General features: G+C 39.3%; 8 protein-coding genes across 14 annotated transcripts; 1 reads left to right on the top strand and 7 right to left on the bottom strand.

Annotated features, from left to right (window-relative positions):
* Positions 1-65,817: 65,817 nt before the first annotated feature.
* LOC133441949 (protein FAM181B) lies at positions 65,818-67,968 on the bottom strand. The gene has a single exon (XM_061719765.1). It carries the CDS (start codon positions 67,493-67,495, stop codon positions 66,530-66,532), a length of 966 nt encoding a protein of 321 aa, XP_061575749.1. The 5' UTR covers positions 67,496-67,968; the 3' UTR covers positions 65,818-66,529.
* Positions 67,969-69,395: 1,427 nt separating this feature from the next.
* prcp (prolylcarboxypeptidase (angiotensinase C)) lies at positions 69,396-87,292 on the bottom strand. The gene is made up of 9 exons (XM_061719763.1): positions 86,393-87,292; positions 78,771-78,911; positions 78,583-78,684; positions 78,106-78,287; positions 76,032-76,189; positions 74,717-74,889; positions 72,750-72,917; positions 72,452-72,639; positions 69,396-71,528 (listed from the first exon to the last, which is right to left on the bottom strand). The coding sequence occupies exons 1-9, from the start codon at positions 86,567-86,569 to the stop codon at positions 71,279-71,281; spliced, it is 1,539 nt and encodes a 512-aa protein (XP_061575747.1). The 5' UTR covers positions 86,570-87,292; the 3' UTR covers positions 69,396-71,278.
* Positions 87,293-87,409: 117 nt separating this feature from the next.
* Positions 87,410-92,454, bottom strand: rab30 (RAB30, member RAS oncogene family). 4 transcript variants are annotated; one of them, XM_061719769.1, is made up of 5 exons: positions 92,314-92,454; positions 90,636-90,729; positions 90,466-90,549; positions 90,176-90,359; positions 87,410-89,135 (listed from the first exon to the last, which is right to left on the bottom strand). In XM_061719769.1, exons 2-5 carry the CDS (start codon positions 90,726-90,728, stop codon positions 88,885-88,887), a joined length of 612 nt encoding a protein of 203 aa, XP_061575753.1. In that variant the 5' UTR covers position 90,729; positions 92,314-92,454; the 3' UTR covers positions 87,410-88,884. The 4 variants fall into 4 exon arrangements, with proteins under 4 accessions (XP_061575753.1, XP_061575750.1, XP_061575751.1 ...); XM_061719766.1 differs by having other exon boundaries at positions 90,636-90,734; positions 92,314-92,452; XM_061719767.1 differs by lacking the exon at positions 92,314-92,454 and adding an exon at positions 92,038-92,267 and having other exon boundaries at positions 90,636-90,734.
* Positions 92,455-97,211: 4,757 nt separating this feature from the next.
* On the top strand, positions 97,212-100,602 carry ndufc2 (NADH:ubiquinone oxidoreductase subunit C2). The gene is made up of 3 exons (XM_061719772.1): positions 97,212-97,460; positions 99,287-99,430; positions 100,415-100,602. The coding sequence occupies exons 1-3, from the start codon at positions 97,322-97,324 to the stop codon at positions 100,462-100,464; spliced, it is 333 nt and encodes a 110-aa protein (XP_061575756.1). The 5' UTR covers positions 97,212-97,321; the 3' UTR covers positions 100,465-100,602.
* A 525-nt stretch (positions 100,603-101,127) lies between these two features.
* On the bottom strand, positions 101,128-101,794 carry thrsp (thyroid hormone responsive). The gene has a single exon (XM_061719771.1). It carries the CDS (start codon positions 101,653-101,655, stop codon positions 101,242-101,244), a length of 414 nt encoding a protein of 137 aa, XP_061575755.1. The 5' UTR covers positions 101,656-101,794; the 3' UTR covers positions 101,128-101,241.
* A 1,207-nt stretch (positions 101,795-103,001) lies between these two features.
* guca1c (guanylate cyclase activator 1C) lies at positions 103,002-105,004 on the bottom strand. Its single transcript, XM_061719770.1, has 4 exons — positions 104,662-105,004; positions 104,247-104,396; positions 103,738-103,825; positions 103,002-103,528 (listed from the first exon to the last, which is right to left on the bottom strand). Exons 1-4 carry the CDS (start codon positions 104,854-104,856, stop codon positions 103,398-103,400), a joined length of 564 nt encoding a protein of 187 aa, XP_061575754.1. The 5' UTR covers positions 104,857-105,004; the 3' UTR covers positions 103,002-103,397.
* A 4,253-nt stretch (positions 105,005-109,257) lies between these two features.
* LOC133441947 (TPA-induced transmembrane protein homolog) lies at positions 109,258-121,807 on the bottom strand. Of its 2 annotated transcripts, none has more exons than XM_061719761.1 (10): positions 121,713-121,807; positions 121,350-121,464; positions 119,997-120,074; positions 119,557-119,628; positions 117,009-117,080; positions 116,720-116,800; positions 116,028-116,160; positions 115,656-115,789; positions 112,182-112,252; positions 109,258-112,085 (listed from the first exon to the last, which is right to left on the bottom strand). In XM_061719761.1, exons 2-10 carry the CDS (start codon positions 121,422-121,424, stop codon positions 111,878-111,880), a joined length of 924 nt encoding a protein of 307 aa, XP_061575745.1. In that variant the 5' UTR covers positions 121,425-121,464; positions 121,713-121,807; the 3' UTR covers positions 109,258-111,877. The 2 variants fall into 2 exon arrangements, with proteins under 2 accessions (XP_061575745.1, XP_061575746.1); XM_061719762.1 differs by having other exon boundaries at positions 121,350-121,535; positions 121,603-121,716.
* A 533-nt stretch (positions 121,808-122,340) lies between these two features.
* Positions 122,341-139,208, bottom strand: zgc:153184 (uncharacterized protein LOC751652 homolog). Of its 3 annotated transcripts, none has more exons than XM_061720434.1 (5): positions 139,069-139,208; positions 125,940-126,026; positions 125,163-125,228; positions 124,160-124,366; positions 122,341-123,584 (listed from the first exon to the last, which is right to left on the bottom strand). In XM_061720434.1, exons 1-5 carry the CDS (start codon positions 139,072-139,074, stop codon positions 123,159-123,161), a joined length of 792 nt encoding a protein of 263 aa, XP_061576418.1. In that variant the 5' UTR covers positions 139,075-139,208; the 3' UTR covers positions 122,341-123,158. The 3 variants fall into 3 exon arrangements, with proteins under 3 accessions (XP_061576418.1, XP_061576419.1, XP_061576420.1); XM_061720435.1 differs by having other exon boundaries at positions 125,940-126,023; positions 139,069-139,198; XM_061720436.1 differs by lacking the exons at positions 125,163-125,228; positions 125,940-126,026; positions 139,069-139,208 and adding an exon at positions 124,828-125,043.
* Positions 139,209-144,179: the final 4,971 nt, after the last annotated feature.

Genomic DNA, 144,179 nt, shown 5'->3' with positions numbered 1-144,179 from the left:
CCTGGACACCTCTTACGCCAGGCTCTTGCAGAACTATGCCACATATCAAAAATGATGAAACAAGCTCACGGGGCTACAGTGGTGATCCACACAGACAGAGACTCAAGAATGAAATGACAGAAGAGGCTGACTGAGTAAGAAACCAAACAAGAGTAATCGTGGACAGCATTGTAAAAGCGACTTCAGTTCTGCACCTGCACCTGGGCGTCCGGGTAAAAAATGTATAAAACTTCCTTTGTGCTGCTTTAAATTAGTAGGGTAACATGCAAAGGTTCCCTAATGAAATGAACGACCTGATAACCACTAAGTTAGAATTCACAATAGAGCTGTTGATGTATACATACAGTATATACCAAGCTGCTTAGCTAGTGCAGTCTTCCCCGCCTGGTGCAGGTCTACAATTTTGTTTCTCCCGTCCTTTGACAGCTCTTTGGTCTTGGCCATCGTGGAGTTTGGAGTGTGACTGTTTGAGGTTGTGGACAGGTGTCTTTCATACTGATAACCAGTTAATACAGGTAACAAGTGGAGGACAGAGGAGCCTCTTAAAGAAGAAGTTACAGGTCTGTGAAAGCGAGAAGTCTTGCTCGTTTATAGGTGACCAAATACTTATTTTACTGAGGAATTTACCAATTAATTCAGTAAAAATCCTACAATGTGATTTCAGTCGAAGTGCACCTGTGGTTACAGGCCTCTCTCATCTTTTTAAGTGGGAGAACTTGCACAATTGGTGGCTGATTAAATACTTTTTGGCCCCACTCTATGTATATATGTATATATATATATATATATATATATATATATATATATATATATATATATATATATATATATATATATATATATATATATATATATATATATATACTGTATATACACCTTCTGCTTTTGTTTTTCTGTCGCACCACTTGTCCTCCACAGGTGTGCCCATTTCCCTTCTGGAGTATTCATGTGTAAAAGACTTGGAACAACAGTGACCATGAAACCATCGCTGCACACACACAATGTGGCAGGTATGAAAGGATTTCACTTTTTTTTTTCTTCAAGTCTCTTTGTGCAGCTCTTTTGCTTCGTTTACTGCACACAAACAGTCACCTTGGACATTGAAGATGACGCCGCTGTCCTCCCAAGCAATAGCAAATATACACACAGATGCATGCATTGCATTCTTTTGCATTCACGAATCTGGAAGCCTTTTTGTCTAGCTGTTAACTTGCACAGCAGCTAGTTCATGCATTGCACCCTTGAATGCAGATATTTCCTTTTAGGCTTTGCATTCCTACAGGCATTGCTGGTCAAGCATAAATAGAAAGGAAACGACTAATTAATGCAAATTTCAGATTGTTACCAGTCTAATGAATTTTAATGCAGGTTATCAATTCTTAAGCAAGCAATTCACGAGAAAATAAGAGGCTTTGCCTTACTAAGCTGCTGTCTGCTGTGCAAGCTATCAGTCAAAGAGGATATTAGCAGAGCACAGGGAACCTCTTTAATCACATTTTGTCTAAGGAAAAACCACTAAGATGATTGCTCTTCTTTCAATCATTCATACAATCTTTTAACGGGTTTATTATTTTGTGTATGACAAATTTGACAAGCACATACTGTGTATAACAATTAATGGACGTTTCCTAATGAATTGGGAATATAAATGAATATTAAATGATTAAATTAAAGAAAAACATGTTGCATGAAAAAAAAATAGCATGAAATTAAAGACTGCGTGAGAGATGAACGTCTAAATACACCAAAATATTCACAATACAACACATCACATGTAAATGAAAAACCTTATTTATACAGACGTGTTCTTCCCATCTCCTGGCGTAATAGCTTATGTTTGTTTTTCGGATGAAAAAAACTCAGTTCTTTTGTGAAATCACTCCCTGAAGCGTGTAAACAGGCAAATATCGTGCCTTTTTCCAAACGGAAAGAAGTGATTACCTATTCCAATTAAGTTTTTTTTCCCATATTTTTTTTCATCTTTTCATGAAGGCAACAATGGAAGCGAGGTCTGTCTTTTTTACCGAGCAAAGACAAAGATGTACTGAAGGGAAAGGCTTGTTGTGGAGGCTGTTTTGCCTTGGTCCAGAATAAACAACGCTGCTAATCCCAGAGGAAAATGAAAAGTCTTAAATGTTGTGAGGAGGCAAAATGGGCTTTGAAGTTAAACCGTGCATGATCATAACATGTGATTAAGGGAGTGCTTTTGTAAAGTCTCAGTTGTTTGTAGATTAATCAAAAGGTTCATAATAAAAACTACAATTTTGTGTTATTGTGATAAACTTAAAAAACACAAAGAGGAAAAAAGGGAAATATGCCTACGGGTTTGCTTTATGCAAATTCTTCACAGCCTGATACACGTTTCAGGCTGTGAAAATAAATTTTGCAATTCCTAAGGAGCAGATTTTCACAGGAATTACTGACGGTGTCCACAATTCTTTGCTTCTGATAGTGTAGAGAGATTTAACGTGAGGGCACAGGCAAAGCTCAGACAAAAATACCTTTTTATTATCAAAACAAAATCGTATTAACACGGCAACTGAGGTTAAGAAACAGCATAAACGTGCTATTCGTCTGTTACTGAAGGTGATCCAACTGCCTTTAATCTGGCCACTCTTGCAAATGAAATGCTCCAGGGATTAGAATAATACATTAATAAAACAGACTCTACAACTGATTTTAAGTTGTGAAGCAAATTTCCACTCGTGAAAATGAACAGCAAGTGCATTTTGTTCATTTAAATTGTTTCATCCCACTGCATTTTTTCACAGCCCACCAGTGGGCATGACTGCACATTGTAGTGCAATAACTTCTCTAATGAGTTTGAGTGAAATGATTTCAGCCAGACATACCTCATGCTGTGATCTAATTGTTGAGCAAATACCCCCAACAAGTCACATGCTTTCTCTGAGATTTTCCACTTTCACATTGTTTGCTTTAAAGCCTGCTGCAGCACAGCTTGAAAAAACAAACAAACACACAAACAATGTCTCTTGTTAATGAGAGCAGATACTTGTATTGCATACTCGTATTGTCACTCAGTGTGCACGACTTGTACTGTACAGTATGTCCTCTTTCCTTCTATTCGAGGGAAAGACTCCTTAGTTTAATGCCCTAAATAGTGGTGTCAAGAAATGTGATGGTTTCTCGTTGCCTTGATTAAGTCTGCAAGCATTTCTAAGGCGGAGGACGCACGGCTTCTGAGATTATTTCTTATATTTGACAAATGCATATATGCAGATTACTGTGTTTGACCTTCTAAAGTGTAATTTAGCCCCTTCTGCTGCCCTATCGCTTCTCGGGGGATATAAGCTTTTTGTGTATGTAAAGGCATTCATCTGTAGCACACTGCTCTGACATGAGAGAAAAATGATAATGCACTGACGCTTCCAAGCAGAACCTTTCATAATAGAGTCGAGCCGGAGTCTAGTGACAGTTGAAGGCTCAGTTATTTTAAGTTACATTCAGCTTGTTTGTAACAATGATGCCGCTCTCAACTATGTGTCCAAATTATGTCTGACAAATGCTGTAGTGTCTAAAAAACTGTTATCAAGCTGCTGTTTGAAGAAAAAAAAAGAGAGAGAGAGTGAGAGAGAGAGAGAGAGACATGGACGTAATGTCTTGTTTGCTCTTTCGTTGCACTATTGTTGTTTACAAAATCCAGATACAAGGGTTTCTTATAAAAACTGTTCTTAATAAGGACACAGAAGATGCCATTATTGCTCAATCTGATGGATGAGCCGCCGGCTGGTATGTGAAACAGGTCCGGCCTTCCTTTTAGTTCAAGAAAGTGCTATTTCTCAAAGGGAGGCACGCTGTGATTGAACTACTTACGACAAGACAGAAATGTGATGGCATTGAGAATGTGGGTGACAGTGACGCATGACTGAACAGATTACTGTGTACAGACTGCAGAGCGGCCCTTTTTGTTGTGATGCCTCACTTTATTGTGCTGAGGTTAAAAGGCTCACCTCTCAGGAAGCTGCATTTCTCTACCCCCTGCTCTTTTTGATATACCAGTCCACTGAGCAAATACCATGTCAGCACAGCCAGACAGCCCCCAGCTGACAGTTTGGTTATAACTGAAAATGCACAGTGTCACGACATAGACCGAGACGGAGACGCCTTCTCCGGCATCTAAGCGTCTGCTTAAGCATGATGAAATATGTTTGACTTAAAACACTCATTTTGCGAAAAAAAACCCCACAAAAAGTCTGTTAGATTAATATATCTGAGGTGAGGTGCTCTCCCCTGTGCTAGAACCTGTTTTTAAGGCAGGATATATCATTTAACCCTGGACAGCACTTTCAGCAAACTTGAGGGTGCAGTATCCTCATCTCTGTGGTTAATATGATGGGTAGCTTCACTGTACCTGGAAAAGGAGAGAAAAGCTTTAAACCGCAAGTTTGCTCATTCCTCTGCTTTAGTCTATGTGCACTATAAAAGATTTATTCGAGAATAATGTTTTAATGATATCTGGAAGAATTAAAAAACCTATTTGCATTAGGTGAGTGCATGAGGGAAGGAGTGACTCTTTAATTGTGAACGCAGCCGGAGTGATAAGATATGCACAACTCAGCTCTTCAACATGATACGAAAAGTAACAAAACGTGAACATGATACAGAAATTGATTGTGGCTCCCTGGAATTAATGGTGAGGGGGGGAAAACTACTGATAATCCTTATCTCTGTAATGCAAGTTCCTCTGAGCTAATGAGGGCTACCTTTTAAGATAAGGTTATATTACCTACAGTATTAACTCTGGTTAACTTTGGTCCATACCTCTATTGTCATCAAGATACACCCTGGACAGGCTTCTAGTCGATCACAGGGTCACACTGACACTAACAAGATAAACAACCAGGCACATTCGCCTCTGTGGATGATTCAGAATCACTAACCAACCTGATACCCGTGTTTTCTGGACTGTGGGAAGGAAGCAGAGACAACCCACACACCCATGGAGAGAACATGAATTTAGGATAAAAAGACTCCAGCTGAGATGTAAATCATAACCGCACTGTTCATTCACCATGTATCTACACAATTTCTTTATGCATCTCTAAATTTAAGCAATGCAGAGGATTTTCAGTAAAATCTCTCCAGCTTGCTCATAGAAATCACATGTCTTGACATTTGAAAAATAAAGAAAAAACACAGTTACCTCCTCCCTCTGCAACCCCTCAAAAGTAAATCTCATCTCAGTCAACCCTCTCTTCCTCTCCATCACTTCATGTTCACAAGTACACACTCTCCCCCTATTGGGGAATGGCTGGAGCGAAGCTTAGACCCCTTTTTCATTAGTGGGGGTCCAAGGCAGTTTTACTGAGCTTTAATTGTTTTTGCATGTTTGCATTATCAGAAATGCTCCCACAACAAGAATTTTTGAGAAAAAGACCAAAGCACATCCTCGCCATGGGTCTGGTGTTAACTGGATATAATGTGGGCAAGAAAAATGTTGTTTAGCTGGCTAGATGTCATCATTGAGTAGGAGTCACCTCCTCATTCATGCCACCATTGTGTATGCTCACAGTAAACAGACACAGGGCAGATATCCTTCAACGTTGATTTTACCATTCCAGCTTGGGTTTTCTCATTTATTTTTTTTCTTATTCATCCTTGCTGTCTTCTTTTTTTATTCAATAACAATTTGTGAAATAGAAAAATAGGCACACTACTGCCACCTGTTGGTATGGACGGGTTAGTGTGGGTGTCAGTAGATCCCATCAGGCCTGGCACTGTCAATGGAAACAGTCTGAGGAGAAGCTCATCCCTGTTCCACTTTAAGCCTCGTGTGTTTTACCCCAGCCACCAGCTAAATTATAGGATAACTTCCTAAACCAAGCAAAAAGTCTAAAGTGAAAGTAAAACTCCTTCACACAGGACATCAGGTACAATCGTGGCTCTTTAACCTCATTAAAGTTGACAACTCTCACTTGGGAGTTACTTTTTCAGATCTTTTTTTTTTTTTTTTTTTTTAACAATATTTTTATTAAATTTCAATATAAATGTACAAAAAAGCAAAACAATCAGCAAGTATCATATTAATTATCCAACAAAATGTAAGCAGGTCCTGCTGTGTCCATACAGACAAAAACAAAACAAGACAGAAAAATATTAACAAAAAACTTAAAAAAAAAAAAAAATTAAAAAAAAAAAAATTAAATGGAAAAAAAAAAAAACAAAGGAAAAAAATGTCACACTCAATAGCCTCACAAACAAACTAAGATTGTCACACTTGTTCTACAGACATATATATTCTATTGTTGCTTGAGAAAGTCCATTAAAGGTGTCCATATTTCTTCGAATTCTTTGTTCAGATCATCTTTTTGTCTTTAAACAACAGTTTAAACGATAAACACAGCCAGGTTTACGGAAGATATTTTAAATAGTACAGTATTTGATGAAAGTAAGTCACAGTTCAGTTCAGTAACTATATTCTCACATCGCATTCATTTCATTTTTACAATAATTGAATTATTTAGAGGTGCATCACTGACTGCTGACTACTCATAACGAATGGAAGTGACATTTTTATGTCTGTGTCTCAATCGTTTCCCAATCTATAGGACACCTGCGGTTTTGGCTCCTCTCATGGTTCATAAAGATGTGAACTACACAATAAAAATCCTGCGAGTGTATTATCTTCTCCTCAAGAATGCAGGTGTGTCTCTAGTGGACTTTTCACAGCTGCAGACACATATGTCTGCTTCATTTTAAGGAAAGTTGATACTGTATGGTATATATATCAATGCCGGGATATAAATCCTGCCGTCAGTCTCAGCTGTTGCTATCAGTTTATGTTCTGTGAAAATGAAACGGTTACCTGATAGGATCAGCACTTCTTACAGTGATTGTACACACTGTGAGGCAGCTGTGAAGTCGTCTCTTTGCCTCACTGAGAGGTTCATTTTAAATACACCAATAGTAATAAAAAGAGGCTCGCAGGAGTCATAAGCAAAGTCAGCATTTACCAAAGCCGAGCAGACTTCAGCTCGGCATATGGCTTGAGCCTTCTATTGAGGTCGGGTGTTCTATAATCAAGTATGTGCAGACAATTAAGTCCATTTTGTGAAACAGACCAAAATAAATCACTGGATCTAAGTCAGACTCAGCAGGATGTTGAATTAATAGACTCTATGGCAACTGATTTATCAAACAGACAAGCATGTCTTGCTGACCCTTTTTCCCTTGCCATCCACGAATAATAATAATTCCATGTTCAAATACACTTGCACGGATATAAATCATCATTCTGTGAGGTTCAGTGCATCTAAGGTGTTATTTCGTGATTTACTTTTGCGGTTCCATTTTTTTTTCTCCCTTTATACCTATTTTTCCTCAGTCTGTCTTTTCTCCTTGAGCTAGCAAGTTTGAACAATTGCCAAACCTGTGAACTTCTTGCTTTCAGCTGTGTGTGTTACGTGTAGGTGGTAGATTGATAGTGATAGCGACAGTGACAGTGATAAAAGAGCAAGAGATCAAATTTCCCCTGTAAAGAAGTAGTAAGAGTTATATCCCTATCTCAGAGTGTTTCATGCCTTGTGTCTGTGTTGCCTTATGGTCTTTAGAAGCTACTGTCAGCAGAAAAAAAAATGGGACCTTTGTCTCTTGTGCTGTGGATTTCCTTCCTTAATTGTGGCCGACATCAGTGCAAGCAACATGAAAGTAGCCGTTCATGTTCACTGCTATTCCCTAAACGTCTAAATGAGCATGCTACGATCAGTATGTTTGAGAATATGTAATATAATTTCAGTTATGTATTTATTTATTTTCATAAAAATAGCCTTGAGATTCATTTGTTGTGAATTGTCACTTTACAAGGAAAGTGGATTGAACTGAAAAGTATGTTCACATAATGATAAAGCCGTTATGATTGCAGTCCCCCTAGTACTTTATAAATAATGTTCTAGTGTCTTGCAGGTGCTTTCTTAGATATTGTACTCCATAATATTGAAGAATCTTGGCATTCTCTGATGCAGTTGTTTTCAGAGAACAAGCATGCACCACTTGAACATTTGAACAATATGAGCTAAAAAGAATTCAGCTGGTGATGTTTATGTCTTTTGTTAGCGGATGTAAACAGAATGAAGAGGATACTTACTTCCACTTGGATACATATAACTATTAAATTCTGCATGTCCATATCTCTCTAGAGTGTCTGTGGCTTAAGGCCCAAAGACTTACGCCTCCCCAGGAAGGCGCCCAGAATGCATCCTCACTCAAATCACCATTAATGGCTCCTCTTATTGATTTATAACATTTATTTAACCAGGCATATAAACTCTTGACATCTAAAATCTCTGTTCCAAGTGTGCACAAGGAAATTCACAAGAGTTACATAGCACCTAAAATAACAACAATATATACACATGAAATATGAACACAAGAGCCACAAAGCACCGACAACATCATCAAAGAAACATTAAGGTTTAAAATTACTGCTCGTTTTATGCCTTTGGAGGCTTCAGTGGTCATTCAAAACGGAGCTGATGGTGATTAGTCAGAACATCTACAACCAAGGGTTGGACGTGTGCAGAATATTCAGATCATGTTTAAAATCCTGTAATGAGACCAGATTGCTGAGGTTCAAGGGCGTTTGAAGCTCAGTTTGAATTTAAGAACTGAAAGAAGAAATACTATAACTTCCTGTGCTTTTTTCCAAGGCTGTAAGTCTGCAGGTTGGCTATAGAATAACAAGGATAGCTTTGTAAATACGTATATGTCAGTGTCTGAGTCTGTGGGAGGAGAAAAGCAGACCATCCGACCTGAGCGTGCAAAGTACGGTGGTGCGTGAATGCTTTGAGATTAGTCATGACCCTCAGAGCTCCATGATAGACGGATGTAAACACGAACGAATGTAAACATTGTGAAGAGAAATGCATATAAATGTGAAGGTGCAGAAACTGAACTCCAAGTCCCTGCTGGATGATTAAACTTCTTCAGGGAAAGTCCAGCAACCCGGCAGGGGAAACTCCTTTCAGCCACAAGTACTCACATTCTCACAATCTTGCTCTTTCGGTCACTACCCACAGTTCATGAGCACATGAAGGTAGGATGGATACACTCATACGTATAGAGGCATATTGGCACATATGTCTTTCTTTTTGTATCTTTCCTTTTTTGTTTTTTGACAGGTACATTTTGAAAAGCTCGATTCAATTTTGATTTGCAATAGAATGGAAAGACGACTGATCAATAGGTTCTCATAGAAAGGCTAAGTGATGCTTCAGTACAAAGGCTTATATAGAATTCTTATGGTTTCTCCTGTCAATATTTTCAGGTCTGGATAGGAGGAACAAACAAGATAACACAATCCATCATATTACCTGGAGATTTGTCACTGCTCTCTTTTTTCTAGCTCATTTCTCACATCATGACAACCTGACAATGATATTTTTGGCCCCGAGACATATCTCCAGGTAATTGGTTCCTCACCTCTCACCTAATAGGAGGTGTGAGGTGTTATTCCACTACATGCCTAGAAGAATAAGGTGTGCTGCTGTTGGTCAGCAGCACTTTGTGTCCTCACATTTCAAACACGACTTTCCAGCTACTTATTATCCATTGACAAAAGAGTTCATCACCATGTGATGCTTTTGAAATCTTTTGAATAGCAAAAAGTAATTAAAGAGTGGATTTTCTTGGAGTGGCTGTATGCAAAGGGTATGATGGTCATCTTTTAATTCTCAGCTTACTGAGTTTACCCTTTGTGTCCATGGTCTAGTTACCGAACCCCTCGTTGCCTCCAAGGAGTTATCCGCATTTACAGACATAGACAAGGAAAAACCTATTTCATTTATTCTATTTTTGTACCCGAATTTCTACTTCTACATCATCCAACATCTCGAGAGTCCATATTACCATACTATAAGTAGACTTCAAGCCAACGTTGGCTTTTTAGCGTCAACCCAATTTTCAAATATCATAATCCAATTATAATCAAATGTTGGGATACAATGTTGTTCCAACCACACACAAACTTCAGGTGTCCGAAATCGCTGGCAACAAAGAGCCAATGAGAGAACAGGACGTAGTACGCTTACCTCCGCCACTTTACAATTGAACGATATTCAGAGTTATTGTGAAAGAGTTGAATAAAGTTTGATTTACCAGACTGTTTTGTTTCAATTTATATATTTTGCCTTATGTAAATAGACTTATTCATTTATATTGTGCCTTATATTGTGGTACACCTAATGGTCCGCAAATACGGTATTTTCATCAGAATCAGAATCAGAATCAGAATCAGAATCAGAATCAGAAAGGGGTTTATTGCCAAGTTTGTTAACACACAAGGAATTTGTTGTGGTGATTGGTGAAACACAATACAAATATAAAAACAAATATATAAGAGATAAAATAAAATGTATAAACAATAAAATAAAATGTATAAACAGAAATGTACAATATGAGGTTTTAAAGTGCCGGATTAATCTGTACAAAAAGTGACTTAGGATGACTTAGGACAGATAAAATGTATAGACAGAAATGTACAAATGAGGTTTTTAAAGTTTTTAATTACTCAATCAGTTTATTGAGTAATTATTATTGATTATTACTTTTATCAATTTCAAGTTATTCTGGTGACTGTTGTGGGTTTTTGTCATGGAAGGGTACTAAGAAATATGTCAAAATATTTACTTTATCCCCAGAGGGAAATCAATTTTTGAATGTAAATTATTTATAATGTAATGTAATATCAATCGTTCTTGTTAAATAATGTATTGTCCTCTTTAATTCCTCTTTTAGCTTTATCAATAACACCAGTGATAATGTTGAGTTTCTACTGTACGCTGATTCAGAATTAATTTGGATTATCCATCCTTCATGAATATTCTGATGCATTAACTGACAACATCATGTTACGGGCCACCGACAAAGGAAACACATTCTGACGGTTTCCTGTGGTCTTAACAAAATCTCTTTGACTTACTTCAGTTAAAATATCACACATATTAAGTAGTACAGCTCCATTTTCATCACGTAGTTATAGCGCTGTCTGATCTGTCGCACAGACTTTTGCGAGCTTCTTCCAAGGCACAGTGAACACAGAATGATGTGATCTTTGGTGGAGAAAGAGATGTGGCGGCTGGATAACTTTATAATGGTCTTGGTTTTTGGGGTCACAAAACCTCTACAAAACTGAAAGGCACACTAAATTAGATATCTTCAGACTCATTCCGGACAAAATTAACTGACACAGTTGGGTTATGTTGGCACTTTTGATTTGTTATTTTCTTGAGAGACTCAAATAAATGCTCTCGAATACAGCAAGTCTTTTTTTGTTATTTATTTTTAACCATATGTCACCTTTAATGCCATCCATGGGTACAAATATCACCATTAACAAAAACTGGCAATAACTAATAATACATTTAACATTCAGCATTTATTGCTCAGACGTTTTTACAATGCTAATGCTAAAAGTCTACTATGATTACACCTGGAGACTGTGTGGAGACAATTATTTGCCGCTCTGCTGTCTAACTTTTTATTCAATTACTAGTGCTGTCTTATCTGAAGCAGTGGTTGAGATTAGTTTTGATTCAAATTCTCAACATGCTTTCTCTTTTCTGTGGTTCAAGAATAAATACAGGCAGAGAAAGGCAGGAATGTATTACCTCTCAAGATAAGTCTTCACAAAAACTGACTGCATTATATGTGGACACCGTTTCAAATACATGCTGGGGAAATGTATCTACAAAGCTTTTAAAAGTAACATGGTCCAGCACACCAGCATCACCCACTGACTTCACTGGAAAAAGCAGAAATGTTGCCTTTTTTGACAGCGTGAGCATTATCTCTGTCAAACATATACACCTTTAGCCTTGGACTTTAATTTGATTTTACAGATTCTCCTAATAAAGTTGTGGATAAATGTGTATTACGTCAGTTATCCTGTCATGTTCAGTCAGTTGAATGTGTAACTTCATGGTAGAAACCAGAATATGGCTTTACCTTAGGCAAATGAGTGTGAATGGCTGTGCTGCTCTCATTCTGATTGAATAATGCATTAGCTCTCAGCAGGATGATATGATAGAACGCCTGCTGAAATCATGTCTGGCAGGCTACCAGCCCAACTCAGGCTCGCTGAAAGTCGTTGGGTGCACCCTGCATTTGTAATACGTCTAATTTAATGCATCTGAGATTCAGATTAAGATTGTAAATATTTGTATTTCTCCAATTTTGTTTATCTTTGTTTGCATTATAAACTTCTATTTTCTTTTTTTCCTCAGGCCTGTATCTTAACAATTATTCTTAGACATTATCAATCAAATGTACGTACGTCTAAAATCATTCAGTACAACTATCCTGGTAGATCTCAGATCTATCAGATCTACATCTAGAGAGATGTAGGGTCTTAAAATGATCTGCAGGTCTCCTGATCAAAGGGGTGGCACCAACTTATCAAAGTCCCTTTGCTTCAAGCTGGTTAGCACCAATCAGAGCAATGAACCAGGTGACATATTCAGAGCAGAAAACTCAACCATTAATAATACAGCACACAATCACATTCAGATTGCTTCTTGAATAGCTTACTTTACAAGTTTACCAGATGCCCCTCAGAGCTAACTGGTTAATGTCAGGAAAACAGCAAATGCATCTATCTTGCAAAGGAATGATTTTAGTGTCGTATTCTGTTCAATTTTCGAAAAAAAAAAGTAGGAATCTTTAACCGTCAATGTCAAAGCGTATTCAAACTGCTGCTATTCCTCAGCCTGCAGCCATCTACACTGTTTACCATCCAGATTACAACGTTGCTGCTCTGTCATCATCATTTTAAACTTGCAAAGTTTCTTCCCTATAAAGATGGACTGATTTGATTGGCTCCCCGTGACTTTTAGGCATAGTGAATTAGCTCCAACTGATGGTAGCCAGACATACCAGCAAAGCAAATTTAAATTTGCCAGTGGTACAGATACATTTCTAGGCTTGAGCACAGCGAAAATTACTGCACAACTCATACTCCAATGCCCAGTTTTGTTTGGAGAATTACTACAGAAACAACATCCATCCTGCCTTTGATAATCCCTCCCTAAGTGTAGTATTAACACCCACTGACCCACTCGGGCTCACGCCCTTTGAAAATAATGAATGCATGTACGAACACACAGACATAATATTGTAAAAAGCTACTAGTATTTTATATATCAGTGAAACAATGAGAAATTCCCATGACATATCTGACATTTGCAGGCTATGCAATGTACTGCTGTGGATTCTTTAATGCCATATTTCTATTCTTTATGTGAATTGTGCCACCTGCATAAGGGTTATAGTCTATCCAGCTACAGGTATGCTTTATGTGCTCATTCGACCCATTCTCACTGCCAGTTAGAAACATACTCAAGCTCAGTAGGAAGACCTTGAGGTCATTTTTCACTGCCCCGGGCGCCCTATAGCGCCATGTTTCGTCATGCATGGGGTGATGACAAAATGCTTTCCCTGAAAATGCAGAAGGAAGCTTGCAACTGTCAAACCGTGCACTTCACTTTGGGATCTTGGAACTTCAGCCCACCATTATGACAACTTTATTGCTTTTTATTAAGCAAGTACTGCAGAATGACATTTGCAGCATTGGATTTCTGTGTGTAATATTCTTTAATAAAAAGGACACATGTCAAGATGCAGCTATACATCAATTTCTCTCTGAGCTGAAAATTACACTGAATGAGCTGTAAATGTGGGGAAACTGACTCCAGGCCAAATCTGTTGGCTGATTGCAAAACACATTTTCGAGGCTGTTGCCCTTCATTATTCTAACTGAAATGTTTGAACCATGATTTTTGCTTTCATTAATCACATTCCCTCCAAATGAACATAAATTAAATCATTGTAACAAGGGATCTGAAAACCAAATCCTGTAACTTGAAAAATGAAAAACTATAACTGAAGCCACACTGTCCATTTTTACACATCACATAACTGACTAATACCCCTGGAAATTCATTATTACAATATGAAAATACTTGTTAGAAGTGTGGCTGACACAACAACCACTGGGAGCTAAATTATTATACTATAAGTAAATTCAAGAATTTTAACTAGCTGTTGTCCAGCTGTTATGGCAGATGGGAGCAAAAAAAACTCTGGCTGAAGGCATTTTGTCTTCCCTTGGATCCTGCCAGTTTTGTTCCACTGCCCATTTGTCAACAGTGATGTCCAATCGCTCAGTGCCAGGCAGGCAAATCAGCACCTTGTCACTTTCAGAATGACAATCTGAGTCTCAGTCAAGTCTGTGACCAGTTTGTGCCTTACAGCCACTTACTACAGCAAAACAAGCACTAAAAATAAAGCCGGCCAATCTCAAAGTGCAGACTTGCATGCAATCAAACAAAAGTGACCACATTTAGGGCTTTTGTGTGAGTTAGAACATATCTTTTGATTTATCACAAGCAGCATTGCAAACCTATGACAAAAGAGAGAAAGAGAGGATGATAAAAAAGGAGAATAATAAAGGAATGCACTGTAAGTAGTCACTGGCCAGCTTAGCAAAGTGTCAGTTTCATCTCTTATAGCAAAATGTAAAAGAGCATGAGTGTCTGTCACGGTCAATCAGCCATGTAATAAAAGCAATCTATGATGAACACAGAGCTGCAGCCAAGTTAATGCACAAATTGAAGACATACAATATTCTACAAGATACAAACCCCATCTCAAAGCAGATCTCATTGCGTTAATTAAGGGTGAAACCATCCCATTATTACCACATCAGTCATCTCAGAAACTCATTTTGTCACTGTTAGTGTTCCATGACTCGTCATTGCTATCATAACTTGTAAATATTCACTGATGTAAGGAAGCTCAGTGAAGTCAAAATTAATAGGGCACCAATAGGAGGACAGATACAAGGAGAACAGTAGATGTCAAGTTCTGCTACCTTGCAGATAGATGTGCAGTTTTTATAGAGGTGTGGGTTTTAATCAGCTATCTTGTTAAAATATCTCATTGTACCTTGTGTGGCGAACAGGTATAAAAATAAAAGATGTTGATAATGAGCTGTTGATACAACAATAGGTTGAATCGTGCATTGTTTTCATAATGAGCATGCAAACAAAAAAATACATAAATAGGGCCGTGCAATTCATCAAATTTTAATTGTGATTTCAATTTTAGTTTGAAAATCACAAAGACAATGCTCAGGCTGATGTTTCTGTCCATAATAGAGTAAGGGATTATTTGAGCAGCTCTACCAGCATTTGCTCTGCTGGTCGAAAACATTTTTATGTCCAAAATGTTGATATTGTCCAGAATTTAAGATTAACGTGAAAACATTGACATTTTTATATTGAGTTCAATAAATATGACATGCTTCAAAAGTCAGGGGGCAATCATTTGAAAATAACTGTGATTTCAGTGTTGACCTTAATAATCATTATAAGGTTTATATTTTTCTACAATTGAACAGCCCTGCTGCAAACCTAGGGTGTAATTTAAAAAAATGTTTAAACACCAAAGAATTTGCAGTTGTATTGCACCTTTTTTTAAACAATATCTGGTTTAACACTACTGCTGTACGATGCTGTACAGCAGTAGATTTGTTTGAACGGTCACCTCCCGCTATATTTGGGGACCATGTGGGGTTCAGTGTCCTGCCCGAGGACATTCCTAATCATGCTAACCGGGCTGCACGACAACCTACTCCACTTACTTACTAATATAAGACAATATCACAAACGTATGTTTACGTATGTAAACACTGTTTTATGAATGAAAGTGAACCTGTAACCATGTAACCATGTAACCATGTGACCACACCCTCGGATCAGGAGCAATTATACCAAATTACCCAAACCTGTGGGTGCTTGGCTGCCCAGTATATAGGCCCATGCACCCACACACTCTCCCTCTTTCTACCGACTGGGAAGGATGGCGGGGCCACCGTTCACCGCCGAGTGACAGTGATGGGTAACAGGTTCACTTTCATTCATAAAACCGTGTTTACATACGTAAACATACGTTTTATTTCATTTCAGTGAACCTGTAACCATGTGACCGCAGTATACCAGATCAGTCACGAGGAGAGTGAGGTGGAACCACTCAAGACCAAAGGGTCAGGCAGTCCACAAGTCCCGCACCAAAACATACCAAGTTCAGTTGCAATACAGTTGAATTTCTTTTGCACACCATGGTGTGAAAAGAAAGTGTCTCCATCCTACAATAAGCAGAACATACCAAAATGGTAACAGAAAACATTCTGGAGCATGAGCAAAGAATAGTATAAAAAGGGGAATTAAAGCTCAAACTCGAGTAGCCACCCCTAGAACTGAAAACGCCACAGCGGATGAAGCCAGATTCAGCCTATACAATTTGGTAAAGGTCACGGAGGATGCCCATCCAGCTGCCTCACACACCTCCTCCAATGGAACCCCTCGAAATAGCGCCCATGAGGTGCCCATAGCCCTTGTCGAATGGGCACCAAGTCCTGAGGGGGGGTCCACCCCAGCCTGCACATAAGCCAGGGCAATCAAGTCCACTATCCAATGGGCGAGGCATTGCTTCGACACAGGCCTGCCCAGTGTGGCCTCGCCATAAGACACAAACAGGGAATCAGATGTGCGAAACGCCTTAGTGCGGTCCACATAAAACCTGAGGGCCCTTACAGGGCACAAGTTGTGCAGCTCCTCTGCTCCCGCCGAGAGATGAGGCGGAGGGTAGAAAGACTCCAGTACCAGGGGCCTGGAGACAAAACCTCTGGGTAAGACCGTCAGCTGAAAGGCTGGGTTTGGCAAGAGGCGGACCATTCTGTCTTCCTCCCCAAACCTTAGACATGCCGGGTCCACAGAAAAAGCACTCAACTCACTAACCCGTCTGGCAGACACAATGGCCAAAAGAAAGGCTGTCTTTAAAGAGAGGAGCCAAAGGTCAAGACCAGACAATGGCTCGAAGGGGGGCGAACAAAGCGCCTTGAGAACCACCTGAAGGTCCCAGGCGGGAAGTAGCTGCTTTCGAGATGGGAGACTCCGTCTCACCCCTCTCAGAAATTGCACAGTCAGGGGATGTGCGCCCGGAGACATGCCATCACACTTCTCATGAAGCACAGAGATTGCTGCAAGGTAGCCCCTGATGGTCGACTCCACCCAACCAAGGGCAAGGCCAAGGGCTTCCTCCAACACAAGGTGTTGGAGGAAGGACAGAATTACAGAGATTTTGCAAGTAAAGGGATCCTCCCGCTTAGCACGGCACCAGTCCCTAAACACCTTCCACTTGCTGCTGTACTGCCGCTGAGTGGAGGGGGCCCGTGCAGCCTGCAAGGTGTTCACCACCTCCCTATCTAGGCCGAGTGCACACAAGCATTGCCGTTCAAGGGCCACACATGAAGCTTCAGGATCTGGGGTTCTGGGTGCCAAATGCTGCCGTGAACCTGGGACAACATGTCCAGTCTCACTGGAAGACGCCATGGGCAGGCCTCCAGCAACTCGTAGATCTCGGCCATCCACGCCCTCTGTGGCCAGCTCGGTGCCACCAAGAGCACCCGAGCACACTGCAACCTCACACTCCTGAGGAATGCTGAAAGGAGGGGAAACGGTGAAATGCATACAGCCTCACCTTGGGCCATGACAGACTGAGGGCGTCCGTCCCCAGTGGCCCTGGGGGACTATCCATAGAGGCCCACAGAGGACAATGAGAATTTTCCTCTGTGGCAAAAAGGTCCACCTCTGCCCGACCGAACCGCTGCCAAACCTGGTCCACAACCTGAGGGTGCAGATGCCACTCGCCAGGATGGGGACCTCCTCTCGACAGCAGGTCTGCTGCTACATTCTGGGGCCCTGGGAGGTAAAAAGCCCTCAGGGTCATGTCCTTGGACCGCGCCCACAAGAGCAGCCGTCGCACTCGTGCATGCAGAGATGGGGATTTCAACCTGCCCTGGCGGTTGATGTAGGACACCTCCAGGTACACCATCAGGAGGGCATTCGTGTTCGCCAGCTGAGAGGCCATGGCTGTAGACTGAAAAGCCTTCGCCACCAACCCATCAGTGGTGAGACACTTCTTATTCGGGTGCCGGGCAATCCTGCTGCCCGCGGAGGAGGCCCCAGCCAACATTGCAAAGGTTGGACCTACTCTAGCCACGCCATCTAGGCCATGTTCTGAAGCCCCACTGAGGACACTGAGAGCCGAGCGTGGGGCAGGAGAATCCCCTTGGTTGTGCCCAAGAGCCCTGCAGGTGTTTAATAAAGTCAGGATACACCAGTAAAGGTGCCTGCCTCTGACTCCTCGGGTCCCGGTCCAACGCAGAGGCCCTTGGGGGAGATGGCGGAGGAGGAACACCAGCGGCCATGGCTGCCCAAGAGAGCATGGCCCCAACAGACAAATCAGGCTCAAGACCTACCTGGTCCACCTGGTAAAGAGCATCAGCCTCATCTTTTCTCTCCTCATAAACACTCAGCTGCCCAGAGGAACCGCCACTGTCGGTCTTATCCAGATTGTCTGAGGCAGTAAGAGACATAACATCGAAATGTGGGTGCATAACTGGAGGGGCCTGGTGTGAGAAAGAGGGAGAGTGTGTGGGTGCATGGGCCTATATACTGGGCAGCCAAGCACCCACAGGCGTGGTTCATTTGGTATAATTGCTCCTGATCCGAGGGTGTGGTTTCATGGTTACATGGTTACATGGTTACAGGTTCACTGAAATGAAATAAAGCTAAAGGCAACACTCAAAACTGTTGAAAACAATTGTTTACGACTTCATAGCACTATTCGGCAGGAGGGTCCCCCCTTATGAGCCTGGTCCTGCTCAAGGCTTTTCTCCCACTAGGGGAGTTTTTACCTGCCATTGTTTATGTCAGGTCATGTTCTGGGTCTCTGGAAAGCGTCTAGCTTTCAACATCTGTTGTATTAGACACTATACAAATAAAATTGAATTGAATTGAATTGAATATTACGATGCTTATCATCATAAGTCCTTCCAGGACATATGTTGAGAAATCTCAGAATAAAAAGAGATAAAAAGAGCAAAACACCCAAAAATATCCACTGAAGTTCAGATTTGCCTGGAGTAATCCAGATGGTAGTTGCTGGGAGTATCACATACTGTACCACACTTTGAACCAAGTAGGGATTCACTGGTGAAAGTCAAGTGACAACTAGAAACTAAACAAGTATGAGCATATGTAGATGAGCCACAGTTATCAAGCATTAATTACCACATCAGTATAATCTTTTCAGGAATGCACAGCATCATTTTATTGAAGACCCCATTATACTATGGGAGCTCCTTCTCTTTCTGCTCCAGGAGACACTGAATTGATCAAGTGACTCATGAAATCAGAGGATTTGAGGTTAAAATGAATTGTGTTACGCTGTGCCAGAACTAGGTTTTAAGTAGCAGTCTTGTGTCCATCAGCAAGACAGTGAGATTTCTGCAACAGCAACACTGATGAGGAAAAAACACAGAGATATAAGACATAAACTAAATTCATATAAAACATTTGGAAAAAGGTCTAACTTATTTTTTTCATATGGAAATAATGGAGAGGCAAAAGCTACTTGCAGACAGGTAAAAAAAAGGTTTCTTGATGGTTGTTGCCAAATGTTCAAATAAACGTTCCAATTTTCCAATAAAACATCTTATTGTACTGGTATGCAATTTCTGATTTGTATATTTCTTCTTGAATTAAACACGTTTTATTTTCCAATATTATTATTATCAATGATAACAATATTGTATTTTCATTTTAAATTGAATTATTTTTTCAGTATACTTCATGATGTTATCAGGTGATTTTATTCTGACCCGTAACACTGATCCCACTTATTTGTACTTTGCATGATATAACTGAAGCATTTGGTGTCAATGTTGGACACTGATAGTGGAAATACTGTGGGTGTAGTGATCACCACCTCATATAGCCCTGCATTTGCTGTCATGAGTGGACTAGTTTTTTGAGCGGCGCCACGCAGAGACCTTTTGAGAGGCAGGTGCTCTTAAAAGGGGCAGGTGGATATTGAAATGCCATGCACCAACATAATGTCAAATTTAATCTGATGACAAACTCTATCATTCCATCTCACCAAGACTTATCAACTTTTAAACTGCACACATATATGTTAGTGAAACTCACATCCATGCATTTTTTTTAAAGATTTATTTGGGCTCTAGTGGCCCTTTATTGAAGTTGCAGACAGGAAGGGGTAGAGAGAGAGGATGGGGATGATATGCAGCAAAGGTGCACAGGCCGGGATTCAAACCTGTGAAGGACTGTAGCCTCAGTATAGAGCTGCTTGCTTAACCCACTGCGCTACCGAGCTGCCCATATCCATACATTTTTAACTGGAATGAATATAAATATCATGGTTGGTCCTTCAGTACTTTTCCACTCACCTCAGTTCAGTTCACAGAGTTTATTCACAAATAATTTAAAAACACAAATACAGATAACAATCAATTGAGGTAAGTTTGTAAAATGGGTTTCCCCAGAAGCTAACTGTAGCTTATGAATAGGGGCCTCTCTCCTGTTCACCTCATCTGTCAGCCACACCAACCTCGTCAGTCACTCCCTTCACTCCCTTTGATTTAATTGGAATAAAATCAGCCCTGCGATGGACTGGTAACCTGTCCAGTGTACCACTCTCGCCTGAGCAGGGATATGCTCCAGCAGACCCCCGTGACCCTACAAAGGATAAAATGGGTGTAGAAAATTGATGGATGGATGGATGGAATAAAATCCAATGATAATAATTTTATTGAATTTGTACATAGCTTGTTTGATTTTTCTCAGAACCTTTGTTCTGAGATAGCATTATATAATTTGACTTGAACTGAATTGAATCGAATAGAATTGAACTTGGCTTTTGGATGGCCACCTGGGAAATGGGTGGATGGATCACTTTGACCTCAGAATCCAAGATGGCTGCACCTTGTGCAAACTGTGCCTACAATCAGCCTCGTCACACTCTATAATGCACTACAGTATGGGCACCATTCTGTACTGCCAGCAAAATAGCATGTTCTGGTTTCTGGAAAGTCCCTAGAGACAACTTTTGTTGTAATAGACGCTATATAAATAAAATTGAATTTAATTGAATTGAAATACTCTATGTAGCGATAATTTTTATACGCTATGGAGTAAAACACAAAATGTGTGTCATGAAAAGCAGTGTAAAACTGATGATCACTTTTTTGTTTTATCTGTGCAGCTAACAATGCAATAAACATCACCAACAAAAATAATTACAGTCATTAATATAGGTGAAAGTCAGTGAAAAACGCGTCAATCCTGAGTTTGTCATGTCACACGCTATGGAACACTTGGCCAAACATGAATGGTGAAAGAAATTTCCAAATAAATAAAATTTGATTTCACAATCATAAAAAGTATATCCATTCAACATGGGCCACTCTAATTGGAAAAGCAGACCAGAGTTCTTGTTTTTTTGTTGCTGTAAACAGCTAAATTAAAACTGCATCATATGTAGCCTGCGCTAAGTTGAGAACAAATTCTGTGGTCTCTCTATGGAGAAGAGCAGTGACTGCTGCAAGTTTCTCCTGGCTGACCAAACCTCTCACCCTACCTCTAAGGAAGAGTTCAGTCACCCTGCGGTGGAAACTCACTTCAGCTTGATATTATTATTTCGGTCACTAGCCTCAGTTTGTGAATGTAGGTGAGGGTAGGAACATAGCTCGACCGTGAAACAGGGAGCCTTTCCTTTTGGTTCACCCTCACAACCATAGACAGCTACAGAATCTGGATTACCACATACTGATCCACCTGTCAATCTCCAGTTTCATTATTCCCTCCCTAGTGAATAAGACCCCAAGATACTCCCAACCTGGGGAGGACATGCCACTCTTTTCTGACTGAGAATCATAGTCACAGATTTGGAAGTGCTGATTCTCATCCCTGCTGCTTTACACATGGCTGCAAACCCTTCCAAGGAGCGCTGAAGATCCCAGCTTAATGGCAGATGGGAGCACAGTAGCACATCATCTTCCAGAGAGCCGAGCTGGAATCCTTTGGCCACCAAACTGCTCCCCCTCCACCCTTTTATTTACACTTATAAACTCTGTCCATCCAAATTATAAACAGAGTCAGTGACCAAGGGCAGCCATGATGAATCATAAAGTACGCAAAACACATTGGCTAAACACTTTGCTCCCTTCGAAATCTCATTTAGGGTACAGAGCTGGTCCAGAACCTGCCGCTGGAATCCAAGGTATTCATCTCTGAATCACCACCTTATTGTGGTAAATGGTAAATTGCTCACACTTATAAAGCGGTTTCCAGCTGTACTCCTAGAAAATTAGAAACTCCTACAGTTCCAAAGCACTTTACACTGTAGACATTCACCCAGACACACACACATTCACACACCGGTTGTCTGCAGAGCTGTCATACAATGGTGCTGGCCTGACAACCGGGAGCAACTGGGGATTCAGTGTCTTGCTTAAGGACACACAGGAGGGCTCAAACCAATGACCTTCAGGTTCATGGGCGAACACTCTACCAACTGAGTCACCTGAGTGGTGAGGAGTTTCTGTGTCCAAATAATCCTAGGAACCATGTTGTCAGGGACAATTGCCCTAGGTAGGATCTCCCAAAGCAGACTAAAATGCCAGGTGATTCAAGATCAACATATTCCACGCTGCATGTGGGTTGCTGGTAACCCACCATGGAGCTAGGCCTGAGGGAGGGGTTCGTCAACATAATGTAACGTAATGTAATGAGGCGAATGTAACATTTTGTATTGGATACTGTAAACTAGGCCTGGGCGATAAACCGAAAATCTACCTTTACCGACATTCACTGCAATGACTGACATCAATTTTCTCATGTCGGTAAATTTGTTGTTTTGATAAAAAAGAAAGTAAATGTCTTTTTTGTCTGTTTTGACTGATAGGCTAGTTTCATTCACCTTGAAGACGATGTACAGCGTGTCTGTAATCTCGTGACTCCACCCATCCGGTCTGAACATGAAGGGAATCCCAAGAAAATGGCTGATGGTTCAAACGAAGAAGCGGCTGACATAACAGGGCTGTCTAGTCTGAGACTTACACATTTCAACAACTTCACACACGCTCACGCCACACATGGCATTTCGCATGCTGAAAAATTTACATCAGTACACAGTAACTCCAACAGCCCATCTTACAAACGAGTCACGGCACGCTACCGTGCACTGAACTTTCAACTCAGAGTAGCTGTCTGGAGTTTCCGACCAATCAGCCAATCAGAAAATACAGTAGATTTTTTTTTGCCGGCTAAGGGTTATCCTACATTTATCGTTATCGAGGTAAAACTGCCCAATTTATCGTGATATGGATTTGAGGTCATATCGCCCAGCCCTACTTTAAACATCAAAAGCTCTTGCTGCCCAAAAGTGTCCAAAATTTCATGGTACTAGACCACCCTCAGTTTGGCCCTTTCTTTCTGTCAATCGAAGAGATTTCAGCTCAAGTCGTGTGTGAATTTTCTTCCCCGATCGCTGACTGATGTTTTATATTTTCTTCTCTTGACTTCAGTTAGAATTACGCATCTTCCAGTCTCCTTACTGCGGATCAAATTTTTGTATAAATCCTTGCTGAGCCCTATCAATACCGATGAAAAAATTGACTGGAGGGGAAGAATAGCAAATTTGTTTGGAGCTGAGCATCACTCATCATCAATAATTCTTTTCAATACATGTTAAAAAAAAAATCCATCTTTTTTTCAGACGTGGGATTACTGAATAAACAGCATGGATCCCTGTAAGATTGTTAAGGTGTTCCAGACCTTTCCTGGGTAATAAGCATTTGACTTTACACTTTAAATATGTACATGATTAAACAGAGTCTGCCAATCCCTTTCATTACCCTTCACCAAGCTCTCAGAAGATGTTTGCCTCAGTCACATACAGGACTGAAAGCAATGTTAGGGCAAAGGTGAGCTCTGAATATTTCACCTGAAATTAGATTTATGTAAATGTAAAATGGGTGCCAAACTCTCCGCCAGGCTGTTTGTTCATCAAGGGAATTGGTTTGAAATGAATGACGACGTGTGCTCTGGCGGTCAACGAGGACTCTGGGGAAGACGAGATGATTGATTTGCTCAATCCCAGCACATTTTATTAACTTGTGTTCCCAGTTTAGGGACGGACGTTTGAAAGTTCCCCCTTACATTAATGAAAAGGGAAAGAATTCATTTTAATATTTATGTTAAGCGCTGTAATCACCAGTGACTCATAAAGCTGTATAAGCTACTTTATCTATGTGACGAGTAAGAACTTTACAGAGGGTTTAATATAGGAAATAATTAGACATATAAGACAGGTAGTCAAACTCATCATCTTGACTAAAGATTTTTGGGGGGATTTTTCTGTTTTGTTGAAAGCACAGCAGAGGAATAAGAGTTAGAAATAGTAATTGTAAAAGTCAGTACCTGGTGATTCTGTATTGTTCTTCTTTTGTGGTTTGTATCCTTGAATCTTCACAAAGAGTGATACCAGACAAATGAATATTAATTAGACCACTCTGCATCATTCACAGTCCGCATACAAAAAGAAAGTAGTATATAAATTAATAAATAAAAAATGAAACAGCACAATTAAGATGAAGAGTGATAGAGTGCATGTTTTTTATTGTCTCATTTGTCTCAGTATGGCCTTGTGATGGACTGTCAACCCATCCAAGGATGGAGCAGGTATGCAGAAAATAAAAAGCTGAATTAAAATTAGATAAACAAACATTAAATCTCATAGAAGCAAAACATTGACAAAGAGAACAAATGAACTGAATTGAATCGAGTTAAACTGAACTGAACTATATATTTTTGCTGCAGAAACAGCCGAAAAAGCTTTTCTGCTAAATAATAAAATGTATTATTCATATTTGATGAGACAATTGTCAGATGCTGTGCTGCAGGAAGTCAGCAAACATGCAGCACTGACTCTGCCTCTCATCCATACTGCATGGAGTTACTTTTGGCTAACAAGCCCTAGCCACCTGTTTTCCTCAATCATAAATCCACAAAAATCATTTTGGAACCTCAGAATCTCTTTTGACAGCACTCGTGGCTGCTTTGAAGGCATTTAGAGAATCCTCAAAGATGTGTCTAACCATCTGGCTGAAATGAACACTCCACCTGCTGAAATATGTTAAAAGCACATCCTGTGATGCTTGTACAGTATGACCTTTTTTCATTTTCAATTTCCTCTTGGAAGAGTATGGGTGCAGGTTTATAGGGTATGAATATAACATCTGTCAGAATCTTTCATCTTCATCTGTGGGAAATATAAAGAACTTGTTAGCACTGTCAAGATCTTATGCTAAATGTTATCTAACAAGCTTGGTGGAAGAACTAACACTATGAAATTTGCATATTTGCGAAGTTGGAAGCATCTTAACAGCATAAACAGTGTGAAGTCTGGCTGAAACGGTTCAACTTTGTTGTTTGGAGGCATTTCAGCTTTAATTGTTTTTCAGTTATCTCGACACATTCTGGTTACCATCACCAATCTGATTGTGGTTTGCATTTTTTGCTGTTTTCTACATAACAGTTTGGAAAAGTATGCTGTCGAAATTCCACGTCATATTTGACAAAAATATAGAAGCCCATTCCACCTCCATCGCATGTTTTTATTTTCTATGATATATTTTACAATATTATTGATTGTTGAAGCACACTTTCAGGGTTCAAAGATTTTCCCCCTCAAAGTAAATTACCATTTGATGGTGCCTTCGTTCAGTGTCTTAGTCAAAGCGGAGAACATCTTTTCAGGATTGCAATGGTGTTTTACTCGAGTAAATCCAATTCAGAGCAAAGTGAACGTAATAGCAGATATTTTATGGCATGGATAAAGTCTCAAAATGATAACTCTCTAGCCTTAGCAGGGAATTAAGTACGTTATACAACATATGAGTGTGAGTTTATCTCCACACATTACACTAATGTGGGACGGCGCGATACTCTAAAAAGAGTCACAGCTTTGCAGTCAAGACATCTGGCTGATATGCTTGTTATGGCTGCAGCGAGGAGGTAATCCTTATTCTGAGACCGTGGTGGCTTGTTGTTTTCGTTGCATAATTCAAAATGTCATTGTATCAATATTCAATTTACAATTCATATTTGGCTTCTGCAGTGAAGGTCCAATGTTACCAAACCTTCAACTTAATGGTTCAGTTCAATATAACATTGGATCTCCAATTTCACTGTAACAAACGATGAGTATAACGAGAAGATCTTCTCCGTGGGCAGGCTATAGTATGTTTTCATGTCATGCATTTTAGGTGTTGTGGATTTGTTTTCTGCAAAAGGTACCTCAGATTAGAATAGTATTACTTTCCCTTGGATCAAGGCTTATTTGATTTTTTTTTTAAATCCCTAAGTGAAATTGGACATCCACCAAACTGATCTACAGGCCAAGTGAAGGCCTGTGTGGCCTGCTGTGAGCAGAACTGTTTGCTTCAGTAAACAGCCTGCTAAAGAGAAATTCAGCTTTAGCGTTCATCCTCACACACATTCACTTAGAAGTGACCAAGGTGTGTTTGAAACTCATTTCAGTTCAAAATGTTATTGTTCAAAACGGAGTCTAAACTGAAGGTTTTCACACAAAGGACATTTCTGGCCTAATGATTTCATCTCACAACAACTACTAACACGCTGCATTGATTTTGGGTTTTAGAAGAATACCTTCGACAGATCTGGATATCAATAAAAGATATCAGTCAAATAATACTGACTGGCCCCCTGTAACCCTGAACAGAAGAGAGCAAGTATAAGATAAACAACAAAAATGGATGGAATACAACTAATAAAACCATAGAAAAATGTTTGCCAGTAAAGTTTTAGAGCTTGCCTTCTTTTTCAAGAAGGAAATTGATAGATGCAACAGCAAACATGACTAACGTGGCAATCAGCATATCCTGCACACTATAATAAAGGCATTTTGCGGGTGGAATGACAGAGCAGTAAATAGGCGTGTCAAGGTGAATGACATCTGATATTCCTCTGAATAATTCCCATCAAACAAGCCCCTGAAGCTCCACAACAACTTAACATTAATTTCCCTTTTTCAAAACTTCCCAGAAATATGACAAAAATAATATCCAGGTGTCATGTTGAAGCCCATATCCTGGCACTTCATAATTCTGCAACTAAATTGTATGGATGTAATTACTTGCATTATACCGAACTGTCAAAAAAAAGAGAGGGAGAGCCAGGACTTCAGGTTTGTGGCGTTCAGCAATAGTTATGGGCAGCTTTTCTGTAAATGCAGGGATGTGGCGCGACACCACATCTGTGCTCATTGACTGCAACATAAACACAGTGTCAGTCAGCCTGTCAGCAGCGCAACAGTGCCATCTATGGTGCTCCGGCAAATGAGACTGGTCATCTGTGACACAGATATGACTTGACTGGACTGTGCACAGTTTCCTAGTCATTAGCATGGCAATGAAGAATGGTTTGTTCACATTAGTAAAATGACTGTTTTTATGCCTGACAAAACCCAATGACATAGAGAGGTGTATGTAATGTGCTGGAACCCCATTATGTCCTGGCGGCACATCTTAATAATCCCCGAACCTTCCCCCTCTCTATCCAAAAAGGACGTTCACCCTCACCACCCCCTTTATAAAGAGCTGCTATTAACCCCCTGATTACAGTACAGTGGACAATGGTATAGAAAACGTGAAATACTCAGGGGAGCCTGCTGGCACAAGCAGAAACTGTTCATGCAAGTTTCCAATTTGCATGGTAAGAAAGGTAGAAAGTTTTAACCACTGTTGTCGTTCCTGTAGTTTCATGGTCATGGGGTTCTTTAGTTGAACTTTATGATAATCGTGCTTCCATGGGATAGGAAATTGCTTTTACACCCTGGTACACAAAAGTCAGTCAAACTATGCTCCCATTGGAGAAGGGAATTTTAATTAAAATATAGAAAAAAAAGTTACATAGTCATGTAATTAAAGTTAGAATAGCAACTCATTGTTTAATTATGTAGATCAGTCATAAAGGTCTCACTGATTAGATGCCCAAATACGGATGAGATTAACAAGATGTGACATGGAAAAAACAGGCACTGTGCAACTACGTCGGGGAATTTTCTTTCTCGGCATTTTACAGGCTTGAAAGGATTTGAGAGGATATTACTCATTCAGTTTGAGGAAAGTGTGAAATTCCTCTTCGTGTTAATGTCACAATCAATGTCAAATTAATAAACACTTTAAAAGGCACACACACACAAACACTAATGATTTCTAATGATTTCCTGGAATTGAAGTGAAAGAGTGGATTTTAAAGTGCATACAAATGCATTGTATAAAGCCCCTCCTCACACCTCAAACACCAGTTTTGGAAATCCAATTTTACGTTTTAATCAGGACTTGCCATGCCTCTGTGATCATCAGTCAAGAACAAAGAGCAATTAACAGGAAGTCATACATGATGCATATAAAAAAAAATAATTTAAAAATCAACACATATTAGACAAGAAAATTGGAGAATGTGTATTTGATTCAACATCATTATCATATCCATGGAAATGAAAATGTTGCTTTGTACGCAGGTTTTGGGATCACACGCAAAGGACAAGAGCAAAATGTACCTGCCCCTTTTCAATGCTCTTTTACCATGCTGACCCTCAATGTACACTCCATTTATGATGGCGTTGAAACCAAGAAATAATTGCACTATTAAGCTCAAAATGGAATTTCAGGGGCTGCTGGAGGTAAAGTGTTGCCCACCTAATGACAGCACAAAACAAATCCTTGACCAAAAAATGTACTTGCTTTAATTCAGTCCCATAAGACTGTGAAATCCAACCCAGTCGCTGGAAAGAAGTCCATTAGGCGCCGGCAGGTGTATTTTGGCAGCCAGGAAATCAAAGACATTTTTATAAGTGTACATTTTTGCGGTGTATGCTTTCTACCAAATGACCTTCCCTTCACTCGGAGTCCAGACTGAGCAGCAGCTTTTACACTCATATTCATGAGGCCTGGTTTATGGGACTCATAAGACCACCTTCATCTAGGAGCATAATATGTTTGTGTGAGGGGTATAAAGCACATAATGTGCAATAAAACATGTCCTTTAATGAACATTAGAGAAAGATTGAAGTACCTGCACCTTCTTAACTATGAGACGCAGGAAAATAGCTAATGGCAACTTCTTGTACAACTGCTGTTATGAAAAGTGATCGATGTGGTCCTTACTCATTTATTGCTTTGCATTTGAAAAAGTTGGAAATTCAGGCAGTTATTGTGAATGATGTCACACTGACTTCTGTGAAACATTTTCCCAGAACAAGGTACCATTATGTGTGTTGACTGAGGCAGCGCTCGCTTACTACTAGTTTGCGGGATGTTAAAGGGAAAGTTCGTTTTTTTACAACCTGGACCTTATTTCTGGCATTTTTTATGGTCGTATACTCACCCAGGCAGGTTTGGTGTCATTTGGAGTCCTTCGGAAGATATTAGGGGATTTTTTGCTAGCCGCTTCTCCATATAACAGTAGTGAACGGGGCACAGCGGGACACAGACGATGCAGCGTCTAAATAACACATGATTGCCGCGAAACTCGTTCATTTATTTTATGAATCACTAGATCTGCTTCCAGGACCTGTTGTCTACATCCGGGGCTGTGTGTGTAACAAATAAATCAGTTTGTAAACAAGACCTCTGAACTCATGACGTCATCTCTGTGTGCGCGTCCCAGACACAGCTCCGTGTACAGCTGGAGTTCGCTACTGTTAGTTTACTGTTAGTTATTTGAAACATGTCTGAATATTTGTCAAATTCTGAGGTTGTGGACGACGACTTTGAATATGATGGACGTCCTTACCGTTTTGAGCCAGAGTATACGGCTGAAGAGCTCACTGAACGGAGGACAGAGTGCGCGCACAGAGATGACGTCATGAGTTCAGAGGTCTTGTTTACAAACTGATTTATTTGTTACACACACAGCCCCGGATGTAGACAACAGGTCCTGGAAGCAGATCTAGTGATTCATAAAATAAATGAACGAGTTTCGCGGCAATCATGTGTTATTTAGACGCTGCATCGTCTGTGTCCCGCTGTGCCCCCATGCGCTACCATTATATGGAGAAGCGGCTCGCAAAAAACCCCCTAATATCTTCCGAAGGACTCCAAATGACACCAAACTTGCCTGGGTGAGTATACGACCATAAAAAAAATGCCAGAAATAAGGTCCAGGTTGTAAAAAAACGAACGTTCCCTTTAAAAACATAACTAAAACAATGCAAGTGGTTTCATTTACGCCTTGCCAGGTATAAAGTTATCTTATCAAACCCACTGAGATCTGTTGCATCCCTGTACATATGGCTGGAGTTTGATGGATGGTGGCAGTGAGAAAGCTGAGAGGACCTCTGAACAGGGCAGAACCTTACACCTGAGCAGCCAGGGATGGCTTGGCCACATGCTGTTCGCATCATTACACAGCCTCAGCCCAGACCTGCGGTGCCACCCTGATTGATGGGCTCCACCAGGCCAAACAGCCCAATGGAGGCGTTCCATCCAGACTGTAGCCCGGCCCATCCATCTTGGTTCCCGAGTACAGAGTCGTGTTACAGTACGTCTTGTCTGAGGCCGAGCTGCTCAGCCTTAATCCCACTCCCTGATTAAATGGGCCGCTTTGTGCCGTGAGGGCACATTTCAGTATTGTACATTAAATTGCTAGTGACAAACCAGGGAGGAGTGGAAGAGAAACGTTAAATAACACTGTAAATGTCATCTTATTTTGTGCATCACATTCACCGTGAAATGTATTGTGTTACAGAGGATCTGAAGAGGGTTTACATGTTAATTTGTGATGACCCGCAATGCGATGTAATCATAACTGAGTATGTCTGTAATGCAAATCTGCACCGAGCCGTGTGAAACAATGTGGATGAGAATGGTTCAAAGGAGTCAAATGATTGCAATCGCAGAATGGAATACTGTGATGTCTCTGGGGTGGGGGGAAATAAATAAATAAAAAGTATACAAAAACAAACAACCCACAAGCAACAACAATTATGAACAAAGGAGCTATAGCCTACAAAACAGAACAAAAACAAAATAAAAACACAATAATGAAAAGACAATGATAATCAGTCTTATCTAAAATATTTTATTTCTTGTTCTGTTGCTATTTGAAGTCTTACGTAGTTACTTTTGTTTGGTAAAAAAAAAGATATGTCTTTGTTTTATTTGTTGTTTTTTTATTAATATATTTTGTCTTTTGCTTTTATTCCTTTGGTTTATTATTTTCTAGTTTGCTTAATTATGTTCAAGCATTTGCAAAATTAAACCTAATAATAATTACCATAATTTAATCCCATGCAGATAATCTTAGAAATAAATATGAGATCATATACAATATCTTCACAGATATTTATACTAGATTAATAGACACATTGTGGTTGCTGTCTCTAAATTAAAAACAATACACCTTCATACTGCATTGTTTACTCACCACAATCATTACACAGTGTGGAAATACAAAGGCACACACAGAAACATGCACAAATAAGCACACACACTATATGGGCTAGAAATGATTGACAATGATGGCTTGCCAAAACACACTGCCAGCTCTATCAGTTCCAGTGCCAGTGTTAAAGTTTTCCACAGGGCTCAATAAAATCGGGAAATTGGGATTCCATTTCTTGTCAGTCTGTATAATTTAAAGTGGCACTTAAGATGTCATTGCATGTCAATGATAATTCAAGCACAATCCAAACTAAGCTCTTGATTTGATCAGATAAAATCATCACGTTATCTCCCTCTCAAACAGTGTAATGGCACAGCACTAAATCAATGTCCTTTTATTTTTCATGATAAAATGTGTTTTGTTGGATGTGAAATCAGTTTTATATGGAAGAAAAAAAATCATGTTTAATGTACAAATAGTGAAAGAGTAAATCTTGAAATCACAACTTCTGGTTTCCAGAAAGTTTAACAGAAGGACCCATGCTTGTCGTAAGACTTCAGTCACATTCACCTCGTCCACAATCTTCCAGTTTATGTAGTATCATCAATACTATCTAACGTACTACCAACACTACTCTCAGCCAGAGTGCAACTGGCTCAAAATGAAGCTAAAATGGTTTTAGCTTTATGTTTTTGTTGTTTTCTGAAATATGGCTGACCAACCAATCTCATTGACGTCTTGACAGTCAGGTTTTTTGACTTCACCACAGCACTGAGACTTCAATGACATCCACATAAATACACACTGTGGAAGAAAACTGTGAAAGCACTACAGTGCTGGTATTATTGGACCTCAGGGCAGCATTTGACATCACTGGCCATGGTATATTACTACAGCGGCTGGAAAATTGAATCATACTTTCTGGCACAGTACTTGAATTGTTTGAGTCTTACTTAAAGGATGGGGACTACTTCGTTCCAATAAGTAACTTTATATTAACAACTTTATATTGACAAAAATTACAGGTGGTGTTCCCCAAGGTTCTATCATAGGACCCCTCCTATTTAACATCCACATGCTTCCTCTAGCTCAGATAATAAACAAGATAAGTTTCCATAATTACGCATATGAGACACGGCTTTACATTACCTGAGCCCATACAAGTGTTGAGTATATGTATAGAACAAATCAGTGATTGGATGTGCCATAATTTTCTTCAGTTGAACCAAAACAAAATGGTAGTAGTTGTTTTTGGACCAAAAGAACACACAGCATCAGTTATTACAACCATTGATAAGGCCTGAAATTTGGGGGTAGTCATGGACTCAGACCTGAACCTTCAGAGACACATTAAGACAATTACAAAGTCGGCCTTCTATCACCTGAAGAAGATCTCCAGCATTAAAGGACTAATGTCTCAACAGGAACTTGGAAAACTCATCCATGTTTATCTTCAGTAATATTGATTACTGCAACAGTGTCTTTTACAGCTCTGCCTAAAAAGTCAATTAGATGACTACGGCTGATCCAGAATGCTGCTGCCCGAGTTCTCACTGGAACTAAGAAAGTAGACCACATAACTCCAGTTCTGAGGTCCATACTGTATCTCAGAGAATAGTATTTAAAATACTTCTGTTAGTTCATAAATCACTGAATGGTTTAGGACAAAATACATCAGGGGGCATTTGTAGTGCTGTCTGAATATGTTGAGAGAACTCTTACACCCTATATATTGCCCTCAGTGTATCCCACAATACATCACAAAAGATAGTGTATAAGTGATAGTCACTACTACAGTCTGGAAGTACGTTCGACTGATGAGTTCACTTTATCATTCCCTTCACAGAACTGCCTGAGTGACCATAAAGTATTCCACTATTTTGTGAGTACACAACCCTTGAGTTTAACTCTTATGTGATATATGAAAGTCATGTTACCAGTACTATCTTATTAATCCTCAAGAGAAATTACACACTTGGACAAATTTGTTGATACCCAGCCATTAAACAAATTAAAAGACAATAAACAATGAAAAACTCACTGAAATAGTGTGAGACTGACAAAAGTACTAACATATTACATTAACTAATAAAGACCAGGCATTGCTTTATTATTGTGGTAAAACAAAAAGAAAAAAAAAGGTGAAGAAAGATACTAATGAAACTGGTCTGGACAAATTAGTTGGTATCGGTAGAAGAGACTGCTGCAGAACGTCTCGTCTCTCGTTTCCAGCATTGCCAGAAGTACTGGGTGATGCGGGCACTCAGAGTGCTATCTGGGGTCCGTTTCTCTTGTTATCCTGTCTGGTAACGAGTCACTGCAAACTTGGAGTAAGGCGGGGTTGGCCTACCGCAGCCTGCAGGTGGACCCTCTCATCAACCTGACACAGTGTGAAGTCTGAAAAAAATATACAGAGACTCTTCGCTTACTTGATTGTTTCCCAGGCATCCCACAACTAGTTTTTTTCTCAACTCTAGCTTCTTCAACTAGAACTCCCGTTACCTTCACAGACAGTCGGACAGGGAAACTATTTATTTAAATGAATTGGAACATAAAATAAGAAGTAGTAGTAGTAGTAAAATAAATTATTTTTATAACCTTTTCTATAACCAACATACTTTTACTAAATGGAGCTTTTATACCATGGATTTATTTATATACCCGGGTTACATTCATTATGTTTAACATTTTATGACCCATCTTTCATCCTACACGCTCAACCGGCCCTTCAGTTTGTTTAAGTCACTGTCTCCGATGCTGCTCCCCCAACAGATGACTGCAGATGAAATTGCACTCTCCCCAACAGATTTACAGGAAGCTATACAACTTGTTGCTGCAAACGCTGAAGGACCCAAACTTCTTCAAGAAATATAGTCTGCTTTGTTCCATCTTTTGTGTCCAATCTGTTGTCCAGGTGAATCCTCACACAGCTCAAAAACCTACATGTCTTCTCTCAGGATGAAAATAGTGACTTGTTACTGGTCCTTCTAAAATCCGCAATCATCTCCTTTGTCTTGTTCACATTTGAAATGCAATGATCTTCACAGTGCTGCCTGCTTTGTCCAGATTATGGTGGGTTTATTGAAACAGGTGTGGCATCTTCAACCCCGTGATAATAAGCAAACTGCAGTGGGTCCTGGAAGGTGTTTGTGTTCTTACTCAGGTGGGTCAGTAAACGTCTCTCCAGGACTTTCTTGATGTCTGCGATTAGAACAACAGGTGGTTAGTCTTTAAAAGCAGGTGGATGAGATTTATTTGGTACTGAAATAAGGACGTCTTCCATATTACTGGAACCTTGTATTCGGTCAAGCTAACCCTGGATTCACACTGAAAGCGTCAAAAATCTCCTGCCTGCACCAAGCTGCTTGGTGGATTCCATGGATCTATAATATTAACTGGATGAAATGGCCGCCCATTCATTTCAATGCAATTTGCTCACTCAGCTCATACGCCGAAAAAATTTCTGACTTCCGGGTTTACTTCCGCGTTAAGGGGCCCATACAGAATGCGCAGTTGAGTCATCTCCCATGATGCTCTGGGGCCTCCCATCATGCCCCGGGGCAATGACGCGAGTATTAATATTATATACTATAATATATTAATTAATGTATATTATTACATGTATAGTATTACATATATTATTAATGTATTAATATAATATAATTACATAATATATATTAATATAATACATCCGTGGAATGCACGGACACAGCCGTAACGTCACGCCCCGAAAGAGACTTTTCTTTGACTTTTCTGGCCGTTATAAAACATTTTTGACGGATATAAAGTCCATGACTTAAAAATATAGAATACAAAGATTAGTAATTGCCGGTGATTACACCTGGAGGTGTCCCGTGAACAGTTTTAGAGGCTTCTCTTTTACTATTGCGGTCTATGGGAAAAAAGCTTTCTGGGCCCCATGGGATTTTTTGTTGCAGTACCGCGGCTGGCCACTGGAAAAAATCGGCGTGCCTTCTGAGTGCGAGATTGGGGGGCTGGTGGATTCACACTGAAAGCTGCATGCACTGTCGACGCCTGCAGTGGGCGGGGCATGCAGTGGGCGGGGCCTGCGATGGGCGGGGCGTGCTTTCATAGAAAATGTATGGCAGCCGGACGCCTATGATGCTCGTGACGCTTTCAGTGTGAATCCAGGCCAGGGTAAGATTGAAGAGGCGCTTCCGAATCTCACAAAAATGTTCTACAGGCCAGTTTCTCTACGTCCTTCTTCTCCTAGTTACTATTGAGAGAAGGAGTAGACTTAGAGGACACCTACATTTCACACTTTTTTCAGTGCCTTCACTGCTGTGTCGAAGTGTTGTTTGTTTTGTCTGTCCAGGGATTACAGACGCAAATTCGCTACCCCGCTAACTCTGGTGCCGTTCTGAAGAATTGTGCACTGTCCCAGTGAAATAAATAAAGAACTCAACTCAAATCAAATCAGCAACACCAAGAGGTGGAAGATGAGACAGTTGAGGTGTGACAAGGAAGCTGTGGGTCAAGGGAGGGTGAGAGGTATGTTTGGCTGGGGGCGGGAGACGAGGGCGCTGACCTTGTTTCTGAATTGAAGAACATGTTCAGTTCAGTGGCTCTTTCCAGACTTCCATCTGTCTGATCCTCGTCCTGCTTGAAGCCTGTGATCTTCTTCTTCCCTGACCACTGTGACAGATGCACTTGCTGCCACATCTCACAAAACATGTCAGTAACATATTTTTATTCATTTAACACACTACAGGTGCTTCATTTCATTTGAATAACTATGTACAACAGCTCATTCATTTGAACAGTACTTGAGTCCTATTCCTAGTGCACACATTTAGTTAACTTTCTGTACAGTCCATTTGGTTTATATTTGTTCAAAGGTTTGATTTATGTCCTTTTTGAGTCACCCCCACTGGGGTGCTGCTGTGGCTGAAGACAGGGGCCAGAGGACAAAAGATGTTCGAGTCTACTGAGCTCTTAAAAGACCAGACACAGCCAATTGGGATATACCACTGGGATGTCAATTTTTTTTTTTTTTTTTTTTCAATATTTTTATCCCAGTTTTTTCCCCATTTTATCACCCAGTGCTCTTACCTAACAGTCCTGGGCATTGCCATCCTCTACCAACCCCGGGAGGGCCCCGCACTGGGATGTCAATTTTGAGTTAATAGTTGGCTACATTGTTTGGTTTAAATTTAGACGTTGTAGTTATTTTGCTTAATGATTCATTTTTGTATAACTGAAGGATGGTTTGTTGTTGGGTTTCGTAAATACTTTTTTGATTGTATTGTCTGTTAACCCCTTCGTCTGTGTGTTATTGGTCTGATCAGCTATTATATTCAACCGTCTTGTGTGTATGGGGCTGTTAAGTCGTGACGTCACACCCTTTCAAAATAAGGCTTCCGGGTCCTGCTCCTTGTCATTCAAACATGCCGCAGTGCTGTGTTCCCCGTTGTAACAACAGATCTGAGTCTAAGACATTGATACCACTGTCATTCTTCCGCTTTCCTTGCGACGAGAAGAGAAGAGGAAATGGCTGCAGTTGATAAGGTGAGTTACAATTCTTAAACGAATCAAGAAAAACGAAGTTTGGGCTAAAGTTAGCACTAGCTTTTGCACCTACTCGTAAAAGACAAACCGACCGTTTGCGGATATCCCTGATAAATGTAATGGGTTTTTACAGTGTTTTTGTTCGAACCAAGCAAGAGCACAGCTGATACTACTGTCTACATCCAGTTAACATTACCTGTTTACACCCTTTTTTTGTTTTTACCTGTCCTTACCAGTTCCCATTATGCATACTGGTTGTGAAACTGTAATGCTCTCCGTGATTAAACACATTAATCTCCTCCGTTTCTTAGAGTGCACAACCTATCTACATTGCAGTTTATTATTACTGTACATGTGTTACAACAGTTTTATATTACTCCTGTATTCTATTTTATTACTACCTGCCCAGGGACTACAGGTGGAAAATAGCAACCTAGCACAATGCATATGCTCTTGTACAAGATTAATTGTGCACTTTAAATAAATAAATTACAATTAAATTTAACTGTTCAGTTGTTTTTTTGTTGTTGGTCTGATCAGTGGTGCTTATTTGTTATATGTTAATAAACCTAATTTTAGTTTGATTTAGTTAGACCTCTTTTACGGGCTCAGTTTATTCTAATTTGTTCACATTTGATTTTGTTAAGTTGGATGAATAAAATCCTTTATTTTTTTATATTTCCTGTTATTCCTTTTTTGCCAGCTCCGTCCCTTTCACCACACATCTTTTACAATGTTCTCCCGAAGACTGTTCTCCTGCCTATTTTCCTGTACGCCTCCCTTTTGTCTCTAATTTTGGATATAAGTTGTGGTAACTGAGCCAGACAGCCTCCAGGCTTCCTCATTCGAGTCATTTGCCCATTTTCGGATTAACCACGGTTAGGTGGACTCAGCTCCCGTCATTATGCCGCTTCCAAATGTACAAAAAAGAGAAAAAAAAGATTTCAAATCGACTCTTCAGAAAACCTATGCCTGATGTCACCAGGGTTTTTTCCAGCTCTTTTTAGACAGTGTGGCGGTTTAATCCGCAGCCGTGAGCTTGACCTCATTTGCTGAGTCCAAACAAATAACACAACTACTAGAATATCTATTTTCCTGGATGTTTGCTCAAAACGGATGTCAGTTTTTACAGGAATTTAAGTCATTTCCTTAACAAAATGAAACATATAATCTACCCGGCACATCAATTGTACTTTTCTTTACCTTATTGAGTCCAAAGGATAAATCTTGAAATCTAAAGTGTTTTTCATGATGCTGAAGTTTGCAGGTTCTGAACTGGCAGTTGGGCCACAGCCAAACTGGACTCCAGTTTCTTAAGTTTGCTGACAGTTTATCTGGGAATCAGCTGAATCTGTGTTTTACTGTGACACTGTCATCATGTTCAAACTTGGGCACAGCTGCAAATTAACTTCAAACTGTTGCGGTTTAGGTAGGGTCCCAACTAAGTTAACCACAGGTGCAACTGTTTGTTAGGCTTTATTTTGGTATTTTCTAAAGTATTAGGTTGTTTATTTTCTTCTATTGTAGAATTTCAAACATTGTATTTTTGGAAAAATAGTTTACGTGTTGTTAAATGTTGCATTTTACTTTTATTCGTTATGTGTGGCAGTTGATGGCCAACACAGAAAACAGCCACGTTGAGGAAAGACAATCAATTTTAACAGGTTTTACACAGGCGAGATTGGCTTTTCCATTTTTTACAAAACTTTACAATGAAATTTTTTCTTGGTATTAGTTTGTCAATAAGCATTTCTCACAACCTCTGTGGTTGAAAATTAGACTATTAGGACAGTCAGCTGGAGCGTTATGAATCAGAATGGTTCAAAAAGAGCAGACACTATGCTCCAAATTAAGTTAGATTACTTTATAAGCTTATCTAACCACATTTTATGCAGTGGTCTCATGCAGAGCCAGGTTTGCCTGATCGCCGCTGCTGTGTTTGCCAAAACAGAACTGTTAGTTAAGATGTGCCTGTAATTTATGTCAGTTTGAACCCGTATCTTACACTAATTTCTTAACACACAGAGAGAGACAAATTGGTCAATGAAGGCAATTCCCTCAATGTACGCTAAATGACGTCTTTAACATTTCCTGCATTACACCCTCAGCAGTGCATGTATCAACACACAGCCTACGAGATCATTTTTAGTACATGACAATCACTGACGTGCCATTTTCTTCAATCCACAGGGAAGGAACAGCAATGACAAATGAATGCCCCCCCGCCTGCCTCTTTGAGTTCACTGCCACTGCAGCCAGATGCAGCAACCAGATGCACACAGCTTGTCTGCTACCTTCCCGCTTCAATAACTCTCATTACAGTAATTGTTGCTTAATGTTTTCATAATCTGCTGCTTAAAAGGAAACTATTTTCCTTTTTCTAATACCATAGTTGCATCCCAATGGTTTTATTTTCAATGTTAGGAAAAAAAAAAAAAAGGAAAAACTTAAATTGGCAGTAATTATTCAGGAGCTGTCCGACTGGGCTCTCTCCCTGATGGAAGATATTCGGGAGCAGAATTTCTGGTTTGAATGAGCACAACAGTCATCAGAGAAAGGCCAATGGATTCTGATAATAAAGAGTCACTCACTTGCAATGTTGGCACCAGCTCACAGCATCTGGCACTCGCACATCTGGCTGTGCTCATTCGCAGCGTTTACTTACATTTCACCTCTGCCGTTACTCAGAATGAGTGATTGTCTACTTAGTCCTGCTCGAAAGAGCATTTCCTAAAGACACACAAACCCACGCACACTCTAACTTGTTTGCTGCAATGACCTCGATAACAAACGGGGAAATATGCAGAGTACTGTAAAACTAAGCCAAAGATTGATTTATTTACATGTCAAAATTTCCCTTCACCATGCTAGGTTAATTGGTGGCAAAAAGCTGATTACACCTCTTTACAGCTTTACAGTGTACTGAGTTCTCATAAATTACCACTTTATTTTCATAATATTATGACTTTATTCTCATAAATTACCACTTTATTCATTACGACTTTATTCTCGTAATGTCACAACTTTATTCTCGGAATTTTACGACTTTATTCTCGTAATATTACGACTTTATTCTCATAATATTACGACTTTATTCTCATAATATTACGACTTTATTCTCATAATATTACGACTTTATTCTCATAATATTACGACTTTATTCTCGTAATGTTACGACTTTATTCTCGTAATTTTACGACTTTATTCTCGTAATATTACGACTTTATTCTCATAATATTACGACTTTATTCTATTACGACTTTATTCTCACAACATTACGACTTTATTCTCGTAATTTTACGACTTTATTCTCATTATATTATGACTTTATTCTCGTAATTTCCAAATTTTTTTGGTCTTAGTTTGGCCCTAATACTCCGTCGTAGGTATCAGTGCCAAATGTACATCTCTAATCACTACGTTTCAGCCACGATGAAAAATTTCCAGTGCTTCAAAAGCCAAAACTAAAAATGGTATTTGAAATCTCAGTCGGTGTATCCAAGAGACCCAGAGTTTACAGTTAGCAATAATCATAAGTAACCAATCCATCTGTGGATAATCTCTTCCTCTAATTATCTCACGTGTGCAATCTGCCTTGCCGTGACATTTAGCAGGGGCCTTTTCAATAAGTCACAAGGTGGGATGAGATGTCATTAGGTGATAAGGTTCATTTATTGTTGGGGCTTCATCAGCACATTTCCCTGCCCTGGGGCATAAAATACAATCCACACTGATTAGCATCGGCCCCACAGTAGAAGAAACATAATAGCCCCCATTCTGAAGGTGAAGCCCTTTGAGGGCACAATCTCTGTGAAACACAGACAACTGTCACCGATTTTCTCGCAGTTAGAGGTTTATCTCCCCAGCTTTGGTTCCTGAGTGTTACTCTCGCCCACGGGGGAGGGGATTTGTTTGGTATTCGCGTAACATCATTGTGTAATTAAATCATAAAGTTACAGCATGTCCTTCATACCTTCAGATTGCACCTTGATATAGTATCGCTGTCAAGGTTTATTAATTGATTTAAAGACAAATTAAAATCAAGCCAAACTGTTTCACCGGTAATTGAAATGACCCGCTGGAAAGTCTCGCCCTTGGGGGTGCGCAGGATAAAAACTGTTCTAATTCTGTTTACACACGCTTACATAGACATTAGAGAGAATTCAATGACACGTATTTGTCCCAGCATTATTTGCCAGTTTACTCGAATGCAACTCGTTGCCAGATTAAGTGAAACAACGCCATAATGAAGTTGATCGTGTAAGAGAAATCAGCCCCAGCGGTTGTTAGCGTATGTAAAGGTTGGGACAGCTAATTAGTTAGGTTGGTTGTCTTTGATTTATATAATCTATCCCCGTAATTTCTTAATCAGCTGAAAGCGATGATCCGCGCTCAGACAGGGACGGTTTAATTACAAAGCAGTGATTGTGACAGAAATGCCAAGCTCCGAGAGGGGTGTTTAAAACTCACACAAGATTGTCACTTTTTCTACACTGATAATTCAGATAGCTCAGACGTAATTATGCACATCATGCAGTATCAGGAGCATCAAGACAACATGCAAATAATCACTTAGCTAGAGTGGGGGTCTAAGAGGGGGGCTGTGATCCACTCATGGAAGAAAGGGTGTGCTCCAGTTAAAGCTTTAGCCTCAAACATGAGCAATTTAATGTATTGACAAAAAAAATTCAATATGCCATCAATGGATTTACAGAAAATGTACCACGAATGGGAAGGCGTGGATCTCGGCGCAGCAGTGGTTAATAGCAGTGGGAGGATATCTGGCTCAATGCACCGGTTCACAGACGAGTCATTTTCAGATATGGGACTGATCTGAGATCATTAGGTGACAATCGGCAAACAAACAGCAGGCCGGCTGGCTGTCTGGGAGGGTCCACGACGAGCAGCCGACGAGATGTCAGCAGGGACATCGGTTCGATCAGCAGCAAGGCAGCAGAGAGGACACCGAACATGAAACCGGAGGGATTTATTTCCAAATCAATAAGCAGAGGAACTACAATGAACAGGTTATGACAGATGGGCACAACACATTCACACTCTCTGATTTTGGACTGCGCAAACACCATGTCATTGTTTTTTTCTGGAGCTTTTAACTTTTAATAAAATCCCAACTGAAGGATGAGTTAAATTACATACAGCAAATGTGTTTTCTGAACATTCCTTACGGTAGCAGCAAGTGTGGCCTTGCATGGTTGTTTGTCTCATTTGTCCCAATGTGTTCCTGTGAGAGAATAGCAACCTGCCCAAGGCGTAGTGTTCCTGTCGTCTGATGATAGCTGGGATAGGCTCCAGAGTTTACTTTGATTATTCAGGAGAAGCAAAAAAGAATAAACCCATAAATTAGCTGTAATGTATAAATCAAATTGTTGCATGCATATATCTGGAATAATACAATGCACAATTCACCTGATGAGGTATTAGTTGCAAATTTTGAGTGTACCTTAGGTTATCCATTTCCTGTTTTCCCTTTGCTTCATTTCATTATCCACAATGATATAACTTGCAGTCTGCTCCCACTGAGTGCAACACTAAAGGTCGTTTCAGCTGCTGAAGCCTCTGTCAGTATTCCAGCTTTTGCTCACGATGCAATATTCCAAAAACCACTTGACTCTCCAAAGAACAAGATAAATAAGTAATTTTTTAGCATATGACCTCATGCAATAATATAACATATAAATAAAAAGGTATGTGGTGCAAAATGTATCCTAACTCCTTGAAATGTTTACTGTATTTTGCAGATGGGTAATTGTTTGGATGATAGCTGCAAGGAAATTTTCTTTTTTTTCTTTTTCCCTTATCTCGTCGGCTTGGGTGTCGGTGGGAATAAGCAGCTCGTACAGTCGGTAACCATAGTAAGGCACTCATCATCGTGATGCTGCAGTGAAACACCTCTCGTTCCCTGCAGCAGAAAGCAGCCAGCCCTGGAAAGGCCAGAAGACCTCGAGTCTTATCACCGACTACAGCCGTCCAGAACACAAGGACATCTCTGACCAGAGAGGGCAGTCTTAAAGGAATAAATAAGTGTACATTTCTGGAGGTTCTGGAAATGAGACGGTAACAACAATAACAGTGCATAACCGTAAAGCACCAGAGATCAACATGCAGATGGAGACAGGATTTTCACTGTTAAGGAGTTAAATAAGTACTGATGTGTTTTCATGCATAATTTAGTAGTCAATCAACACTGTCATATAGGGACTATTAATCACTTAATTACATGATATTCTTCTTAATTGTTAATTTTAATTCAAATGCTGTAGTGTTACATTGCCATATTATTTCTTTCTTCTTTAAAAGATAAAACAAAGAGATAAATGAAAAAAACTGTGAAATAGAACCGTTACATCCCCGATAATAACGACGGATCAGAATGCAGTGAGGCACAGATCCGTGTTGCTGGGTGGAGGTGTGATTGTAATCATGCACTGGCTGCCAGGTTACTATATCTGCGCTTTAACTGAACACATTTGATTGTATATTGCAAAGTTCACTCCAGAGAATACTTCAAGTTCAGAAATAACAAGTTGAAGCAGTTCAATGGGAAGCAGTAATAAGATAGTCAACTCCATACAAACACCACACAATACTTCACCGACAAACTGTACACATTCATGTAAAAAAAAAAAAAAAAAAAGGCTGCTCCTTTCAAAACCACACTCAAAGCCTGTTCCCTTGATCATTCAGTTTCATCCTCTGAGTTGGAGATGCATTATTACACTTTTATTAGTTATAGTTTTCAGTTTTGTCTGTAACCATGAAGCTATATCCCGATAATCTCTGGGCTGACATTGAGACAGCAGACCGCATGTCCCTCACCTGCACTGCTCCTACAGTGAACCAGGACCGATGGGTTACTATAATATAGCCCGCAGAACATAGTTATCACAAATGACATTCAGTGGCATGTGACTCATTGAAATGTGATGTGTTATGTGGGCCATTTGGAGAATTATTTGAGGTGAAGCCATTCACCTTCAATATCATGTTCACTCTGTGTAGCAGAGGGTTTTTGAAGAAGTCTAATGGTCTGTTACAGGGATTTAAATCTGTGTGACATATGCACCTTTCACATTATTGTGTTTTTGAGGAATAAGCAGTGGAACTGCTCTCCTTCCACTTTAACTGTGTGATTTCGATGAATCATAAATGGTGCCTGGTGTGAGGCAAAAGTATATGAAACAAAGGGATCAGGCAGAATCCATGAAGCATAATGAATGTTCGTTTCATTGTTTTATTTATCCGTTTTTCTACTTTATGTGAATATTACATGCAGCAGTGTACATAAAAGATGTTTGCAGAGACTAATTATTTTGTTACGGCCTTTTTTTTCCATACATTATTAATGTATAGTCTCTGTAATTCATTGAGAGGTAAGTTCACCTGCCCTGCCCCCTGCGTTTATCAGACAAAGAGCGATAACAGCTTGTTTCCCTTCCCGTTTTAAAATAGCCCTTAATTAAAACCAACAAAATTCAATTAAGATGAGCTTAAGATTCATGTGTGTAAATTACAAAATTAAATGGTAGGTAAGCATGGTACAGGAGAAGAAAAAGTAGCCCTCAAATGCTTCACTTTTATCGTTTCCTGTACGTCGATTGTTCCTGCAGACATGATAACAAGGACTTTCATTATAACACCTACACTTGCCAGAAAAGTGCAAATATCACAAATGCAAAAAAGGATTCGCAGAAGTTCATATGTAAAAAAAAAATCTTTTAAAAGGTTGACATTTCTCCAGCACAATGGCATTTTATTTCCAACGCAGCACATCCGAATGAAAGTGCTCAATTTAGTTTTAAAAGCTACAGTATAGAATACTGCTTCAGAGAAATTGTTTAAAATAAAATTCATGGGACAAAGTAATGTCCCTGTAATGCCTTTAAATGATCTGGGATGCAGCAATTTAATCAATTTTCTCAGGACTGTTGGCTGCTTAAGGTGTCCACCAATTCCCCTCTACATTAACGTCAGGTTTTAAGTGTCAGATATGATTTAATAACATGTGCTTTACATGGATATGCCGTAACATAGAATAAAAAAGTGTCTTATTGTCACAATGCAGGTGTTAAATAAATTTGCCACACCAGTGAGATTTATATATAAATGGCACAAAAGCACTGCCTGGCAAACGGATGGTGTCTCCCTGCAGATGGCAGCTGCGATAACCTATATACGCATTTTAATGAAATGTTTCCTCTGGAATTATTAGCTTCCTGACATCTTATAAAGGGCAAAACAGTAAAGCTTTAGATACACCGTGGTGATATTGCACCAGACTGGAGAGAAACATTTGTTTTCCAAATACCATGATGGCACACTTTCCCAGAGTAATAGTCATTGATCATATCCACGCAAACCTTTGTTCACCTGTATTCCACAAATCATCAGGCTTGTTCTGAACAATAGCATAAAGCTTTAAAGGGCTGTTTTTGACAGTGGCCATTTATGTAGCCAGGGTTTAACTTGCAATAGACAGTGACTGCTGAGCTTCTTGGAAAATCAAGGATGAACTCTGATGGGAGCAAATAGGCAACAATAGGCAACAATAATGTTTTTTTAAGCATTTTTAAACTACACCAACTCAACATCAGACAGTTGCACCATTTTGCAACACACTGTTAGAACATGTTGCAACACGAGGCAGATAGCAAAGCAAGTCAATGACTGAAAATTGCTGTAAAATCCATCTAATTCAGCGTTCACTCCGACTGCTGAGAATCTTGGGTGGTTTCAAGTAGCTCTATTATTCGCAGCCCTGAGAGCACTGCTGTTTCACACAACCCTGCTTGAAAATGTGAATGAATAAATAATTGTAATATCCTTTACTGGGGAATAATTTGATTAGCAGTCACTGCCCGCAGGTTTTTTCTCTCCCGGAGACGAGAAACACATCAGTTGTGCAGCAGACATTGAGAGCTCAACATCGACAGATTAGGCTGATAAGGCAGTTTTGATTCTACTTGTCTAAAATAGTTTGTGGCCTTTTAGCACATTGAATGTTGTTGACTTACAGGTACGTTTTTATATCCGATATACCATACCAATTCATACTGAATTGATTTTTTCACATTGATTATTCTGCTTGTTGTCAGCTGTAGAGTTCAAACCTCATGGCCCTCTTTCTAAGATAAAACCAGCCTCCAGATCATCCATGTTTAAACTCAGCAATTAAATTGTCTGATTTATGTTTGAAACCAAGTAATAGCTCATTAGTTCTTAGATGTTTTATTTTATCTTTTGACAGACTGGTCTCTTATCCATGTTAATATTGGGATACAGTCTCGAGATAATAAGGATTTGGTTTATATTCACTTCTGTGTAGCATCTTGTGATCAAACGTGTTCAAGTTCATGTTGTGCTAATTAAGACTGTCAAAATAACACACTCTTGGGACAGCCTTTAGCCTTGATTACGACACGTATTCGCTGTGGTATCGCTCTGATAAACGTCTGCAATGTCACATTTATTTCTGTCCAGAGTTGCATCGCTTCATCCACGTCTCTTCTCACCCTGATGTTCCCATCACTCTGGAACTCTGGGTAAATCTGGTTTTATAAAACCAAATGACCTTCCATCGCTCCAGTGTCCAATCTTTATACTCCCAAGCAAACTGACGCATTTTTTTCTGATTAGCCTCGATAACAAGTGGTTTTCTGAAGGCTACGCAGCTGTTTAGTCCGTATCCCTCGAGTTCCCTTCACATTGTGCATGTGGAGGAGCTCTTACTTTCACTTTTAAAAAGTAGCTATGGGCTGTGGGTTTCTACCATTTGATTTCACCAAACGTTTAAGTGATTGGTTTTTTTACGACTACATTTCTTCCCCGCTACCCTTCCACTTCTTTTTAATGCGTTGGACAGTTCCTAAACTAGTTTTGTAGTTTAGTACCAAGATATTTTCATTGCTTGATGCATTCCAATAGTTTGACCCTTCTAAAACAGATGAGGATCTTTTCCTTGACAACAGGATGTGTCTCCCTAACTGCATCAGTTAGGATTAAATAATTAGCTGAAACACAATCATCCATGCAGTAATTATCCAATGGGAGGGTCTTACTCATTTGATTAGTTAAATCCAGGTGGTGACATCCTCTTGTGTATTTCTCGCAACTTCTGCCGTAGGACAGGCAAACTGAAATGTCGTCTCCAGCCCAAGCCTCATCTCTCATCTCTGTTTTCATCAATAGTGTACTCAACCATTGTTTTGCAATCAATAATTTCCAGATAAATTAATGAACAAGGTGAAATCTGGGATTAATTTCGGTGGACCTGCTGTGGACAAACATGCCTTCAGGGCAGAAAAACTGACAAGTCAATGTTATTTTTTGCTCATTACAAGCTAATTAAAATTTTATTTTGGACGATTTCTTTTAATGGTTGCTTCTTTTTTTTCCTCTCATGCTATCAAGCATATTGCATAGTGTGTCTTCTTTTTTTCTTTAGCCCCCTCCCGTATCGTCATTATGCCATTACACACCTGAGCGAGTTCACGGTCATTGTTGCGGGCTCTCTGGCAACCACTCCAACTCAGTGAATTGTCATTGCTCAGTATACCTCCCCTGGTCTCTTCACCGCTCTTCACCAGAATGCTGTAACCTAGCGGACAGGTAATATTCAGACTAAGTGTTCAACCTTATCAAGCGTCCTTTGATCTTTCATGCCAGTCCGATCTAATAACCTTGAGTTTTCCCGGTCTCAGATCATCTGCTGTGACACCTGTTTACATGCCTGCCTGCCTTTCTGCCAGCTCACCTCTCCGCCGCCCTCGTCAGCCATTCTTCACCTTTCCTCCTCAAATCTGCACCACACTCCAAAAAACTTGCATGTTTCAAAATAAATCAACTTCAAACTGATTACCTCTCCATGGTCATGCATTTGGATTCAGTACTACCAGTCTTTTTTTTGGCAATTTCACTCTATTTAAGTCTGAAAAAGCCAATCATTCAGTCTTATATGATCCAACATTTATGACTAATATAAAATTCACTGCAGCTTGAGATAAGTAGGAGCCTTGAGATGGCATTTGTCGTGATTTGGCGCTGTATAAATAAAGCTGAATTGAATGAAATTGAATTAAAAGACCGTATCAGGACTGTTTCTGAAGTAAGTCAAGAGATAAAACAAAACAGTCCCTCCCTGGCTCAATATTTATAACTTCTGATTATTCACACTCATTGGCATGTTAACAGGTCTTTCCAGTGTGTTGTATGCATTCTTATATAAGCCTTTCATCATCAGCATATGTCTCAGTCCTTGCTGTAACATCTAAATTAGAGCAGCTCACATTGACCCATTCCCCCTCCGCCTCCTCCATCCTCCATCCTTCATCTTCCTGCTCCTCTGAACAAAGAAGATGCTCGCTGACCTTCTCACTATCATAACGCAATCTGAAAAGGTCACAGAGGACTACACTCATACTAATGATATTTGTCCTGATTGATAGAACGAGAGCTATATTTACACATACAGGAAAAACACTATTGAGTGTCATTTCTATGAGAGAAGTTCAATTTTCTACACTAAAAAAAAAGGCTGCTGTTGTGAACATGAAAATATGATATTTAATTGTCTTTGACATTCATTTTTTTGCACAGGAGTGTTTTTTTTACCCATGCAGGTGCATGCTCGCTGGACCAGTTTGGTATCATTTGTATTCATGTGTGCATGTGTGTGCTAATGTCACTAGAACATATTAATGAGCCTCTCATGTTGATGGTCAGAAACTATCGATTTCAGATTTCATTTGATTAAACATTCGAGAGATCCACATGCTTGGGGTAAAGGTTTATTGACGAGTCAATAATTTCCTTGCTGAGCATTTAAATAAATGCTTTTTTAATAATTTTTTTTGCGACTAATTTTTGTGCATATTCATAACACCCTGAGACCACACGCACCAGCATGTGTGAGGTGTGGATTGGGTTGGGTTTCAAAGTTGGATAAAAAAAAAAAATTATAAATTAATACAATTTGAAATGAGACATTACTCACAGTCAAAATAATTACTGCAGTACCTCTTGGGTGTATTCTAACAGCTAGTAGTGTCACAGGTTTCATGTATGTTAAACATATTCTATGTTACTGGCAGTGTTTGATCAACAGCAGGCCGTACTTTCAATCCCAGATCAGCCCTTTATTTTAGTAAAAGGTAATATGGGTATAGTTTAAGTCTTCAACACCCCCTGCACCCTTCACACCACAAGGTGCCAGGATGGTTGCAAAATATTGTCACACACGCCAGAATTAACCCCACCTCCTGTGCAGAACCCATGAGATGTCATTAACATAAACCCACACTTGACTGAGGGGTGCTAAACAATGCAAAATATTCAATGCACAGAATGAACTGGAACACGAAGAAGGACTCATTATTGAATAAGTAAGGAACATCATCTCCATTTATCTGATCATGGGGAACTATTTACAAACACTGATGCACAGCTGGGAATGCTGGGTAAGAACACCCCTGCACACACCACAATATTATTATATATTTATACTGTAGGAAAGTCTTTTATATACAGTGTTGATAATTTTTCTGTCTTTTTCATTGTCAAACATGTCTTATCCAAGCAAACTTCCTGCACAGGTTTTTATTGGAAGTCAGTTTTCCAGAAATATATTCTAGAAAGAGAATAATTTTAAAAGCTTTATAGTTATAGTGCTACAAAGATTGATTTTCTATACTTGGTCTGATTCCAGTTATCGCTATGAATCCCACATTAACATGGAGTTTAAATCCAATCACGATGCCAGACCTCGCTCTGGGTGGTTTTCAAAACAATGATATTGAATGGATTTGTTGGCCTGCATGTTTTAGTGGGATCTGCCTTGAAAACCACAGAAATGGGGGTGAACCACACTAAAAAGAGGATGGATGCAGAATGATTTTCACCTTCTGAGAATGTGTTTGCAGCAAGTAAAACAGCTGTTAGAGCTGCTAGTCATTTGTCTCTGTATGGTAAATGAGCCAGCGTCCAATGCAGCTGCGCGGGAGGATTTCACCGACCACACACATCTGCCTTGGAAATGTAAGCCAGTATGGATTAGGTGAGAGAGGTTATGTTATTGACAAACCTTTGTGAGGACGCCATCGTCCATAGAGAGGAGTGTATTTTTTTAAACGTATGCTAGTAAAAGATAAATATATCTTAAAAAAAGCATCTTTAATTAACGCATACATAGTTCATTTATAGGGAAAATTGCTATTTACCAAGCATGTCTTTACAACACAACACAACATTATTGTAAATAATGTTATCAATGGACTATAGCCTACAATTTTATTTATTTATTTACTGCTTCAGGGGACAGCTAATGAGACAATTTACTCAGCAATGTGAAACAAAACTTAACCTCACCATTTAATGTCTTGGGTAATGCACTTTCTAGTGGGACGGTGACACTAATGGATCCGGCCTGGCCTGCGTACAGTTATGTCCAGAAATATTTGGACAATGACAGATTTATTTATATATTTATTTAATTATTTAACATTTAATGAGTTCACCTTTATTTATCATCATGGTGGATTTTAAACAACAAACTTAACGTGTAAAGTTAAAAATGTTTTACCAAAATATGGCATTTTCCTATTTGAGCCACTTAAAGTAAAGGTCGTTAATTTTCATGGGGCTCTGAAGATGAAGTGGTATTTGTATATGTAACCGTCTGTAATCTTTAAAGGAGCATGAGGCAGGATTTATGAAAAAAATTAGTATACGTTTTAAGTTTTCTAGTAATAATGTCAGATGAAGCGTTCCAAACCAAAACGAATGATTCCTCTAGTGTATCTCTCCGTTGCCTTGAACAGGCTGTGTGCTGCAAAATGTGCTGCAATTCGGACTCCGAATTTCCTGCGCTGGGCTGCGGATGTGACGTCACATGACGCTGCATGCGCGTTCTCCCCGTTCTCCCGTGCCGGCTTCGCTGTTGGCTGCAGTACCCCCGGCGCCCGTCGTGGTGAAGGGTGGCGCTAGAGAGTCTCATTTCTTAAAAGGAGCCTCATGCTCCTTTAAGAGTTTAAATGAAAATGTATTTATTTATTTTTTTCAGATCTTCACTGCAGCCACCTTCAGTTCCTACTTGTTTGTGAAGGTTGAAAATCGTCTCTCTTGGGCTGAGATCAGGCAACGTCTTGAGTCTAACGATACTTGAGTTGTTTTTACAGTACATTTACCAACATTGTAGAATTTGTCTGAATATGAGCAGCTTTATACACCTCAGATTTCCTCTTGTTACTTCTGTCAAAAGTCACATCACCCATAAACACCCAGTCAGCCCGCACCATTGGCAGCCAAACATGCTCACACCATAATACTTCCTCCACCATGCTTGACACAGTTTTGGATCATGAGTTGTTTCATTCCTTTTTCATATTTTTGTCTTCCTATCAATCTGATACAAGTGTGACACTCTGGCCTTTTGGCTCATGCTGGGGTGAGTGAGTTCACTCACCTTCCTGCAACACACCTCATCCTCATCGGCTTCTTGTCCCACACCTACTGTATTTGGTCCCAGCTGCAGCTCATCACTGCTCATCCGCCAGCCAGCCTTTGAGCTGCACTGAGGCCTCACTCAGGGCCAGATTGTCTTTGCAGCATGTACGATTTTCCAGCATTTAGTATCGGATTGACGTCTTGGTATCGACGCCCGATTGCCTCTGACCACGTCTTCTTGTCTCTGCCCCGACCTCCTGCCCGTCCACGACAAGTCTTTTCCTCTTCTCTCTCTGGAGGTAGTTTGTCCTGCTGATCGACCCTCTGCCGGTGCACGACAATCCCTCTGTCTGCTCCCTCTGGACTCTGTTTGCCCTGCTGATGGTCTGCCCGGTTCTGATGCTGCTTCTGCCTCGATCACGATTCCAGCTAACCCCTCCACAGTGTTGTTGCCATCATCGAACACCCACAGGAATAGTGTGCCTGTTCCAGAGCGCTCACTAGCCTGCCAGTCAACACTGTTTTTTCTGCTGGTTCCTCCAGTCTTCCAGGGACTGTTACCTGCTTCCAGCTGAGAATCCTCCCTGTTAATATTCAGTCCATAAAGATTGTTTTTACAGAACATGACCAACTTTTTCACATGTTTTCAGTTTCAGTTTATTTTTATTTGTTAGAGAGGGACAACGTACATTAAGAAACATTTTATAAAATAAAATGTAAATGTACCCAATTGTAGCCAAAAGGCTAGTTTACATTGGCAGTCCCCCTGCCAGAAATAATAGGCTAGTACCTAGTAAAAAAAAGATTAAAACACAAGTACAAACACATCAGCAATAACATATAACATATATAATTCAACCCTTACAATATACACAGTTCATCCCCACATCGATAGTATACACATCAATGTTCACATCTTTGATTATCGATCAACCAATTCCTAAGATTATATTTGAAGACATTGCATGAAATTGACTCTCTAATGTTCTGTGGGATGTTATTCCACTCAGGTGCTGTTTTATAAGAGAAAACCGATTGCCCAAATGCGCTCTTTCTAAACGGGATTTTGCAGTCTCTTCTGGCAAATTGTTGCAATTTCTAAAGTTGTAAATGTAATTTTGTCAAACCTCCTTAAAATAACACTGAAAGTCTGAAGTTGGATCCAATCTTGGGTTTTTTTTTTATTTCAAGGTTATTGTAGTAGTCGAAGCTACTGTAAATCATAAAAACTTTGGTAATCCAAATACTTCTGGATCTGAAGAAATGCAGGTTACAAAAAAACGCTAAGACTCAAAACTGTTTAGAAGTTTGTATGTTAAAAGTTAGATTTTAACTTGAGGATCTGTATATTTCAACATCTTATCCTGTAGGAAACGGAAGCATCACAGTGAGAGATGACTCATCTTTACAGGCAAGATCACACAAACTTAAAGTCAATTTTGATTCCCCTCAGAGTTGATGTCTTCGAAAGTCAGAATCCTATAAATTATTTGAAATCACTCGTCCTTTTATCTTTTTATTGCTCTTTTAAAGTGCACAGAGATCTGCACACTTCAAACAAGACAAAACAAAATGCCACAAGAAGCCTCTCTCTCTCTCTGTCTGGCACCGTCTTTCCACGCGCAAACATCAAACATTTCCAGAAGCAAGACGCCAGATAAACAGCTCGTTAAAAACGGGGGCACGCCATCATACAAAGAATCGCACCACTCAACTTGCAGCATGACGCAGAATAAAACAAACGGAGAAGACAAACAGACAAAGCAATCTCATCCAAAGACGCATAATGAATTCTTGGACATTAGTCAGATCATCTAAACAGACAAGGGAATAGAGTCATGAAAGCCAAGGCATGACAAATGTGAGCCCTTTTAGTGGGACAAAAATAAATAAGTCAAATCTGAAACTAAAAAAAAGAAAGTGCTATAGCATGAAAAGGGAGTAAGATGACAAAGAATATTTTGTGCTTCAACCTTATTAATTAATTTATTCAATTTGTTCTCTTCAAAAGAGGCGGAGGATTACACAATCTGTGCAAGAATTTGAGGCTTTTGATCCTCACATAACATGCAGATGATTATGTTTGGTTGGCTTTTTAAACGTAGCTTGATTGGAATAAGATCTCGTTCTTTGATTTGTTCTGGAAAAAGGAAAAACTTGAACGCGTTTTGTCAACAACAATGCTCAAAGACTTTCAAAATTCTGTGTCTGGATTGACTTGGATGTAAAGCTGAACAAATAAAACTGCAGGAACAGAACAAACCAGTGTCTGGACCATGTGATCTCTGGTGACGGAGAGCGTCTCTCAGGACAGCTCACAAAGCCACAGTGTTTGTTCGGAGGAGAAACTGTGAACATGGACTATTAGCTCCATCCTCCTGAGCTTGGTTAACCACAACTGTATACTCTTGTCATATGTAATATAAAGATTTATATAACATAGAGCAGCTGCTTTATGTATTCAGGCCAGGACCAAATGGGGGCATTGTGGCATGCACCTGCATTTGACAAGCTGATTACCTTCTGTCCAGTTGCTGGAAATGTTTAATATCCTGTCTAGGTCAGGACAGTTTTGCAAAGGAGATTTAGACTTCAGTTTTTAAAAAGACAACACAGTTTTCTGATGCCTGGAACCACAAACCACATTTATGCAGTGCAGCATATGTTCATATATATATGTTCTTACTGCTCTGTTCACAGCAGTCGGTTTGACAGGGTGGAGTCCAGAGGTGTCAAGTAACGAAGTACAAATACTTTGTTACCTTACTTAAGTAGAAATTTTGGTTATCTATACTTCACTGGAGTAATTATTTTTCAGACGACTTTTTACTTTTACTCCTTACATTTTCACGCAATTATCTGTACTTTTTACTCCTTACATTTTAAAAACAGCCTCGTTACTCTATTTCATTTCATAGAGTGAATTTGGTTGTGGTTGTTTCAGATGTTCTTGTCCAGTTTTGTTCTTACATCCGTTCCCTCAGATTCCTGCAACTAAACTTGGATGTACATTCCAATAAAGGTTAGGATAAATGATAACATGCCTCTGAAGTTTGACTTTTTGCACCATTACAATACTTATAGGCAGCTAGTCATCATATCTCCTGCTCTCTGAAACACACGTTAATGCTCAATAGTACACATATATGGTTCTTTAATATATTTGCATTATACTAAGATGCATTCATTTTCAATGGCTTTTGTCCTTAATGCCTTTTTTCCCCTTTACATTACTTTTACTTTTATACTTTAAGTACTTTTGAAACCAGTACTTTTATACTTTTACTTGAGTAAAAAACTTGAGTTGATACTTCAACTTCTACAGGAGTATTTTTAAACTCTAGTATCTATACTTCTACCTGAGTAATTAATGTGAATACTTTTGACAACTCTGGTGGAGTCTGATGCTTAACTTGACTCCACACCTCTCCTCAGCCCCATGTGCATCTTTTGAAATCAAGGCAAGGCAAGGCAGGTTTATGTGTATAGAACATTTCAGCAACAACGCAATTCAAGGTGCTTTACATAATAAAAATCTGAAAAGTGAAGATCAGCTCAACAGCTTTGGCTCACCTACTTCAGCGGAACAGCAAATCTAATACGATGTCAAATTAGGGAGAGGATAAGATAGGAGCACTGGCTACATCTACTCTAATATGTCATGTTACAGAGCCCTGCAAAAGCCGGACGGCGCAGTGAGTGACATATTCTGCAGTTAAAGGCCTCCTAAAAATAAATGATGGAATTGCCTTACATCAGAGTCTTTGAGCTGGAAGTCTTGACTACCCCCCCATTATATAATCCCTTTGAAATTCAAAAAGTCCTACTTTCTCGGGCAAATTAATTTTTAAAAAAGTGGATATCTCCTTTACAAGACTCCCTTAGGAGAACATTTGCTTTATTCAGGCTGCTCTCAGCATGACCTGGAACCGCATGAGGAGGAACGAATGGATCGCGTGCCAACACCGCTGTTACATAATACTCATTTGATATTTCCAATGACATTTACGATGATAAATTAAGCATTTATTTGATCATAGAACTTTTAAAATGTTGTGGGGATAAAATTTATTAGTGTAACTATCACTCTAACTGACCACTTCCTGCATTTATGAAAACTGGTAGGTTTCCATATATATATATATATATATATATATATATATAATGTTTTTTTTTATTTTTACTAAATTTCACAGACTTCCATGAACATGATGTCTTGTAACAACCCAGCAGTATGAAAATGCAGGTAACATTATGAAGGGAAAACAAAGAAAAATACTTTTTTTGTGTTTTTAAAAGAATATTATGACATTTCTGCCAGAGAAACTCCCAAATCTCATTGCTGTGACTTTGTTTGTGGTCACCGAGGGACCTTGAGAATGTGTAATGTGGGGAGCCGTTCAAATTATCTGTGCATTTCAATGCAACAATCTTTCCATCTTAATCTACACCTATGACCTCCATCCATCACTTCAAATTTTAGCTTTTTCCATATGTCCCAGCTAATTTTAATGTGATGCAATAGTTCACTCTGATACAGTTTGACAGACGCACACACGCTGGATAATGGTTGTTTTAGCATAGCCTCAAGTTTGTTTTTTTGGGGGGGGGTGGGGTCGTCATTATCAAATCTTTGTCCTTTGGAGTCATTGGAGAGATGTTTCATATCAAAACACCTTTCTAGGTTTTCAGAAAAGCGTAATCGAGCTATTGGAGAGACCAGACTAAAATAGCTTTCCCCGAGATTCTTCCTACAGATAGTCTGTCTGATTTCAGTGAGCTTGGCGTCCTTCACCCCTGGTCTCTCCCAAAGGAGCGACTCGGGCAATTATGAGGAGAGAAATCTGTGACAAGTAATGGGATTGTCTCTGCTCTGAATGATTATTATGCTTCTCGAGGGATGTGCAGGTGGTATAACACAACTTCCTGCTCCTTGGTTGAATGGCATATCATCCATATCTTCAGATCAGATGCTGCCCTCCGTCTAATACAAAGACAGAGACCACAATCCACTTCCATCCTAACACTGTGGAACAATAAAACCTGACAATTACCAGAGAGACATTTTATTTTTCAGCGGGCTGATAGTCATACGTCAGGTTACACAGCTGAAAGATAATTGTAGCACTGCAGCGAGACATTAAAACTCAGATTGAAGGTTCTGTAGGGCTTGTCAGCAGTCGGTTTTGATGGATTTCTCAATGTGACACTTATGTTGAGGTGAGAATTTTACTCACACGGCAGGATTTGCATGGAGGCTCTGCGAAGAGTGCAAAGACGAGTGTTATCCAAAGCCTTGTGTAACGACAATATCAGCTGCAAAAGCAGATATACTGTACATATCCAGCCTCTCAGCAAAAGTGTCGTGCAACAGTGGTTCCTTGCATATATCACTGCCTGAAGACTGTATGTGATGATATTGGAAGTGAAATGTAGTTCTTATTTTGTGCTTTGCTGACGGATGATGAAATGGCTTAATTCTGCTGCGCGTTTTTATTTTATTTTTTTACATGCAAGTACCGTATTTTCTGGACTATAAACCGCACCTGCATATAAGCTGCATCCGCTCTATTTTTTAAAAAATAATTAAAAAAAGATATACAAGCCGCACCTGCATACAAGCCGCATCCGCTTTATTTAAAAAAAAGGTATGCAAGCCGCAGATATTTGTTTGTTTGTTAGATTAGATATTTACTACATGTACAGAACCATTTTGAACTGTAAATGATGTACATGTATAAATAGATCCTTTCCTAACAGTGTCTTTTAACACGGCAGCAACTTTGCTGATTAAAATCGACAGAACCAAGAGAAAATAACCGGTATTACTTATTACTATTTATCTATTTATCTGTTTGAAATCTGCTTCTACCTACTTCTATCTGCTAAAGAAGAAGTATCGTATTCTTCTTTGCATTTATTTTGTCTTAGTTTTGATTGTAATTCCAGTTAGAGCGGCCCGAGCGGTGGAAGAAAAATCCACAGAATAGCCGCACTTTTGTATAAGCCGCATGGTTCAAAACCTATGAAAAAAGTAGCGGCTTATGATCCAGAAAAAATACGGTACTTGCCTGATGTGATGTTTTAATTTCAAAATGGTTAATAAGATAATACCAAGATCCATTTTTTTCATTGTTCCATACCAGGGAACAATGTCCATCCCAGCTGACATCAGGTGGGTGGGGACGTACAACCTGGATGAATCGATAGTCGATGGCAGAGCCACAAATAACATCTCACATTCACCAGGAATTATAATATGCATGTGGAAGGAGGCCAGAGTAGCTGATGAAAGCCACTACAGGAACAGGGAGAACATGTAAACTCCACACAGAACGTCAACTGCCACCCAAAATATTTTTTTTTTGCAGGCAGCAGCTACTAACTGTAGCAGCAGAGAGAAAGGGAGTGAGAGGGGGAAAAAAACTAAACAGTCACGAATTGTTGATCCGTGACTACTCTTGTGAGTCATCGTGCAGATGAGTTGCATTGGAAAGCTAAAAAAGTAAAAAATAAAGAACTAGTTGTTCCCATGTTTGAAAGTATCAGCGTGCCTGCTCCCGTGCACTTGTCATTGAGCTGTTTCATTGAATACTGAATCATTGCGACAATGAAAACAAAGAACCCCGAGCTTTTCTCATGGACCAAATTATGGATTGCATCTCTTTTATTTTCAGAGGATTCTGCACTGCTAGGATTTGCTTGAATCATCTGCTGCCGTATCAAGGATTTCTCTTTACATACTGAACTTGGACATCATTTTTTACCCAAACAAAGATTACCAAAGGGTCAATGTTTCAGATTTCTGAGTCTTTTTCATATCAGAGCCTAAAAACAATCATTATTTTTTTAAGATTCATCTGAAAATGACCATGTTTAAAGGGGACCTATTATGAAAAACACGTTTTTTCTTGTTTTAACATATATAAAGTGGTCTCCCCTCACCTTGCCAGCATAGGGGAGACAAAATACCATGAATTTCTGCAAGCTCTCTGACCCCCGCCGGATAGAGTCCCCCAGTGTCACGTGGTTTTTTTTGAGCCGATTAGAATCTGCTCCTGTCGTTACGTAACGACAGGAGCAGATTTCCAGAGGTTCAGCCTCCGCTGCTGAAACCACGCCCACAACCAGCTCTCCCCGGCTGGAGCGGTCCTTCCTTCAGCCAGTCGGACGCGGCGCCGCGGCGGAGCGGATCCGGGTTGAATCATCCAGGTTCCCGGGTGGTTTGGGAGCTGGGTCCTCGGGGATCTGTCCCAGGCTGGACCAGCTTCACCCTCCGAGATTTTCAGGCAAATCTGTCGGTTTGATCACCGGTAACCGACGATGCGCACAGGATGCGCTCCGGAGCCGATCTGTGCGCCCGCCGAGCGGTTGCGGCGCCCGTCGCGCAGAATCCGCCGGGCAGATCCGGCTGAAATTCCGCTGGTCGGTCCCCGGGAGTCCCTGCTATCAGTCCAGGCCGGTTCCTGCGGTCCCGGTCGGTCAGAACCGCTCAGATTCCCCCGTTAAAGCCGCGGTGATGCGCGCTGCTCCAGCAGCGCTGCTCCCGGGCGCCCGGCGTGGCTCCGGGGCCAGCGTTCAGCATCCGCCGGGTAGATCCGGCTTAAATAGTGCATAAATGTTATTTATATACAACTCATATTTTATTTTTTTAACAATAAAGTTTCCATTTGTGAAAATTCAGTGTTTTATTTATTTACAGGCTCGGGCTGCTCTGGCGGAGCGAGGTTTATTCTCCTCCCCTGCTACACGTCATTCAGGGAGCCAATCAGCACAGAGCCTCATTATCATACCCCCCCCTTCCCTAAAAATGAGGCGCAGAAAAAGAGGTTAGAAGCGGTAAAACTAGTGACAGGGCCCACAGGCTGGATTTATGATTTATGTAGAAAAAACAAGCTTTAGATGGTTTTTAAGACATTCAAGGCCTGTTTAAAATATACATTAAATGCCATAATAGGTCACCTTTAAAAGTGAAATGACTACAACCAGTACTGGAGTTGAGGGGGGATGAGGGGGGATGGCATCCCCCCTGAAATAAAAACGGTCCAAATCATCCCCCCCTGTAAAACTGCCATCCCCCCTTTCCATCCCTTATGTCATTTCATCAATGAATGTGGTTTTACTGCTATTTCAACATTTAGAGTCATCACCAGGAAAATAACACCAGAAAAATAACTTATTTGACAATTTTCACCTGTTTCAGGTACATTTTCACTTGAAATAAGTAGGAAAATCTGCCAGTGGGACAAGATTTATCTTCTCATTACAAGCAAAAAAATCTTGTTCCACTGGCAGATTTTTCTACTTATTTCAAGTGAAAATCTACTTGAAACAGGTGAAAATTGTTGTTTTTTCCAGTGATGAGTCTTGTTTTAAGTGGAATGAGATTTTTTTTACTAAAATGAGACATTTTAACTAGAAATAAGACAAATATTCTTGTTAAGATTTTGAGTTTTTGCAGTGATCCATTTTACTTATCCTGTGAAGGACAGAGTCATATTTATAAGTTCAGAAAACTGTTTTTATTGTTGTGTTTTGATGTATTTGATGTAAGCCCAGTGGATATTTAAAGCTTACAGAAGGCTGCATTTAACTGCTGCTATGTCATTCCTGCAGTATTTCTGCAGGTGTTTTGGTCAGTGCTGTTATTTTTTAATATATTATATTATTTGTAATCAGCACAAATTATCTGTCCCCATATGATAAAATCCACCATCTCCCCTGATTTTTTTTTACAACTCGAGTACTGACTACAACCTCAAATAAACAACACACCGGTAAGAAGCAGCCAGGCGCTGCTGATCAAACTTGATTGATTGATCGTGAGCTGTTGCGAGTACCTCTTTGAAAGTACATGTTTCGTCAGTTTACTGGTGTGTGGTATGCAGGGCTGTCATAACACAATGCTAATGAGGAAAGATATCTGCTTTAGGCTTCATCCCAAACTCTAAAAGCCTCCGTTATTGTAGTAAATTAAACGTTAGGGTTTCAAACAGTATTATTGTCAAAACATTGTACAATTATGACTTCTTTAAAAATGTCTTATTTCTAAAAGAAAAAAAAAAATAGCATGGCAGCTGCACTTAATCTCACAAAGGTGGCTCTCATAAAAATCACAAGACTTCTGGGATAATGTGGTTTATTCATCAGACCAAAGAGCAAAGTGGGAATGTTTGGTCATAATAGCGCCAAGTTTCGCAAACAGAGCTTTTCAGCACAAACGCCTCGCCGACTCTGGAGAAGTAATAATCTGGGCCTGTTTTTGCAGCCATGTGATCTGGGCACCTAACACCTCTGCATACCAAAATATTTTAGAGTCAAATGGGACGCTGTAACTGGGTCATGCAACAGGACGATGATCCCACACACACCGGCGAGTCTGCAAAACCCTGGCTGGAAAAGGATAGAATCAAGATGTTGCAACGGTGCAACTGCTGTGGTGGGAGCTGAGGAGAAACGTGCATAAATGAATGCTAAAAAACTTCAATGAACTGAATCGTGGAGAGAGAGAAAAAGAAATTGATTCAAGATTTTAAATTACTTAGTTTTCACACACTCTTTTTGGATTTTGTCTGTGTTTTTGTTAAATGAATACTGGCATAGTGTAATCTGCCATGTGCTGTTGTTTTTTTGTTCACCTGAAGTTGTATTTTTATGTTAAATCAATTTCTTGGTAAATACGAGATGATTTTTATCGTGTCCTGATACAAATGAAACTCTTAACTGGAAGAGTGTTCGCTTTCTTTTCCACATTACTGCATATGTAAATCCTGTCGACAGGTGTTTGAAAGATTTGAAAAAAGCTAATGATCCCTGAGGTGCTGCAAAAGTAGCACCGTAGTTAGTACACCCAACACATCACATGCTTGTAATAATCAAAGACAGGAAGCTAAAAAATGTTGGGGAAACATATGTGCAGGAGGCATATGTGCCCATTTTTGCAGCGGAATAATAGCGTGCAGCTGTTTGTTGGATTTTGTCATCACTCTGATGTCATTATTACTGATTAACTCAAGCAGCAGAAAGTAGTTAAAATGATGATAATTACCTCCACAATATTCAATGGTTCTTCCTCGGATAAAGGTCATCTGCCTCGTCCAGATGAGAGAGCATGCAGCCACAACAAGGCAGAGAAGAGACGGGCCGGCTACCGTCCGTAACCATTAGCGACAGCTATGTAAGAACTGTGTCGGTAAAACGGCAAAGAAAACACAACACAGGACTTCTCTCTGGCATTGTGGCTACATCATCTCAGTGACAGTGGGAAAAGGCAAAAAAAAAAAACAACCTGACAGCACAGAGACACGTTTGGTAGTGGAACTTGAATAATTCAGAGAAGTCTAGATCTGGATGGGGGCCTGGAACATTTCAGGGACAACAGATATTCAGTGTATTAAAGCCTTTGCTTAGCTGTTGCGACGAGACACAACATTTCTATCTGTGACTCAGACGGAGCGTGACCACCTGCTAAAAGAAGAGCCTAAGGGGCGCGCAGGTGGTCGAGTGGTTAGAGCGCATGCCACATACGCAGTGGACCCCGTTTCGAATCCCGGCCGGGGACCCTTTGCTGCATGTCAGTCCCCCTCTCCTTCCCATTGTTTCCTATCATTGAACTTTCAAATAAAGGCGTCTGTGCCGAAAAAATCTTTAAAAAAAAAAAAAAAAAGAAGAGCCTAAGGAACTTAAAGAAACTGTTGGGCTAACACACACTTCAAATAATTACCTCCCTCAAACAACACCCTGACTGGGACGGAGGATACATTTATCAGTGGAGGAGACTAACAGGTCCAAATAATGTTTTCCTTTTTTAAATGTTCACTTTCCTGAAGGCTCCAACCTCCAAAGACTTGTCATACAAGTACAGCGCTAATAATAGCACTATTCTGGGTTTATTATAACTTCAATAGTGAGGTGGGAAATGAAGTGCTCTGCAATCTTTATAACATTGTTGGAGTCTATCATGGAACTATGAAAGCCGGGGCTTCCCGTTGACTTTATAATGACATTGCCATCTTGGCTTCATGCATGACTTTAATAGTTCAGGTTTGTCCATTCAGCCGTGCTGCAGTGTAGGTCATATCAGCGAGTGCACCAAACAAATTCCACCATCTGAGCAAGAATTGACTTTTAGATTGATATTCGTTGATTTAATTTGCATAAGAGGGATGCATTTGTCAATATAGGGAGCATCTGCAGGGGGTAGGAAAAACTTGAGGCTCTATTGTCTTTTATCTGTTTGAGACTTTTGTCAGCTGCACAGCTTGCAGTTGTTATCAAACTGACAGAAACCCACAGATGTAAGAAAGCATACCCACAACACCCCAAGGAGGAGAGCAATGCATCATAGCTGCAGAGAATGAAAACAGACTTAAAGGGAAAGCAGTGAGACATGAAATGCATATGCAGAGAAATCTAATTCACTGTAAGGAAACCGTTTTTTTCTTTGAGTATAACAAAGATAAGAAGATGATGATGAGGCAGTGACATGCACATTTAAATGATTGCTGACTGATACTCCGTCTCCCACGGTGGGGATGTTACTGCTGTCACCGGGGGAGGTCTTGCAATAGAAGATGTGAAGATGTGCCGGGTGTGTTGGGAAGTGCCAACTCTCTGCAGTGACCTTGGCGATCATCCTTACAGTGCTATAGCTGCAGGATGCCCTTTTAAGGTGGAAGGTGGCCTACATCATCCTTTACAATGAAAATATCACTTCAGAATTGCAGGATTTAAATTTAAAGGCTCCGTTTGAAGGCCTGGACAGGAAATCATTGCAAGGACGAAGAAAGAAAAGGCTGCATAATTGTGTATGCTGGTGATAGAAAGGCACAAGGACCCTGAACAACAGGTGAAATTATACAGATGTATGAGAGATATAAAGAACTGACATCTACTGCATGTTGCCAAGTATATAAGAAATATTTCAAAAGCTGTTGTTTTTTTTTTTTTTTAACTACATACACAGATTTGAAGAACGAGAAGAAGTTGTTCTTTTTAAATATGTGGCCACAATTTACAGAGCAGACCTGTGGGCACAGGTTACAAAATATGGGAATGGCTTACAAAGTTTTATGAGGATGGATTTCTAAGGAACTTTTTTTATTTTCATGGCGAGCCCAAAGGCAGGCTCCATATTTTTGGCTCTTGTATTTCAAGACAAAGTACTTTTCTGCCCCAGTTAACAAAACGAGGGGTAATTAATGTTTCCCCTTTTCAGACGCTTATGTTGCTCAACAGTTTAAGCAGGCTTATACAACAGTAATTGTAAATTAAACAATAAATCCTTACAACCTTAAAGTAGCAGAAGTGTCTTATCTTAGATCAACAGACCTAGAAAGTAAAATAAAATCTTGAGGTAACCTTTAAAGAGGAAATATATTAGAATAGACCCAAACTAGCCTAAAAGCACATTTTGTCATCTACAAAATAAACATGTGAATGTTGAGGACGAGCTCAAAGACACAAATGCAATAATGCAATGTGTGAATGTGTTACAGGATTAAGGAGATCATCTTGCTCAGAGCTTCTACCCCGATGGTGCTGACAAGAAATAATAATTAGCTGTGAAAGGTCAAGGAGAGGGTAAATGTGGATCCGGTGGTGTGCAGTAACTTTTCTACAATAAAGGTTTTTAAGTACAACCAGTGTCCATATTCACCTTTATTCTTACATACTTTTTATGGATTAATGGATGGATGGATGGATGGACGGACAGACGGACAGATCTGGTGAATTCCATCTAGTTTACTCAAAGATCTGACTCGGTATTCAGGTCTGCACCAGCACTGATCTTGTTAATCACTTTGACAAACATTGCACCTCCAGTGTGCCATAAATCCAACAGGCAACAGTTCTGGCTCCATCAGCAGGACCTAATCTGAATGTATCAGCCAGTTCAAACTCGGGGACAAGAAACCCCAAATGCCTTCTGCATGTATAGTTTTTTGTGTTAAGAAAAAATGACACTGGAGATTTTGCTTTTGCCAGAGTGGCTTTGGCCAGTTTGCTGATCAAGCGAAGCGACAGGAGGAAAAGTAAAAATCCTACAAGAGTCCTTTTTCAACCAAATTTAGAAAAAGTCACGTTTCACAACCATTTATTCGCCTCCAGGAAACTAAATTCTGTAGATATTTATTTTATTGAGAGACATCTGCAGAACTGCTCAGTCGTCACCACAAAAGGCTCCAATTACATGCAAAATGTCATAAATCATTTGAAAGTAGATGGGAGTGGTGGACTGTGTTTTCCGCAGAACATTACTGCCATCTACTGGAGGGGTTTATCTCATGTTATTCATTTTCTGGATTATATATTTTTTTAAACGGGGGGGCGTAAAAATGTCTTTATTTCATTATTATCTATCAATTACACTTTAATTTTGTAAATCCATACGCTGTCAAAACATAAATTAATAAAGCCAAAGGTTACATCTCTGTAAATGAGCGACTATGTGTCAAAGCAGAGCCTTAAAAAACAAAAAGTGCAATGAAATAAAAGCAGACAGCAACTCTTCGTTCCATGTCTGAGGCGGGGAAATTTAAAATGGTGAAATTGTTTCGTTTGAAGTTTCTGCAAACCTTTAACCAACTGATTTCATGCCCAGATCCCCGTAGTGTCTTTGAAAAAGACTCGGTTGGATCTGTGTAAACTACTGTAACACCTTTTCAATGGTTTTATCAACATTTCTCCAAACACAAAACCAAAATCAACAATCAATGCGTGTTTTCAGACTTGAGAGGAAGCTGGATTGCCTGCAGAAAAGGCACAGAGGTGTGGGGAGAACATGCAACCTGCACGCAGAGAAGCCCCGCAGAGGCCTGGAGCCATGACCTCCCTGCCAAGCAGCACGCGATGCTGCAGCCACAAAGGTCAGGGGTGTCTGTTTTCCTTTTAAATCCAAAAAATAAAAATAAATAAAACAGCTGAAAGATAATCTTAAATCTTTTCTCCTAAATTGTGGAATGATTCTTTTCCTGTAGCTTTTCCAAAATAAAAATGTGGATAAAAGCGCATCAGGGGCCACCAGGGGGAGGTAATGATGTGCACCGACGAGCAGAATGATGTTTAAATCTGCTGTTAGAAATCTCTGGTGACAAAGTTCTACTTTGAGATCGTTCAAGATTCAGTCCGTCGATAAATTTCACTTTAAGTCAAGGAAAATAACATTATTGCAGCATTATGAGGACAATGACCATAATAAGACACCCGATGGAACAGCCCAGTGGTCCAGTTGCTCCCTCCCTCGACTGTTTGTTACATAAACAGCTTGTTTATGTAACAACTCCTCATCATCCCCTTAAATAAGAAATAAAAAGAATAATCAGGAAGCCCAGGGATTTTTCTGTAACTATGTTTGAGACATATCATGGACACGAACATTTTTCCTGACTGTGTTTTTCTGTTGTTTTTGCTGCCTAGTAAATATTGATGATTACACACACTGTTCCACAAAAAAACACACACACTTTAATAAAGACCCGCTTTATTTTGTCATTTTTATAATAACTACATACATTAAAGACTTAAAAAGAAATCTGGTCAAACTGCCAGCTGAAAATAAATTCAGAGCCATAAAATTCTGTAAACCAGCTGGAGGGAATCAAACATGCTTGAAATCTTCTTTTTTTTTCATTTTATTATTTAAATTTCATTTTCATATTTCTGAACAGAATTGTTACTGCCAGGATCGAAAAAGTGCATATGTTGTTTTGTCATACTGTTAAGAAATCTAGGGTTAATTTCACTTTTCTAGAATAAGCAGCTGCTTGGCGGACTAAATCGACAACTATTTCAGCAGCCTGTGCAGTTTTCCTTCATAAAACAGGAGAAATGTCGTAAAACTAATGTCTGACTGAGAAAATCCAAAAAGACTACATTTCACCGACTTAAACATGCAAAAAAGGAAATGCATTTTCATTCAGAGTGTCATCAGAAACTGCCTGAGATGGTTAAAATCCACACACAGAAAAGACAGAAAAAGGGGGGGAGATTATACTGGAATATTGAACAGAAATGTATCAAATTGTCTTCAGAAGCTTTGTAACTTTTCATTAAATATGAGATAAAAACTTCTTGGGGAAAAGAAACAAAACAACTTTGTTGAGGAAAGATGCATCTGCAACAGAAAAAAGTTTCATGCTAAAAATAAAACCTGTTTCTGTATGAGTTTTCCTAAAAACAGAATGAAACATTTTTCATAGAGATGAATAATTAGCTCTGTTGTAACCACTGCACAAGTCGTAGGTAACCTGAGGTATGGAGCAGTCTGTGAGGAAGTTTGGGAAAGCCAAAGTGCACAATGCGCTGTCATCCATGGGCCCGGAAGCATCCTCAGCCTGGCAGTAGGCGGGAGGCTGGGCCGGGCCGACGCCGCGCAGACTCTCCCCGAGTTTCTTAGAGGGTCCCGAGCAGCTAGTCCAGGGGTCCGAGTAGAAGAGGCCTCCGACTAAATGATGAGCGTCGTAGGAAGCGGGATCCGGGCTTCCCAGCTCTGGCTGTAATCGAAGAGGCATGCCTTGGTAAAGGTCCTGGTCACTTACCATGTTGCTATAATCAGGTCCCAAGAGCTCGAAGAACTCTGCAGCCTCGGGATTGCCTCTTTCCAAGTCCTTCAGCGTCATCCCGGATGTGGAGCTGACTTTGGAGCAGTTCGCAGGCTCGGTGAAGAAAGACGGTGGCAGGTTGCGATGCCTCAAGGGCGGCTTCTTGGCTTTCTCCCCTCTTATGTCCTTCGCAGGGCTGAAGAGAGCTGCCAAGCTCTTGCTCTGCAAGTTGGCCTGGACCCCATCACGCTTGGGCAGCATTTTGCTCTGCAAGGGGCTCGGTTGAGACCCGGGGGAGCCCTGTCTCTTTGCTGGGACCTCTGCTACGTTTCCTGGCGTTATAATGCCGGTGCAGCGCTTGATCTGCTTCTGCAGGTACTTCCGGTGGTTGACTTTCCTTTTGGATTTCACCGGCTTGTCCAGAGCCAGCTTGATGTTGCTGGAGGCCGAGTCTATGAAGCTCAGCAGGTCCCTCGTGGTCTCTTTGAAGTCTTCGTCATTCTCTGCCTCACCCAGGAGACTCCCATCCAGACTTTTATCCACGTCATACTCCATCACAGAGCCGGGGAAGCAGAAGCTCATGAACTGAGGGTTCATGATGGCAGTCTGAACAGCCATTACTCTGTCGAGCCCAGCGGCTTCACCTGTGGCATCCACTGTGATCCCTGCACCGACACTTTCTTCAGAGCATTACTTTGTTCTCCTGGTAAAAACACTTGGTCCTGATGCTGCTCATTAACTTTCTATAAACATTCCAGACTAGAAGTGAGGGGCTCTGAGGAAGGCGAGATCTTTCGTGGGGGCTGGACTAATGATGTCAGAACATCAAAGGGGAGGGGCAAAGAGACCAGAGGACTTAACTCTTTGCTTGTGTTGTGACCACCTGCATCTAAAGAGGGATTTGTCTGAAATTCCCTGCCGAGCTGAAGACAATAACCTCTGTCAGAACTCCACTCTTCCAGTTTAACTCTGTGTGTGTGCTCTGAACCACAAAACCCTTCGTGAAACTGGAGAATATTACTGTAACAGTGAAAAGAAAAGTTTTTCCAACTCCTGGTGGATTGGAGTACTTGTGCAAAGCACAGCTTTAACACCACCCCTTTGCTTATAAAACAATACTTTTTTTTTTTTAAATCTGCAATTGTCAAATCAGTAAGTAGAAGAAATCACCATCATAAAGCGATTCATTGGCTTTCAGAGTCAATTTTGAGCCGTTATACCTATTTATGTGTGTCCTCTCTGTTCGGCCAACTGAATTTCTACTAATTTGTAGTTTTAATAGTACTAATTTAGTCGATGAAAAAGAAATGTAGCATCAAATCAGAGAAAGAAAGGCTTCTTTTCTGTGGGAAAATGTGTGTGTCTAAACAGATGCCAGTATAGAGGAGAATATTCCAACTGCTTGCTTGTGTCTTAATCTGCTCATGGCAAAAGTTGATTTCTAGTGCATTCCCAGGCCAGTGGGAATTTCTGCCCTGGCCTGACAACTATTATGGGCTGCCTTTGACATAAAGCCCTACAGGGTCTAAATAGCCCCTATTCTTCGCGCAGCAGTGAAAGGGAGCTTTGTGCCAGAGATTCATTAAATTGCACCTCACAGCCCCTTCGTAAAATGGGTCTCAATAATGAACAGTCGATTTAACTAGAAAAGCTGCCGGAGCTGTTAAATTAAAGGGGAATAAAGTGCAGTTCGGGCTCAGTGTGCGAGAAGAAATGTTGACCTTAAGAAATCCTGGGTATGAAACTTCTCTTGTAAACAATAACGCATTTACAGGAAGTTTCTTGGCCAAGAAAGGAACACAAAGGAGGATGTGTCCGACAGGAGGACGGTTACTCGGCCCGCTTTCATCTAAAATATCCTCAACAGGATTAAAGTTGAATTTCAGGAAGAGAATGCTGGCAAGTGTTAATTGTACGTCACAAAATGTGGAACTTACTGCGAATCTTTGCTATTTGTCTAAAAAAAAAAAAGAGAGAGAGAGAAGAGTAGCTTAGCAGGGGAGGAGACAATAAATTAATGAAAAACAAACATTGAGGCAAAGCAGAAATGAACATGTCTTAAAAAAGCATGAGCCTGGATAAAGAGCTTGGATGCAAATGCTAGATTCTAAAGATTACAAAAGTAAAATCGTTGCGATTTATTATTCAGATGTTTTGGAGAAAATCAGCGTCCGTTTCACGGCATTTCCCAGCTCCAGTGTGAGAGTACTGGGCTCGCTTTACGAGCAGCACAAATTTGGCAAAGTGACCTCATCACAGCCGTGGCAGCCATATCCACTTTTTTTTTTTTTTTTTTTTCCTCCACCCTAGTCAGGGGGTCTTGGCTTTTGTGCTGGTAGGTCATTCAAATCACAGAGCCTGACGCAGAGATCCCGGAAACAAGTTTCTATTGTTGCATTAAGGCTGAGAGGGTGAGAGGGGATGGGCTGCTGCAGACCCGCTCAAAAGGACAGAAACTGAGAGCACAGCTGAGGAGCTTTAGGCTTGTTTCTACTCTAAAAGTGAATAAACAAGTTAGTTAAATCCCAATATTAGGTTTGCCTTTATTGCACAACAATAAAACCTGGATTGCATTCTCAAAAAAAAACATCCAAACTCAACAAGATGAGGACAGATACATCACTTGTAGTCATTCGTTCCACATTGTTGAGATACTGTTTTCTAAAACATTTTACTTATTGCGCTGCACCCGAGCCCACGGCAGGGAGGAAGGGGTGTCAGAACAACGCGTTGTGACACGCACAGGCTTAATCTCTTCCTAATAGTGTGTGGTCCCTGTCTGTGTAGGGACATGCTCAAGAGTTAAGTGAATACTAATAACATCTCTGATTGATGACGATTGTCAGGGAGCTAAGAAAAAGAAAAAAAAAGGCCAGGAAAAAGAATGACCTCTCAAAGTCCTGAGAAACATTTAAGGAGGGCATTTAGTGGCGGAGGCCTCGTCCTCCCCCATGTTTAGTTGTGTTACTTGCCACTGGGGAGAAATTCAGTCAAGCTTGTGACAAAATGTTGAAAAGTCACGCTTTGTGTTTCCTTAAAGAAAATGAACCCACATACCAGAGCAGGATGTGTTTCACAGCTGCTTCTTAAGGTCATGTCAGGTCTGACACTTTAGATTTAAAAAGAAGAAGAAGAAGAAAAAAGGTGTAGCCACTTGCAATGAAAATGATAATGTAAGGAGACGTGTTTTCGCTTGTATTTAAAATGCTTTTGACTTACATGACATTATTAAAAGAGCAAATAAAAAGAAAAAAGAAGTGACTTTGCTCTGATGTACAAAAGAACTCTTGGCTCTGACAACTCCTGCATCATCTCACCGCCTCGCTCTTAACCTCCCATCACCCGTTCTCAACCTCTTCAGCACTGCAGGAGTTGTATTAATAATATTACTTGCAGGGGGCAACAACCAAAGTCCACGGGCTGCCTCGGTGCCACAATTTAAAGCTTTAAAGGCAGCCAGTGAATTAACGCTTGCTAGAGGGAATCCCACAGGCTGGTTCACAGGGCTAAGGTCAGCGGGCACAGCCGCAATAACCTCCCACCACTCACTTTATTGGCCTCCTCCGATTGGGTTTTTATTAAATCTCAAAGCGTGTACAATTGTTCCTACCGAGGGAAAATTGAACTTTATAGCCTCATTTTGTTCAGGAAAAATTACACTCCTCAACCAAACAAAGGTTCATACAGACATGACCAAAAGAGAAAGTGTAAGATATTTCTGTGCAAGAAAAATAAAAATCTTAGAAACAGCAGAGAAGGAACTGATCTATGAACAATCAATATCATTTTAACACTAAACTAAAAAACTAAATGCTGTCAAAATCTCCAAAATAGTGAATTTACTTCACATGTGAGGCCAAACATTTCTCCTGAGTTTTGTAATGTTCCCTTATTCTGGAAGAAAAAGCAGATATGCCTGACAAAACCAACAAGAATGACAATGAAACACTCAATTAAGCAGAGGATGTGAATTCATGAGAAAACAGCACATACTGGATCGTTTAAAACACTGAAATAGAAACTTGGCGGCCTTAATAGGCTTTGGAAAATGTTACATCATTGAAAAAAAAAAGAAAAAGAGAACTAAGAATCATCCATTTTTTCATGATGACAAATGTTTTTCCACTGCAGCATTATTATCAGTTTATAAGTCAAACGTAACCATTACTTACTGATAATATGGGGACTTTAAAGTCTTTAAGCCCTTGAAAATGTACAGTTTGGCCTAAAGAGTGAATAAACAGGTAAATCAAGTATTTTAATACTTCCACACCAAACACAACAAGCCAAAAAAGACAGAAACTGATTGCAAAAGTGACAAACTTTGGTGTTATGACAGAGAGCACCATGTCAATTATCGTGATTAAAAATTAAAGCTTAACCCCGGATATCCCGAGGATCCTAGTGAGGCCGAAGTTTGTTTTTTTTCGGAGACAGTCGACGAGTTCCAGTTTTCTTTTTAGCTTTATTGATCCAGTCCTGAAAATACTTCACCTCCAACGCCCGAGCTGCACGGACCGCAGGCGGGTCGAGGTCATTGCTGTAGCGAAGGTCCAAGTGATGCGCTCCATCAGGAATCCAAATGGACACCAGCTTGTCCGACATGTTGTAAGTCACTCCACCAGCAGACCAGGGGTCAAGTCCTCCGTTGCTGCAATTCAACACCAAACACACGTTCACTGAGAACTGGACAAACAACCTTAATTAGGAAAAGCTAAGACTGAACTGGAAAAACGGCAAATACAAATATTTTTTTTCGATTTGATCTGACTTTTATTTTATTACATGAACAATAAACTTAAGAAAATTTGTGTCATTTTGACGCGTTAGCATTCCGTCTCACGACACCAAGTGGTGAGGGACTTTGCACGTTATTTTCTCCCGCTCCTCACAGAACCCTCTTACCCCTCGGATGAGGCTCGTAATGTGTGCAGGATGCAGTTTAAAGTCTCAAAGGACTAGTTAAGTCCAACTCCGTATCATTTTTGGTCCTGAACACACATCGCCCATTTCTTCAATAAATAACCCTGTTTCGTCTGAACACAAAACCTCTTGTACAATAAAGTAAAAGCTTGCCTATGTGGTTATATCAGCGACTGATGGATGACAGCTCTTAATGCAGTGCCATTTGAAGGATTGGAGAAGACAGGTCTTGCACCCTTGCCCGTTTTTGCAGTGAAATTGTACAGAATCTTTGAATTATTTAATGGTACAGAGTTAGACATGGAAGGAGCAATAGGGAAAGCCCTTCCAATCTTCAAGGAACCTTGTCGTCAAACATAAATGTGGTATTTTCTGACACATTTGTTGATATAATGCTGATGCTCTGCCCATCTTTCCTCCTCAAAGACGAAGTAAGATGCAGAAACAGTTTTTGTACCAAATCATAATTACAATTATCTAAACTTGTTTTGGAATACATTTCAGGAATAAAAAAAGCTTGCGTTGATGTATGTTAGGTTAAATTACGTTCTTTATCTTTTTAAATTTGTATCTTTGACACTCGACTTTTGTGATTTCGGTTTATAGAGAAACCTGCAAACATCTCCCTTGCTTTTCACAATAAATGACTACCTGAAGATGATGTTGCTATGAGACCGAATCTCCTTTCCCCCGTAGACCGTGCCGGCCCAGTCGGCCCGTGGCCTGACACCGAACATGGCATTGCACTCGTCAGAGAAGACCTGGAAGTTCCACTCCTCGGGTTCAAACATGTCCTGCACGCCATCTGTGCACATGGGCATCACCATCTCTGTGCAGGCCTGGGATTTAGGGATTGAACGCACATTCACTTTAACTGTTAAAGCTGCACACCGATACCCCTGTGCATCCATTTATTGGCCCTGATTGATAAGTGAGCCGTGTTAATCACCTGGTAAGTCCATCCGAGTGCACCGAGGCTGCCGGTCGCCGTCTGAGAGGTGTTGAGACAGGCCGAGCTTCCGGTGTAGTTGTAGTAGACCTTGGCTGCTTGGGAAACACCTCGCAGCAGCTGGTAGTCAGACACGGAGGAATCGAAACCCAGATACTTGCACACCACCTTCAAAAACACGACATGTTTGAAAGCACAACAAAAAACAATTACTTACAAAGGCTTGATTACAGCAACGGCTCAGGCAATCTATTCCATTAAAACTTTGACAAGAGGAATGAAAGAACCAGGGCCCTTAGATCAAAGTTGTTTACAAGTCTGAAGATTGCTTTCTTGTGGCCCATAAAGTGTTTTTCCACATAAAAAGTGTTGGCGCCTGATTTGCATATGAAATTCCCTGGAATGAACTTGAATTTATCGCTGTAATGCTGGCACTAGAGGACAAAAAAAAAAAAAACAGAAAGAAACAACTATAATTTATTTAAATGCAACAATCTAAATGCTTTAAAATTAAACGGCTTAGCTCACTGTTTTATTTGACCACGGCTGATTTCTCAAAATTAATAGCGTGAATGATAAATATTTGCGTTTCAGCTCTTGTTTGATTTCACTGCGTGTTGTTATGGTTGCGGCGGCAGAGTTGGCCGTGGCTGTTGTTCTGCACTCTTTGTGAAGCAGAGAAACTGGGCTCTCTTGTTTGGATGTTAGAGGGGAGCTGCACCAGTGTGGAGTTTGTTACTAAGGCTTTTGTCTCGGGGCTAGGGAGGAGTTGGTGGTCGATGGATGAGGAGGGCCACAGACATGTCCAACCAAAGATTTATACTGTGAAGGAGAGGGGGGAAAAAAGAAAAAACACTGCAATAGCTCCAAAGCATCTTCTCCGTACTTTTCAGATAGGATTAGGCTTATACATTCATCTTTGCCAACAGATTTCCCTCCTCTAAGCCCTCAATACCCCGTTCTCACACTCACTCAGATAATCACATTAGCTTTGTCATTAAAAAAGCTCCTCTTTACACCCACTGCCTAAACCGCTTAAACCACCCATAGGGGTTGCATACATTAAAGGCAAGGGGCCAAAAAAAACTCAAAATGACCATTTAGTGTTTATTGCACATGATGACACATGTTGCTCCTGCGTCTTTTCATGGATTTAATGATAAATAACTATAATGTATCGCACTACTGGGAGAACGACGTTCCTGTGAAGGTTCTTCGGGAGCGAATGCAAAGACTGAACAGAGTCCGGGGTCAGTGGCAGAGCTTGTTATAGACACGCGACACGTCAAGGTAAATGGTAGAATAAACTGGACCCAAGTCAATCAGCCTCTGCAGAACAGTTGTGCTGACACCAGATCACGAGCATGAAAGGTGCAGACATCTGGGACAGTCTTCAGCGCTCAGGGAGGAGCAGGTACAGACACTGGATGGATGGGTATTTCTGTGGCCCCTTTTCCTCACATCAAGTGTCTTGTCAAGCGTTTGTTTCAGTCTCATTTAAACGTTCAAACAAGAGCGCTGAACTTTCGTTTAGCAGCCTTATGTGCTGCACTGGACAAATGTCCTCCTCCTGACAGAAACACCTCAGATCTGACAGAGCGGGCGAGTGAAAAGACTACTGGTACAAGAGCGGGGAAGAACAGAGCCGTACTTGCTGCTGCCCATCCAGAGAATACTTTCAGTCTAAAAAGAAACCAGATCCTTATGAATATTAATGAACTTAGTTTACGGCTGCTGTCAACAAAAGGCGCGGGAGACCACAACAAACACTTGTAACACAATCGGCTGAGTCGCACATTCATTAGCACGGGCTGCCAGGTCAAATTAGCTGCTTAACCGAAGTTGAGACGGACTAAAAACTTTTGAAAAGGAAAAACTAAATAGGAAACTCGGCTAACTTTCGGAGCTTGGCTACAGATAAACACGTTTTCAATACACTACTTTGAGCCTTTTGTGTTTGTCTGTACCTGGATGGGCCAGCGAGGCAGCGGTTGGAGGAAATTAGCTTCGTACGGGTAGTCCACCATGGCCAGATTCACCCAAGTCTCTTGAAGCCAGTTCTTGAAGGCAATGACACCGAGCCCAGTCTTGAGAGGGGTGCATAAGCTGAACTCTTGTGACAGCCACTGAAGACCAGACGCTTGTCAAGAAAAAGGGAAGAAAAAAAATAACTAGAGGTTCGGTGTCATTAAATTATTAATTCTACTTGAATGTGTATAAGACATTGTTAAGCCATACTGCTGTTAAGACTTTAACTTTATTTCAGTTAAAGTCATAGGTTGCCTAAATTAGCAATCTGGGGGAGAAAAAAAATCTTATTGAAATGACGGAATACTTTCAGCAAAAACAGCAATCTAAAACTTAGTAGAACAGAGTTAAGTTTAATTTGAGAAGGACCTTCTGCTCATTATAGCACACCTAACATATTAATGCCTGTAATGATTCACCTTGAAGTCTCTGACTCAACGATTTTCATAACAAATGCAAACAAAAACCGGTCAAATCCACAGATACATTAATATGTGGGTAACTTCAATGAAAAACCTCCAGGAAGCTTTCATTTCCCAAACAATGGGAGTTTATAAAAACAGGGCTAAATAAATACTTGCTTAGCTTTTAATATAACACCATCATATTTTATTTAAATGTCACTGTGGCTTTTTTGGACCCACATTCCAATGCATACTTTTGCTAGGATGTTTTCCTTTTTATCAAGAAATTCTGGTGATTTTTAAGCTGTATTATTTAAGTATTTCAGGGAGGCAGATGTAATCACAGACTGTCTGGCAGCACTTTTGACCAAATCACAAGACATTTGCTACAGTCATAAATTGAAATGTATAGTTCAATTAGAACTTGACCTAATCTCATGAATTAAATTGGGGGGGGTATGACATTAAATCATGTATCATCAGTAATCATAAATCTTCACAAAAAAAAATGATTTAAAACTATATATGCAAAAATTGGCAAATGTATTGTTTTAACCTGTGCATTTAATGTACAATGAATGTTATTTTATGGTGTTTTTATCCACATTGTGAAGCACTTAGTGGCTCATGTCTGTTACATAAATCACATTTTCTTAATTAAATACCATTCAAACTCTAATTTGTTTATAAGCGCTCTTTCAGAGCTGCACCTTTGTCCTGCAGGTACCAGCACACCATCCATCCTCTCCTTACAACTAAGAACTTGATAAAAGTGTTTTTGTGTGTTGTTTCAGATGTGGAAGAGTGTCATTTAAGAGAATTCAGGAAGTCATCATCAAGCCTGCCTTACCAGAGGAAGAAACGTTATTAATAGCCTTCCATGACCTTCTTATGTTTGCATCACAGTTAGAGCCACTTCTGGCAAAGTCTTGTGTTACTATTTTGTAGAAGTCCCCACATGGCACCATACCAGGGAACTGCCATATCGGTGCAGAAGATGCCAACGCTCTGGAACACAGGGAAGAAAGAGATGCTACCATTTGTTTTTGCTCAAAAACAGACAAACTACACATCCACATTCATCGGGAAATCTTAGAAAGCATTTGTCTGTGAGAAGATAAAAGATAATCAAGGCTCAGACCATTTCAGCATGTAGTCTCAAATTAATTCAAACATGTGTACAGACATATAGTCACGTAAAAAGGACATTCTTCATCAGTTCACTGGCTCTGTTGCTGCTCCCCCAGCAGATGACTGCAGATATGACTGCACTCTCCACAACAGACTTATAAGAGATATTCAACAACTTGCTGAAAATGATGAAGAGCCAAATTCCTCAAGAAATGCATGTTCCTTCTAGTAAACAGCATTATTCTTGCGTCCCCACTCCCGTCTGTTGTCCAAGTGAACACCGAGGTATTTATACTCTTCCAATTCAATTCAATTCAATTTCATTTATATAGCGTTTATTACAACACAAGCTGTTATGTGGTTTCCAGAGGCCCAAACATGACCCCTGAGCAATTATTACATGAACAATGGAAGGTAAAAACTCCCCTAAGTGGGAGAAAAACAGTGGCAAGAAAAAAAACGTCCCTTTAAGAGGGAAGGGACCTTGAGCAGGACCTGGCTCATCAGGGGGGACCCTGTCGCCGAAGGCCAGCCGGGTAGAGCAGGAAAAGGGACATAGGAAAGAGAGGATAGATCACCTCTATTTTGTCTCCCAGGATGGAAATAATGTTTAACTTACACCTGGTTCTCCTAAAATCCAAAATCATCCCTTTTGGTCTTGTTCACATTCATGATGAGATGACCGTTCCCACACTACGCCACAGTGGTCCTCGGTTCTCTATGTTCAGTCTCCTGTTCGCCACTGATTCACCCCATAACTGCAGAGTCATCTGAATATTTCTGCAGATGACAGGACTCTGACTCTTGTTAGAAGTCTGGGGCACACAGAGTGAAGAGGAACGGTGAGAGCGCAGTCCCCCGCAGCGCTGCCGTGCACCAAGACATCAGCAATGACCTTAGCAAGTGCCATCAACAATGCAATGCTCAGATGAGATATAATTGAAAAGATCAAGAGGTGAATCTCAGACTCTGCAGACCTCAGTTTAATGCACAATTTAGGGAAAAAAAAATTAAAAATTAAAAAAACCATAACAGGTCTGGCTTGTTTAGAAGGGCCGTCAGGAGAGAGTCATACAAACATCTGTCCAAACATGTCATCAAGACAATAATAGAATTAATAACAACAGATACAATTTTAAAAAGATGATTTGTGTGTATTTTGCACCCATAGCAATCTTGCTTTGTACTGAGTTGACCATGAACTCGGCTGTGGACCAAAGTATTCTCAAGATAAAATGAGTGACCATCTATCCAGCAGCTACAACTTGGATAAAACAAGATATTGAGTGAAGAGTTAGTCCAAAGCACGACAATAAATCTACAAGAGAGCGACTAAAAACGAATCAAAGTGTTGTAAAGGTTCAGTCGAAATCCAGACGTCAACAAACTTCTTTAAACTGAAGCAACGCAGAAAAAGGATAGTGAAACCCGATGACTCCACAAGGATGCGAGACACTGATTTCACATTAAAAAAATAATTATTTCAATACGTTGCTGGTAAAGGTGGTGCTTAGTTTTTCACAATGATTTTAGTTTTAATTTTGTTAAAGCATAACCATGTTAAACCATACCATGGTGTAATAAAAATATCTCCTTACATGTAAAGCCTTAGAAATTACTTAGGGAATGTTTCTTTTTTGTTGTTGTTACTTTATAGGTAGTTTCAAAGTTTATTTAGACGGGACAATGCATATTCATGAACACTACATTAAATCCTCCCCACTGGTTTTTACAGGATTTGGAAAAAGTTCACAACTCACAACATATTTTGGTATGTTGCATTAGTATCTTACCCAAGAACAACGTTGGGATATTTAATCCTCAACCAGGCAGAAAGCATCCCTCCATATGAGCCCCCGACAGCGATGACAGGGCTGTGCACAGCCCAGGGTACTGTGCTCTTCAGGTTTTGAATCAGTACTGCAAAATCTGCAAGAGCCTGCTCGGAGGTCAGGTAGTTCAGGTGTTTGCTGTCCTGCAAGCGAAAAATGCAGGACAATTAATTAAATGTCTCCAAAAACATTTTCAACTCAAATGTAGACATTTTCCAATTCTTTGTGCAAAATTATTTTAGAGTGATTTCAACACATTCAGCTTTCACATACTCAAGGTTCATTACGTAGAAGTCATTAAAATGCATGGCTTTTTAAACTAATGATGTTAATAGGTTTAACACTTGGAAACTCCACAAAAGAGAGAAAAAAAAAGTGTAATCACACATTTATTCAGATTTTAATGAAATACAGTTCTAATTTTGCATCTTCTCTTACACTGTAAGAGTCCTGTCCAAATGGCAGCGACTCTCCATAGTAACGATGTTCTGCAAAAACCAGCATGGCGCCCAACTCCTCTGCAACTTCCCACATGAAGCCCTGAAGAGAAAACAAGTGACGGGTTTTACGGTGGTCTCAGGATTTAGGTGCAGCGTAAACATGCAGGGGGGCAGCTGGGAGTTTACAGTGTTGTTGCAGAACCAGGTGATGTCGCCTTCATTCCCAGTGTAGAACAAGATAGGCCCATCGGGCTGGTGCCAGTGCTGGTCGGCCACAAGGTATCGCTGTTTGAAGGTGCCATCCTCCAAGAATCCAAAATGATCAATCTGTAACAAAGTATAAATAGTTTTTTTTAGGTTGGATTAGATCTTTATTACTCATTGTTATATAACCACGAAATTAAAAGTCCCATCAGTCAGTGGTAAAAAAATAAATAGATAAATACTATAGTATATAAAACATTTACACACAACATAAAACAAGACAAATAACCTATTAAAGCCAATAAATAATTAAAAATACCCTATACATGCATACAATCCCTCATATAGTCTGTATAGCATTTCATTTAATAATTGTATGTTACTTTCTCACTGTTTGCATATTCAAAGTAGAGCATTAACACATCCTTTGCCCATCATCTCATCCACCCCCGACACTCTTATTCATTCTCTTGTACCAAATCTCATGCTTTACTTTTATCCTATAATTCTGTTTTCCCTATATCTTACACTCTGACCCCACAGGCGTTTTGTGCTTTTGGTAGAGATTAGTTAAACTGTTCATCTACTAGCACCAGGACTAGGCTATTAAGATGAAATCAAGGTCAGGTGATCAGGTAATCGGATGTATCTATAATATGTTTTGGGGGGTTTCTCCAACGAAAAAGGAACATGCCTACTTAGAAATGCTTAAAATGTGTTTTAAAGATCCTGCATGTGTTTAAAAAGCTGCCAGCTGCGTAATCTAAACTGGACTTGATCAGTAGTTGACTCAAACTTTTCTTATATGACTTGGACTTGACTCGGCCTTAAGGACTGGAGACTTGAGATCAGACACAACTCTGCTGCCATTTGAGAAAGGTGACACAAGGATGGTTATTTTGCTGCTCAGACGCTGAGAATACACAATATTTCTGAACTGGAACTGTGCCCCAAAAAATCTTTCAGGCTCATTAGGATCTCTAGTGGCACTTTTGCACTAGTCCCGGATCAGCCCGGCTCTGCTCGGCGCGGCTCCACCCGTTTTGTCCCCGTTTGTTTTTCCACAGCCAGGTGAGAAGTGGGCAGGTTGGGGTGAAGCGGCTGTGACGTATTCGATTGCGCTACACCTTTGTTCGTGTCGGCGCTGATGAGAAATCAGCTGGAGCCGCGAGCGGCTGAGAAAAAAACAGCCCGTCTACATCCCTTTTTTAATTCTCTCGTTAGCCCCCAGGTTTATGAACATCTGCACCTCAGACTTGGATCATGAAACAGACGTTTGCGCTTTATAATAAAATCGCTGCGAGCCGCAAGTCGCCCTCGCGCTGACTCCCGCTTCCTGATTCAAACGTCTGACGGCCCCGCCCCCCAACCAATCAGTGGCGCGGAGGGTGGTGACGTCAGAAATAGTCCCGGCTCAGCCCGGATAGAACCTCGCCAGAATGGTTGCAGAAAAAGTATCTGCTTGGAGCAGCTCTACCCGTCTCAGCCCCTAGTGCAAACGCGCAAGACGGGGCCGTGGCGGGTAGAACCGGGCTGATCCGGGACTAGTGCAAAAGTGCCATAGGCGTCGGCCTTTTCTCAGTGATCTCACAGTTTACCTCCTACACTTTTACACCTCCTCCTACATAAATCTCTTTCATATAAAAAGGTGTATTCCACCACATTCAGTCTCACTTAATTATGCAATTTTCAGTGAGTGGGAGAGACGTTTGCAAAGCTTGACCGAGACCGAATTACAAGAAGGAATAGCAACTGTGACAACAAAGCAGGGAATCAAAGGAAAATGTTTAATTCTTGATCTAAAAAACACCCAACACTGTCTGTTGTCTGTCAGCGGCGAGTGCAGCCTTGTGCCACTTTGCCACATCATGAGTGAATGGAGCTGCTACATTTGCTATTTCCCACTGTGGCTTCACTGTAGTGTCTGTGCCTGTCGTCAGCCCTGCAGCCTACACACATTTTTCACACTTACTACGGTAATTTGCCTTATCTTCACAGGAGTCTGGACCCTGCTGGAAATTAAGAAAACTCCAGTTTCAAAGAATGTTTGGCTTCCTCAAATGAAAACATTTTTTTAAACTCTGAATGTTAAAGAGTGTTTTTGACACAACTTACTTTTAGCTCGTGATCGGACTACCGAGTCTAGCTCCACATCAGTGCTCCAAACTAAATTCTTGTCTGCTTCGGTGGAGAAAACATTTACACCGAGGTAGCGACTGCACCTGGTAATAGGCTAAAGTCAAATCTTTTTTCCGCAGCATTTTACAGCTCAACTCAGTGCGACTTTTGTTATTGCAATTTTTTTCTTCCTTCCTCCACTTCCTTAAGAGCCCGTCTCAAATCTGGCGTTAAAAGCCTAGTTAGTCTTCGTACACAGAGCAGTTATCTTCCCAGTTACGACACTTTCACGCATCGCTGTTATACTGAGCCAATTCTGAGATTTCCAGTCAAAAGTAAAATAAAGAAGACAATAGTTTAGGAATTGGCCAAACTAGTAAACAAAAATATTTTCTCATGAATCCATGCATGATATATTCCAGGACTCTACATTTTCCAGGTGGACGGATGGCAACACACCAACTGTGGTTTTGTGAAAAGACAGCATCTGACGTGGTGTTTCTGTGTGGAGTTTGCATGTTCTGGCATTCATTTCCTCCAGCTTCCTCTAGGTTTCTTTCCGATACCTTCAAGTATCAGCCAGAAGAGAGTACTGTTCCGATACCACTGTTATTTTTAGTTTTAGTTTAATGCCATACTAAACATATTTTGTTTAATTAACCTCAGATAAAGAATTACCGTAAATACTAGGGCTGGGCGATATGGACCAAAAGTCATATCTCGATATTTTCTAGCTAAATGGCGATACTCGATATATATCGATATTTTTTCTGTGCCATAATTGGGGTTTCCCCCAAAGCATTATAGCATAGCATCTCTGTTAGCTTCATTTTTTTCTGAGGCAAACCCTTAAAAAAACAGTCAGTTTTAATACAAAGCCTCGTGCCAAATGTCACACAGGTTCCTTTATTAACAGAGGTCTGCACAATATCAAAATGTATAAAACAAATGAAATAAAAATAAACTGCCTGCATATATAGAATAAAAATGCTTCTTGAATAAAATAAAACAAATACCCCTTTCCTGCATAACAATTACATAAAATACACTGTGCAATTAATACAATGTAGACAGTAACAGGCAGACTTTTCCACTGAGGTTGACAGTTGTGCAAATAACAAAACATTTGTGAAAATCTCAAATAAAACATTCAAGTCAATTTGTCACAAAATAACTATATCAAAATTAAAAAAAAATGTTTTTTTTTTAAATTGATATAAACGATATTGTCTCGTACCATATCCCGTTTGAAAATATATCGATATATATTAAAATCTCGATATATCGCCCAGCCCTAGTAAATACCAAATAGACCAGTTTTAGAGTTGTATTGTTGACCTGGGAAACTACCATGGCCCCAGTAGTTCAATTACACAGGGAAATTCAGAAATCGGAACAACTATAGCTTCCCCTTACTAGTCCAAAAACATGAACGTCAGGTTAATTGTTAATTCTAAATTGCCCGTGGGAATGAATATGAAATGGATTGGTGACCTGCCCAGGATGCACCTCTGCATTTCAGCAAAAGACAGCTTGGTTGGGGCTCCTGCAGACCCCTGTAACCCTGAATGGGAGTGAGCGGGTACAGCAAATGGACCGCTCAGATTCTGGATTCAAGAGCAATTAGTCCCAATTTGTTTTGTTTTTTTCCTTAAATGTTGGAGCCATTCTTAAAGATACCAAATTAGTTTCAGTTAAGATGAGCCCTGTATTATCCTTTTCACAAAACCTCTGGGACTCTGGGGTGTCCTCCCTTTGAAGTATATTTTCTGTGCTCTTTATTGAACAAAACCAAAAGGAAAAACAACAGTCTCACAGAGAAGACGACCCCATGAGGTTTCTGAGCGGTCCAAGACTTGAAACAGCCCCAACACTTAATACAAAATGTTTCTGTTTTGTTTCACCCCGTCACTGCTCTCTTCCCTCTTTGGTGGACACAAAGGAGGCAGCATTTTTATTAGCCAATAACAAAAAAAAAAAGTGGGGAAAAAAAAAAAGATTCTGGGGCCTCAATGTGTTCATTCAACCCTTGACTCCTTCACACTTGGCAGTACCTTGAACAGTGAGGACCATGAGACGGTTTAAGGGAAAGAGTTCAGCAGTTTGGCAGCAGAGGACCTCTCATTGGTTTTGGTCAGCCATGTGATGCTCAAATTCCCTGAACAAATTCACTAAAGTTGTATATCTGCTTATTTCTTTTTATTTCTGCCCAGGTTCTCAAATAGCAGATATCTGTGTTTGTGAATGCAACTATTAAGTGTTGGAAAAACAGAATCTCAATGCTGTAATACCGAGAAAAATACTGCAATAAAAATGCTAAATATATAAAGTACCTCAGTAAATATAGTCTTTTTTTTTCTACTCAGTATGCACATCACAAAGCCTGTGGATCTGGTTTCATAACATCTCCACACCCTGATATGTAGTGCCACCATGTGGTGGAAGCAGACAGCACCTCAGCAGTAGGATTCAATATAAATTCAACATGCTGCATATCGATTAGGCCCATATTTTAACCATTCCCTAAGATGAGAGGTGGCATTTGTTTTCCACCAAGTGGAGGCATAAAAGGAAACGACTCCAGCCCAAGGTCCAGAGTTAATTTGAAGGATGCAAAAGGACACTTCCATTCATTGTCTGCAGGCAGATCGCAGTTAAGGAGGATTTCCTGATAAAAACTGTTGATCCACTTCTCTCTTCACCTCACTACAAAGTGTAGACAAAACCTGCATGATCAATAACTGGCCTACTATAACAAGAGACCAGTACTGATACGGAAAAAATAAAAAAAAGTAACAGATTTTGTTGTTTTTGTTAAGGGATTTCTTGTTGATGGGCAAACAGAAAACCTTAAGACAAGACAATGAGTTTAAGAAGGGAGGAAATGGGCTCAATCTTCTCTTTCGGTCGCCTGATTACACAGGAAGCAGTGGGTTGGAACAGGTGTGGTGCATTGTCCTCAAATCCAAACACTTTTTCAAGCAGAAACATCAGTATTGATCCAAGTTATATTCACTGTTGACAAATATCTGCATTATTTCTTTTTTCAAAGACAGGAAAATATCTACCTTTGTCTGTTCAATGATCAGAACGCATAGAGATTGCTTCACTATGAAGTAAAATTAGTAGGCATGCAAGAATCTTCTTTTCCCTATTTTTTTTTCTCATGGCCCTGAAAAGGATTGAAGCAGGCTCAGATAACGGATGGACAGAAAACAATTCTGCACCACTCGAACAAATGTCCCATTTAGCGCTCTACTTTTGAATAGTGTGCATATACAGCCAAAAACTTGGAGAACATCTTGAAATGCAACCACATTATTCTTCCATCTGCAACTATTACAAGTGGCAAAAAGAGCAGAGTTGAGTGTGTCCAATTATTCTAGTTGGCACTGAACTGTCTTCTCTCAGTGACAATAAGCTTTTTTCTCTTGGGAAGTGCCGGCAAAAACTTTCAAATATCTAAATCAGCAGGAAAGTGAGCTTCATTTAAGCCTTGCATTAGTGAATACAGGAGTATGTCTGACAGGAGGCTGCAAGAACCACTTTGATGTTCTTTCACGTTTATTCAACAAATGTGCGCAACTCTGCTACAGGCTTGAAACAGCATTTTTCCCAAAAAGTATTCCCTCATTGGGAAGAGTGCCATCATAAAAAATAAATAAAACTCTTCAAAAAAGGTTGCATGTATGTTAAGCTGTAATGACATCTGGAAACTGCAAAGCCCAAAGCAAGTAATTCACATAATTATCCTCAGACGCCGCGGGGCATCATCATCAGCATCATCATCGTTGTGGTAAAGACAAACAGCATGATGACAAAAATGTTTCATCATAACTTAAAGATGAACATCTTGCATTGCCTTATCCCATTGAAAATACAAGTGAGCCCAAACTATATCTAACAAAGTGAGCTTCACGGCACAACAAAGAAACTCCGCCTGTGAGGACCAACGAGACTGTTTTCCTTTATCTTACTCAGGAAGGAAGAGCACAAAATGTATGAACCATTGTTCGATTATAATCTTTATAAACCCAGTGGAGTTTCCACAATTGGAGCAAGTTGTCTCCAATCACTATCTGGAATTAATAATAAATATCAGTTCAATCAATCACAGGCAGACTGCAGAACAAGCTTAATAAGGAGATGTTAGGGGGTGAGGAAGATGACATAGAGAGAAGACATAAACATAGCCAGGTAATGATAAAGAAAGATTTAACAAAATATACATAATGTCCATCATGACATGCAGAACAACCATAAAACAATGGAAAATGACCACACGTTAACACATAATGGATGAAAAATTAGGAGAGAACAGCCTGAAGACAGCAAAACTGACCCGAGAGACACAAGATGAGACACAAAAGAACCATAAACATAATGAAAATGACCAGTATTGGACAAAAAAACTCCATAAAAACATGCAAAACCGCAACAAGGAGATAAATGACAACAAACAGAAAGTAAATCTCAAGACTTTGAACAAAATGTGATATTAGATTTATTTTTATTTGTCCCGTATAAAACTAAAAGAGACAAATAAACACTGAAACTGAGCAAAAAACTGACCACACAGTAGATATGCAATAACAATAAAAACACAAATAGAAGTAAATGAGCTACAACTTGACCACAAAGCTGGAAAAAATACAAAGAAAAAAGGATCCTTGATTTAAAGCTGAAGACACAAAGCAAGCATGAGTCATTTCTGTATCATTTGTGATTGCATTGTGTCTCCTTTAGTCAGGGGGGTTTCATCCCTAAAAGAACACATGTTGGAGCCTTTTATGCAACTCTGCACCCAAAGGCTTCTTGTTTTGACTAAACCCTATGATGTGCTGGGTACCACCACATGCAATCAGAATCACCATGAAGCAACAATAAAGAGAAAATGTAACGGCTGAATGGAGATGTTTCAAAAACCCCCTGAGGTAAAGCGTTTCATATTCACTGGACCCTGGAGACCTCTTTAGGCAGAGAGCCAGGAAGGATGGTGGCAGATCTGCAGGCAGGAACACAGCCAATTGTGGTGATGGTTTTCCCTTCACTACAGGAAACCGTATGGAAACACCTATTGTCTGCAGACACAGCACATCAGCCTCCATAGAATTAAGCGCAATGGGAATTTTAGAAAGAGCAAGTGGTGCAATTATTCATACACAGCAAACAATGCAGCCACTTAATATAGAGTTAATATTTGTTATTTTTTCTGATTTCGTTTTGTGTGCCAAAAGCAGCTGAATTATATTGGATGGTGGTAGTAAATTAACTATTTAAAAAATAAATAAAAAATAAGAGGGAAATGTATCTTACTGTACTCAAATTCAGAGCTCATAAGGTACAAATCAGACATTAAAAGAGAAGTGAAAGAGAATTGAATGGAAGCGGAAGAAAAAGTGAAAACAACCCAAATATTTAAAACTATACTTCAAGGATAGTTAAGTAAAAAATAATAATAATAATAATAATAATGTTTAACTCACCTTCTGGTCAAAGTAAAGTGTTTTATAGCTGACGGGGGGCTCAGTGGAGTAATGCAGGCCACCCAGTCTGGTGAAAAGTTTTGATTTGAGAGCAGTCACGTGGAAACAAGCGAAGCACAGGGTTATGGTGCAGGTAGCAGACACAATGGTCCAAACCTGCGTCCTGACTCCAGTCATCACGAGTCTCTGTCCAACACAGGACCAGGGCAGTTGGACTCCTGCGTGTGACTAACGCGCTCTCATGATCTCAGCTGAGTTTTGGTTACACTCTTGCAGAGGAGTCTTGTCCCGCAACAGAGAGGAAGTGAGATTTCCCCTGTCAGCAAGTCCACACGCTCACTGGTAAAAGTACCTATCTATTGGCGTGTGAACCTAAAGTCATCTTGAGGGTTTGTTAATATTTTCATAGTTTCCACGACATTGCACCGACTTTACTTAAATGCAACCGCCGCCAGTCAGTATGTATAGATATATATACAGGTAGCAGACTACTATTGTAGATGCCTCGCGGTGGCTGATGGGAGTTGGAGTTCTCTATGGGTGCGGTATTTGCAGCTTCCAAATGATGACTTATCTCCCTGAAATTGAATTAGCGGACAACCCGTGGTATTTTAACCGACGTCGGGTGAATGTTCAAACTACTTTTTCTAGATGTGGACGTATGAACATTCATTAAAAGTACTTGTTTGTCAGTGAGGTCTTAGCCTTTGTCTAACGCACCAGACCACATAACAACTCGCAGACTGTAAACTTGCAAAAAAAATTATCGAGATATATTCTATAAATTATTCTGGGGAAATATTACTTGTTTCCTTCTTACTGTAGTTGGTTATTATATTGTAAAAATGAAAAACGCTGGTGGCCTGCGTCGCTAACTTATCACGTGGTGGTTCTCTTCACTTCCGGTGAAACCTCCAAAATAAGAGTTCAATGTGACAAGTCAAGTGTCAAGTGACAAGTAACCGACTATATTTCTAATAAATATTATCAAACCCAGAGAATAATATGTCAAATACACATTGTGTAGTGTAGTTTTTTAATGTTATACAGAGTATTTTAGGGATTATTCTGTTCACATAAAAGAAAATAAGCACAACATTTCAACAGCACTTCTGTTGTACTTCCCATTTTATGTTGACAGGAAGATGCAAAGGATTAACCATGAGTAACCGCTATTAAATCTAAGGTACAAGGCAAAACAAAATACTCGCCACTCTTACAAAGGGGTTACTGGAAGTACATAATGATAAAAGCAAAGTGCCAGGATGTATTACAGTACTAAATCTTTACAACAAAAGACTAATAACTGTTATGACAACAAAAGAAGAAACAACATAATTATAGTTGTGCAGTATATGGCATTGTGCAACACAGCAGATTGCACTTATGGCAAAATAATAAAAGATCATATTAGACACTACAAATTATGGCTAACCATGCTGAACAACCAAGAAAATTCACAATGAAAGCATATGAATTTCAACAAGTTATACAGAACTACACGTACATACCCCTTCAAACAATTTCTTGCTAGGCAGCAGCAACAAATGAAGAAATAGTCACGCGTATGGATAACAAAATCATACAGCTGGCATAAAATAAATCTCAGTTAATTAAACTACATATAGTTTGTCCAATGATGGCCTTTCCAACTGCTTCAAAACTAAGTCAACGGTCACAAGCACTGCAAATATACTAAAAAATAATCGCATCACAGAATACTTTAGTAACTATACGAGTGTTTCGGTTTGTTATCTGACATAAAAACATATTCTAGCAGCATTTAAAAAGAAAAAAAAAAGAAAAAAACATCTACTGGGAACAAATATTTCACAGTATGAAATGAGAGGTGCAAAAAAAATAAAAAGTCGTGAAAATACATTTCGAAATGAAATATTGGATATTGGATGATTCTCAGAGCAGAGAAAAGTATAGTGGAATGTAAATATGCGACAGATTGTTGGGTAAGTTTGTAACATTTTGTAACATTTTCCTTGTTCAAACTTGGTAATCTCAAAAATGTACTGTATGTAAACATTTTATCAACAGCTGGTAACCTAAGGTGGTATCTAAACTTCCTGTCAGCTGTGCAAGATGCGGAACAAAAAAATACCTGGAGAGCTTACAGCTCGCATAATACTGCTGGTGAATATTAATGTTGGATGAAAATGGAGCCCAGACAGAGAAACGCTGGCGTTTCACTGTGATGAGGATCAAATGGAGCCCTACTCTGATTTCTGGACACATGTAACACTTTCTGTTCCAGTGAGGATAGTGTTCTCAACAATGGTAGCATCTTAAACTTATCATTCTTGGAGTGCCAAACTAAAGTTGACTAACTCCCTGTACAGCTTATAAGAGGCATAGGATAAGAAATGACCAAACTAAGAGGTGCTTTTTTTTTTTGCCATCTTAGGGGGACGGAGGCATTGGGGCTCAGCCTTTTACCGTCTACACTCAATAGCGAATGTGGCCAGGCAGCTGAGCGCCCTCTAATTGAGGCTGCAGCAGTTCAAATAATTGATGGTTTTACCCTCGCCGGGCATCGGGGCAGTGTCACTGTTATCCAGCTTGTTCTGCTTGGCCTCTCGGATGAGTTCGCACGCCAGGTCAAGGAAAAGTTTCTCAACATTGTCAGACTCTTTGGCTGACGTCTCCAGATACAGCATGCTCTGAGCCTCGGCGAAGTCTTCAGCCCTCTGCCTGAGAACCTCTCTCTTCTCCGCCAAGTCTATTTTATTACCTAAAAATAAATAAAGTAAAGTTAGCGAACAGTGTGGCTTCCCGGAAAACAACATATCAGCTTGAGCTACAATCTGACTGAGCAGTGGTGAGTGTGCATAACCAAACAGATGGCAATGGAGGTGTATGCAGGGGCGAAAATCCTGTTTCATAGTTGGGGGGGGCAATAAACAGTAACATTTTAGAGAATAAATCCAGGGGGGGACAAGGAATAAAAGTTTTAGCCTTCCTTTAATACAGCATTTTGACATTTTCAACTCTATCTCGCAATCAGGCAGAAGACCTTTCTTAGAGCAATACAAAACAATGGTATTAGGTGGAAGGTGGCAATAATACAGCACATCTGACATAATACACTGCAAAAACCCACAATCTTAACAAGAATATTTGTCTTATTTCTAGTTAAAATGTCTCATTTTTAGTTAAAAAAAATCTCATTACACTTAAAACAAGACTCATCACTGGAAAAAAACAACAATTTTGACCTGTTTCAAGTAGATTTTCACTTAAAATAAGTAGAAAAATCTGCCAGTGGAACAAGATTGTTTTGCCTATAAAATAAATCTTGTCCCACTGGCAGATTTTTCTACTTATTTCAAGTGAAAATTTACTTGAAACAGGTGAAAATTGTCAAATAACAAGTTATTTTTCTGGTGATGACTCTTGTTTTAAGTGTAATGAGATTTTACTGTTTATTATTATTTTCGATTTCGGTTTCGGCCACAAATTTTCATTTTGGTGCATCACTACTAAATACTACTGCATTGTTCCAAAATTATTAATTCTGTCTCAAATTATTCTAGGGGGGGACAGCTTTACTAATGGGGGGGACTTGTCCCCCCGGTCCCCCCCGGGATTTTCGCCCCTGGGTGTATGTGTGTTCCTCCATGTGTGGGATGGATTTTTAGAAAAGAAGATGCATGTGAGTTTTGTTAAAAAAAATTATTCTGGACTTAAGACGTGACAAAAGTTTTAAAAGATTTGGTGCACTACAGACAAAAAGAAGGTAATCCCTTTGAAAAGTAGGTCATGCTTTCTTACCGACTAATATAGTCACCACTTGGTTGTTGGCATACTGCTCAATCTCCCTCAGCCACTCTGGAAGGCACCTGAAGGAGTCCTCACAGGTAATGTCATACGTAAGAATGAGGGCATTGGCACTACGGTAATAACTCTGAGTTATGGAGCGAAATCTCTCCTGTCCAGCTGTGTCCCATATCTGCAACTGGAAAAGACAAGATGGGGTGTGGGAACTTGTCCAACCTGAATTCTTCAAATGGCAAATTTATGCTCTTTTCCACATTCAACACATCACTGCTATCCTCTTATACCTTGACCTTTTCTCCTCTGATTTCCACAGTTTTAATCATGAAATCTACTCCAATAGTAGCCCCTTGTCCAGGTGGGAAAAGGCCCTGAAATTAAATAAAATCAAAAGATACAGTAAAGCTTCTCACACGCTGATGTTCATTTAGCAACCACAATGCAGACAAATACAAACCTGAGTAAAGCGCCGGACAAGACACGTCTTCCCAACTCCAGCATTTCCTATGAGAACTATTTTGAACAGGTAGTCATAATCTTCCATGCTCATACTAAACTGTGGAAAACAACAGAACAAAATAAAACAGGTGGTAAAAGAAGAGACAATGAAGCAACCAATGAATAGAGCTGGGTATCATCACTGACCTCCCGATACGATACGATTCCGATACACTAGGTCCCAAGACGATACGATTTCCGATACGATTCGATATAGATATTCTAGTTACAATAACGGAATAACGTGATCCTTCCATCGCTACGTCCGGCCAGAGAAGCCCCACCCTGACTGGTGAAAAGAAGCTGCTGCTCACTCCTCAGGTTAAGGAGGAGACCTGAGCTCAGTGCAGGGCCTCCCGGGGCTGTTAGAGGGAGCAATGCCCAGGACTAATTTAGGAAGGAGCACTGGGTGATAAAATGGGGGGAAAAAAATCGGGATTTAAAAAAAAAAAAAAAAAATGTAATTTTTTTTTTTTTTTTTTTTTAATCGATATTTGGAGTTATGTATCGATAATCGTTACTACACATGTATATCGATATATCGATATTTTTAACCCACCCCTACCAATGAAGCAACATGACTGTTGTAAAACTAGGACACAGGGCAGCATCCTCGGGACTCCAATGACAGCTGACATTTGACCCGAATAAACATCTGAAACATACTTGAGAATGTAGGAGGAAATTCAGTTTTTTTTCCTCCCTTTTTTAAATTCACATTGAGCTCATCTTCAAAACCAAAATGTTTGCGTGGAAAGTAAGAGAGAAAAATACATCATTTTAACATGCAATTCCCCAACTGCCATTTTAATAAAGACCTCTTCTATCTCTGATCCTAACAGTGGTAATAAAGCCGTGCAGTTTGTGATTTATACCTCACCATTAGGGCCTCAAATACTGCATAATGTGAATCTGAGAGCACGTTTTTTCTTTTCCCACCCTTACAGGCACAGAAACGCCTGTCAAACGCATAAATATGCATCAAACTATGGATCTGTCTCTCTTTTTTTTTCTTTTTTTTTTTTAATCTGTGATCACACACGCACAACACAGCAGCTGACCAAATATATGTAAACATGGATTAAATACAATGTTAGTTCTGGAGTAACAGTATGGTGTAACAGTAAGATCCAGCCTGTTAGTGCGTGAAAACTAAATAAATCAGGGTTTTTCGTGAAGCAGGCAAACTGTTGCTTGAAAGCGCTCACATATCATTATTCCACAGTTTGGGGTGCATTCATTTAAACCTGAATTATGGTTCCGCGTTAAATCGACGGCGTAATGTACGCGGCGGTGCGCACCCCACGCCGTAGGCTCTGCGTCGGTGTAACGTGGAACCATAAATCAGCCTTTAACCCTACCTTGCATATAAAATGCAACTCCTCCCCGCGCCGCTTTTGCTTTTTCCTCCCTTGATACCTTTTGCAGCCGCGGCTGCATCTCGCAGCGTTTATTTAATCCGAGTTAACGTTACAATAAGGATTTATCTCGACTTAATGGCAATTAAGGGCGCAGCTAGCCGCGGTAGCAGCAGCGGCTACCGGGCGACCCGAGCCATTTTGGCTCTATCTGCAGATGCATGAGCAGGAGGAGGAGGAGGGGGGGCAAAGTACAGCAATGAAATAGTTTGCACTCACCAAAAACACGGGGGTATCCCCGGATTTATGACTCCTTGGTATGCATAGGTCACCTCTTCAAATAGGCAAAGCCACTGCTGGGCAGGGCATATTTCCCCTGAATGATCCTCAGCAGCAGCAGCAGCAGCAGCCTGTGTGATAAAGGAGGAGGGAGGAGAGGGAGCAGGAGGAGGGGGAATGCTCTCAATGATGTCATTAAAGAGTGCAGTACATACCAAATATTTAAAAACAATATTGAAGAAACAAGATGCTCATTAAGTATGATCATATTGCATGAGTGTTTATGTACAGGACTGTGTCAGAAAATTTGAATGTTGTGATAAAGTTCTTTATTTTCTGTAATGCAATTAAAAAAACAAAAATGTCATACATTCTGGATTCATTACAAATCAACTGAAATATTGCAAGCCTTTTATTATTTTAATATGAGGTTTGAGGTTAAGATTCCCAGAATATTCTAATTTTTTGAGATGGGATATTTGAGTTTTCTTAAGCTGTAAGCCATGATCAGCAATATTAAAATAATAAAAGGCGTGCAATATTTTAGTTGATTTGTAATGAATCCAGAATATATGACATTTTTGCATTACAGAAAATAAAGGACTTTATCACAATATTCTTATTTTCTGAGACAGTCCTGTAAGTGTCAGAACTATTATGTAATAGGTCTATGCAGTACTATAGCTATTGAATGTTTTCAATATACAAAAAGTATATGAAATGTTTTTTTCTTTTTTAATTGATTCAGATTCAGATTACTTTATTAATCCCTTTGGGAGGCTCCCTCGGGGAAATGGACATCTCCATCTCACACGCACTGTCATTTACAAATCAAACACCCCAAAAGCCAAATACCCATATAAAGAAATAAAGAAAATACGGTATGTAGGAGCTGACAGAAATTGATTATAAAAGGTTAGGCGTAATAAACTGAGCTTCAGCCTACACCTTTTTGGTCTTGTTTTGTTTATATATTTTGGTCTACTGCAATATTGTTTATTACGTTTTTTTTTTGTTTTATTTTGACTTAATTTATTTTAAGCAGTTTCGAGTCGGGGAAGTGTTTCTCCTTTATTTCAGATTCAGATTACTTGACTTGATCATATTGCATGAGTGTTTATGTAAGTGTCAGAACTTAAATATGTAATAGGTCTATGCAGTACTATAGCTATTGAATGTTTTCAATATACAAAAAGTATATTAAATGTTTTTTTCTTTTTTAATTGATTCAGATTCAGATTACTTTATTAATCCCTTTGGAAGGCTCCCTCAGGGAAATGGACATCTCCATCTCACACACACAGCACTTTCATTTACAAATCAAACACCCCAAAAGCCAAACACTCATATAAAGCTAAATACAAAGATAAAAAATAAGAATAAAGATAAAAATAGAAATAAAAGGTAAAAACAAAAATAAAAAGTGCAGTGCCATAAAAAGAATTATATGGATAGAAAAAGTCTTGTGCAATTGTGTCATCAGCAACTTTCTCGGTGGTGTACACTAATTACTGGATTGTTAGTATCTAATAATACAACTTGAAAACATAACACAAAAAAGGTGGCCCCAACAGGAACCTTTTTTTTTTGTACTTCTTTTTTTGTCTGCATATATATTAAAAAAAACACACATATAAAGATAAAAAGATGATAAAAAAAAATAAAAATAAAAGGTAAAAATAAAGAAAAAAAATGTACTGCTCTGTATCGGTATATGGTATGTAGGAGCTGACAGAAATTGATTATAAAAGGGTAGGCGTAATAAGCTGAGCTTCAGCCTACACCTTTTTGGTCTTGTTTTGTTTATATATTTTGGTCTAATGCAATATTAGCATTAAGTTCATGTTTATTCGTTTTTTTTTTCTTTCATTTCTTTTGTATTTGAATTCTTATTTTGGAAATGACCGAATAAACAAACATTAGCTCTACATCCACTCTCTTACTGTTTTGGTGAGCTTCTAGTTGATTCTCTCAAGTTTTATTTTGACTTAATTTATTTTAAGCAGCTTCGAGTCGGGGAAGTGTTTCTCCTTTATTTCAGATTCAGATTAAGATTCAGATGACTTGTCTTGATCATATTGCATGAGTGTTTATGTAAGTCTCAGAACTTAAATATGTAATATGCAGTAGCTATTGAATGTTTTCAATATACAAAAAGTATATTAAATGTTTTTCTTTTAATTGACTGATTCAGATTCAGATAACTTTATTAATCCCTTTGGGAGGCTCCCTCTGGGAAATTGACATCTCCATCTCACACACACAGCACTGTCAATATATAAAAGCAAAATTTGCCACGACTGGAATCGAACCCGCGTCCCTGTACAGGGGAAGGTTTAAGTTTAACCCGTTGAGCGCTGGGAGTATGGCAAGCCATAAGGGCCATGAATTGGGCTTGATTTAACGCGTTGCCGAAACAAAGGGCGTAAAAGACACCGTTTTGAGCACAAAAAAATGCCGTAAGCGGCGTTTTATACGAGTCGCGTAAAAAACGCGTGTTTCCTGCAGTCCTTAAACGCCGCTTTTTATGCGCGTTCAATGATGCGCGTAAAAAGCAACGTTTTTGTTCAAAACTTAAGATCCCTCACCTTTCATTTTTTCCAGCCACTAAAAGCGAACTGTAAGGAGCCAATGAGAAAGCAATCAGAGCAGACACATCCGTCCATCGCAGATCTCCTTTGCATGATAGCTGCTCCATTTGTTTGTCAGCCTGTCTGCTTGGGTCTCTATGCAGAGATTGTCTTTCTCTTTTTTCCAGCGGGTGGAGCAGGCGACTAATATTAATTAATAATTCATAATAGTGAATATTAATATTTACTAATATACTAATTACGGTATGTAAACCTTCTCCTGTACAGCAACGCGGGTTCGATTCCAGTCGCGGCATATTTTGGGAGTGTTTTTTTTTAAGATTCAAATGACTTTATTAATCCCTTTGGGAGGCTCCCTCGGGGAAATTTACATCTCCATCTCACACACACACAGCACTGTCATTTACAAATCAAACACGCCAAAAGCCAAACACCCATATAAAGATAAAAAGATAAAAAATAAGAAAAAGATAAAAATAGAAATAAAAAGTAAAAACAAATAAAAGGTGTAGTACTACCATAAAAAGAATTATATGGATAGAAAAAGTTTTGTGCAATTGTGTCATCAGCAACTTTCTCGGTGGTGTACACTAATAATTACTGGATTGTTAGTATCTAATAATACAACTTGAAAACATAACACTTAAAAAAAAGGTGGCCCCAACAGGAACTTTTTTTTTATACTTCTTTTTTTGTCTGCATATATATTTATGGTAATACCAAGTTTGGTAAAAACCTAAAGCATATACTGTATATGCATTTTAATATATAATCAATTTAATATATGCCAGGAACTGCCAGGCAGGAGGCTCAGAGGAAGACCAAAGAGGAGGTTTAGTGAAAGTGGACATTTTTTTCTTTTTTTTCACAATTCTTTATTTCAAATTGTCAACAATACATAATAAAACAAACAGAACATATATAGAAACAGTTAAGATAAGATAATATAAGATAAGATAAGATAAGATAAGATAAGATAAACCTTTAATAGTCCCACAGAGGGGAAATTTGCAGTTTACAGCAGCAAAGGGGATAGTGCAAAAACAAGAGGCATCAATAGAAAAGTAATAACACAGTAATAATAATAACACACTATAAACACTATAAACAGTAAACTGGTATACAATAATAATAATAATAATAAGAAGAAGAAGAAAGATAAATAATAAGAAATACTAGTATATAAAAAGATAACAGACGGATATTTACAGATGGATATTTACATAATTGCACGTTGCAGTGAGTGAAAGATATTGCACATTATTTCCCTTGTGTACGTTTATTGTCAGGTTGTATGTGGTCTACTGTGAGCAGTGCTGGTTGTGTAGTCTCACAGCTGCAGGGAGGAAGGACCTTCTGTAGCTCCTTCACACACCTAGGGTGAAGGAGCCTGTCGCTGAAGGAGCTCTCCAGCGCTCTGAAGGTGTCCTTCATGGGGTGGGAGTCCTTCTCCATCATGGATGACAGCTTAGCCATCATCCTCCTCTCTCCCACCACCTGTACTGTGTCCAGAGAGCAGCCCACGACAGAGCCGGCCCTTTTGATGGTTTTGTCCAGCCTCCTTCTGTCTGCAGCTGTGATGTTGCTGCCCCAGCAGACCACTCCATAAAAAATGGCTGATGCCACCGCAGTGTCGTAAAATGTTTTCAGGAGTTTCTCCTGCACACAAAAAGCCCTCAGTCTCCTGAGCAGATAGAGTCTGCTCTGGCCTTTTTGTGGAGTGCAGAGGAATTAGTGATGTTGATGTTGATTAGTTGAAGCCAGGGGATTAGTCACAGACAGAAATTATAGGTCAGTTCAAAAAAATGTTATACATAGTGCATAACTTAGTGGTTTGGATGGCTTTTCTATTTTTAGAATATTGGATTGTTGCAATGTATTGTTTGAATTCATTTTTAAAGGCAGGGAAAGATGGTATGTGATTAGAGAATTTAGATTTGTGAATATTAGATTTTGCAAGTAACAAAATTAAATTGATATAAAATTGATTTGCTTTGCTAGATGGTGTAAGAAAAGAATCCAAACAATACATTTTCATATGAAAGGGAGAAATCAGAGTCATATGTTGTGAAGTGAAAGTGGACATGAAGGTAGTTGGGGTAAGAGAAGAGGATGCAGAAGACACGCTCAGGTGGAGGCAACTGATTCGCTGTGGCGACCCCTGAAGGGAAAAGCCGAAAGGAGAAGAAGAAGACAACAGGATACAACAAAAGGAACTTATTAATATCAGGTTTTGTGTTTTTTTGTCGTCTGTTGCTAGGGGACACATTCGGCGGAACCCCCAGCAGCGTGTATTTGTTTCACCCGGGCGTTTCAGAGGGTTGCACACGCGCCCTTGACTTCCTACTAGGAGGTGATATCCGAGTAAACAGCCGTAAGGTCACAATAATTGCGACTTGAAGGATAATCCAGCTGCCATGGGGTTCGTTCCAGAGGAGGCGAAAGGCCTTCCTCCCCCCGGGATCGTGAACAGGGCGTCGGTGTGGCTGGCCGGCGTGGGCTGGATGACCGCCATGCTGGAGAACGGCATGAGACACCGGCCCCCGCTCAAAGCAGGTACTGTTTCACATTTATCTGCGAACAACCTGGAGACTGGGCAATGTTTTCTTTTAAGTTGACTGAATGTGAGTTTGTCGGGATTTGCTGAGCCACATGCCCACCAGACATGGCCTAAATCTGCTATTTCTTTGACTGCAGGAGATTTGCTCCTAAACGCCCCCCCCCCCCTCTCAAAAGTCAATTAACTCATTTTAAATTGATCAATACAAGATTTAAATCTGAAGTTGACCCCTGTGCTTTTTGTAATGCATCTGAAGAATCACTTGATCATATGTTTCTACTGTGTCCTATCTCACAAACCTTTTGGAGTGAAATTAGAAATTGGCTTTTTTTTTTTGTCTGCATACATATTAATGGTTAATACCAAGTTGGTAAAAATCTGAAGCATCTAGATGCATTTTAATATATAATCAATTTTAAATATGATTACATTATTTAATAATAATTAATAATATTATTATTAAATAAATATTCACTTCTATATACAGGACTGTCTCAGATTAGAATATTGTGATAAAGTCCTTTATTTTCTGTAATGCAAAAATGTAATACATTCTGGATTCATTACAAATCAACTGAAATATTGCAAGCCTTTTATTATTTTAATATTGCTGATCATGGTTTACAGCTTAAGAAAACTCAAATATCCTATCTCAAAAAATTTGAATATTCTGGGAATCTTAAACTGTTAGCCATAATCAGGAATATTAAAATAATAAAAGGCTTGCAATATTTCAGTTGATTTGTAATGAATCCAGAATGTATGACATTTTTGTTTATTTAATTGCATTACAGAAAATAAAGAACTTTACTTTTATGTAATTTTTTTTTTTTTTAAATAATTAATATAAACATATGTTGGGGGGGGGGGGTGTCATCTGCTGCTAGTCTGAAATGAGAAAAACACAGGGAAACACACAACGGGCACACACGCCTTTGAAATCTGTAAGAGAGATAACAAACAAAGAAACAGATACAACAGGCAGAGACACAAACCGCAACCATTTCAGGTTCTTGAGACTGAATCAAGACTAGGCTACTGCGATTATCAGTCTATCATTGTCTATCTTTAAACATGAACGACATCCCAAAATTAGAAATATCAAATATTATTTTTTTACATAGATAGAATTGACAAATCAGTGTCTCTCTTGGTTAATGTCATTCTTCTACTTGCTAAATATCATATACACTGTTGCAAGTGGAGAAAAATGAAGCCCGCTTTCCAATGTTTTTTAAATGATTTCAAACGTTTTTTTGTCTCTATAAAAAGAATTCTGTCAAATAACTGTAAAAAAAAATGATTAGCCGATATATCAAAGTATCTTTTATTTTAATTTCTTTCTGAAATGTCGATGCTATTAGCTTAAAAATGCCTTACTGTTTTTGTTCTTAATTTAATTATGTTTACCTTATTGTTTGTGTGTATGTCTCTTGTTCATGATACCTCTCAAAATATGTTCTATTTTCTTGTATTGTATTTCCTCCACAAGCAGTTTGTATAAATGTGTGTTCAATAAAAAAAAAAATTAAAAAGGAAATTTGCTCCTGATGCCATGTTAAAGCTGGCTTGTGACACATTGTTAGCCACATCTGGCCCACTTTACTCCTGCCAGTTCTGTGACTGAGTCAAAAGTAGCCCAGATTTGGCCCAAATGTGTCTGTGGGTTACAAAGTCTTCCTCCCAATAAATGCCAGGAAATGTTCTGAAAATAGTTTTTTTTGTCCATTTTATTAATTTTTTATTGCAGAAGCGTGATTTCCTTTACTATTGGATTTAAATCCAATCAATGGACACTTTGTTTGTTCCCTTTTCCTTTTAGGTGTGCACCGCCAAATCCTCCTGGCAACAATTGGCTGGTTTGTCGGCTACCACCTTACAAAACATGAAATTTACACTTATGCGAAACTGGATCGAGATATGAATGAGTACGTCAGACTCCATCCAGAGACATTCAAAGAAAAGGGTGAGTTTCATATTCATGTAGAAATGAATGCCAAACCTTTTTTTTTTTTTTTTTTCTTAATAAAAGGTTTCATGGTATTTTATTTGGTATGGGATTTTGTTACACACATGGTGTTCAGTGTGTAGTTTGTGAAAGACAAGAGAGTGCAGTGTTTGTTCAGAATCAGAAAAATGTTTATTGCCAAGTACGTCACTGGACATTAAAGGGATTTGTTTAGGCGTAGTTTGTGCAACAGATTTTTCTAAATATGGAAATATGGAACAGTAATATTTTTAGCAGTATAGACAATATTACAAACAAGTAATGAGATTAGCAGTTACTATAAATATATAAACATATATACACGGTTAGTGATTCAATAAGTAGATGAAAGAGCGGTCTAACAATGTGCAGGGGATCACAGTGCAAGTTTCCAAAGTGCGAGCTGAGCATTAATGTAAGGCATAGAGTGCAGGTGAAGTGTCATGACAGAGGGATGGTGTGTGGGAGAGGAGGAGTGGCAGGGTGGGTTCCGGGCCTAGTTAATAAGGCTTGTGGCAAATGGGGGGGAAAAAACTGTTGTTGTGGCGTGATGTTTTGGTCCTGGTGGACTGCAGCGTCCTGCCAGTTTGTGACTGGGCTGGGAAGAGTCGGAAAGAATCTTTCCTGCACGCTTCAGAGTCCTGGAGTCGTACAGGCCCTGGAGCGACGGCAGATTGCAGCCGATCCCCTTCTCGGCAGACTGAATGGCACGCTGCAGCCTGCCCTTATGTGTCTTGTGATGAGAAACGGTTCAGCAGGATTTCAAATATACCTGTTCATGAAGAGCAGCTGTCGTGTCACACATGCGGTGATCACATATTAGGTTGTTCTGAGGAGTTCAAACTTTGCTGTGTACATTGTTTTCATAATTTTTGTGGTATTTGTACTGTGAATCTACACTGTCAATTATGTATGTGTGTACTAAAATAGTTTCTCCGTGTTTTTCCTCTTTACTCTCACCAGAAAAAAAGACCTTGGCGGAGCTTGTCCAACCTTTCCATCCTGTGCGCTAAGTGTCCACAGCTGCTGAGACGGAAAAGTAGAGGGAGAGAGCGAACACAGACCCTCATGTCTTGAGCAGGCCTTTTGCGAAATCTGTCATTTGTCTATTGTATTAAGTAAAGGTATGTAAATAAAATAATAATAATCAAGTTCAGAATTTCATGGTTGTTTTTTTTTCATTGTGTGTCTAATTATAAAACAAAAATCATAGACTAGGGCTGTGCGATTAATCGATTTTAAATCTAAATCTGATTTATTATTCAAGACTATGTTAAAAAAAGGAAAATCGGAAAATGGATTTTCCTTTTTTGCAGCTGGCTGCATTACAGACAGAGCTCGTCTAGTCATCTTTGTTTGGTCAAGAAAATTGTAAATGTTGTCACATTACTAAACTCAAGGAGGATTTACAGTATCTTTCAATTGCACTTCATTCCCAATAGGGACATTTGTTTGCTATTTTTCTTTAAAAATAAAGATAAAATATTTGAAACAATTTATTCCATTGTCTTTTGTAGTTTTACCAAAAAAATCGAAAATCGGGTTTTCAAAATCGCCCAGCCCTATCATAGACTAGTGCTCTTTTTTTCAGGACAAAATTATACTGAATACATCTGTTATGCATACAAAGAGGACACTGTAATTAGGGGGGGGAAAAAGAGGAATAATTCAGCAGATTTAGTCAAGACCATTTATTTCATAGTAGGTTAAAAGTGTCAATGAAATCAGACATTTGAGATGGTCTGGTGAGAGGCTTTAGAAATGGCATTTTTTGTTTCATTTCTTTGCCATTAATTTGCAACTCCAATTATGTCCAAGTATTTCTCAGTGACGCTCCTTGTCTGCTTTGTGAGCTCACTCATCACAGAAAACAGTCCTCTCAGATGGAAACGGAAAAGAGCTTCAGGATCCAAGTGGGGCTCCGCGACCTTGTTGAGTCCCGGGTTCTTGACCTTGTAGTCGTCCAGGGGAGCCAGGTTGCTCTCCACCGTGTTTCGAATCGCCTTGAGCATCATGTAGCAGGAATACAGATCTCTGCAGCTCTCTTCGGCTGCGTCGTCGTGGTCCAGCACCTCGTCAGAGGGCACGTCCCGCAACAGGCTCGGCAGGAGGACGGTCTTCTCCATGTCAGTGACAGCCGAGTTGTATCGTTTCAGAGTCAAGATGAGGCTGTTTTTGTTGAATTTCCTGTCGTTGGACTGCATGGTTCCAGGTGGATGTGGATGGCTGTTCTTGAGCCGTGGGTGGTAGGCAGCTGTAAGTGGCGAGCAGCAAAGCCGGGAGAGCAAACGGCAGAATTTATACGATGAGCTCAGGTGGGTTGATCGGTGCGGTTGTGCAACTGCATCATCCGATACATTAAAGGGGCCTCAGAGTGTCATGTGCAGTCATATTCTTATCTTTGTTTGATTTTACACAACAGTGTCTGGGAATATCTAACGTCTGCACTGCGTGAACCAAAATGTTCTTCTGTCAAATTATTAACCAATGCAGATTGTCATGTTTGAATGACCTCAGAGTATGGGTGCATGATTTTAAGGTGATACAGAAAAAAACTAATTTGGAACAATTAAGTCTTATTTTATTAGTTATTTGAAAACGTAAAAATAACTTAAAATTATTAGTCTCAAGAAGAAACCTTTATTGTGATCCTGAGGAAAGGAAACCGAGGAGGTTGTTGGGTCTGTGGATCTGGTCGCAAATGTGTGTGCGTCTAGGCTTTGGTACCTGTTAGAGTTTTGAAGGTTGATTTTCTCTTGAAATGGTCAGTTATGAGCAAAATCTTATATTTTGCAATTGTTCTGAATTGGGATTGAGTACTGATACTTTAAACTTCTCTAGATTGAAAAGCTACATAGACATTTTCCCCTAATTTCCAAACTGCAGTAATGGGTAATGGATCAGTTCTTGCGGTCACAAGATGGCAACCATGAGCCTTTTCAGTCATCAAGCATGTTAACTTTGCATGCATCAGATCTTCACTATTTGCATAGGAACTATTAATGAAAGTAATTAATATTTGTGTGTATCAGAGAAGAAATCAAGACACTTTAAAAGTGAAACGTGTTTCTTTTACCTTTTGGCTTTTAATCCGACAAAAGGTACTGTCCTATTTTTTTTTTTCTTAAAAAAACTTAATAGAATCACTGCAGTTTTAAGGCAACATTGTAACTGTAATGGTGGCATGGTATTGTGAAACATGAACTCTTTATATTGATAGCTGTATTTACATACAGTTATTGCATTTGTAGTTTGTTGCCAGGTTTCCACCAGCAGTGTAGATTCTGTAGGATAAACAATGCAAAGCAAAAAAAAAAAGAAAAACCAAACAAACAGTTGTTAATGTGTAAGACAATAGTCACACAGCAATAGCACCCAAATAGTGTAATTAGATTGTAAGTTTGTAGTGTCAATTGTGTGTCTTGTAATATTTTATAAGAAGTGCACAATGTGCTAGGCAGTCTGTATCAGATGTACGGTAATTGGAAATCAATAAGAAAAAAGTGATTTCTATGATAATTTCATATATATATATATATATATATATATATATATATATATATATATATATATATATATATATATATATATAAAATGGATAAAAGTAATCTAATTGTGTGCCAGACATTTTAAACTTGAAGATTGTTCTCTGCTTGTCACATTACTTCTAGCGAGTGTGCAAGTGGAAAGGCTGGTGCATTTCTAGTTCAGTGTTTTGCGCCTAAACAAAAACAAAAAGATCTGTGAGAGCACCGGAAGTTGAAGAAAGGCCGGAGCATTTTCAGTTTTTTTCTCTAGCAACAGGCAGAGAAAGGGAGAGGGATCCAAAGCGCCTCATAGCCTGGTCACTTGTTTTTCTGCAGTAACAGATTGGGCTTAACTCCCCTCAGCATCGTCTTTTTTCAGCTCTCAGCTCTCCACGCACTCTTGCGTGTTGATTATCTGCTTAGTTCCCAGCTTTCTGGCCATTGATGATGATTTCCAGGACGTGAGTAAGATCCATCATCTTGGTGAGCATTTCCATGATGTCGGGATGCTCCCTCGCTCCACTAATGAACTCCTCCAGTGTCAGTTCACCTGGGAAAAAAAAACCCAGTTGGAAAAGAAAGTAGCATCTAATATGTAATCAGCAACACTTGTTTTATACGAAAGACATTATTGTGTTAGGGAAACAAATATCCTTTTATTTTCATTTCCTGGAAGCCCCATCAGGTCGTGGTGACACTGCTTCCAAAGAACACTGTTGGTATATATATATTACTGACTGACAGTCTTTTATGTAATACCTTCTCCGTTGACGTCGATCTTCTCGTATATAAGTGTCACAATTTCTTCTGGAGGGATGTCATAACTCCTGGTGATGTCTTGAATAGCCTAAAAGAGGATATTTAAATGGGTTAGTCATCTTGAAGAGGATTTTGAAAGTCACCTAATTAGAATTTAAGAATAAAGCAGGAAATGTAACAGTTCTGTGAATTTAAAGAACCAAAAACACTTTTGCTTAAACTTTGAGAGTTTCACAATGATTCAGCTGGTCTTGTTCTGCAGTTATATGATGTTAAATAATAGTTAGTACTAGTATGCGTATAACTGTGTCACATAGTGGTGGGGCTTGTTATGTGACCTATTTAGTCTGTCAATTAAGTTTTATTAAAGGCCATATGTAGGCCATGGGTGAGGAATGAGGCACTGAATTGGATTTCATGTCCAGTTCATGATCAAAAATATTGCTTTAGAGCAAAGCTTTGAGTTAGATTTTGAAACATTACACACTGGCACACGCACAATAATGTACCTTAAATATAGTCTCCAATTCATCCTTGTCAATTTTTCCATTTCCATCTTGATCAAAGAGCTTGAAGTACCACTTCAGTTTCTGATTTACTTCTCCTTTCAGTAGTAGACTAATAGCAGCAATGTATTCCACAAAGTCTATGTAGCCGTCCTGCGGGGGGAGATACAGAGAGAGCGCTGTAACTTTTTCTGCTTGCACTGCAACATAAAACACAAACTGAGAATTGCATCATGTAACACATTGTCATGTTAAGGAAGAGCTGCTGGGAAACGCAGCCATGAGGAAATATCTACAGACTCAGAGAGCAAGATCAAACTATTTTCTTTTTTTGAAAAATTTCCTTCATAAATATTAAATGCCAGGCAATACATTGGGTGTACTTTTAAAGGACGGGTCTTTGCAGGTCTTTTCTTACCCCGTCCATGTCAAATGTGAAGAAGACTTGATCAACATAACTGCTGGCCTCCTCTGTCATCCCATTCAATTCAAGCATCGTCTTGAGTTCAAACAGAGTGATTAATCCTGAGGGAGATTCCTTCATGAATTTGGTGTACCAGTGGTGCATGTCTTCCTCCAGGATATCATCCAGACTTGAGCTGTGAGAACCCATTACTCCTTTAAAGGATTGCGATTTTTGTCACGATTCCCCGCAGAGAGCTGGTAGTGATCCGGTGCCTGGAGGTGGCAGGAGGTGTCTGGATGTTGGCAGGAGAAGGCAGACTGGCACCAGCACCTCTGAGGTCCGACTGAGGGCTGCTGCAAAAATCCTGCCCTAATCTTTAAGCCAAAAGGAGAGATAACCCTTTAATGGGATAAGAGTAGACTTCTTCTTAGAAGCTCAGGGCTTTTCCCTAGGATGACTGAGGCGGTGGATGTCAACATTCAGAGTTCTGGAACTCCGGATGTAGAGCAGAGGAACCTGCAGCAGGTTTTCTTAAAGAAATGCAAGATACCGTTGATTGTTCCAATCAACAATCAATGTCTGCTATGAAGCAGTCCAAAGGTGCTTTAAACAAAACCCAATTCTTAATCATTTGTGATCTTTTGCCTTTCTTGTAACTAATTCATCATACTTATGTAATGCAATGTTATCACACAAATGTATCAATAGGGGAGTCAAATCTTTTCATTTCAATTCCATATAATACATTTTTCAACTGAAATCCAATTGAAAGTAGTTTTTATTTACATTTTACTGTAATTCTTGGTTCTATCTATTTCAAAAACATGCAGAAAAGCTAAATATTTCTGTGCTTTAATCACATTAGGTGATACCGTGTACAGACATTGAAAGTTGTCCATCTATGACGAATTTAGTTACATATTGTCTTTGCTCTCAAATAGCATACAAAACAAGACGGATGAAGGGCATCGGTCCCAAAAACTCAATGTATAATTTGAAACTCATTAGGTTCTGTTATAAATAGATATATATATGCCTATGCATATATTTATTTTTAATTTTTCACTTTCTTCTTTAATCTTTGCTTTTGAAGAGAAACTGAACAAAATGTACAAGTAAAACAAATACACGTAATTTTCTCTAATCAATGAGTATTCTGATATTCATTCCCTCACAATGTCAAGTAATAAGGAAGTGTCTTTTCCAAATTGTAAATGTCAGTACATAATAGCCATAAAGACGTTTCAGTGTGAAGAGGATCATCAACTTTAATATTTGTCAGCAAACAAAATCATTTTAACGACAACATTGAAAGCATTGAACTGAAAGAGAGTTTGGAGAAATATAAAGTATAAAGTTTGGTCGCACGTCTCACTGTAGACTGATTTATATTTACTGTACTGTTTGTTCAGCAGTTTATTCAAGGCTCTATGATAAATTAGTTCCAAGTGGTGCAAATGATGAATCAGCACAACAGTGAAATAACATGAGTTATAATGAAAAGAGAAGACTGCAATCAAAATCTTAAAATGAAGCAATTTAATAAAATAAAAGTAAAAAAAAAAAATATATATATATAATATATATATATATATATATATATATATATATTAAGTATTTGAAACATGTTTAAACTTGCATTTTTAATCCACGAAGGAGACATTTTGGCCAGCACCAAGTGCTGTTTAGGAAAACAATCAAAGGCCAGTGCTCTTTTTATAGTAAATCTGGCTTTAGACGTCTGACGGCTCTCAAAATAGGATTGAGAAGATGGACCACCAGCACAGGAAGCGTAACGTCCCTTAGCCTATTAGACGTACACAACCAGAGTTGACGCAGCCAACATATTAACAAGCATTTACTTCCACAGAGCAGAGCGAGACGGAGAGGAACCTGTCTAACTTTCAATCGACAAGCATCCAGAGTCAACTGAAGTGAGTGATCCAGTCTGACTGAATCCCCTCTCAGCAAAGATGCACTTTTATTAATACATTATTTGTAACATTTCCTTGTCTTAAAGGAGCAGCAAGAATAATCTTGAAGGGTTACAACCTCAAAATCCACAGATCCCATTTGCCAATTGGCATTTAGACAGATTGTGACTCCGGAACATTTAGGACATTAATTATCTCTGTCTGTCTCCGCCAGTATGGAGAACATTGGTATTCATTTTACTGAGCCTCCTTTATTGTGCCATAACCTCTCTGGGCAGCAGTATGATAATATTACATAGAGTGACAAAAATACAAAAACAAAACGACATCTGTATGGAAATACCATCTGCCTGTTCATTAGTGTCATTAACATCGTCCCTTGTGCCACATCCTCTGCAGGTTTTCTTCAGTTTCCCCCTACACCTCTAAAACTCTGTACAATAAATCAATAAATAATTAATCAATGTTAATTTTTACTGTTTTAATTTCTTGATATGTCTCTTATCATTTGCTATGTTCAACCTGGAACCAGAATTTGTAAATTAAGTTTCCATCAGTGTGTGGTGGCCCAAGAATGTGAAGTGCTTTAGTTTCATGTGATGACAGTCAGCTTATATCTTGGAAATGTTTAAAATGTACATAAGAAGAAGCCCAAAAACAGGAATTCCTTTAAGTGTATTGGACTTCCTCTGGAAAACATTCCTTTGAACTCTTTGAAATTCCTTTAAGAAGAATTGGGAGTTTTAGATACTTTGCTCTGATTACTGATTTATTGATCTAACTGTCATCATTTACCTTAGCATGAATTGTGTTATTTCAGTTTAAAAAGTAAATTGTATATAAATCCATTTAATTAAGACATTTTGAGACCGTGTAGCTGTTATCTCCTAACCAAAAGCATGGGCTGCATTGGCTGGATTTTTAATTTAATTCAAGGCCACAAAAAAAAGAAGTTCACGGTGGAGGCCACGTTTTACAGAAAAGTATTAAATCTTAATTTATCAGCAGATGTATCATAATTGGTATTACCGTAGTTTATCTGTATATCTTTAGTCCCCCTTGCTACAGTTCATAACTCATTTGAAAATTCTTATGCTTCAGTTTTATTGAGTTGTTTTTTTTTTTTTGCACTATTCTAATAATTTCATTTTAGTGTGTCTTAGCTTGATTTTTGCTATTTATAGTAACATTTAATCGTATAAACAGATCTTCGTGTTTTCATTCAATACATGTCTTATTTTCTCACTTGTCTTGCTTTTGCTTTTGTGTTCAAAAGATGTGATAGAATAACATTCATCAATGTGTATCCTGGAAGGGAATTATGCAAGTAAATGAACTTGCATTGTAAATAAAAAAGGAATTAATGTTGACCAACCTGCTTGATCACTTTTCACTCCAAGTCTTCCTCTGTTTTTTCTAATTCACCGGCCATGCAGCCCCAAACAAAGCTGGCCTCCATGACGCAAAACACCCAGCGCACTTGGAACTATGACATCCAACACATACTATGACTAGTGATATTGAACTACCTCTTTTTTTCTTGTAATATTGTTCTGGTTCGGTTGGCACCCGATGTGCAGCAGAATTGAGCTCTTCTTTCTTTTTATTTTTTTAACCCCAGGGTGGCACTATAGCTCTTCTCTAAGAAAAACAAAACTGCAAGCTCCTGGGTGGATCATTCTGCCTCAATGGTGTCAGGTGTATTTTCCACAACAGTTTAATAAATCTGTTCACTCACAGGAATGGCGATCACTTGCAAACACAACATTAAAACACCAGTCAGCTGATAAGACTCTGGGCTGCACCACGTGCTGCATGTGCTTTTGCCATGTGCAGTGCTGGACACTTCGTCGGTTGAGCAAATGTGAACTTTAGATTTCAGTGGAAATGCAAAATAGCCTACTCAGAGTTACAGTATATTTGTTGACCTTGTAAATGAGTAGTCCCTTAGGCCTACTCGGTTGTTACCACAGGCACTATGTTATCAGCAAATCATTGGCAGCACTAGTGGGCTATGATGTCACTCACTGGTGGCCAAGTTTCTCTATTGTGCAATATTAAAATATTTATGTCATCTGATTTATTGGAAATGTGGCTGATTTAGATTTGATCTGCACATTTTTTATTTCAAAAGAATGACTTATTTGAAACTAAACATAAAATACAAAATGCTTTGGCATTTTACAGAACCATTTTTTTTTTTTTTGAGGGGGGGGGGGGGGGGTGTTAGACCTGATTTCCGGACTCCTAATGTTTCTTTGATGGCTAGTCAGCCGTCGACTTTCATACAATCCAGACTTACAAGTACAAACTTTTTACACATCATCTTACATGAGCTATCTTCTTTCTGTAACTTCAAATTCAGTTCACATGTGTGATTTTTCTTTACAGCAGATTTTGATATACAAGCTCAGATGTGTGTTGTGCAAGTTCTCACGTTGTATTCTACTAGTTTTCACTTGCAGTAGTTTTCATTTACAAGATAGTGCATTTTGGCTCATAGTTGTGACCCAGAAGTGGGTCGTGGACTTGTTTTCAATGATTTGAAGACATTTGCTTCAAGTAAAAGTAAAGCTACATATGTCTGAGTATTTTCTAAACTACTTCTAAGTTGTTGGACTTTATATTTTCATGTATAATGCAGGAAAACACCAACAGAGTCTGGTAATGTATATATTATATATCCTTTATTTATCCATGATGAAAAGTCTCATTGAGATTAAAAACCTCTTTTACAAGAGCGACCTGGCCAAGATGGCAGCGACAAGAATCAAATAAAAAGTTTAATGTACAAACAACACAGACAACACTGAGCATCCACGAATTACAATCAGATAGAACGTTTACATGTACAAAGATTTCACAGTCTCTTAAAGACTTAAATTCACCCAAAGTGATCAACTCGGATCATTTTTGTTTTTTTTGGAAATTGTTCCAGGATGTTGGGCCACAATATGTAAAAGCCTTTTTTTCCAGGTTCAGTTTTTACTCTTGGAACCAGCATCAGTATTACTGTTACTGAAATATTTTGATTGTTTGCAGCTTCATCAGCTTAAGTGATTGAATAGTTTTACAAGTATAAGACTTGTTACACATTCAATGAGTGAGTAAAAAATGTTCCTTGATTTTGGGCTGCGGTTTTTAAGACCAGTGGAGAACCACTGCTTAAGACCCCTTGCTGGACACGTGGGTAATAATTTGAAGTTAATAACTCCAGGTGCTGCAACTACAAAGTAAAGCACAAGCTAACATCCCTTGTCCTTTTTTAATGACACTTGAGGATTAAGTCAATACAATATATCGATAAAACATTGCAAAAAAAAACAAAAACTCTTCGAAGAGTTCAAGCGTCTCTTCTAGATCTTGGTACACTTTCATGTTTCAGAAAGCAAATTAAAAAAATATTCTAATTCTTTCCAACCATGAGCTGCTACATGAGAGGAGCTTAATAAGCTTGAGAATTAACTACATGGTTTGTGATCCTATTTATTTATGAAAATGTCCAAATCCACAGCGTCTTTCTGCAGTGGATATATTTCAACAGGCGGAGATGGTGAATTAAAGTATACTATTATAGGGGATTGGTTAAAAAAAGACCAGAGGTGTCAAAAGTATTCACATTCATTACTCAGGTAGAAGTATAGATACTAGAGTTTAAAAATACTCCTGTAGAAGTTGAAGTATCAACTCAAGTTTTTTATTCAAGTAAAAGTATAAAAGTTTCAAAACTACTTAAAGTATAAAAGTAAAAGTAATGTAAGGGGGAAAAAAGCCATTAAGGACAAAAGCCATTGAAAATGAATGCATCTTAGTATAATGCAAATATATTAAAGAAGCATATATGTGTACTATTGAGCATTAACATGTGTTTCAGAGAGCAGGAGATATGATGACTAGTTGCCTATAAGTATTGTAATGGTGCAAAAAGTCAAACTTCAGAGGCATGTTATCATTTATCCTAACCTTTATTGGAATGTACATCCAAGTTTAGTTGCAGGAATCTGAGGGAACGGATGTAAGAACAAAACTGGACAAGAACATCTGAAACAACCACAACCAAATTCACTCTATCCGGATGGAGCAATTTAACTGGATAGTTTTTTTTAAAGGCCGAAATGAAATAGAGTAACGAGGCTGTTTTTAAAATGTAAGGAGTAAAAAGTACAGATAATTGTGTAAAAAGTAAAAAGTCGTCTGAAAAAGAATTACTCCAGTGAAGTATAGATAACCAAAATTTCTACTTAAGTAAGGTAACGAAGTATTTGTACTTCGTTACTTGACACCTCTGAAAAAGACCCTTGGTGTGCTGCTCCTCAGGGTGTCATGTCAAGTGAAGGTTAATTCTTGACTATCCGGGTGGAAGAGGAGCCGTGCCCACCACACGGTTTGGTGTACACAATAAACACTTGCGTAATCTTATTAGCGGGCTGACACGTGGGTAAGATCAGTGCCAGAGACGAGTCTGATCAGCTGACAAGATTCTATTGACTGAAAAGGTGAATTATTTACCACCATTGGTAGGAACTGAGATAACCATCGTCTTATCTCGGGTTAAAAATAGCCATGCAAATCCGGCATTACAGACACCATAGAGCACATGCACTCCCTCTGCTGTTTGGCGTAAAAAGAGATAAAATATCATAAAAACAAAGATCAGTGTGGTAAAAAAAAAGACAATATAGACCACAAAAACCAGCACGCAGATGATCCCTGATAAACATGTGACGCATGAACTTTGTACAGAATACACACTTTACACAAAGGCTTTCACAGTCATCATCAAGCAAATAAAACTTCTACTTACCTTTGAATGTTTCTTGGTTCTTTGGCAAATATATATAAAGTGTTTCAGGTTACAGTTTCAAGATAATTTCTGAAGATACATGGCAACAGCACAGATATATATATATACACTTAATAATAATGGCTTGGTTTTACTTGTCTTCCGTCAGAAATAAAAAGATGCCTACAGTGAAATCACAGTAGTCAAAGAATGAATACAAACAAAAAACTTGGTGACATTTAAGCTTAGACTCCTGGAGTTTGCACATTGCACAATCGGATGTAAAAAAAAAAAAAAAAAAAAATATGAAAACTTGACTTTGCTGTCGTCCCTTACCAGCAGACACATCAGAAGACATCAGCCACATGACGGATGATCTGTGGCGGCAGTGTGGCCTGTAGCTTCCTGTGGTGAAGGTGCTTCATGAGCTGATTGATTTTAACTTCTCACGGATATCTGAGTCATTTATATAGGATTCATCCCAGGATTTTCTGAATATCGTTTGAACAAGTTATGCTTTTCCTTCTGTCTGTTTGTGCACGTCCATCTTTAAGGAAGCCTTGTCGATGTGCATTCCACCTGGCTCGACCGGATCCTGGTCGTAAAGGAACTGTCTGAACACGTTGTAGACCATCTCCCTGCTCACAGTCAAGTTTCTCAGCTCCTCCTTTTCCTCATCTGGCAACACAAACGTCAGCTTGTACGCAACAGAATTATTTCTGAAATGAGAGTGAAACAGATTTGAAGTTCGGCCCCCAGTTCAGATTTCACGTAGATTGAAAACTATAAAACCACCGATGGTGATGTGTTTTTACCTCAAAGCATATATCTCAGCTTCAGAGAAGTAGCGGCCCAGAGCATGGGAGGATCTGTAAAGGTCGGCCAGCTGGGTGGGGCAGGTTGAAGCATGAAGAAAGAAACAATGAGAGCACTGTTGTTACTAACAATAACCAAAAGAAAAAACCCCACAACCTTTTCTTATAGTTTCATTTTCTGCTAATAGCTTCCTATTTATATTCTGTGTAAGAGATTAAATTAGCCACAGACAGAGGTGTCAAGTAACGAAGTACAAATACTTTGTTACCTTACTTAAGTAGAAATTTTGGTTATCTATACTTCACTGGAGTAATTATTTTTCAGACGACTTTTTACTTTTACTCCTTACATTTTCACGCAATTATGAATGAATGAATGAATGAATTAATCTTTATTTCGGCTTGTACAGAACAAGATGAAAAGGAAGAGAAAAAAAAAATCAACATTTCTTTTGCCGAAAAGGTGTAGGCTGAAGCCGTAGCTTATAGTGCCTACCCTTTTTTCTTTTGATCAGCAAAAACATATGAGACATTAGCTTTTACTCAGTGAAAACAAACAATACATAAAGAAGAAAAAAAAAAAATAAATAAGTAAGACAAAATATAAAATTGACATTTCACATCCTAGAATGTTTTTGATAGTATACTTTATAATTATAGTGTTTTATATTTATTTACAATATTTTCTTTAAACAATTTCTTAAACTTGACGATAGAGCGACACATTTTTAGGTTGTTATTACAACTATTCCAAATTTCTTTTGCCTTAACTGATGTACATTTCTTTTTAATATTTGTTCTTGCTGTCGTCAACTCAAACATGAGTTTCCCCCTCAGATCATAACAGGTTTCTTTTATCTGGAACAGGTCCTGAATGCAGTTTGGAAGCAGTTTCTGCTGGGCTTTAAAGGCAAATAAAACAGTTTTCTGCTCTACTATATCATGGAATTTTAAGATATTATATTTAATAAAAAGATTTGTTGGTTCATAATAGTCGGTTTTATTAATTATCCTTAACGCTCTTTTCTGTAATAGAAAAATAGGGTTTGTATTTGTTTTATAGGTGTTACCCCATATCTCCACACAATAAGTCATGTATGGAACTATGAGTGAGTTATACATTAAAAACTGTGCTCTTTGACAGAAAAAATAATTTGTTTTATTTACTATTGCTAGGGTTTTAGACATTCTTGATTTTACACTATTTATGTGTGATTTCCAGCTAAGTTTATCATCAATTATTACCCCCAGGAACTTATTTTCATATACTCTTTCTATTTCCATACCACTAATTTTAATTGTTATATGATTATTTTTTTTCTAGTGCCAAAAATTATGAACTTAGTTTTAGTTAGGTTTAATGATAACTATTAATTATCTGTAATTATCTGTACTTTTTACTCCTTACATATCAAAAACAGCCTTGTTACTCTATTTCATTTCGGCCTTTAATAAAAACTATCCAGTTAAATTGCTCCATCCGGATAGAGTGAATTTGGTTGTGGTTGTTTCAGATGTTCTTGTCCAGTTTTGTTCTTACATCCGTTCCCTCAGATTCCTGCAACTAAACTTGGATGTACATTCCAATAAAGGTTAGGATAAATGATAACATGCCTCTGAAGTTTGACTTTTTGCACCATTACAATACTTACAGGCAACTAGTCATCATATCTCCTGCTCTCTGAAACACATGTTAATGCTCAATAGTACACATATATGGTTCTTTAATATATTTACATTATACTAAGATGCATTCATTTTCAATGGCTTTTGTCCTTAATGGCTTTTTTCCCCTTACATTACTTTTACTTTTATACTTTAAGTAGTTTTGAAACCAGTACTTTTATACTTTTACTTGAGTAAAAAACTTGAGTTGATACTTCAACTTCTACAGGAGTATTTTTAAACTCTAGTATCTATACTTATACCTGAGTAATGAATGTGAATACTGAAGACACCTCTGGCCACAGAGGAATGCTTTTGTGTTTTGAGGAGATTGCATCCTTAATTTAGCAGTTTTTACTGCAGATATCTGTCCAAGTATCATGAAAGATGACTCCTTAACAAATGTAAACTATATTTTAACATAGTTCTTTAGTCTGCACTGTACAGCTTACTGCATTGTGAATGTAAACTGTGTGTTATTACAATGGCATTAGATCTGTCCTGTAACTAAAATGTGAAGTCTTTCTGTCCCCTAACAGCCAGCCATTCACTTCAACCACGAAATACACGACACTCAAGGCTGGCAAGAGGCTATATTACGCCGTTACAGTGTCTTTAAATTATTCAATTGTCCGAGATGTAATATTACAATACTTGTAACAATCTTTTCACTTATTTGAAATCAGATAAAAACACGGAATTGCTGTATTTTCATAATTTGTGATTGAGCAACAAAAAGTGTTGCGACTTTGTCTGCCTGGGGGTTTTCCACTCCCGCGGTTAGATTCCTCCCCTATTTGGGAATGTGAAGGGCCTGCTGGCCCGGGCCAAATTAGGTTACTGCTTCCCATAGACAATGCTGCTTGAAAACACAGTGTTTATACTGTAACCCCCCCAATCCCCCTTGTCTTTATACACAGAAACCACCCAAACTGAAGTGTGTGCAGTCCTGGAGTGAAGCTCAGCACTCAGCAGTGCGTTGAGTAACACTACTGTACCTAATGAACTGGAGGGATTCTTCTTTTTTTTTCCACCTCCAGTGTCAGCCGGTGGCAATTCAAGTTCTCTTTGTATGAACTCATTTAAGGCAGACGGTGTGAAGAATAAATAGTTGATGTTAGTATTTACAACTCCTCAGGCATGTTTCTAAACATTGTGGTGTTTCTGCTCATCCTTCCTGATTTTTACTTCCACTATACCTCCGGAAATGCTCAAGTACGGCCTTTACAAACTGTCATGATGTTGGGACCGCTGAACCTCTTCTTAGTACAGACTGTCTTTTCCGATATAAGTCAGTGCGCTTACGTGCACATCTAAATCAAGCTATTGGCAACAATTTAGCTAAGGATTAGACTGGAGTTTCTGAGAAATCCAGGCATACATGCGCAAAACGACGATCGATTATTGAGTGAGATGCGTTCGACTCCGGTTCCTTTTTTGTTGCTCGTCTATTTCGTCTTCTTCTCCTACTGTGTTGATATTGTGGCTTCCGCTCTGTTATCGCTTCCAGGAGGGGGGTCCCGGGGCGGGCAGTAGCTCAGCTAACCGTGGGTTGCGTATACATGCTGGAATAACTCGAATTAGGACGCATTATCTGGCACTAATAGCTCAATCTCAAGAGATTCAGTTTGGTTCGTCTACAGCTCAGCTAAGGTGTATACATGGCTTTTAAAAATTTGACATCGGTCGGATTAAGGCAACAATTCAATTTTCTGTTAGTGCATGTAAACGTACTGACTGAGGTCTAAATTCGATTTGATATGGATATATCAAACTATGATTTCAAATGCGTAAAGTATTTGCTCAAACCTTTTGTTGAAGATCTGCAGACACTTGACTTTCATTGTAGGAGGGATTGGAAGGAATGTCGAAGCTTCCGTTGAAATAATGAGGAATTTTAAACAGCGAACGGTCAAACTGCTCATCTTCATCCACATGGATTGCTGTTCAGAGGAAAACTTTTTCAGAGCTTGAAAACATCAGCATCAGCTGGCTTTTCTTTTTCTTTCAGAAAAACCAACAGAACATAACAAATTGCTGAGGTTGTGATCTTGCTCATTGTGTCACATGATAATTTGTGTAACTCGAGTAAAGACTTTTTTACCATCTCACTCTCTTCTTTCATTTATAACTTAATGAATCTGGAATTATTAGGCACAACTCTCCAGAGTGAACCTTTACCTGAACAAACAGCCAAAGTGCCGACGATCACAACAGCGATGATGACCAAGATTAAGAGGATAATCATCCACAGCCTGACCCCACGGTAGACTTTCTTATTCAGTTCTGCTATCCCATAGATAGGACGGATATTCTGCAAGCAGAAGGACAATGGTTTTGTCAAAATGTGGCTGCTCTCTGCAAGGAAGCAGAGTTTATTATTATTATTATTATCTTAGTTTATTTTAGTTTATTTAGCACATAACATAAAAAAATAACGTTACACAAATAAGTGCAGTTAAAAGAAACTGTGCAGGGAGGAGCGAGTAAGCCAGTAGGCTTATGAAGAGCCCCCACCTAATAACATTTAACAAAATAGTTATGAGGATACAAAATCATAAAAATAAATAATATATCATAAAAATTGCATGCAGAACATGAATGAAAATAAAAAAAATAAAATAAAAAAATCATGAAAATACGAATATTATGCTGAACAAATGTTAACACAGAATATGAAGTGCAAAAGAACATTAACAGTGGGAAAAGCAAAGCAAAGAAGCAAAGGTAATTAACAACACCGACAGTGTCTCTTTGATAAGACAACATTCAAAACATCACACTAATAGCACGCAAATGCGCTCCTCAGCTGGTTATGGCTTTATTCTGTCAAGCTTTGGGGGAAAGAGCTGATGAACAGAAAACGTTAATACCTCTTGAGAGTGGTATCCGTTTCCTCCATTCTGTTGACCCTCTGTTCCCATGGCCATCCTCTCCCCATTACCATTAGCCATCTGACAAAGCAGGAACACAACAGACAAGTCATTTCCTCTTGTCATTATTGAATTCGGTGAGTCATCTGGCTCTCACCCTTTAAGAGCTTTCACTTTTAAACGAGCAGAAGTAATGGGAATATCAGGCTGAACGAAATCTTTTGTACGAGCTTTTAAACGGCGTGAGAAGAAAAAAAAAAAGATGAGCACAACAAAGATGAAAGCTCACCTGCATAAGCCCCTGGCTTTCTGCCACGTAAGGATCCATGTGGTCCACCCCATCTGCACAAGCTGCTGCTGCCTGGACATTTGCAAACATTCAGAAACATCGTCATGAAATGTTGATTATTTTATCAAATATAAAATAATGTTCTATTATTTCATAAAAGAAATAAAATCATGTAATATGACTAAAAATAAATGCCATTTTGGATTCTATCGAACCCTCTTGATCAAGTTATTGTTTCAGCTTTTAAGCATTTGTGCATCTTTCATGCAAAGTTCAGGGGGATTTTCTGAAGCTGCCACTTCTGTCATCGGGAAGTATTTTTGCAAATGCCTGGATGGCGTAATCAGTCAACTCAAAACTTACAACAAAGACACTCGTTTGCTACATATTTGGTTAAAAAAAGAGCGCTGCGGCCTGTTTTAGTAACAGTGCAGTTTTACTTTGGGGAATTTACACGCATAACAAGCAAAATTAGGTCTATTTTGGACAAAGCGGGTGGAGCCGGGACGATGCGTGACGAGCTGTACCGAGGCGAGTCGGGCTGACTAGGTACTAGTGGAAAAGCGGCATAACTTCCACATTCAAATGTCCAACTTTAGAGCAGAAAGAAACATATTAACAGCCTGGGGAGAGTAATTTGTACCACCTCAGGAGAGTTTATATAAAGCATTGCATTTATTTCTAATATGGCTAATTGACAGTAGACTCAGCCAATGGCTAGCCGGCAGAGGTGGACAGAGTACTCGACCCCAGTACTTGAGTAAGAGTACAAATACTACTGGTAAAAAATTTACTCCGTTACAAGTGAAAGTAGCTCAGTCAAAATATTACTCGAGTAAGAGTAGAAAAGTACTTGCTTTTAAAAGGTACTTAAGTATCCAAAAGTAAATGCTTTTAAATTTACTTTAAGTAAAAGTAAGAGTAAGAGTAAATTTCAAAGCAGAGAGGTAGTTCTGCTTCGGCAGACACAATAAACATTTGAAAATAAATGTCTGTGGTTTGTCTGTGCCCTCGTTTTTTACTCGGCCGAACTCAAACATTGAGTTAAGATACGGCCAAGGATTTTGTGAAAGTCCCTGCTCCGAGTCCGGCTCATTATCAGACTCAGACGACTCAGCGGATTGTCTTTCTTCTCCTGACGACATTGTTGCGGCTCTGTCTTGACTTGTTGCGGCTCTGTCTTGACAAACGCAGGCTACTTTGGCGGTATCGTTTTGAGGAGGCTTGACGTATTTCCGCTTTACGTACATCCCAGTGGAGAGCGTGCACTGTGATAGGTCTCCTCCTTTGACAACAACAGCTTGTGTCCAATAGGATTTTAGGGAAGAAGAAAAAAGAGCAGTAACGAGTACTTTTCAGCCTTCCTAGAAATTTACTCAAGTAAAAGTAAAAATATTTGTCTTGGAAATGTATTCAAGTAAGAGTAATAAGTACCAAAGAAATATAATACTCAAGTAAAGTACAAATCCTCTGGATATGTACTTAAGTACAGTACTCAAGTAAATTTACTGTCGTTACTGTCCACCACTGCTAGCCGGTATCACTCCCTCATCCATAACAATCATGCTACTGCCCTTGGTAAAGCAATGAGGAGTTAGTATTAATCACTTGGATTTATATAGCGCCCTTCTAGGCACCCAGAAGCGCTTTACAGAGATCATTATTCATTCATACACATTCTCTCTGGTGGTGGTAAGCTACGTTTGTAGCCACAGCTGCCCTGCAGACTGACAGAAGCGTGGCTGCCATATCGCGCCAAACGGCCCCTCCGACCACCACCAACATTCATACACATTCAAACACATTCACACGAGGCAAGGTGGGTAAGGTGTCTTGCCCAAGGACACTACGACAGCAAACTGGGACAGAGCGGGATTCGAACCGCCGACCTTCCGATCATTGGACGACCCGCTCTACCACCTGAGCTACTGCCGTACTAACCCAGCATCAGCTAAACGCAACCGTCATTTTTGATTTCACCATCGAGGCAACATATTAAGTGGAATATTCTGCCGCCAACGTCTGACGGCAGCTCTGCAGATATTTCTGCAGGGTTCGGCTGAAGGGGCAAGGAGCCAAAGCTAACTTGGACTGACATACGGTCGCATACAGCTTCTCAAGCACTTTTCAGAAACCAATGGGTCACTTGACTTGATGCTTCATCCATTGTTTTATACAGGCTATGCTTGCAAGACAGCCAGATAGTCCTGACTCATTACCACAGCTCTAAAAGCACCCATGTGGTGAGATGTGGTACCGTTACATAGAGTGGCTTTAAAACAAAAATATGTAAATGAAACCATCATATCAGTAATAAAAGGAGAAAAACGTCAATAACTGCTTGATTATTTGAGAAAACAGTCAGTCAGTCATTTTACCATCTGCTACACAGGTTTGAATCAATGAGCATTTCTTTCCTGAAATAATTTGTCGCTGTTATGGGAACGTCATGGTGAACAAAATGTATCAGCAAATGTTTTCTCTTAAGCAGGCTTTTAAAACAGCAGAATACAAGCTAGAGAACATGCTCAAGAGGATGGAAACTCACCTGCAAAACAGGACTGTTTCGTCTTGCTGTTGCATCTATGTAGTCCAGCTCATCTGCGTTACTTGCTGTCACCTTGACAAATATATGTGAACATCATCATAAAATGCTCATTACCCAGTTTGGATTCTTTTAAACACGATTCATTAAAGTTTTAGCTTTGAAATAGGAACAAACAATAAAAAAAATTATACTTTTCCCATCTCACACGCTGATATCCCAAAGCTACATTCTTAATCGTGTACTTGTGCACTTAAACCTAAATACAGTGAATGAATGAATTAATATTAGAGAAAAAGACCGGCTAGTCAGTCATTTTACCAATAACTACTACGAAATTCTGCAGAAAATGCTCTCATTGTTTTGAAGAAAACTTTTTAAACCCTTAGAAAAACCACAAAATACCAGAAAAAAACATGAGCTCAAGAAAGATAAAAGCTCACCTGCAAAGCCACAAAGTCTCCTCCCTGTGTTTGACTGGCGTCCATGTGGATCAACTGTTTAACTTTACCTCCTGCCTCCTGAAAGAGTTTACAAAGGCTTTTGAAAATCATCTTGAAATGCTGACTATTTGACAAAATATTGCTGTGATTCTATTTGTAATTGTTTAAACACTGTCAACCATGTGATCGTCACATATGCCAAGCCCACAAGTCAACATTTACATCCTGTAAGTCAGGGGTGCCCAATCCTGGTCCTCGAGAGCCCCTATCCAGCATGTTTTAGATGTTTCCCTGCTTCAGCACACCGTGATAAAAGTAGCTGTTTCAACAACAGAACTGTCCAGACCTTTATGACAAGCTAATGATGACGAGTAATTAGAATCAGGTGTGAGGAAGCAGGGAACCATCTAAAACATGCTGGATAGGGGCTCTCGAGGACCAGGATTGGGCACCCCTGCTGTAAGTAATCAAAGCAATAAAACTGAATGAATTAACATTTGCGAAAAATAGTAATTTCACTTGCTTTTCAAAGAGCAAATTAATGATGTAATTCAATTTAGGATTCTTATGAATGAACATTAAGTAATGGAACTATGCACTGAAAAAAAGAAATCTAAGCGTATGTAAATATAACATATTTAAATCTGTGATATTAACAATTAAAAATGAAGTTTGTTGCTTTACATGAATACATCTAATTTTGAACTTAATCTGCATTTGACATTTGCATTTGATATTGTGCATTTTTTCCTTAACAAGCAGTATTTATGTAATCCCAGTCAATCTTTTCATTTACACACAAACAACCAGCAATGATCTTGTTGTATTTATCTTTCCTTTAACAATTTTAATCTATTGGGCAGATTGACCAACGTTTAGATGAAACATGCTTTATTTGTTTAAGTAGAACACCACAGTAAACATCTTGTTTCATCTACAAAAATTAAGGCAACTTTTTCGCATGAGTTTTTTATGTAGATCAAGAAAGACTAGTCTTTGTATAAACTACTTAATTTTTAATATGTACAAAATTAATTTGCAAGTAAAGTCAACTTAATTTTGGCAAGTAAAGTCAACTTAATTTTGATAAATAAAGTAAACTTAACAATTAGCAGGAACAATTAAGTTGACTGTACTTGCAAAATGTATTATTTACATACAAAAGTAAATGTTTTAAATACAAAACTAGTCTTTCTTGATCTACATAATAATATCATGCAAAAAGTTGACTTATTTTTTTTAGGTAGATCAAGCACAATACTTGTATCGTTGTGTGTGGCTACAGTTTAGTAATAATCAACACTTTTCCAAATATGTTTACAGACACTAAACAAGCACTTTAACACAATTTACCTCATCCCTGTCAGATTGGTCAAACGAATGCGCTGCTCCGTCCCGAACCCCTATCACGTCCAGCTCCAGGTCCATTTAGTTTCTCTTGCAAGAACCCGGAAGACGCACCGAAACCCTTGAGTATTTGAGAAATATGCAGTGATCCTAAAGGCTGATTTATGGTTCCGCGTCACACCAACGCAGAGCCTACGGCGTATGTTACGCGCACCGCGTAACCCTACGCCGTAGGCTCTGCGTCGATTTAACGCGGAACTATAATTCAGGTTTAAAACGTCTCCCGTGCGGGTTAAACCCCCCAGGTTTCTCACTAAAACACACTTGGCTCTGCTGATTGTGACCCCGGGGGTCGGTGGGAGGAAATACCTGGACACACCGCGTCAGCGCTGATCCGCAGGTGCGGCTCCTCAGGTTTCAAGTTGACAGACGGGTCACAGGAAGGACGGACCGAAACTACGCGAGGAGGGAAGATTGTGACACAATCGTGGAATAGATCTATTTATTTCACCGCGGCTTTCACTTCCATATCAAGTGCAATTATTCTTTCCCCGTTTTTTTAAGGGGTTGACTTGAGGTCACGTGGTCCAGTTTTCCCTGGAAATAGCCTAAACATTCCTTTGTAGCCATCACTTTTTTTTTTTTTTTTGTAAAAGCGCACCTTAAAAAAACTACTTTTAGTAAAGTAAATAAAACTTATTTGAATAACACAAAAGAATGTGTTTGTCTGTAGGTTCAAAACACGTATTCATGTTATTTTCTCGTCTAAATGACAAATGAAATCCCACTTCGAGGGCGTTCCAGTTGAAAATTCCGACTGGGAACTGGGAAATCCCCACTTCCGAGGACAAATGGAACGCGGCATTATGCCGTAATGGTAGTTTTTGAAATAATTGAGTACTATTTACCACTAGAGGGCGCCAGAAACCACAGCAAACTATACACTAAAATCGAACCATACTGTATTTTATTTATCCTTTATTTATCCAGGAAAGTCCCATTGAGATACAATATCTCTTCTGCCAGGGAGTCCTGGTGTAAATCAATAAGTAAATATTTAAACATAAAACTAAATTTTCATCGCGATATAAATAACTTTTTCTATTAATTTCCAGTACAAAAAAGTGTTATTGTGCACACGCTGCTATTAAAACCCTTGACAAGAATATATTTTCTGCAACAATGAACATCAACTACATGGACATTTAACACGTGTACATATGCACAGTATCACCGCTTGTTCTTTAATACATATATATATATACACACTTTGTTGCATACAAAACAAGCTGAGGCATGAACCAATGTACATGAAATGAAAACTAAGCAAAGCATATATTCTCAAAGATTAATTATGAAGACACACATTTATATATTTGCAAACATATAGTAAATCTAAAAATAGCATTTGCCTCTCGCCAGCCTCTCAGTGAATATTTAACATTTTCAAACATGTTTCCTGATATGGAAGTGCACTCAACAAGTCTTTGACTTGTTTCAACATTTAGAAAAAAAAGGCTTGCACAATTGGTTCAATGTGAAGAAAAAAAATCTTCTTGTGATCATGGTTACACCATAAAATCCCGTACTTATTTCCAGGTGAAGAAAACAGCTGCTTTGTTTGACTCTCCAGTGCTCATAGACCTGTTCTACAGACAGCCAGGAGAGAGCAACAGAGGGAACAACAGAGGAGGAACCAAGACATTTAAAACTGGTGAGCTCCTGAACTCTCAAGAAGAGATCTCTTAAGCACTGAATAACTTATATGTAAATATATATATATATTTTTTTTCCTCTATGAAAATTATTCACAGTTCATATCCCATCTTTATCACCATGGTGTGCCTCCACGGGCGTCTTGTCCTGCCCCTTTTCAATCTTAACGTCTGTCTGCCCAGGACTCTCTAAGGGCTGCTGGTCCTCCTCCAAATCCCCTGCACACTTGACTCCTCCTGCTTCCTGATCCAGATCCCCCCTGTCATCTGGATCCTTTTGCATTTCCTCAACCTCCATTTTTTCAAAGTCTTCATCCGTGTTTTCAGCTTCTTTCAGAGTGGCCAGGTTCCCACATTCAGCTTCCTCTGTTAGGTTATTGAAGACCTGGTCCTTGTCCCCATTTTCCTTTGGGACGTCTAGTTCACTGGGGGACAGATCGCCGCTAGCAGCTGCCACTTCCTCTCCAGCTGACCTCCTGTGCTGTCTGGTGGGCGGACGCCGCTTGAATGACAATCGTGCACGAGTCTGTGTGGAAAAAGAAGAGTACGACAATTCTTAAATATAAGTTAATTTGTATGCTCAGATGATTTCTGTTAACTGTCCAAATCTAATAAGTGTTTGCACGAGAACACCGAACAAAAGGTGGTCAGGGATTCTAAGTAGGCTAAGGGGATTAAATCTCCAATCCTCCATCTTGCTCCATCTTGCTCCAGCTTATCTCAGACCCGCTTAAACAGAAGGCGCATGTCACTGGGGAAGATGTGCATGTGCTCAGCTGTGATGTCACAGCTCACTTGGCGAGCAGCGTGAGAAAAGACTTCAGGGGCTTCAATGTGACAGTAACTCATCGTTGTTAATAAGTGGCTTGGGGGGTCCTATTACAAAAAGAATCTCCAAAAATATGAATACTAGCCTAATAAACTATTCAAATGTGGTTCAATTACATCAGGAGGACTGAGTGCATCTGCTAGCGGTCATAGTTTAATTGATGCAGTAAAACCGATGCAGCTGTATTATACAAGAGGACTTTAACATAAGTTAAATATGAATGTACGCTGCTTTAACGCCGTCTGACGCGCAGCATCCTTTGTTGCGTTTACCTTGTTAAAGCTCGGCAGCGGGGTGCCCTCGGGGGGACTCTCGAAGCTGATGGGATCCTCCTCTTCGCTGGACTGACGCGACGGCCGGAAGGTGGGGCTCAAGGGGCTGCAGGGGGTGGTGGGAGACAACGGTGCCGGCTGCAGCTTCACCTCCGGGCTCTTTGGTGATGATGGCAGCAGAGCCGTGGGGGACAGGGAAAGGTTGGCCTGCAGGAAGGAAGCAGAACCCTGGAGTTTAGGCTAAACAAGTCCTGGCAGAGTGCATGAATACATCTGTCTTACTCATGAACCAAACAAAATTCAGTAAAACCTGGTCATTTTAAGACATGATAAAACATTTTAAGAAACAATAATTAAAAAAAAAGGGTCATTATAAGGCTAAGTAACAATTAAATGTGAACAAAATTAATACAAAATTATGATATTGAGAAAATGAGAGCACTTTTTTACCCTTTGAATAAAATCCTTAGAATTTTAATCATTTTGCATGTTTACAAATGAGACATTGCAGCGCCTTGCACCTGTCACAGTCCTGTTTTGAAAGCTAACTGCCTAATGTAAATCTAATGGAAATCCCCTTTCAAGTGTGAGAAACTCTCCAGAGCAACAACTCAAAATTCCAACAGAAGTCCTGAAAGAATGTTGAAGTTCAAAGGAGAACATCCTACCTGCACTGGGGAGAAAAGGAAGAGCGAAAAGCGGCAGCCCTTTTGCCCCATGGCTGCCCACCCTGTAAAATACCAACTAAAGGATCTGGAGTGACGAGGTTTTGAAACCCTTTCGTGGCCTGTGATCCAATTAGCTCATTAATCTGAGCCACTGATCAGGAGCAAACCCCTCCCATACTGTATCTCCTCTGCATGCAACAACTTGAGGCAAAAGCGCAAACAGGACAGTAGGGGGCAGTAATGGTTCATATATCCTCAACCTCCTGGCTTCATAACTCTCAGGCTGCATAATATAATAACAACGATGTCATCCCAGCATGACAAGATGTACCAACCTGCAGTTTCTCAATGATGGCTGAGTTCTTCATCTTCAGTTTCAAGGGACTGGGGGACACCGAGTTCTGCCGGAGGATAAAGTCGGATGAGGATGTAATTCACAGAGATCCATGTCATGTTTTCTAACTCTTTTATAAACTTTATAAACTTTTATAAACACAGCATAAGTTGTATTTAATATATTCGATAACTAAAGTGACTTTTCAGACTTTTGTCCCAGACTGGTGACCTGTTCAGGGGCCTCCTAGTCCACTTTCTATTTCCATGTTGATTCATCTTTTTATTTCGTCCTGGATGTTGTTGTTGTTTTTTCTTTTATGTATTCATTCTCATTTCATTGCTTGCGTAACGTCAGCACTCTTGTGTGAGAGAGCACAGCTGTTCGGTAAAACTCTAGACGCCACCGAGCTGTAAGTGCTGCTCGTCAAATGTGTTACACAAGTGGTGACTTTTCAGCCCTTTTTTAATGAATACACACTTTTGCTTCTTTGCTTTTCTCCAGTCTGACAGATTTCAGGATGATATTAGCCCAGCCAGGCACCTTTCTCGTCTTTGATACAAAGAATCCTTTTACAATTGATCCTTTTTGTGAAGGCTTGGCAGTCTCTAATTAAAAAACATCACATTACGACGGTCTTTCAGTGGTTCAGTGGCTAGGTATTAACATCTAACATATTTAACTAAGATGCAGGTTTTAAGATAATATAATCAATGCATTGTGCCATGGACTGTATTTTTTATCATCCATTTATTTATTTTTCATATGGGACAATTACCTCATCATTTGAGTTGGGCATTGGCAGAATATGACCCTTCAACCTTCCAGCCAGCTCAGCCACGGATGGCTTGGATGGAGAATCCTTCTGGGAAAAGAATAAAATAAAAAAATCAGAACAAAATAATTAAATATTTTATCTAAAGGACAATCTTCACACATGTTTAAAATGATTTTGAGCTAATAATTTTAGTTAAAAATGAAAAAAAAAAAAAAACATTAAAAAGGAATCAACTTGTTTGACATCCATGATTTCAAGCTTTGTGGTTTCAGCACAAACTTCTCCAGCTTCAAGGTTTTCATAGGTCATGACTTTGCCACAAAATCTCTTTCTGTCATTTTGAGTGACTTGCTGAACAAAAAGAGACTAAAGGAGATGTACAACGATCAGCAGAAAGAATGGCAGTCCAAAATAAAGATGTTTCACTTCCTACAGTACTTCTCCAAAAGGAAATGCAGACAGCTTGAGACGCACCGCGGGACGGTTTGCGGGGTCAATTTGCAAACAAGATGGATTCAACTAGTGTGTGGGCTTTCGGCACTTTCTTCAGAGTATCTCATGCCAAGAGCACAGGAAGTGAGCCCCGCTCCCTGCAGCTGTTCAGCATCACGCTGCGGCCTGTGACAGCAGGGACCGCTCCTTGCTGCTTGAAATTGTTATCACTTCTTGGCTGCTTTACTTTCCGTCTCTCCCACTATTCCCAAGCTGATTGCAGCACAGCCCTCCTCCGCACTCCCCTTTGATGACCAGTAACCAGCTCTATCTGCGGGCTTAAGTGATAAGTTGGCGTCGGACCGGCATGTGCGCAAATGTAAAGTCATGAAAACACATTAGTGTTATTCTTCTGCCAGGTTCACTTTTGCACCAAGCGTTTGGGCCTGCTAATGGGATGAGGCGTTTGTTTACGTTCGTCTGCAGTCTGCGCTTTGGCTAGACTGCAAATTCTCATGCATCATTTTGCCATTTAATGATTTGCATCTCAGTCGCTGCTTGTGGGACACCTCCCTTTTCCTCTCTGGCTTTTATAATACTTAGCATTTCCATCATGGTTTTATTGACCACTAAAAAGCTCGTGCCTCTTCTCACGACTGCCAGTTCTGACACATTTCCTGGGTGTGCACTCCCCCGGTTCCTCCACCCTGCACAGTTTGGGCCACTGCCCATGAAAACACGGATCTCCCAGGCATCATAGATGCACATTCCATGTTTTAATCGCATGTTTTATTTTCCCTTCTCTCTCTCCTCCCCCCCTGTTCTCCCCATGACCTCACCACCTTGTTCCCTCCACCCAAGTCAGGGGCAGCACCGACTCGTCCCGCGGTGCCGCTGCTCAGGCTTCTCGCCGTTGTTCTGATCCACATCCAAACCTCTGTCATAGGGGATAAATAGTAATTACCAGCAGGGACCACCCACCCACTTCTCTGGATTTTATTTTTTAACCTCTAATTGTTAACTCTTTCCTGTCCCTCAAAAACAAAGAAAACTCGAGTCAAATCAGAGCAAGCAAAGGAAGTGGGGCTCTTTGTCAAAGTTGTGGATCAGATGTTTTGGGCGTAAAAAAAAAGAGCTTATTTTCATCATTTCTGAGTTGGGTGGTTCTGCATCTTACTGCTAATGTTGGGAATGGAATTCGTTCATGTTTAGGAATGAAAACATTACATCACATTACATTTAGGAGACGGTTTTACCCAAAGTATCTTACAACAGATAAGACAGTATGTAAAGAAGAGTTAGTTACTCGCAAAAGGGACTTTGGATGTTGCATGAATAATCCCAAAGCGTGTTCAGTCTGATCTTTCTTTTTTCATAACAATGAAATCATGTGATGATGATGATGATGATGATGATGATGATGATGATGATGATGATGATGATGATGACATAGAGTCACAGTGCAACAAAGTGCATGCACAAGAACATATGCTGGCTTGTAAATGTCATATGTGTGCAGATGATGTTAAAACGACCCTTTTTAGAGTTGAAACTGCCCTGTTAAAGTATCCACCCTACACAGCTCATCTCTGGTGTCGCGAGGTGGCCTTTAACGGTGCATTCCTGTTTGCATCTTTATCAAGATGGACGAGTGCAAGTGACACGTTTGTTCCTTGCAATGTACCTGCATTTCCTACTGTGCTGAGGAATTATATGTACCGATTTAGGTAATGGATAATTAATCTAAATAATCTAATTATAAGGGTTTTAAGTGACCCGGCACACAGTGACACAAGATATAATTCCTGTTTCTGGAAATACTGGAAAAGATCTCTGTCTACATCTTAAATTCTGTCAATTTAGGAAATCTTTTTTTTTTTTATTTCGTTATTTTGTTATTTGACATGGACGAAAGAGCCTCCCATAAGGCTTACCTACAGTATCTATCTATCTGTGTGTGTGTGTGTGTGTGTGTGTGTATTAGGGTCAATGTAATCTCCTGATCATTCATTTTTACCATGCATAGAGTGTGTGTGGTGATACAAACACTTTTAATCATGTTTACTGTAAAATATTCAAGAAATATACCACAACAAATAATAAATCAGTCTGGTAAAGTTGTGCTGCGCTACATTTTAAAGCCCCATTCACCATGGCATTCCAAAGCTTGAGGAACCACAATAACACATACTTAAAATGAATGATGATTACCACATTTCCATTAAAAATATTAATGTTTCCATTTTTTACGTTTTTAAAACAACAAAATTTAAAAAAATCGAAGAAAGCAAAAGCATGTTTGTAACTTCAGAAGACCATCTCATGCGACTAACTATTCCTGGAGAAGGTTTAATTTACTTGAGATGCTCTTTTGAGGACTTATTTGAGGATCTTTCAGTCATATTTAGGTTAGGGGACATTACGATTAAGTCTTCTGTATAAACCAATTCATGGGGGGGAGGGGTCAAAGAAAGTCTATGCTCACTACATGAAAAAAGTTTTATTTTAACCTCAGTCCTGTGGACTTTAAAATATATAGCACATCTGAAAACATGTGACTTAAATTTTTTTGTACGCAGGAAATGTTTCTTGCAATCTCTCTTCTAGGAAAGTCATATGTGTGCAAGTTTAGCTGCTCAGCAGCACAACGCGGAGTCTGAAAAATGTTGCTGAAGCTGTTGTGAAGTCAAACAGGAACAAACGTTAGACCGGGTCATCTGAGAAGTTTGCACCTTCATAAACTTTCTGAAAACTGACTGTAAATGAGCGGCAGGCTAAAAGGAACTTTGTTTCTCAAGTTTCTAGGGGTGCCTGACATCCCTACCACAGCTTACTTTTCTATGGTCCACTCAGCAGTTTTACAAAGCAAAAATGTCGGAAGAAAATGTCATCTTCAACTCTAATGGTCAGTTAATCTGCTCACTTAACTTGCACTATCAATATATTTTTTTAACTATGGTAATGATGTCCACAATGTTTTGCAAAAGACTCCAAGATATCTATAAGGTGTAGCGTGTAACTGTTCAGGCTAAAATGTGAGTTTGATTTTGTCAAAAAGAGAACGTTTCGGAGGCAAATCTGTTTGTTTTTTTTGTACATTTGATTACAATCCAGTCTTTCTGTCTGTTTGTATGATATACTATCAGTGTGATGATCTGTGTTTACTCCACACGGTTGCTATGGCGCCAGAGACGGGGGATGCTTCTTTATAAAGACATCAGGTTCCAGGCAGATTAGCTGTTAACTAACAGGAGTGTAAGGCTTGTTAATGAGGTTTGTGTTGTATTGCTTATGACACAAAAGACGATTTAAAACCCTTTTTGAGTGAACGGACCATTCAGATTAAGATGCATCTTTACAAATCGAATCGAAACCACCTGCACCTGAATCTGAGTTGAAAAACATCTAATCTCATGTGTCAACATAAAAAAAGAAAAATCTATAGCGACACAATGTGGATATGATGAAAATCAGATCTGAAATGTCAGTTTGAACAGAACTTAAGCCCTCAACATCAGCCGACCCGCTGCCTCTGAACACACCGGCAATATATAGGTTCAACTGGCTGGGCAAAGATTATACTTTCAAATCAAGAAGGCTTTCTCAGAAGTCTGTTCACCAAAGTCTCATCCGGTTCGTGTCGCTGAGAAGACAAAACGGAGAGATAAAACACGGAGCCATAGATGGCCACCAGTTGGTTATCAGTAAAGCACGTGTCTCACTCAGCTGGGACCCCACGTTTGGCTGTGAAAGAGTGGGAAACTATTTCTCCGCAGCAGAGAACAAGGCAAACTATTTTTGGGGTTCCAGGCCTGGGAAAAAGCCCTAGAGCCGTTGAGGCGGCCTGGATCCCATTTCTGGTCTGTAACCCCCCCCCCCGCCACCCCCGCCACCCCCCAACTCCTGAGAGAGTCCCTGGAAGTGCTGGACCACTACTGAAATGTACTGTAATTGAGTATACAGAGCAATTGAGCGTGTATAAACAGGGAAACTGAGAAAAAAAAAACTTTTTAAAGCTGTGCCTTAACCATGTCTGACTTTTTTTCCATTAAAAACATGCTCACGTCTAAACTTAAAACAACAACATGTTTTTGCTGAACTCCCTGCATGGGAAAATGCTCATCTTTACTTGGTTTAGACACTGATTATAGAATTATTAATGCAGTGCCGGATTAACGCAAAGGCAAACTAGGCATGTGCCTAGGGCCCGATTGACAGGGGAGGGGCCCAGACAGAGGGACAAAAAAAAAAAAATTTTTTTTTTTTTTTGTCTGCACACATATTAATGGTTGATACCTTGCCGGTAAAGGCATATATATGTGCATTATTACTATATTTAGTATACATACATATACGCATACATACGCGTACACACATATACACATACAGACATACATACTACAGCACACTTTGTCTTACTGCAAATTTTATTGGTCTTTGTAAATTTGACTTCTTATTTAACTATTCAATTTAATCAACACATTTAATTAAGATTTTCTGCAAAATGCAATAGCTTAAAACATTTATCTTATTTTACTCTGTTTACATAGCAATGCTGACACCTGTTGGTGATTTACTGGTACTAATACCTTAACAATGATACTCGCAATCGATAAGATAAGGATAATTTAATAGAGCGGTGTAATAACGTATAAATAATAAAAATCGAAAAATAGTCTGATAGACTGTTTAATATACAACACGTGACTTATTTTGGAAAACAAAGAACCAACTTGTCTATGACTATGCTATGTAAAATGTGAATCAACTTTTATTAGTAACTTTAGTAAGTTTAAGATTTCAATTCATAAATAACATCAATGGAGGGGGGCCCAAAAATCACAGTCTGCGTAGTGTAGTCCATTTATTTAATCCGGCTCTGAGTGCAAATTAATGTGGAAATACATTACTTGTAGCAAAAGCAGGTTTTAGTGTGAAAAATCAAAGATCTCTTCCTCAGATTACACCGTACAACCTAATATACAGTATATATGAGAAAGGAGATATTTCTATGTGTATATAATTAATGATTGGTGGGCTGTGTTTTTGCTGGGGCGAGTATGAATCCCATCGGCGTTCTCCTCTCCAGTGTGAATGGAGGCACGAGGTTTTCTGTATGACCAGCGAAAGTGGAAGCAGAAGCAACGCAGACTGTTGACACAAAGCGTATCATTGTCCGTCCCCTGTGAGAAGAAGCACATGATACTCAGCTCGGTAAATCTTTACATATCGGTTTGATGTAAAGGCCGCCGTCAAGAGATCCAGGCCGTGCAATCCTTCTCGCCACGACCATAGAACTTAAATTCTTCTCTCAAAATCCTCATATGTGGAAATGAGTGGAGGTGAAGATGAGTGAAGCGCGCAGCGGCTGTGGGAGATCTTGTTAAGCAAGTTCACTCGGTGTTATGGCTTTCAGATTGAGTCTGCACATTTTATTTTCACAAGTCAGCAGGATCTGCCAGAGGGAAACCACCTCAGTGAGCAGTTCGCCCCCCCCCCCCCCACACACCCCCTTCTACAGACACTTGTTCAGTGGTTAGAAACCAAAAACAGGCACTTTTCTCGCCTGCTGCCTCTCCAGGAAAACATGATGTATTTTTGAAGCGGAGCTCATACAAATATCACACTTTTCCAGAGCTCTCGCTGGCACTGAGATTGTTTGTCTGTTGCGCTCAACCAGAAGGATGAGGTGAACGCATCATCGGGCGGGTGCAGTCTCAAGGGAAGGGGAGGTGCTGCTGACACGGGCTGGCACTGAGCGCCTGCGAAGAAAATAGGAAATAAAACCCGACAAATCAAAAGATCTTACATTTTTCTTAAGGTGATAACTGGAGGATTATTGTATTTTATTTTATTTAACCCTTATTTAACCAGGAATGTCCCATTGAGATAACAAAAGATAATAAAAACCTCTTTTTGAAGGGAGTCCTGCCCAAGAATCAACAAAAAGTTAGTTTCAAAAAAGTAAAATGACATATAAATGAGATAAAACAGTTAGAGGTTGAGGAGGCTGTCTCACGTGCTCTCAGTCTGGATTTAAAGTCATTCAATGAGATAAATTCCTGTAGTATAGAGATGGGCGGTATGGACTAAAAAATGTATCACGATCATTTCTGGCATTTATCGCAATAACGATAAAAATGACGATAAAAAACTACCAATTCACCTCCATCTTTTTAACTATAAATCTCTCTCGCTCTCAGATCCGCCATGTTTGTTACACAAAAACCTCATCAACGGGAATTTATCTTTCTTCCTTCCTTCCTTCCTTCCTTCCTTCCTTCCTTCCTTCCTTCCTTCCTTCCTTCCTTCCTTCCTTCCTTCCTTCCTTCCTTCCTTCCTTCCTTCCTCCTTGCTTCTTCCATCTTCCTTCCTTCCTTCCTTCCTTCCTTCCTTCCTTCCTTCCTTCCTTCCTTCCTTCCTTCCTTCCTCCCTCCATCCTCCTTCCTTCCTTCCTTCCTTCCTTCCTTCCTTCCTTCCTTCCTTCCTTCCTTCCTTCCTTCCTTCCTTCCTTCCTTCCTTCACGTACCTTGTGCGTGGATTTAACACAGAACCATAAATCATCTTTACACAAACGTCATAAACGGGAATTTATCGTTTTTACCGTGAGATGACAAATTCTTACCGTGGAGAATTTTCTTCACGGTATATCGTGAAGAAAATTCTCCACGGTAAGAATTTGAACGGTAAAATATCGCCCATTCCTACTGTAGTATATAAGGTAACCCCTGTTGTAATTTACTTTTTCAGAGTAAATAATTAAAATAAAAAAAGTTTGGGCATGTCGCGCAGCGTCCTGGTGTTTTCATCTACCCTGACAAAGCCATCTGGACAGTTAATTTGATGTTTGGAAGATCAGTTGCTCATAAAAAGGTTGGATACTTTCCCTCAATCAAGCCACACGCTTTGGCCACAGGCGAAGTATCCTGAGATCCATCCGTGCGCCGTGCAAGGCTGTGTTTGGCAGCAGGGACACCGTCATAAAAATGCCAGCATAGTAACAGGGTTGCCATGAATGAAGTTCCCTACATTTTTAAAATACCTCTCCTTGCAGTAATCGCCATATCTGGACAATCTGTGGATGTTTTCATGAGCTCATCGCAGTGCAGGGACGGCTCTTTAGATGTCAGCATTTCCTCTGTCTCGCTACACTAGTTTATGCTTCCACAAAAATCAAACCGGTTTCCTGATCCATCAAATGCAAATCAAGGAGACAGGTGAAGGAAGGGAGGAGACGTGCCTGCATGTTTGAAATCCCCCAGTAGCAGCTATAACCACATCAAAGTGTTTCCTCTCCTTGAGGTCCGGATTTAAAAATCTTGTATTACTTAAAGACAACAGAGATTAATAGGATTAAGTTTGCTATTCTTCATAGTGTTCCCCTTTGATTCGCATACTGGTGGCAACATGTTTAACTCTTTTCATTTTATAATTCATGAATTCATCTCATATACAGGACTGTCTCAGAAAATTAGAATATTGTGATAAAGTTCTTTATTTTCTGTAATGTAATTAAAAAAAGAAAAATGTCAGACATTCTGGATTCATTACAAATCAACTGAAATATTGGAAGCCTTTTATTATTTTAATATTGCTGATTATGGTTTACAGTTTAAGGTTAAGATTCCCAGAATATTCAAATTTTTTGAGATAGGATATTTGAGTTTTCTTAAGCTGTAAGCCATGATCAGCAATATCAAAATAATAAAAGGCTTGCAATATTTCAGTTGATTTGTAATGAATCCAGAATGTATGACGTTTTTGTTTTTGTAATTGCATTACAGAAAATCACAATATTCTAATTTTCTGAGACAGTCCTGTATACTCTATGCAGGTTTTGCAGCTACATTAAAAAAAACATCTCTTTTCAATCTAAGTTGTTATTGTTTTAGTTTTCTGCATTCATTTGAGTTTCTCAGATCATTTCATCCAATAATGCCATTGCAACCATCCTTCACCTTTCATTCACCATCCTTCCAAGATAAAATGACCTTTAAACCATTTTACACTAAATTTCTCCCAGTGCAACAATAAATACAGCACATGACAGGGTCATCAGAAAAAAAGTAAGTCAAAACATCAGTATCCAGTAAACTTTAATGGCCTGATGCCAAAATGAGAAGCGGGAGGTGCAGGAAGTGTAAGTTAACTGAGATCAGAAAGTAAGTTATACACTTATGCTGATGTTGTTTTTTTGTGTCTTTCTACTTCCTTTGTCTGTTTTCAGATTCTGTGTGCATGTGCCTCCCATTACTGCTGACACAGCTAAAGATGTTTGGCAACATTCAGGTTTCTACAAACATTTCAGACCAAACCACCTCATTGGCAACAGAATGAACAGTTGATGAGTTCTTATCTCCTCTGCAGTTCCAGCTCTCCACCAGTATCTCTCCACACCAGGCACTGCTACGGCTTCAGCACGAAACACGATAGCAGGCCTCGGAAAGCGCACGTATAACACGCAATCGACATTGTCTAGCATCAAACAGAAAATAAAATGAAAAGACATTTAAAACTTCATGAAGCTTCATGAACCATTTAATCGGTCATAAATGTGTAAACATCCTCTAACAAGCAAGGCTGCGTAAACCTTTGGGACATGAAAACGCATGAATTTAATCTTTCAGGCTGATTATCTCTGATCTAAAGAATATGATGAAACCTTTGCCAGTCAAATAGTGCACGCTACAATCACCAAACACTGCACACCTGCAGAGTAATGCAGAATTGAAGATAGCAGTTTTGAAAGTTTATTTTGAAATATATCAACTCAAACACATTGTTGGCTGTTGTTTGGCTTCAACAACACTCTGACTCCCCTTCCTGCCAAAGCAAACATTTGCAAAACTTTCCAGATTTCTTGAATCTTGTATAATTTTCTGTCTTTCATAACTGTTTTTATTAATATGGTTGAACCCGCTGAAGAAAATAACGACCTCTTTTGTTCAAGCTGCGGCACCTCCGCTCACTTTCTGAGAAGTGAAATGCAAATGATGCAGATAAAACATGACCAAACAAGTGTAGAGCAAGTCAGCCGGTAGCGGCAGAAACCTAGTAGGCTACGGTACTTTGTTTTCACACTGTCTTCCCCAGGGAACGGGAAACAAACTGCACTAACTTCAGCAAAAACATGGAGAATCTGCAAAAACTAATTCTGTAATTGACTCATCTGGGGCTTATTAAAGTGCTTGCATCAGAACACAATACAGTTAAAATACTTGGACACGGCTGTGAGGCAGAAATACCAGGCTAAAGATCTGATTTTTAAAGTCACATGAAATGCGGGTGGTTTGCACTGTTATCTCAGTGGGCTCATCTCGCTCCTCAATAAAAGGACTATTATAATTTTGCATCACTGTTAATTCGGGAGAAATTTGTCACACAAATGTGATTTGCAGAGAGATGCAATCAAAACAACCCTGTGACTTAGCGGGGAGGTTGAAAATGCGTCGGCTTTCTTTGATACTGATGCTTGAAATTCCACTGAACCACACAAACAGTTATATTTGTCTTGTTTTATGTCTTTGCAAGGGTGAACAATTGGTCTCGCACTGAAACAAATCTCATGTACATACGCAATTTCCCTCTACTTCTTCTGGTGAAGAAGTAGAGGTGAAGAAGTAGAGGTGTGAGAAGTGGTTCATAACTGTGACACTGTTTTAAATGACGTAGTGCTGCAAAAGCAAAATTGGAAAAACTAACTCATTAGTAAAGTGGCTGGTGCATACTGTTATTGCTCTATTAAGTTTACTATGCATTACGCAATAAATGTGCTCGCCAGATGGTTGGCTTTCCCAAATACTCACTCCTCTGAACTGTGGTGTTGTTTTTTCCATCAAAAGAAAACCACCACACGGCAAAACACACACCCACGAGAGTGATAATCCTCAGGTGCACGCACACACATACCAACAACTGCACAACTTTCCAGTTAGGCGATTAGCAGCTTGCAGCTCCGTACGTAACAAGTAAATATAACCGTTTCCATGCGTTAATCTTTTCTTAAAACGTTGCTGAAGGAGCTGGTGTCGTAAACATGAGCCAGGGTTCGGTGGAGCTAAAACATATGCGACAGGCATCAGTGACATTACAAGGCAGTTGGACACTTGGCTATAGGTTCTTTAGAAAAAAAATACATCAAAAAGATCCTGTACCCTTAAACTATAGCTCCATTCACGAAGCCAGTGCCTTTATCCTTGCTGTGAAGCGCATAAGAAGAGCTGTTACGCCACTGAACCAGCTTGGGAGGTAGTAACATAGGCATAAAAGAGGGAAAATGTGTGTTGTGTGATCAACAGGGAAGATGTAACATTTGCGTGATGATGGTTGCAAGCTCAGCACCGAGGTTGGAACTCATCAACTCATTGTGGAGATTATGAGAGTTGTTGTTACTTCAGGAAAGTAGGTATATGTCAGGGGTCGGCAACCATGTCAAACCATCAAAAATGTTTGACCTTTTTTACTTTTTCTCTTTTTTTCTTCCTTTTTCCTTTCCTTTTTAATCTCGACATTTCGACTTTTCTCGAAATTTTGACTTTTTTCTCGACATTTCGACTTTTTCTCAACATTTTGACTTTTTTCTCGAGATTGCACTTCAACGTTAATCTGGAAATTACGACTTTTTTCTCGAAATTTTGACTTTTTTCTCGACATTTCGACTTTTTTCTCGACATTTCGACTTTTATTCGAGATTGTACTTTTTTTTTTTTTTTTTTTATTTAATTTGCACAACATGAATGTATACATAAACATGACATGATAATTCATTTCCAGAGGAAGGATAACAGGTAGTGGCTGTGCACGTGAGGACAGAAACCCTAGAGGGGCTTATGCAAGGTCCTCGCCGTCATTAATCTCAACATTAATCTCGACATTTCGACTTTTTTCGTGACATTTCGACTTTTTTCTCAACATTTCGACTTTCGCCATTTGCCTTCATTCTAAGGCTTATATAAGACTTTTCATTTTTTGCGGCTCCAGACATATTTGTTTTTTGTGTTTTTGGTCCAATATGGCTCTTTCAACATTTTAGGTTGCCGACCCCTGGTATATGGGGTACTCGCCACTCACTGAATCACGTCGCCTTGCTTAGTGACCAAGAGAAGCCACTATCTGCTGAGGCCGACCCAGCGTCTCCCTCCCACAGCAGCAGAAAAACTGCAAACACCAGTAAATCTGAAGCCACTTGAACATGAACGTTTTAAATGATGTTAGCATGAATTCAGCATTTGTGCTTTATTCAAGCACAGTCAATGACCAGAGAAAGAAGTGACTTCTGTCTGTTTCAAGACAAGGAAAAGGGCAGTATTCAAGTTGTAGAAAGCCACTTTGTGAAAGCACAAATTAGGGAGGGACTGTTGCACCTTTGTGGCATCAAAGGCGGAATACGAATATGAGCTCCAGTGTGTCTTTATACCACTATCTTTGCATGAAAGTGCCTGATTTTAGCGTAAAGCAGTCTGCTCTTGAGCCAACAACAGTAGTAAGGGTAGTAGTAGGGGCAATCTGCACATTTGACCGTAATAACAACATAAATATAAATGTATAATTACTCTAACCAAACCAATCAAAACAGTTATATATGTTATTATATAACATCTTTTCCTCATATAACCCTACAAATATTCACTGGAACCTCGAATCTGCAGTGTAGTGCTGCTCAAACTTCTGAGTCTTGCTAAACTAACACTGAGCGTCTGAGATGTAGTTTTTGTAGCTTCATTTAGAAAATGTTATATTCATCAACAGCTAAGTCCATCCCAGCGCTCTGCTTGTACAGCGGTCTGAAGCTGGTCTGAATCCTGAACTTGAGAGGTCTATGCATGTGAGAGGACCTTTGTAGTGGATGCCTTGCTCCGCTCCCTAAGGCACTGGGGAGGGGAGGAAATGGGGTTTTCTCTTCTTACCATCCATATGACATATTCTTAAGAATTATGTGAAAAGTCTTTTATGAACAGGGTGGAGGCCACAAGCGTGTGAGCACATGCTGCAGGAAAGAAAAATAAGGGCTGGGAAACCCCTCCTATACCATGCACAAACAGGCCTTTTCTGTTTTCGATTCACTGTAAGTGAGTAAAGACAGTTTGGCCTTTGACAGGGAGGCTTAAAACGGAGTTCAAATACTCGCACAGAACAAAATCACCAATATCATTCACTCTTTACATTTGCAGCACACAGGGACTCGTGACAGATGCTCTATCAGCTCCATTTCCTTCCTTGTACACTCCAATCTGTTGTTTTGAAATTTGACTGAAACACACTGAAATAGAGGTCAACTGTTGCAGTTTCTGGTGAGTTTTTAGCATCAAGTTCAGGATCTTAAAAGAAGCCAAACAAGAAGCCAATCTGACAGTTAGGAAGTTTGCAATAATCCCAATGAACTACAAGATGCTTAAAATGACCCCTGGCTTCACTCCTATTAAAAATAAAATAAAAGCATAAAAACATCAAACAACATCTTAATGCTACCAAATGGATAAATGGTTGTAAACAAGCCTTGCAGGTTAACCACAGGGAAACGCAGTATTAAAAATACTATGAACTCACACTCTCTGAATACCCGTGATGCAATAATGCTTCAGTTTCAGCCACACCAAGGTAACACAAAACCACCATGAAGTGTCAAAAAGCCCCATCAGATGACAGAAACATCTGGCTGCATCACAGAAGTGTGCACGCAGTGAAATCGTTTTTCTACCTCCATCCCGGGGAATGCGCCAGAGATCGTCCCCTCTTGATTTTTTTTTCTCCTCCAACTTCGGCCCGTCGGAACAAACTGCGCGCCGCTTGAGAGGAAAGTGAGGAAAGTGAGGAGCGCAGCGGAGAGAGCTGCAGCGCGCTGTTTATATCTGGAGCCGAATCAGCCGAGCAGAGGAGGGGCGCACAACTTTTACGCCTGATTTATGGTTCTGCGTTAAATCGACGCAGACCTTACGCCGTATGGTACGCGGCGACGCACGCCGTACGGTGCGTGTCCCCGCGTACCCTCGCCGTAGGCTCTGCGTTGGTGTAACGTGGAACCATAAATCAGCCTTTAACGCGCAATAGACTCCATCTGTGGTGTCAAGTAGGTCAGGTTTGAAGAAAAAGAAATACATAACTTCTCCCAGCGACTTTCAAAATAAAACCACTCGATTTCCCTTGTTTTGTCTCAGGCAAAATATTCCTGCATGTGATTAAGAGGATTATGCATATATTATATGCTTTAGGTTTTACCAAACTTGGTTTTAACCGTTAATATATAGTATGCAGACAAAAAAAAAATCCTTAATGTGAATTTTCACCATCTACTTTTTACGGAAGGGCCAGGCAGGAGAAAAAGAAAAATTATATTTTAGAGGAGAAAGATTTTTTTTTCATTATTCACTTCGAGAAAAAAGTAGAAATTTCAAGAAAAAAAGTCGAAATGTCAAGATTAATGTTGTAGTACAATTTTGAGAAAAAAGTCGAAATGTTGAGAAAAAAGTCAAAATTTCGTGAATAAAGTTGAAATGTTGAGAAAAAAGGCGAAATTTTGACTTTATTCTTGAAATTGTATTTCAACATAAATCTCGACATTTCGACTTTTTTCTCAAAAATTGTATTTCAACATTAATCTCCACATTTCGACTTTTTTCTTGACATTTCGACTTTTTTCTCCACGTTTCGACTTTTTTCTCGAAATTGTACTTCAACATTAATCTCCACATTTCGACTTTTTTCTCGAAGTGCACAATAAAAAAAAATCTTCCCCTCTCAAATATTTTTTCTCCTCCATGGCCCTAATACTCTTCCGTAACTTCTACTTTTCCAGATGGAACTACACATTTTGTACCCTCAAAGGGAATTATGAAACTTATTGCAGGCTAAAGTTTAGATTCATAGAGTGATATTATTGCTGCATTAACCAAAAAAGAAAGAAACAAACAAAGAAAAGCAGCTATTTCGATAAAAGACATTTCCTGATATTAATTTATTTTTTTTGTTCCAAACTTTTATTTTGTAGGCAGCATCTTGTCACATCTGGCATGTGACTTTTTGTTTTTGACTTGACTCAGCTGTGTAACCATCAATCAACATGGCAAAGCTTGTAATCCTGCTTTGCATGAGAAAGTTACTGGTTGAGTTGGTTCCCTACTACGTGCTCTACTTCCACATAAAGATAATAATAGTAATAATAATAAGTCTTAAAGAGGACAAATTACAAGCCTCTAAAGCTACTCACTACTACTGTGCTCTCTGAAAGGCAGATGCGAGTGTTTATTTTCTCTTTAAGTATCTAGGGGTTGTAGAGTGTGGTTTGTGTCCAAATTTACATTCAAAGCCATACATTGATCTTATAAAGGGGTGGAGTTCAAATGAGTGACTGCTCCACTGAAAACGGCAGCTATGAAAATACATGTCACTCTTTATTATCATCAGAAAATACGTTTTCTTCCGAACATAAGCTATATTAATTTGGAGCTCTCTTGTTTTTATTTCTCATGGTATTTAATTCAATCTATTTTACTTATGTAGGGTCTATTGCAATACAAAATGTCTCAAGGGACTTTCAAAAGCAGTTATTACATCAACAATGGCAGGTAGAAACTCCTCTAGCGGGAGAAAAACCTTAAACAGTGTAAAGAAAAAAACTGTGGAGCAGGACCTGGATCATAAGGGGGACCTTGACAAACGCCAGCCAGGTAGAGCAGGAAAAGGGAGGTAGGAAAGAGAGGATGAAGAACAGAGAGAGGAGTGAAACAGATATATTATCAATGGTACATAAGACAAGTTATATATTGTCATTATCTGTTAGCTGGAGAACTAAGAATTTTATGTACATATGACCTATACACAGAGGTGGGTAGTAATGAGTTACATTTACTCCGTTACATTTACTTGAGTAAGTTTTGGGAAATTTTATACTTTTAGGAGTAGTTTTGAATCACTATACTTTTTACTTTTACTTGAGTAGATTTGTGAAGAAGAAACTGTTCCTCTTACTCCTCTACATTAGGCTACGTTGAGCTGTTACTTTTCTTTTATCCCTTTTATCCACGTACGTGTCAATCTCATGACATCACTGAGTGATTCTTTGGGAAAAATGTTTGTTTTTGCATGTTTTATCACATTTACACAGACTCAAACACACACAGAGTTTATTTGAGTTCATGTTTGTTCTAGTTCTGCCTGGTTAAAAAAGAAAAGTACAAAGGCATGAAATTTTGTGCTACTTGTGCTTAATTAATTTTTTTTATTCTGTTATTTTTTTATTATTTATTAAAGTACTTGAATTTACTTTAAGATTAATTTAATTTAATTTAGCTATTAAATTTGCCTGAAGGTGATTATTTTGTACTTCAGATGTTAACAGTTACGTTAACAGACTCAACAGTTACTCAGTACTTGAGTAGCTTTTTCACCAAGTACTTTTTTACTTTTACTCAAGTAATTATTTGGATGACTACTTTTTACTTCTACTTGAGTCATATTATTCTGAAGTAACAATACTTTTACTTGAGTACAATTTTTGGCTACTCTACCCACCTCTGTTGATACATGGTTTGATTGATTGAAATCTTTATTTCAAGCATATTAAATAAAAAAGTAAAACAATTACACAAAACATCAGAATAGAATACAAATAAACAGTCATTAAACAAATCAAAGGGAAATAAACCTTCATGCCCGAAACGGAGTAGGAGAAAATAAAAACGTCAACTAGTGATGGTTAGTTGATGTACTACAGAGGCGACTATATAAACAGCTGCAGACAGCAGACACTGTCTGGTATGGCATGGTGAGAGGGTGGGACTGCAGGTCAGTATGTTAGTAGATATTCAACAGAGACATCTCTTGGATATCAACAGAGACAGATGGAGCCAAACACTGGGATGGTCAGAGGGTGGGACTGCAGGTCAGGATGCAGCTCTGGAAGCTCTGGCATGCAAACATGTACAGAAGAGAAAAAGAGGAGGCAGACCAGCACAATAAACTACAGGAACAACGGAGAGCAATTATGCTTCTGAGATACTTCTAATTAATACCTGTGGATTGAGCTGAAGAAAGGAAAGAGAAGGATAGGCAGAGGTGTCAAGTAACAAAGTACAAACACTTCGTTACCTTACTTAAGTAGAAATTTTGGTTATCTATACTTCACTGGAGTAATTATTTTTCAGACGACTTTTTACTTTTACTCCTTACATTTTCACGCAATTATCTGTACTTTTTACTCCTTACATTTTAAAAACAGCCTCGTTACTCTATTTCATTTCGGCCTTTAAAAAAAACTATCCAGTTAAATTGCTCCATCCGGATAGAGTGAATTTGGTTGTGGTTGTTTCAGATGTTCTTGTCCAGTTTTGTTCTTACATCCGTTCCCTCAGATTCCTGCAACTAAACTTGGATGTACATTCCAATAAAGGTTAGGATAAATGATAACATGCCTCTGAAGTTTGACTTTTTGCACCATTACAATACTTATAGGCAACTAGTCATCATATCTCCTGCTCTCTGAAACACATGTTAATGCTCAATAGTACACATATATGGTTCTTTATATATGTATATATATATATATATATATATTTGCATTATACTAAGATGCATTCATTTTCAATGGCTTTTGTCCTTAATGGCTTTTTTCCCCCTTACATTACTTTTACTTTTATACTTTAAGTAGTTTTGAAACCAGTACTTTTATACTTTTACTTGAGTAAAAAACTTGAGTTGGTACTTCAACTTCTACAGGAGTATTTTTAAACTCTAGTATCTATACTTCTACCTGAGTAATGAATGTGAATACTTTTGACACCTCTGAGGATAGGAGAGAAAAGGGGGGAGGGGCACCGTTCACTGGATCCTGTCGGTGCCCCCCTTGCATTAAAGCAGCATACAGGATGAAGCTGTTTTAGACGAGCTGCTCTAGTCTTGTCCTGCAGCTGCAGCTGTGACTGTTGACTAACACAGTTCAGACCTTGCAAATACATATGAAATAATTTAGAAAATCAGGCTCCTCTGACTCTTCCCACTGCTTTTCTTACAATTTGCCATAATCCATTTTTCCGAATGAAAAAGCATCTTGTAGTTACTGACATGATCCAGTTTGTCATTACCATAATCACTTTCAGCAGGGTTTTTTTTTCTTTACTTTGTTTTCTTTCATTCACTGGTTACTTTTGTTTCCCCTGTAATACGCTGATTGCTTATTTGAGTGTTTCAACAACTCAGTTAGGCTTATAAAGTTGTGGTAAGCTTTAAAATCCACTACCTTGAAAACAGACGCCACAAAGATGTCACAAAGAAATGGCTGAACACGATGCTGCTGAGTACATCCACCTTTGTGAAACATTCTTCCTCAGGGTCGTTGAACATTGACTCATTTTTTTTCTTTTTTTAGCAAACTGTTTTCATTTGTAGTGTTGAGGCGATAATAAAAAAAGATCCAGAGTGACTGTGCTGTGCAGCCTGAAGCCAGGAGGACGATTCAAGTCTCTGCACTTATCTGTCTGATTATGTAGTGATGCTGTCTTTATGGGCTGGTTAACTCACCATAAACACCTTGCCCACACATCATTCTTTATAACATCTTAAAGTCACATTCACGCTGAAAGCTGGAGGCATACGTTTGACAACATACTTTTTATTCAGTTGCCTAAAGCAGTGTGATTTAGTCTGGTATACCGACAGATGTAGACTTTGGGATTGCTTTCCAGTTCACACAACGACGAGCGAACACTGTATAACTTTATATCTAGTTGTTAACAACTAAAAATTAACAAGCCTCAAAACTGCAGGAATCTCCCCTAATTTGGAGAAACTAGCAGACCGCAGACTCTCATTAAACAC

The sequence above is a fragment of the Cololabis saira genome, chromosome 4 (genome assembly GCF_033807715.1).
Source record: "Cololabis saira isolate AMF1-May2022 chromosome 4, fColSai1.1, whole genome shotgun sequence".
In the NCBI taxonomy this organism is placed as follows: domain Eukaryota; kingdom Metazoa; phylum Chordata; class Actinopteri; order Beloniformes; family Belonidae; genus Cololabis; species Cololabis saira.
Note: the sequence above shows the minus strand (reverse complement) of the source record. Positions and strands in the feature narration are given on the sequence as shown.

Excerpts from the sequence above, each read along its gene's own strand:
- LOC133441949 (XM_061719765.1), bottom strand. The coding sequence starts at position 67,495 with ATGGCTGTTCAGACTGCCATCATGAACCCTCAGTTCATGAGCTTCTGC.
- prcp (XM_061719763.1), bottom strand. The coding sequence starts at position 86,569 with ATGACTGGAGTCAGGACGCAGGTTTGGACCATTGTGTCTGCTACCTGC. Across the intron at positions 78,912-86,392 it reads CACTTTACTTTGACCAGAAG|ATTGATCATTTTGGATTCTT; the intron begins GTGAGTTAAACA and ends ACTTTGTTACAG. Across the intron at positions 72,918-74,716 it reads TGCCTCGCTGGCCCATCCAG|GTGGTGTGCAAGTATCTGGG; the intron begins GTACAGACAAAC and ends GTGTTTTTGAAG.
- rab30 (XM_061719769.1), bottom strand. The coding sequence starts at position 90,728 with ATGAGCATGGAAGATTATGACTACCTGTTCAAAATAGTTCTCATAGGA. Across the intron at positions 90,550-90,635 it reads TTGTCCGGCGCTTTACTCAG|GGCCTTTTCCCACCTGGACA; the intron begins GTTTGTATTTGT and ends ATTTAATTTCAG. Across the intron at positions 89,136-90,175 it reads AGTGGTGACTATATTAGTCG|GTAATAAAATAGACTTGGCG; the intron begins GTAAGAAAGCAT and ends ATTTATTTTTAG.
- ndufc2 (XM_061719772.1), top strand. The coding sequence starts at position 97,322 with ATGGGGTTCGTTCCAGAGGAGGCGAAAGGCCTTCCTCCCCCCGGGATC. Across the intron at positions 97,461-99,286 it reads CCGGCCCCCGCTCAAAGCAG|GTGTGCACCGCCAAATCCTC; the intron begins GTACTGTTTCAC and ends TTTTCCTTTTAG. Across the intron at positions 99,431-100,414 it reads AGAGACATTCAAAGAAAAGG|AAAAAAAGACCTTGGCGGAG; the intron begins GTGAGTTTCATA and ends TACTCTCACCAG.
- thrsp (XM_061719771.1), bottom strand. The coding sequence starts at position 101,655 with ATGCAGTCCAACGACAGGAAATTCAACAAAAACAGCCTCATCTTGACT.
- guca1c (XM_061719770.1), bottom strand. The coding sequence starts at position 104,856 with ATGGGTTCTCACAGCTCAAGTCTGGATGATATCCTGGAGGAAGACATG. Across the intron at positions 104,397-104,661 it reads TCACATTTGACATGGACGGG|GACGGCTACATAGACTTTGT; the intron begins GTAAGAAAAGAC and ends CTCCCCCCGCAG. Across the intron at positions 103,529-103,737 it reads GATCGACGTCAACGGAGAAG|GTGAACTGACACTGGAGGAG; the intron begins GTATTACATAAA and ends TTTTTTTCCCAG.
- LOC133441947 (XM_061719761.1), bottom strand. The coding sequence starts at position 121,424 with ATGGACCTGGAGCTGGACGTGATAGGGGTTCGGGACGGAGCAGCGCAT. Across the intron at positions 116,161-116,719 it reads ACGGATACCACTCTCAAGAG|AATATCCGTCCTATCTATGG; the intron begins GTATTAACGTTT and ends TTCTGCTTGCAG. Across the intron at positions 115,790-116,027 it reads CACTTTGGCTGTTTGTTCAG|CAATCCATGTGGATGAAGAT; the intron begins GTAAAGGTTCAC and ends TCCTCTGAACAG.
- zgc:153184 (XM_061720434.1), bottom strand. Across the intron at positions 124,367-125,162 it reads CCATCATTGAGAAACTGCAG|GCCAACCTTTCCCTGTCCCC; the intron begins GTTGGTACATCT and ends TCCTTCCTGCAG. Across the intron at positions 123,585-124,159 it reads CGCTGCCGAGCTTTAACAAG|ACTCGTGCACGATTGTCATT; the intron begins GTAAACGCAACA and ends TTTTCCACACAG.